The following is a 121,896-nucleotide window of genomic DNA, read 5'->3' as shown; positions in this document are numbered from 1 at the left end:
ATAATGCGATATCTGCACTTTGATCATAAAACAACAAGGTCTGAACGCATAAAATGCGACAAGTTTGCGCATGTGTCCGAAATATGGAATTGTTTCATTGACAATTGTGGCAGAAATTACATACCAGGAGCATACATCACTGCAGATGAACAGCTATTTCCTACAAAAGTTAGGTGTAGATTTGTACAATACATGGCAAATAAACCAGACAAGTTCGGCATTAAATTCTGGCTTGCAATTGATGGAGACAGTAAGTACCTGATAAATGATTTCCCTTATTTGGGTAAAGATGAAGTTCGCCCAGCCTGTTGCAGAATATGTTTTACTTCGCTTGATGGAACCCTTTGTTGAAAAAGGAAGAAATGTCACAACAGATAATTTATTTACGTCAGGAAACTCGCTGAAACCCTGAAAGCTAAGAACACTACCTTGGTAGGAACAATAAGATGTTCAAGAAAAGAAGTGCCTCAGCAGGTAAAATCATCTCGTCTAGAACAGTATTCTACAGTTCTTCTGAGTAGTGCTGACAGCACACTCACTGTGTACCAAGGAGAAAGAAACAAAAACAAGCATTCAAACATGTGTATTGGTGATGGTGTAAAGAAACTCCCTGAAACTGTCACCTTTTACAACAGCACAAAGTTTGGTGTAGATGTAGTCGATCAGATGGCTCGGCTCATAAATTTTCTGTAAAAGCAGCATCGCGAAGATGGCCAGTTCATGTATTCTACATTTTGGACCTAGCCGCTCTCAATGTATATATTTTGTAAAAGAGTTCAACTGGCGAAAATTTCGGTCGTCACTTGTCCTGATGAAACTTTCTGAAGAACTCCGAGAAGGAAGCAACAGAATCCCACAGCCCATTCTACAGATTGTCTCCTATGAGCCTCCAGGAAAACGACTGCGTTGACAGTGCCAAACATCCAAATGCAGAAACAAGACGGGAGACTTATGTGAGCAGTGTGGAAAAGCAATATGTGGAAAATGTGTAAAAATTGTTAAAAAATACTGCACCAATTGCATTGCAGATGATGCCAAAGAAGTAAATTTATTGTTATTGCATAAAATAATTTTAATTTTTATTTGTATTCAGGTTTGTGAAAACAAGAACAGGGTCATCATGTATTCATTTCTGTGAAATTAAGGATGTGTACTGAAACAATCATGAAAATATTAACAAACAAAACTATAAATATAACCCACTTTTTCCATGGTGGTCAATTTGACCGCTATCGTGGTTCTAGTTATGAAACAAAGGCCGCGGTTCTAGTGTTAAATCTATTTTTTTAACAAAAAAAAAATGCTTAAAATTGCTTGTATGGGTTTTGGGCACAACACATATAGATGTTGTTTTTTTTATATATAGAAAGGCTTTTTCTAGTAAATGGTCCTTTAAAATATTTGAACAATTTCATTAAAGCAAATAAAAAAAATAGATTTAAATATACATTTTCCTGTTTCTGATACTGTATGCATGAACCTACTATGGAAATGTTTGTTGTGCGTTACTGAAACTAGAATAATTTCAGTAACTTTTCTTGTGGATGTAGTCTATAATTTGGAACTTAAAATTAAAACTTTGTAGCTAAATTTTCGCAATATTTTTAATGATAGTTTGCAAAATATCAGCTGTCATGTTTATTTACAGTTTAATGATAATGACACTACTTATGGTTTAACATGATTAGTATTTGTATATTTTTCTACACAAAATTTTTTGCCTATAAAAAGTTATTGAATTTTAAATCAAGGATAATTTAAGTGTGTTTGGAGTTTACATATTACATTTCCTTTCGTATAAAGTTAACCCCCATCAGTACATTTATTTTGTTTTCTTTCTTAGAGCCTAATAAACACCATTAAATGATTACGAGATTAATGTACTTCCACCAAAAGCAATTCTGGTATCTAAAAATCCTGATGTGCCTTATTCTATAAATTATTTACTTAAAGTGATTTAAATTGAGATTTAAATCAACCTGATTCAAATCAATCCACTTTGTTTCTCACTGAGGAGATTTGCACATTTGAGAATCATGTTGCAACAATTTTCTATAATGTGCAGTCATACGCATGCGGACAATACAGCAAGGTCAACATCATTACAGTTGTATTTCTTTTTTTTTTTTACTTTGTTTTCTTATTTTCTACCATCTCAAAATAATAAGCTTGGGGTCCTCCCACTGCATTTATTTTTGAGATGGGAAAGCTTAACAACATGGTGATTTGACAAATCTACATATTTTATCCAACACCCCCCAGGCCTATGGAGAAAAGTGCATAAAAATGGGACGAGGTGACCTTGAACTATCCATGACACCTTTTCCCCCTAATCAGCAGGTGTTGAAATGCAATCACAGTACCATCAGCAAGGCTTTTCCAGTCAACTGGTTCCAACAGTTTGTCTATATCACCAATAAAGGATGCTCGAGAGCAGTTTTCTGTGGGTAATGTGCTGGATGTACACTCGTTCACATCAAGTGGCACATTTTATATGGTTAGGAAGTTGAAGTATGTGCTGCTTTATCTGAACAATAATATAGCTAATATAACAAATTTCAAAAGAAAACAGGCAGGACACTAAACGAGATGTTCATAAAAAACGTTACCAATAACAAAAAGTATATAAGAAATAGCATTGATTTATTTCATTATGTACATCTTTTAGAATTTAACATTCATCTCTATGCAATTAACATCATGTGGGTTTTGGTTTCTTGTGTTTCTTCTTTTTCACTTTCCTTACTTCATCTGGGTCTTTGCCTTCTAGAATCAACTGCTTTCTTTTATTAACGGCTCTCTTCTCGAAGAAGTCTTTATTGTCCAATTTTACTTCAGCCTCTCTCACGGTTACAGACACTTGGGTGAGGATCTTTACAACATTTTGATCTGGAAGTACAATAAGAATAACGTCTACTTATACAAACTTTCATATCTGAAACTATCACAAGTAAATTCCTAGTTCATTTCTACAGACTACTTTTTTATTATGGAAATTTAATGCAGTTAAATGGTTACATGTAAATGCGATGGAATGTACATGTTTGAGAGAAGATATATTTCAACAAAGACTGACAAAGAAACATCATGCCAATCAACTTAAAGTCCGGAATAAGATCATCATTATTTGAGTGCAGCACAGGCCACAACCTCTGTAGGAAAAACACATTTTAACCTGCAATTTTACATGTAGTGCTATAGATCGACCACAAGGAAAAAAAACCTTGGGACGAAAACAAAAAGTCCCCGTGCAACTTTCCCCTTCTTCCCTCCACCTCTGGCCATAAGGAAACATGGTCCACTCTCCCCCTCCCCCTACTCGTGGGGGTATGGTGCACAGGACTAGCGGGTCAGCGCAGGTTGTTTTGCTCGTGGTTCCACTATACAACTATTTAAACCTTCCAATGGATATGCACTTCATTTTTAATTCTGCAGTCTCCAGTGCTTCTACTTCAACTTAACCAAATGTAGTATTACAACCTTACAACATGGCAAAGTGGGTGCCTTTTATTATATGATATTGACATGTGGCTTGAGTCTTTAAGATATTACATGGAACTGTAAAACAGTCTGAGCTGACTTCCTGCCTATTAAGAAAGCCTACATAATAAATTTCACAGTATTTTTGTAAGAACTTTGTAAATCTTGTATAGTAAAAATTACTAACTAACTAACTCTCTAGCCTTCTTAAACCCGAAGGTTCATGGCTGCAGCAACACAGGCCTTCCATCTGTCCCTATCTTGAGCAAGATCTATATACTCTTTTTCATCTGTACCAATTTCCTTTAGGTCCATCTCAACGTTGTCCCTCCATCTTCGTCTTGGCCTTCCTACAGGTCTCTTACCATCAGGTTTCTCAACATGAATCCTGTAAACTCCTCTTTCCTCTCCCATTCGTGCCACATGGCCTGCCCACCTAAGTCTTCTTGATTTAATCATTCTAATAATATCTGGACATGAATACAAATTATGTAGTTCTAAATTATGTAACCTTCTCCACTCACCTGTCTCCTCATCCCTTTTAGGTACAAATATTTTCCTAAGGATCTTATTTTCAAATACTCTCAATTTATGTTCCTCTTTCAATGTAACGGACCAAGTTTCGCATCCATATAATAATACAGGCAAAATTACTGTTTTGTATATTTTAACTTTTAGTTTCTTAGATATTAAACGAGATGACAAAAGTTTATGAAGAGAAAAGTAACATGCATTTCCTGAATTAAGCCTGCTTTTTATTTCCTCTTTAATATTTTCATTTGTGAGTATTACTCCTAAGTACTTGAATTTGGAAACTGGTTCAAACGAGTTGTTATCAATAATTAGATTTTGATTATTACCTAACACTTGGTTTCGACCTGTAAGCATATATTTAGTTTTCTCTTTGTTAACTTCTAAACTTATCTCTTTAGCTGCTTTGAAAAATATTTTAACATTATTGTTAATTGTATTTATATCATCCCCTAATAGGTCTACATCATCTGCATATGCTAACAGTTGAGTCACACCGTTTAATTTTAGTCCTCAGTTAGTTTCTTTTACCTTCCTAACTGCATATTCTAAGGCAAAATTAAAGAGCAATGGCAATAATACATCTCCTTGTTTTAACCCATCATGAATTGTAAATTTGTCAGACATATTAATATCCACACGAATTTTACTTTCCGTTTCACTGGTGCATACTTTTATCATATTAACAAGCTTCTTAGTTATTCCAAACTCAACTAATATATTATATAACTTATCTCTTTTGAATGAATCATATGCTTTTTTAAAATCAATGAATAGCTGATGGACATTTTGATTATATCCCCACTTTATCTCAAGTGTCTTACTGATGTGAAGAACACACACTTGAGTTCCAAGGAACTTGTGGTGCAGGAAATATACAAGGCTCATTCAATATATAACTGGAAATATGTTGTAACAAATATTTATTACAAGCACCAAAAGAACTACAGTACTATGTTTCAACATAGTCCACCCCTAGTTCAATGCACCTATGCCAGCGCTTGATAAGGGCACTGATTCCACAGGAAAAAAAAAAAATATATTGGACGCGTGCGTAACCACTCATGCACCGCTGACTGGACTTCGTCGTCATTTTGGAACCTCGATCCACTTAGTGCATCTTTCAGTGGGCCAAAGGTGTGGAAATCGGAAGGTGTGAGATCGGGCAAATATGGAGGGTGGGGTAAGCACTAAAACTTTAGGTCCTCGATTGGGAGACAATGTGACACTGGCAGTGTATGGTCTCGCATTGTCATGGAGCAAAAGCACACCAGATTACATCGTCTCTGCAGAATAGCTGCTTTCAGTTTTTCGTGCAAAAGGTTGGAGTAGGTGGTACTGTTTACATTATGACCACTGGGCATGTAATGTTCAAGAATTGGTCTATTGTGGCCCCAAAACAAAGTTAACATGACCTTTCCGGCACTCTGTTGAGTGGGAGACAAAGGATGCTGCCATTCCATTGTTGTCCTCTTACATTCTGGTTCATACAAATGAACCCAACTTTCTTCTCCATTGACAATACGATGAAGAAATTTCTCACCGTCAGCTTCATAACGGCGCAAAAGCTCCCCGCACACATCAACACGTCTCTCCTTTATTTCCTGAACCTCAGTATGTCATGACTGATGTGGTGGGCTGATCCTACACTTATTTCCATCTGGGAAGCAAATTCACTGACAGTAATATGCTGGTTCTCCCATATCAAGTCCTCCACTTGAGCAATGTTGCTTTCTGTGACTGCAATGACAGAGCGACCTGGATGCGAAGAATCTTCAACACTGGTTATGCCCTGTTTGAACTTCTCATCCCACTCATACACTTGTGATCGACTCACACAGTTGTCACCGTACTGAACTGTCATGCGGCGATGACTTTCTATTGGTTTCACACCTTCACTCAACAAAAATCTCAACAGTTCGCTGCTCCAGCCTGGAATTCCGCCATCTTCTGTAACTGTTTCCCAGCATCCCATGCGCGATGCAGGCGTGCCAGCCCCAGCTATGAAAAGCTTACAGATACCTTCACAAAATAAACGTATAACAATCATGGTCGTATTTTAGATTTTTTATATTACTTTTCCGGTTATTTATTGAATACATCTTGTATCATCAAGGAAAATTTTGCTTCAGTGTGACCATAAAAATAAAATGTAGAAAGTGATCATATGTAAAATCTGGGGTTCATTGTACTGACATCGATATTGAAATTATATGAGGGACAGTAATCCACACAGTGTGAAACCCATTTGAAATTCAGGGTGCATGTTGTTTCAATAGATGTCATCACCAGTGGGCACAAAATACTTGTGATTGCTGCGTGCCAAGATTAGATGATTATAGTCAGTTCAACATGGTGGACATGTTGCATAAGTATACAGTACATGAGAACAGTGTTTAGTTTCTGTGGGCCCAAGGATTGGCTTCATAGCAAGTATGCATGCAGCATCCACTGATAAGTGTCTAACATAAAAACCTTGTACCAGTGATTGACCCCCATCACATTATACCAGGACCACCAGCCTCTTACCATAACTAAAATAAATTCATGTGTCCAAGGACTGAAATCTCCTTACCTAGGTTAAAAGTTGAGGCTGTAAAAGTTGCACTCAGCACATAAAAGAACAATACACAACCCTGCGGATCATTATACTGGCCATACGTCCAGATGTCAGAGCCTCGTTGGCCTGAATCAGTGCAGTTCCTCGAGTTGTACTATGTGGAAGTGAGGTTGACATTTTGGTGCCTTCTCAAAAGGTCACCCCTTACCCCCCAACCCCCAATGTACCAAACAATGGATGAACAAGTATTAACAAGGAGCATCCAGGTTGCAACTTAGACCACAGTTGTGGAGATTATACATGTTAACTGATGTGTGTCAATAGAAGAAGTAGCTAAGGTAGTGAGTGACTCCCATGGAACTGTATATGAGGGTGTACCCAAAAGAAACTTTTTATTATTATTATTATTATTATTATTACAAAACAACATCATGACCTACAAAGTACTCTCCATGACACTTAACACATTTGTCCAATCTGTGATTCCATTCTTGGAAACATTTTTCAAACTCATCTGTTGTGATGGCTGACAGCTCCTTCCTCGTTTTTTCTTCACCTCTTCTATGTTGTCCAATTCCTGTCCCTTCAAGTCCCTCTTCATTCAGGGAAACAAAAAAAAAAAGTTTTACAGAGCGAGGTCAGGTGAGTAAGGGGCATGGGGCAAGAGAGTCATGCTGTTTTTTGCCAGAAACTTGTGCACTGAGATGGCTGCATTGTCGTGGTGGCACAAATTTCGCTGCGACCCTTCTCATTCCCAAATCTTCTGTTAATATTTACTGAACCGAGCTACAAGATAGTCCAGATAATGTTCCCAGCTTTTCAATGGTCCGTCGTCAGTCTTTGAGCATAAGTTCACAAATTTTGTCGACATTTTCGTCCGTTCTGGAAGTTGACGAACGTCCAGAACGAGGTTTGTCATCAATCGATATGTCACCTTTTTTGAAGCAAGAAAACCACTCGTACACTTGAGTTTTCCCCATAGTGCCGTCCTTGTAAGCTGTGTGCAACATCACAACAGTTTCTGCCACTTTTTTGCCCGAGCAGGAAACAAAATTTCACAGCCGCACGCTGTTCTCTTACATCGGCCATCACAAAAAACGAGGTGCGAGCGAAACTGCTTTTACGAAAAAAAAAAAATCACCGTGACCAGAGACAACCTTCCCCAGCGAAGCCACTGAGTGTACTGAACTCACAATGAGTTGCTCGACGCTATTCCTTTTTTTTTTGGGTACACCCTCGTAAATCATCATGCAAACTACCGTATTTCCCAGACTTAGCACCCAGTGATTTCCATCTCTCTGGACCTGCAAAATTCCATGGCTGGTCACCATTTCAATAATGATAAAGCTGTTGTCAACGCACATTAGCTGTGCAAACAGCTGGTAACCTTCCTTTCTGCCACCTTTCAAAGACTGGTCAAATGATGTGATATGTGTCTGAATACTCGGGGAAATTACGTGGAAAAAATAAACCAGAATTCATGCAGGCACTTGCAGTCATTCTTTTTTACTCTCATTTTGCAACTTATATACTGACTTACCATCATATCATCACACTCCTCAACCTTTATTTTTTTTACACAAGCCTTACCATCCACTTTATGTTCTACAAGTTTTGTATTAATCATTTCCTCTACAGCATGCAGGTTCTTGACATCATATGGAGTAACCAATGAGATTGCCTTGCCTCGTCTTCCTGCTCGAGCTGTTCGGCCAACTCTATGAATGTAGTCCTTGGGAACAGATGGAATATTATGGTTTATCACAAGCTCCACAGTAGGTATATCCAAACCTATGAAGAAAATCTACATTAAACTTTCTTACACTTCACACAATATTCATGTACAATGTGTGCATTGCCTTCAACTTGACAACTATTTTAAAATTATTTTAACGAACTATAGAATAATGTAGAAATTCCTTACCTCTACTAGCGACATCCGTAGCTATGAGGATCTTCACTGTAGCAGACTTAAACTTTGCTAAAGCTGCCAACCTTAAACGCTGAGGTATCATGGAATGCAATGCAACATTTTCAAATCCAAGTTCATCTAGTGTCATTGATAATACCTGGCAATTTCTGAGAAGATAAGAAGAAAACAGTTGTAAAATACATTTAATACACACACTTAAATACAGCATGTAACTATTGTGAACCATTTGTGTATTGTTACCACATTTGTCATGATGAATTAACAGAAAGAGAGCTTACCTGCTGCGGTAAAATGTTAAATAACGACAGAGAAACTTGGTATTCACGATTTCCCTCATGAGTACCAAGTTGTATGTATTTCCTCTAAGAAAGAAACAATGCCAAAAAGTAAAGGAAAATATAAACAGGCAGTTAAACGTTCATAATTTAGCATCGAGAACAAATATGTATCAATATGTATTTATTTTTGCTTGTTGTTTTATAAGAAAATTGTGTATGTATGTAAATTTGGTGAAGTTTTAGTAGTACAGTAAGCACCTACTAAATACTGTTAGTATTCTAGGATTATATGGCTTTTCATTGCACTCCTTATGATTGATTGTTTGAAATGGCTATTTGCACATGACATTTTATACAGGGACAAGCCTCTTACCACAACAAAAATAATAAAAAACATGTCTCTTGAGAACTTAAATCTCCTTACCTAGATTAAAAGCTGAGGCAGTAATGGGGCTTAGAACATATAAGGACAAAACACAGGACAACACATAGCCCTACAGAGAACTATACTGACTGCAAGTCCAGGTGGCAGAGCCTTGCAGGCCTGCACAAACTAAGTTTACTGGGGTGTACCAGATGGAAGTGTGGTTGAGAGTTCAGTGCCTTCAGCGAAGGTTACTCTTTAACCTGGGAGAATGCACATGGCAACATCTTATGCGAGGATGCACATGCGGTCAAAATGAGCATGCTTGAATATTTAGGTCTATTGGGTTTGCTTCATCATATTTCAAAATTAATTTTATTGTATTTTATTGTTTCCTTCATTCTTTTGTATATTTCTTGTTTTTAATACAATAAATAAAACTGTTGAGAGTATTCAAAAGTTTCATACTTTTCAAAGAAAGTGTTTTGTTCTCTATTTTTGTAAGAGCATAATAGGCAAAAGAAACACGATTTTACAAAAGTTTAATAGGTAATTGTTCTTGTTTATTTTTTATTGTAAGCATACAATATAATTATGAAACAAACATAATTTTGATGCAAAGGTTTTATAGAGAATAAAATTTGTACTAAAAGGTATTTACAATTGTAGTATATTTTCGGCGTTTACTACTCCAGTTTTTTTTAAATTTATCTATTTCATCTCTTTACTTCACTTCCACATCATCGCATTCAAGATTCTATTTGCATATTCCACACATTAAAAAACTGTGTGTTCACATCAGACGTAGAGTGAAAAATGGATGCATAAATTTCTGATTTACATTCTTCATCGCCAAAGATGTGTCTACTTACTCATTCAAATTGCCTTCCAAGCTCTTTTTACGTTGTTCCTCCTTCTCGAACCCTATGAACCCTCTTCTTCCAGGTTCATAATTATAGGGTAAAATCCAATAAAGATCTACTGTTAAATCTATAACACAAGAAAGCACGTGCAGGCAAAAGCCCTGCAGATGAAACTGAACTGTGCCTTTTAAATGGTAGAAGGCTACTGTTAAAATTTTTGGCTGGCCAGAGCATCTCCCACATGTCCAGCATAGATAAGGTGGGGGAAAAGAGCCAAACCAACAAGTATGCGCAAATGGGTAAGCAAAGAAAGAAATTTGCGGTGAAATCCCTGCCATGTGCATTCTCCCAGGTTAACCCCCCCCCCCTATAACTGACATCCATGTATCCTTAATATCTACACTCCCTTCATTCCCTATCATCATTCTTGCCTCATGCACCTACTTTTCTATATTTTTGTCAGTTTCAGCTGCTCTGTCTATGACCTTCCCACATCTTTTCCTTTCTCTCACAAAGTTCTTATTTTATTAGTTTTACTCATGTTTTAAGTGTCTGAGCCTGATGATAACTGCAGTTTGCAAGGGTTAAAAGGTTGAAGTCTTTTAAAATTTTACTTTAGCAGATGCACTAGTGCAGTAGCTCCTTAAAAACAGGAAATGACCATTGCCATTCTATGCAAAATTTGGTTCCAATAACATTACAGACTATATAATTTGATGCACATATTTGTGGTGATTAACCTTTTGGAGCCCAAGGCCATTTTCACAGGTAACCCCCTTGGTGCCAGAGCAGATTTTGAGCAAAATTCAGAGTTTCAATTAAATGAGTGTACATCCGAGGCTAATTGCCCTAGAAAGATGAATGATATACCGTTGTACACGGAATGAACCAGAGATTCAGACTATATAAACTTTATGCAAATTTGGCGTATATGTGGCAGGGGAGGGGAGAACCCCCAAAATTCCAAAATCTCGGGGGAAAATTGCAATTCCCCCGCACCCAAGAAAAAGTACATGACATGTCGACATGCACATGGAAATTATTGCTGGCATGTAAGGAACACAAAAATATTTGCATTATTATCGTATGACCAATGTAACGCGAGTTGTACTCCCAAAAGGAATGGTCAGCATGCCACTGATTCAAGCTTCAAAATGCAGCATTACCTTGAAATGACTGTAGCTCAGAGGCTAATTGCTCTAGAGAGATGAATGATATACTATTGTACGCGGAATGAATCACAAATTCAGAAGATATAAAATTTATGCACATTCGGCGTATAAATGGAGGGGGAAATCCCCCCAAAAATAATTTATTTAAAAAAAATTGGGGTCCCCCCTCCGAAAAAAAGGACATGAAAAGATCAACATGCACATACAAATTATCGCATGCATGTAAGAAACAGAAAAATATTTGCATCATCATCATATGACCAATGTAACGTGAGTTGTACCCCCAAAACGAAAGGCCTGCGAGCCACTGTCTCAAGGTTCGGATTTCAGCGAAATGCAGGGTTACATTGAAATGACTATAGCTCAGAGGCTAATTGCCCTAGAGAGATGAATGAATCACAGATTCAGCATTATAAAATGTATGCACATTCGGCGTGTATATGGAGGGGGGAGGGGGGAATCCCCCAAACACTTGTGCTCAAGAACAAAGGCTTTTCTTCAGCATTCCTCGAACTTCCATTCTTACGATGCAGTTTCAATACCCCTTCTTCCCCCCCCAAACCCCAACCCCTGCTTGCCCCCCCACGGAAAACATTCCTTTTGACCTCAGGTACCGATAAACAAACTTCCTTCGAATGCAGTTTCCAGGGGGTGAATGAAACGCATTCCTTTAGAACAATAAAGTCAGCCTTCCTTTGTCGGCAAAATTTTTCCCTTGAAAAAAGATGCATTTTCATGAAAAAAAAAGGTGCAAAAATCATTTCTGTTAAATACATGTGTTAACAATATGAAAAAAGAAAATCGGAATTCTAGCCAAAAATAGCGAAGTTATAACGTAAAAACTACAACCTTGACAAAGCATCTCAATCGAGACTATCAAGCACCCGAGGGTTACCTAAGAGCATCTCGATCGAGATGATCTGGCACCTAAAGGTTAAATATCAAAATTTTGGTAGAAAAATTGGGCACATTTCGGGATCAAAAGCAGCATATAAAATGCAATGTGGTGTTAAAATGATGAATATAACCCTAAATTTGATTTAAAGACTACTTCCAATAACACATTTATACAAATTACATTTGCATAAATCAGAGTATTAAATTTATTTGTGTGAAAATGAGTACTTTTTGTTTCTAAAATATTTACAGCAGAATTAATAAATTTTCAATGATTTGCATAACTTGCAGGATAATTCAAACTTCAAAAAATGTCAAGTGGGTATATAAATACATTTCGTGTTTTAAGAGTTATTTTGCATCATTTAATAACAAAACATGATAGGAAAATGCACTTCACACCTTATAAAACATCAAAAATGAAGATTGCAGTGTGTTACTTCACATTTCACGTTTCTGTCCAAAAATAAATATGCATGCCTCTACCTGCAATGCAACCAATCTTCATAAACTACCTAGGTATTTGTGATCACAAAAAGCATAAACTACTTACTTGCAGGTGTCAGTGAATATCATCACAGAGGCATCCTTATTGTCCTTTTCTGCTTTATAATCCCTCAGTGTTTCAACTAGATAACCATCTTTGACGTCTTTCGGACAGAGAACATAAAACTGTTCCAGCTTTTCTACTGTGGCTACCTCTGCTTTTGAAATCCATACAAATGGCTGAAAACACAATGCAATATTTTCATTTCCTGTTGACTTAATGCCTTCGTCAAGCTTACCAAGATGGAAGTAATTTGATTTGGTCTTTCATTCAAGAGCTTATTAATTTCAATTTCAAATAATTGCCTTTGTTGTTCTCAAACACTTTGTATGCACAGCAAGGAAAATGGCATTAAGATGCCATGAACACGATTTGGACATTATAAATCTAAACCCGAGAACAGGTTTGTCAACTCATATCATCGAAGAAAAGCATTTGATTAAAAAGAAAAGGGTTTTAAAAAGATTAACGGGAAACACAGAGTTGAATGTATGGGAAGCTTCGTTCATTGCAGAATAACACTGGAATAAATTAAATAATGAAAATGGTAACATAGATCCAGTATGGAGTTTTCTTTTTCACAAAAGGAGTAAGCCCCCATCTTTAAAATTTAATGTAACAGAAAATATCAAGAGACTTTGTGAAAACAATGATGAATTTGAATTGCCTGATGATATTTGGGATTCATAATTTTAAAAAAATCTGAAATAAAAATAAAACAGACTGCTTTTTTCACAGTTAAGTTGCTATATTACAACAATGTAACATTGACAACATCCATTATATAATGGATTCTTTTTGTTTAAAAAATTACTAACCATTGTTATAACTGCATCTTTAGTCAAAATGAAAATAAATGTCTGATGAAAGGAGCGTGTGTTCCCCTGAAATGTCACAAAGAAAAACTGTTTTCTTATGCTTGTAATAACCGTAAACTACAGGAAAATAATAAAAAGTACAGCCTATAAGATGAAGGCTGTGCCGATACCACTCTGAATCGATGCCAATATCAACTTGCTTTAAAATATTCAAGAATTACATCAAAATATTAAAATACCTGTACATATATAGAAAATCCATTTTCCACAACAACGCTGATGCAAAGGAAATGAATGACCTTCTGAAAGACAAAAATGCCAGAAAAATATTGGCATGTATAGGAAAATAAATTTCAAATGATAGTTTCTTGTACTGATACTTCTGGTTTTGGCTCAGCTCTGTTATCTTCTTTTATAAAATAATGTTAATATTTAAAAACCACACTGAAATTAATCAAGGTTTTGAGATACTATTTGTTTACAAAATAAGAATTGAGATACAGTTGTTTACAAGAAACAGAATAATAAAGGGACTCTGTATACACATAGTGCAATCATGATTAAATACATTTTCAGTTTATTCTCGATTTGATTATATTATAATATAGAAAATAAAGTAAAAGTAAAGTGTTCCCCTCTGCTTTGCACCATGCCATGAAGGCGTATAGGGGTGTGGAGTTAGGGCCCCCACACTTTCTTGATCACGGTCGAAGGTGGGTGGGGGTGATGTGATGAGCACCACACCCTGGACTGCCTTTAGCCCCCCACAATTTCCTCCAGGTACACACATTATACGATGCTGGGTGGGTGCCGGAGACCTTAGAACAGTTGGAAAAATCCCGGGTCTTTCCTCACCGGGGATCTAACCCAGGTCTCTCAGATGGTAGTCAGACACCCTAACAACTTAGCTACCACAGCTTACAGAAAATGTGGAATGAAATTATAAGAATAAGAACCAAGAGGGCAAATGAATAATGTGAAGAGAAAGTAAAATGCAGGGTTCTACCCAATTTGTATTAAGAAAGGGACCAATTAGTAAAATGGCAATAATTTTACCAATTCATTTCCATACATGGTCTGCAATTGAGCATGCAGTCCATCTTTTTTTTAAGCATTTTTATGAATATAAATGCATATTATTTATCCTTGTTCTGCAAAATGAAATTCTAGACTCGCAGATTATTTTTCTAAGACAAAACCAATTATAGCAACACATGTATTTTTTGAGGAGAGTAATTCATTATTTGGGTTCCTCATGAATATTTGAGATTTTATGTCAGATCATTACAAATTTCATCAACAGTATATCCATAGTAAAGTGTAACCCTGACTGTACATTTCTCAGGGAACTGAGGTTAAACAGGGTGGCTACAAACAAGCAGAAATGAAATTACCTGACTTTTCCAGGTTTTCCAGAACAAAACTTACATTTTTCCCTGACAATTACAAACTAAACTACATCGATGTTTTTGCAAATTGAAATAACAAACTCATACTTCATACAGATCCACGTATGGTTTTGTTAAGTAATTGCAATTGAGCATGCAGTCCATCTTTTTTTTAAGCATTTTTATGAATATAAATGCATATTATTTATCCTTGTTCTGCAAAATGAAATTCTAGACTCGCAGATTATTTTTCTAAGACAAAACCAATTATAGCAACACATGTATTTTTTGAGGAGAGTAATTCATTATTTGGGTTCCTCATGAATATTTGAGATTTTATGTCAGATCATTACAAATTTCATCAACAGTATATCCATAGTAAAGTGTAACCCTGACTGTACATTTCTCAGGGAACTGAGGTTAAACAGGGTGGCTACAAACAAGCAGAAATGAAATTACCTGACTTTTCCAGGTTTTCCAGAACAAAACTTACATTTTTCCCTGACAATTACAAACTAAACTACATCGATGTTTTTGCAAATTGAAATAACAAACTCATACTTCATACAGATCCACGTATGGTTTTGTTAAGTACCAATATTATCTTCTATGAAATTGACTTAATTTGTCTATTCTCTATGATTTGAATTCAAACTGAAGAAAAGTGAATTTGGAAAATTATTGCAATTCACAAGCTAGGGAAGGATTATGGAATTTTGTCATATGCAGTAAGTTTAAAATAAAATACTTGATTATTTTTAAAGTTACGACTATATAAGCTAAGAGTGAAGAGTGGTTGATTAAGAAATGCAATTTGTAATTTATCAGTCTCCATATATATTCTCGGTATTATATGTTGATATTTCCACTGAGGTTTGGAACCCTCTGCTTGCAAGAACCATGAGTGCAGACTCATTTTTCGATGAATAAAGCTACTTCTGTCTTCTCTGTAAAGCAAACAACTTAACTCTTGCATATAACCATAGGCGTAGCTACGGGGTGTGCCGGGTTTGCCTAGGCACACCCTAATGGGCTGCTTTATCAAAGAGAATTAAAGACAGATATTTCAATGAGAGAGAAAATAAGCGGCAGTTTGTAAGAAGTTGAAAATGTAATTACTTGGTACAAACGTGTGCATTATCGCTGATGAAATGGGTGTCTATAGATTTTCGATTTTTTGATGTCATTGGAGAAAGAAGATATTTACTGCATTCTACTCTGTACTACAGCGCTTTTCTTCTATACCTCACAAGCTGCACGTGTGTGAGAGAGCTTTCTCCAAGCTTACCCAAGTTAAAACTAAATTAAGAGCAACTCAGATGCAGGGTAGATTGGAAGTCCTGCTCTTGCTATTTGTGGAACAGGAAAAAGCTTATCTATTGATGTAAATGAAGTTATTGATGAGTTTAAGAACATTGTACCTTTTGAAAGACGTCTCTTGTTATAGATGACGTGTATTTTGATGTATTTGTTTGTAACATTTATGAATATTTTGTGTGTGTGTAATTTCTATGCAATTTGATTTTTTCTACTACATATATTCAAAAATTTTCAACACTTGTCATTTAGTGAATTTATAATCCTTTACAAACATCAGTACAAGACCTCATTTATTTCCTTTGTGCCCACCCAAATATAAGGTTCTAGCTACGCCTATGCATATAACTGAAACAATTGAATCGAACAAAATAAAGTGCCATAGTTCCTTACATTATCAATGGGATTTCTGCTTCAGTACAGTATATCCAAGTGAAGTACTGTGAAACTGACAACATGCAGTTATACCATTAATGCTGACGAAAAGGGTATGTAGGTATTAGAAATTTAACGCAAGGAATTTACAGAATTGCATTGTATAGGTACCTGATTTAGCTAACCACACATTAAAACAGGATCACTCTAATAATAAAAGCTTCTGAAAGTTCATATATGAGGGGCATCCTGAAAAAAGCTCCAATGGTGCCTATACGCAGCACTAGTGGTCGGAGAGCGACACACACACACACATGGAGGCAGGAAGAAGTGGCATGTAGCTGTAATCTGGTACAGTTGCAATGCAGCCGGTTTAGGACAGTTCTAGGTTAAAGATTTCAGCTCTCATACCGTCTCCCACCGAATGCGATGTAGCCTACATTGCACGCTCAGAATTTGGCACAGAGACACCAGCAATCGTGTGAGTTGTGCAGACCGGATGTCGTGAGTGATAGTATGGTTAGACGATGGTGCAGACAATTCACGGAAGGCCAATCGAATGTGCACAACCCCTTACAGCTGAGTACACACGGGCACTTTGCATCACCTCAGGTGAGAGATCTTGGACCACTCCCTGTACAGCCCTGGCCTTGAATGTACCGACTTTCATCTCTTTGTTTAACTGAAGAGGTTTCTGGCAGGGCAAGGATTTGACAGCTATACTGCGGTAGAGATAGTTCCAGTCTTTGCTGTCAGACACATATGCCATGGGCGTACAAAATTTAGTGCCATGCTACGACAAATGCCAGAACAACGGTGGTGATTATGCCGAAAATTAGGTTAGGTCTCACTGTTACTAATGCAATAAATTACAACTGATATTCTTGTTTTATTTATGCCTAATCGGTAGGAACCTTGATATGTTATTTTTTTTAAATTGGTGTATTTTCTTATTTTTTTATTTTTTACTACACGGTGTTATTTTTCCCAAAATCCACATTTTCATTTTAGAGCATTTTCTGGCAAATATCTGAAATTATACCTTCATGGTGTTTTTAAACTACTGTTTCAAATTGTAAGTCACATGGCTTACGCCTCTTCATGAGAGTTTGATATGTTGGAACAGATTTTTGAGGAAGTAAAAGTAAAGTGCTCCCCTGCACTTTTCCATGAAGGTGTATAGGGGTGTGGAGTTAGGGCCCCACACTTTCTTGATCACGGTTGAAGGTGGGGGTGATGTGATCAGCACCATGCTCCTGGCTACCTTTATCCCTCAAAGTTTCCTCAAGGTACCAGCTTCATATGATGCTGGGTGGGCGCCGGAGCAGTTTGAATAGGTGGAAAACATCCCGGTTCTCCCCCGCAGGGGATCGACCCCGGGTCTCTCGCATAGTAGTTAGATGCCCTAACGACTGAGCTCCATTATTACTCGCTCGACAAATGCCGATGGTGCGCACTTAGCTTGGTAATTCAAAACATATCTTGTGCGACAAATACGAAGATATGGCTACCGTGTGACGGTAGATACCCACTCGATCTCCTGTTACAACCCTGCCACTTTGCTCTGTGATGCAAATGGTTTTGATAGAAGTTGAAAAAATCGTGGGAAATACATGATTTAATGGGGCTGTCGGAATTATTCCATGTACGTATAACTATAGTTTACTCTTGAGTAAAATGTTGGAAAACTTGCATGTTCTATGTACACAAACATGGCCTAGAAAAGACAAGAATGTTGGATTTCATGGAATTTTTCATTGTGTTAGGACATTTCTTTTAAAAAAAATGCTAAAGAAGCCAACAATTCGCTTTATTTCGATATTTCGAACGGGTGAAAAATGTGTTTAGACATTACTGCACATTCCTAAACATAACTTCGCAGCAATTACCATTTTTCACAGTTTTCGCGTTTGGGAAAAATCAATGTTCCTACTAATTGGAAATTACTTTCTGGCCACCCCTCGTATAAATCAGTAGATGGAAAGTGAAAATTTAGCAAAGATGGCAGAGAAAAGTCAATTCTTGAAGAAAGTGATTTGCTTTTATGATTGAATGATTTGAGTAAATATATTAACATATTTACGTATTTATTATTAGTATTTTATTTCATAATATTGGACACTAACTTCACTCAGTGAGAGATTAATGACCATCTCTCACGAGTTTAAACAGACAGGACAGAGAGTGGTGTTAATTTCATTGCAATACTAGTGTTGCAGTAAATTTAAGGTTTGGAGCATGCACTTGCCAATGTTTATAACGTTCACCAATACAGATTTATGTTTCACTTTTTCGTGATATAAATCCCGTTTGGTTAGATTCTTCTTGATATCTAAGAATAGTGCAATGTCATTGTAAACGTATGTTAACTTGTGCGAAACCAGTAATACGTCAGGATGATGAAAGAAGACCTTCGTAAGCACTGTTACATTAAATAAGGTGAAGTGAGCCAGAAGAGTAATAAATTCCAGCAGCATATTTGCAGTCTAAAGCTCTTCTTGTTTATGCATGCGATTTTTGTTGGATGTTGCAGTCCATGCAATTTCTGTCGCATGTTGTAGTGAGATACTTTGTCGGGTGGCGATATTCGACAAAAATCGTATGTCTCAATGGAACCTATTTGTTTCCATGTTCCTTTAGTTTGCCCAACAAAATGCCTTACTACGACGTCCGACATCTATCGGACGGCGCAACCTGCTTTTATCCCCTCCATGTGTTGACAAGTCCCCTTACTACTCCCATACGGACAAGAAAAAATTATAATTCAATGCATTTTCCACGTAATATTTAGAGGCTTAACCTTTACTCCCCCGATGATACCAAATGGTATTTTCAGAGTAAGGTCGTACTGCCCCGATGATACCATATGGTATCATGGTGCTAATCACGAAATGAATGTGCTTTTTGGACCTTCATACTCTTATGTTTGGGTGGACTCTGACACAGGTCTGGAGCAAGCCTGGGAAATTCATATTGATGACCAACCTCCCCCCTCTCCGCAACATATCCATGCCACATTTCTGAACAGAGTTTCACATTTTGGCTTATTATTCAAATTGTATGGCACCCAGCAACATGGAACATGTTTCAATCTCTTTGGAAATATCCATTATTTGAAGAGAATACTACGGTTCGCGCCTTCTTCCCAAATAGTGGGAGAAGATGGGGCAAACTCAAGATTTTTGTTGTTTTTTTTTCATTGAAATTCGGAGGTCGTGCCCCTAAGCACTCCTTCCTCAGTGTGGCGTTCTGAGTTGTACACGGTTGCATAGTCTGATGGTTTAGCTGCAAAACAAAACTTATCCGAAGTAGATTGCTTCCATAGTGCCCGAGTTATAACAATTTTCTGAGCAATATGCTAATTACCTATTTTTCCTAAAAAACAGCGTTTCACATTTTGACTTATTATTCAACTTGTATGGCACTCAAGAACATGAAACATGTTTCATTCTCTTTGAAAACGTCCATTCTTTGAAGAGAATACTAAGGTTTGCGCCTTCTCCCCAAAATAGCGGGAGAAGTGGGGGCAAACTCCAGATTTTTTAGTTTTTTTCATTGAAATTCGGGGGCTTGCCCCCAAGCCCTCCTTCCTCGGTCTGGCGTTCTGAGTTGTACACGGTTGCATGCTTTGATGTTTTAGCTGAAAAACAAAACTTATCCGAAGTAGATTGCTCCCATAGTGCCCGAGTTACAATAATTTTCCTCTAAAGAGTGTTCGAATTTAAAATTCCCGCCGAGAAGCACGAGCGAGAGAAATTTCTCTCCCTCCCTCCTCCTGCCATCACTGGTTTCTTGCGCCGTGGTTGTGTTGCGCATAATAGGGGCCTAAAAGTTGAGGCCGAAACTTACGAACGAGATTTCCTGTTCCCGTGCAGAGTTCCATAAAAAAAAGTCAATGAAGACAAAATTCCCTGACTTTTTTTGACACCTCAAATTCCCTGACTTTTCCCGGTTTTCCAGGTTTTCCAGGTCTGTCGCCACCCTGTTAAAGTACTTACAATGTGGGAATGTGTCATATCAGAGAAAATAAAATTACGGTTCCACATTATATGCGGATGTACACATTGTTCTGTGAATAATACCGAAAATGCAGACTGTGAAGAAAGGGCGAATAAAGCATTATCTTTGTAATGATTGATTTCTAAGTACAAGTATTAAACTCACCTTATCAACAGCAACCTCTTGTACTTTGTTCAGTGCATCTGTAATTGTAGCACTGAACAATAGTGTCTGTCTTTTAGTTGGCAAAGCATTGAAGATAGTTTGTAACTGAAAGAAAAAAAGAAGAAAATATTTTGCATAGATGTTAAATGATATATGTTCATATATAGGTCACCAGAGGTCATGGTGTGCCTGTTATAATACACAATATTTTCTTTGATTTCATTGCCAATATATGAAAAATGGAACAAATCATGTGGTTGAACTGCTTGTTGTGTAAGATTTGAACTGTAGAATATTTATGTTGTATTTAACATTATGCAACAATGCAATAGATCTAGGCTATAATACGAGGGGCAGTCAAATGAAAACCTTAATCTGCTTTCGTTTTTTATCTAGCAGATTTCTGCATGTAGAGTTGTACAAGTTAAAAAAAACATTTTTTTAAGAAAAAAACAGGAGAAGAGAGGGAGGGAGAAATTTTCCTTTTAGTATATATCCATTGCTGATCCACATCTATTTTCAAGTCCTGAGTTAGTACCTGTATATCTCAGGAAGAAGAATCTTTGGGATGCACATGCAGTCACTTATGACTCACTGTGAAGTATTTCCACCCATCTGCCTGCAAACTGAAGCCATTGTCGTACTTCTCCCTCTATTCATAAACTTGCCGGCATGGTAATCATGCATAGAGATATTGAATTTTCAATTGCCAGAGAATTTCTATAACTTTTAGGTTTCGAGAGGGCAAGAAACCACTGTTCTTCACTGGTGCAAGTGTGAGAAGGAGGCGCCATCTTTAAAATTCCTGATATACAGCTATTTTGAAGTAGGGAAAAATGGGGGTAATAAGAGAACTGAGGTATCATATGAATGACACTATATGACAAAAGTTCACCAATATTGCCATAAGAGTGACATAATGAATTTAGTGAATTTCTATATTTTATGGATGGATAGATATAAGGGGTATTATCTTGCTACTTCATTGGGGTAATATAAGTGCCTATGAATGAGTTCTCTTTGTCAATATGCAATGCACAATGCAATTGCATAAAGAATGAAATTCTGAAACTATAACCAAGGTCTTGATTTAATTAGTGAAAAGTTTTTGATCCTCCAATATTGCAACATACAAATTTCTGGTAGAAATTACATGAACTACTAAGTACAGTATAGGAGAACCCTGATTTTACATTTTTCTGCATTATACAATCTTCATGGTTCCAATACAGCAAAATGCTATAACAATTTCCTGGATTTTACATTTTATGTTTTTTTCACCTTGGTTCCCTGATAAATGTAAAATCTAGATTCCATTGTACTAATTCATGTACTAATTTACAGTAAAACCTCAGGTATAAATACCTCAGATTTTCGTTAGTAAGGGATAGTGAGTTTTTGCACTTCCTGTGTGTAATTGGAAGGAGCCTACCTGTGTGGAACAGGTATTAGCTAAGCACTTCCTGGGTGTAATAGGAAGGAGACTGCCTGTGTGGAACAGGTTTTAATACACCATGTCCCAAAAGTCCGGCAACACTTGTCTTAATTCATTATACAAAAACTACAACTTTCGTTTATATGTCATATGAAAGAGTATCTCAAATGTGTTTTTTTTTTTTCAGGCAGTGCTCGTAGTTCCCACATTCACCGCAGTTGGCGTTGGCGTGTTGTAAATATGTCGACTACTGGTGCAGAGCGTGCTTTCTGTGTGTTGGAGTTTGATAAAAACAAGAGTGCTACAGATGTGGAACGGAAGTTTAGGACAAGGTACAAGAAAGAAGCACCAAGCAGGAAGTCTATTTATGCCTGGCATGATAAATTTGTGACTACTGGTTGCCTGTGTCCTAACAAAAGGAGTGGCCATCCTACAGTGAGTGAGGAGACCGTTGACCGTGTGAGTCATTTGTAAGAAGTCCAAAAAAGTCTGTTCGTCGAGCATCCTGCGAGCTACAAATACCACAGACGACAGTTTGGAGAATGCTACATAAGAGACTGTATGAAGCCCTATAAATTGCAGCTCTTGCATCAATTAAAACCAAACGATAAACAACAGCGCTATGAGTTTTGTATCCGAGTGCAACGATTCATGGAAGAGGATGAGAACTTTGTGGATCGCATAATCTTTAGTGATGAGGCAACTTTCCACACAAATCGCAGAGTGAACAGACATAACTGTTGAATATGGGGTACCCAGAATCCTCGCGAATTCGTCGAATATGAGCGTGATTCACCCAAAGTAAACGTTTTCTGGGCAGTGTCATCACGGAAACTTTACGGCCCATTCTTCTTCGCAGAAAACACTGTAACTGGCCATACGTACCTGGATATGTTACAGCAGTGGTTGTTCCCACAAATGCCAGAAGATTCTGACAATTTCCTATTCCAGCAGGATGGGGCCCCACCCCATTATCATCACGACGTTCGTGAATTCCTGAACAATGAGTTACCTCAACGCTGGATAGGGCAAGCAGGGCAAAATGATCAGTGTTTTGACACGTGGCCTCCAAGATCCCCGGATCTAACTCCCTGTGACTTCTTATGCGGATAAAAGATAAGTGTGTATGTGCCACCCTTGCCACAAAATGTAGAAGAACTCAAGCACAGGATTGAAGAAGTTGCTCCCACTGGCTCTGAGGATATGCTCCAAAGAGTATGGCAAGAATTTGATTACCGTGTAGATATATGTTGTGTTACACATGGTTCCCATATCGAGGCATTGTGAACTCATACATTAAAAAAAAAAACATTTGAGATACTCTTTCATATGACATATACACGAAAGCTATATCACTTGTAGTTTTTGTATAATGAATTAATAAAAGTATTACCGGACTTTTGGGACACGGTGTATATACTTTCCTAAATTCAGTAATATACCATTCAGTATCCTTTGAAACTTTGTTGTAGAACTTGAGGTTTACTCCCTACTTCTCAACCAAACCAAAGTGACTGTATTGGCCTATTCTAACAAACAGTTAAACTATACATCAGTGTTTGTGATTCCATGATCCTGAGATGACTTCAGTGTAGGTCTGAAGAGTCCTTGCTCCATACAAAAAGAGCAAAGGGTTACAATTGAGCAAGGGAACGTAACACGGTTAGTTACAACTTACATAAAGTTAAAACCTCACTCAGTCTCTGTCTCTTGCTTATCAAATTGCTTACCTGCTCGTCAAAATGCCCCTGTAGCAACCTATCTGCTTCATCCAGCACAAGAAACTTGATCTTCTTCAATGTGAATGTGTTGCAGCTTTCTAAATGATCAGCTAATCTATACATAAAACAAAATAACTTGAAATATTTCTGTCCTAACAATTTCATTAGAGTCCACTTAAAGCATTAAAGGTACCAGTTAGATATACCGGAAACACATTGAACTTGTTTATTTTGAAATAAAATTCATTTCTACTTACCTCATATGTATAGCGGAACATTTTTCAACTAGGGATTACTTTTTTTTCAATGAAAAAAGCTTTATTTTTTACATTATAAGTATTTATTGGTTGTTGCTAATTGGCGGCCAAATTTTGACTCACGTTGTCTGTCGTCAGCTGATTTTCTGTGTCGTCAGCTGAAATGCAGTGTTTCCGAACTTATGAACCAATAAATGCCGCACAAACTATTCACAAAAGGTTTTTAAGCGAAAATTGATCCACAAACCATTCACGGAAGGTTAGGTTAGGTTCAGTTAGGTTAGGCAAACAGAAAATTGAATTGAAAAAAAAAACCCGCTCACACGTCATCTTGTAAAACTACCGCGTGGTTGTTACACTAATACTTATTAACCAAAAAATGATTGTTTTTAATTCACAAACCATTCACGGAAGGTTAGGTTAGGAGGTTTAGTTAGGTTAGGCAAACATAGAAAATTAAATTGGGAAAAAATCCCGCTCACACGTCATCTTGTAAAACTACCGCGTGGTTGCTACACTAACAGGGGGTTACGTAATCGAACGCATGGAACATTTGATTCACGTAGTCGACAGTAAAGTCCCAGCTTCAGAAACTCCACAAGAACTAAATTCCGTAAGTACTTTCTCGTCTTTTCTCCTGTAAATTTCAAGAAATGTGTTTCCGGTTTATCTCATCGTTACCGCATTAAGGCTTAAGATTTAAGAATTAGGATTGTAATGGCACACAGACTTTCATAATTGGCTTGTCCATATATGTGAGTCAACTAGCAGTATCAATCTTTAGCCACAGATGCCAGTGTGTAAGCCTATTGGTACAGAATATTTTGAAACAAATCTTCCCATGAAGAACACTTAGAAGAAAATGTAAATTTTACAGACACATTCCTCTTCAGCGAGTCAATATGGTTTCACAATAAATCTAACTGAAATTCTAAATTGTAGCTCTGTTATGAACCTACAATCATGCAAAGTTTGTTACATAGAAATATTGCTCGACAATGTATTCTAAAAAAAAAAGAATAGGTGTATCATGCAATAAAAAAAAAAAGTGGCTGTGGTGTTGATAATTACTTCTTGTTGAGTGCCACCAAGTGGTCGACTTTGTCTCTCTACCAGAGTTCCCAAGTTCGAGTCCCAACTTGGACACAGGTGTTCATTGTAGGGCTGAACTGATACCATTACCGATGTTATCGGTGTCAGAAAGTATCAGTTGGATTTAATTTACTGATACCTGCTGATACCTTACCGGCAATTTGATCGTTTGCGAGGTCTCCAAAAATCCCACAGGACACTTTTGTGGAGTATAGTTATCCTGGAAGTTATGCAAAATTCGGATTTCCATTGATTTTGTATCAATATTACATGGAGAAAACAGTATTTTATGAATAGCAATTTTTACATTGATGCATTTTTTGAATATTTTAAAGCAAAACTGTGGTAAATTGATGCTTATAATTGGAGTGGAATATTCACCCACTAATAATAATCAATTGTAATGACTATTGTTCCCTCCATTTTAACTTGAGTTTCTCCCCTTCCCTCGATTTTTAAAGTGAAAATGGGGAGTGTTGCCCTTGCTTAGCTTGCTAGTGTGTATATATCTGGCTATGTCTATTGCACTGACACAGAGATAGTAGAGGGTTATTAGTCTAGATGTTGCATAGGTCAGAAGCTAAAGCATCTATGGGGTTAGTCATTTGTATGTTGGGACCTGTTGCTGTTAGAGTGAAGGCGAGTGTTAGGATTAGGATTTGGGGGTGACCGGTTATGTATGCTTCTTTATCGTGAGGAGTGTTAATGGGTAGGGACTTATATCTATACATGCTAATGCTTGGTGGGTGGGGGGTGTTCAACTGGGTTTTACAGGTTGTGTATAGCCCTCCTTGACTCGACGAAGAGGTAAGGAAGGTGGCGGACCAAAGCACACTCACCTATTAGGGCAGCGACCACACTGACATCTCGGACTCTGGTGACGACCATGGCACGAGCGAAGCAATCACCCCAGACATCAGGAGTCAGATGTCAGCACCTGCAGGGTGGTGTGAGGCGACCACTACATGTTTGCACACTCTTCACATTTCCAAAAGTCCAGGGTACTTATTTGACTCGCCACATGCAGTGTTTCTGATGAGCTTGCAAGCTACCGTGCCACTACTTCCCTCTTTCGACCAGGAAGAGTGACCCGGTAGTTGCAAGCTGGATTCTGTCTAGCCAGAGGAATTTTTTTATTGTCGCTGCCTTGATTGGGTCAGTGTGCTCGAGTTAACGTGGTTTTTACTTTAAGCTTTTGATGCCTGTTCTCCTTCCCATGACACAATATTTTAAAAAACTCTTATTTGTTACATTTTTCAAGCACTGGTATCTGTGGGAATTGATATGACTATCGATTCAAAGTGGTATCGGATAAGCCCTAGTTCTTAGTGATTGTCCCTTCATCATCCTGAGCATCATGGTTAGCTAAGAGTGGCAGAAAACCTGTGCAAAAAAGTTCTAGTTAATCAGTATGCTACCTAATTAGATGACTCACTCACTATGTGTTAAGTAGGGGTAAGGAGGGTATCATAAAAATATTTATTCAACTTTTTGTACTGTATAATGCATTTATATTTTATGATGAACTACTGAATAACTTCTCAACATGACTACACGATTGTAAGTAAGGACATAGCAGAGCTAAATCTTACTTTTTTTCTCTTCATTGAAGTTTATGATCTAAATATTACTTACTGAATATGCAATTGTATGTGTTTAGTTATTTAACATTGTTTTTTCTAGCTGACAAAGAGGGTGAAAATGATTAGATGATTGTTCAGACTCAAACCCAGAGTCTTCAGTGGGCCACAGTGAGTATAGCAATGAATGTTAACCAGAGCTATGAGAAACAAAATATACTTCAATTAATATAATCAAGTCCCTCTTTTCTACTGATATATGAGGGTGGATCATTAAGTATCGCACAACAATTTTTTCACGCGACTTTATTGTGGCTGGGACATTGAAATTTTACAGACGTATAGTTTGAAGTTCGCGCTAGACGTCATTTGTTCCAGGGGCGGCTCTAAGGGGAGTTAATATCTTCCCAAATTTATATAACCATTTAGATAGATGCGTCTAAAGAGCCATCCAGACTTTTTTGTTATCGATTTCTTCCTTAAGGAAGGACATATTCCTTGCTCTCACGCACACAGACACTCACGTGTTGCAACTGACGTTGACAATATTTAAGAAATTTTCTGTAAAAAAGAATTGTCTAAATATCAAAGGGAATTTGCAACACCAGGAGATCTTTTACTTTAATATTTGTAAAAAATCACACGGACAATCTATCAGTAAAAGAATTTCACTTGGAAATATAATCCAATTTCTTGTGTTGAATTTTAAAAATTGTAGATCCACAGTTCATTTAGCAGAGAATCATATTTTAGTTGTTAGTAACACTGATTGTTGATGTACCATCTGCTGTGCTGGGGTTGCAAATTATAAACAAAGCAAGGTGAGAATACAGTGTTCGACTCAGTGTCTCTAAAGGCTGGTTTACATTGGTCGAGTGAGCGAGAGAGTTACTGGGACGAGTTACTGGCCTGTCTGCTCGACTCGACCCTTCTATGGCAAGTAGCTGTTTACACACGTTTTACTTGACTCCAGAAAAGTGGGATAGTAGCTCTAGCTGTTTGGTGCTCTTTTGACAGAATGAACCATCAACGTCGTCGTTTAAAAAAAAAAGTTCTGAAACAGTTTACACACTTTTTTTCACGAGAAATTAATACAATAATGCACAAGGACATGTCTGAAAAAAAAGCTAATTTCTTTGATTTTTCTATTTTCGATCATTCTTGTTCTTGGTGGAAAGTAAATTCCTTATTTCTAATTTTATTTCTCCTATGCCAAATGCATCAAGTCTCATCTCTTCAACTTCATAAACTCGTAGTTTATTTTGTTTGTTCCTCTTCCTATAATCGACACAAATTCCACGGACAGACACAACACAACACAACACAGACTCTATACTGTCCTCAGAAAGCGTTTACTCGGTCGAGTCGCTGTCCTCCGTGGACAGCCACTTGACTGTCTTCACTACTGGAGCGAGTATTGGCTGCAGTGCTGTTCCCAGTTGTTTACACGGGGAGAGTAGCTTGCTTTACCCTACTCGACCAATGTAAACCAGGCTTAATTGTTCAGTGTTTTCATTTTAGTGAAGTGAAAATGTCCGATGGTGTGTGAAAAGAAGGGTAGTGAGTGAAGATGAGTCAGATTAGAGCATTAATACAATTAATACACATACCGTTTTCCAGAGTATACGATACTAAATCAAAAGTTAAACAACTTGGCCGTCCCACGCCAGATTTAAACATCAATTCTATTAACAAAAAAAAGTGGTAAAGGTGACAGGCATCAAAATTTCAATAGTCACATTTATTTCCTAGAAACTCTGGCTGACCTCCATGCACAGCATGCTGGGATGCCAGGGATCACGGGTTCGAATCCCGGCCTAGGTATGGGTGTTCTTTGTGAGTGTTCACTCATCCTTATCTTCGTGATTAGCCAAAAGTAGTACAAATGTGAAGTAAAATAAACCAATCCTAGGAACTCTGAATTTTTGTCTGCAATTTTAGTACACAAAGTTCCATTAAAATTACCTCTTTCATTAGATTTCTATGACATATGCTACCAAAAATTTTTCGATTTCTGGATCACGTTGGCACTACCCATCACACTAGCTGCCAGCCGCCACTGATTTGTTCGATCACATATAACTCTTGCGGCAGAAGCGTGAACTACTTAGCAAAGATGGCTCACATGTTATTGTGATCAATGTGTGAAGAGCAAAGAGCTGTAGTTCATTTGTTTTGGGGCGAAAGGACAAAACCATTGTGAAATTCACAGGGAAAGGTTGGGCATGTATGGGGAAGACTGTTTGGACCATAGCAAAATCTCCAGGTGGTGCACATTCTTTCAAGGAGGCCGTGTGAACCTTGTTGACTCGTCACATTCCGGGCGACCAGTAACAGCTGCAACGGAACGGAATATTACAGTCATTGAGCACGCAATTCTGAATGACCTACAGATCCATCTGAGAACCGTGTCAGAGCGGTTCAACATTTCTAACGGTACAGTTTGCGAATTTCCTAGGTGGCCAACGCTTCAATTCCGATGAAGAAGTGCAATCGGTTGTGCGCAGATGGCTGTATTCCCAAATGACGGAGTTCTATGAACAGGGTATATTGAAACTTGTGCCACGATGGGAAAAATGTGTTGAAAGACTTGGCTCCTATGTCGAAAAGTAGCTAAAAGATGTCGTTTCATTGTGTATAATTTATGTTGTCTTACCTATTACACTTATTTTTTAAAAATTTGTTGTGTGATACTTAATGATCCACCCTCGTACAAAGACTTTGATTTTTTTCTGTATTAAAAATCAAACGATATCCACAATTATTCCATGGACTTAGATGTATGTATACCTTCCAGGTGTAGCTACAACAATATGTGGTTTCTTTGCTAGATCGTTGCCTTGAGCAACCATATTCATCCCACCAACAATAACACAGTGCCTCATGTTCATTGGTTTCCCCATGACATGAAATTGATCTGCAATCTGTAAATAAAAACAAAGAATCAAAATTTCCTTTTCTAAAAAATTAGAAATATCAATTTCACACAGACATACAATGAATCACAAAAGCATAAGAAAATCAACATGTATGCAATTTACTACACAATTCTGTGAAGTAAATTCGTGATTATTTTAGTAAACAACTCTTCACAGCAACTGACTTTCCTGATGGCACAGTGGTAATGTTGTTGCCTTGTAATTAGGGGCTCCCAGGTTTGCTATTCAGTGTAGCCACATAGTGGTGGGGGGGGGGATCCTACTTTAAACTGTAGGTCCAGACCCGATTAGCAGATCTGAGCACAAAGTGGAAAAAGTGAATGAAAACTAAAGCATAAAGCATGGCAAGTATCCTATGGCAAGGAGATATTGGGCACCTACTGAGAGCAGGAAGCAGCTGGCAATCAGCCTGTGAGTGAGTGAGAGTAGTGAATTTTCTTTGGAGCAAAATGGCGGAACAACGTGAGCAGCGGTATTCTGCCAAATTTTGCCAAAAAAAGTTAGCGATACTGGCAGAAATCATTCAGAGTTATTCCATGTCAAAGTGAACAAACAAGGTTAATTTTGTTATTATTCAAAGTATCAATTATTATGTACTAAATCAAAGGGAAATGGGGATGGGGAGGAATATTCTGAAATTAAATACCTTTCATCAAATAAAATGAAATTACATAAATTGATAGAGCTACATATTTGAAGGTGCTAAGAAAATAAATAAAGAATTAATGAAAATTTGTGTGAATGTCACACCCGTCACAATGGAATTGCCTTTCATAGCATTTAGCAGGCTTTCAATGACAATCTCATGGGCATTAAGGCGAGGAGGGACAATTTCCCCTATTGCCAACTTCGATCTTTTGGAGCCAGATCTGGCTCTTTCGTGCACTCGTTCGACTGTGAACTGTGGCACCCGCCCTCTGCCCCACTATGATGCCACCACTAGCTCTGGCCCATAAATACCAACTTTTGACATGAGTGTACATTTTGCACGTGACGTGATATTCGTATAGCTATAGGCTGCGTCACCCACCTCTTCTTTCCTGCCCATGTATTTTTATATATAGCGCTGTGGCTAACATGAAGATGACAATTTTGTTATCCGGGAACCCTTTATTTTCGATTTTATATTAACATCATTGGATTATTGAGATGGGTGATGCCGCCAAATCTAGGCGGTGAAAACTAAGAATAAATTGCCATCACTTTAAAGCTAGCGGTAATAGCAGCACCCCCACCCCTCTGACAACTAAAATTACCCTAGTAGGCACTTTATGCAGCCTTCGTTAATCTGGCTCCTTGAAAGTCCTCTTTAGCTATATTAATGGTGAAATTTAGCTCTATTATGCACATCAGGTTTGGCAACACTGCCAGGATGGCCGTAGGAGGCAAGGAGAAATGCACTAGGCTTATGGGACCTTTATTTTATTCGTTCTCTCGGGAATATCAAACATCCGATGACGTAGAAAAGTACATGGACGGAAAAAGGACACGTTGAACTATGTCATAGTAGTAGGAAAAGTCGAAACTCCCATTTGATGAGCCGTAACTTGAAGTTGAAGTTGATGTCCCATAAGGAATACATGGGATTCGGTAAATACTAATTCATCATACATTTCAAAAATCGTATAAGGCTTAATAATCAACTTAGGAAACCACTTCCACTTGCCACATGGGGAGAAATTCATACTCTTTATTTCTGGCGGAGATCTTTTTAGTAGCATTGCTCATTCAGACGATATTGGAATAAATGCATGCTTGGTGCGTAATTGTCCCTCTTCGCCTTAAGCTGTGGTACGACCTCTTCAAACAGGCCACATTGGTGGAGAGTGAACCATTCCGGTAACCCCTCATCAAGCCAAAATAACAGGATGACTAAATGTGGCCTGTCACACCAAAGCTGCTAATGACAGAGCAGAAGCAACTTGCACCTAATTCAGGTTTTCTTGGCCAAACACAACATTCATCTGGTTTGTCAGGGTCTCCCAGGATGGCTCCTTCTGACTTTGGTTCTTCTTGAACCTGAAAATGCTGCTGAAAAGGGTCCAGTTTAAGTCACAAGAAGACATTGTACAAAACATGACTGCTCAACTACACTCAATTCCCATATAGGCCTTCCAGAAATGCTTCCAACAATGGCAGGACTGTCGGAAGAAGTGTGTGCAGTCCATAATCCTCTTTCAGATAAGTAATGAATTTTTCCCAGGCAACAGTCAGATACTTTTTGAATACACTTAATACATACTCCCAACCTTTGTTTAATTTGCCATGGTGAAAATCTAACCAATTATAAGGTGCAATATTCGAAGAAAATCTAAGAGGGGCGGCCCACTTACACTATACCCCCCTCTTCCTTCTAATAATACTAGATGTGTGTGGGCAACTAACATATGCTCTGATGATTCACTAAAAGAAGGTCAGAATTACTTTGAACGATACTATTTTTAGCAACTTTTTCAACATGCAAATCAGTGAACAAAAAGTTATTTAATTTTTCAAAATAGTTCATTTTAAACAATTAATTTACGTCATCTAGCATGTAGGCAGTTCCCAATGACCTTGTGGAGGGGGAGGGGGGGAGGGAGGGAGGGAATTACTTTAAAATACAGCATGTTCAATTCATTGACGAATACCTAACTGCTGTTGTGAAAGCCATACTTAACCATGTCGTGGAGAGTTGAAGAGCATGAATCCACACACCTTGGTAGAGCTGAAGATGAACATCACTGCTGCACATGAATATTGATTCTCATAATGCTTGTACGGTGGGTACAATTTTAAATTGAACTCACTGTATGATACCAGACATTCCATAATGCAACAATCAAAGAAAATACATGGAAAACATTTCACTTTTCTCATATAACACTACTATAAATTTATCATCACTAGATACCCTTGCACACACAAGATTATAAATATATTGTATTGTCTATGCACATAAGTTTAAGCTTTCACAGTAGTGAGAAACAAAATTTGACAAACCTGAAATGCAAGTTCTCTTGTGGGAGTGAGAACTAGAGCAAATATCCCATACGGATCATCTGAAAGCTTCTGAAGGATTGGGAGAGCAAATGCAAGTGTTTTTCCACTGCCTGTTTTTGAACAGCCAATGCAATCCTTGCCATCAAGAATTGCTGGTATGCAGTGAGCCTGGATACTGGTGGGTCGTTTTATACCTGAAAAATAAAACATCCTTACTAAAATCACTTACTTAAACTACAATGTATTTGCCTTGGTTCACATTTTTTTCTCCAACTAATCACTAAGCTTTATGCAACATTTCACTGGGTAATGCATAGCCAGTACATTGATTCCCATTGCTATCTAGACTAAAAGCTGAATTACAAACAACTGGATTTCCAGTAGGGGACTGGTTTGATGATTAGACCATACTCTAACTGCAATTGGCTTTCTCTGCTAGATTCTGTGGAACAGCCAATCAGAGTGAAAGTTTGGTCATGTGAAGATAATAAGTGAGTTTGGCAAGGTAAAGGTCTGTGGTTTCTGAGTGTTGGTTATTTTTGTTTGCTCCTCGTTGAAAGAAAAAATAACAGAGATTGTGTGGATTCGAGTTCAGTTCATTAAGATTTAGGAATGTGTCCAAAGCGATGAGATTTGAATACGACAAGTAATAAATAAATCCTTATTATTACTAGTGTATTAAATGTTTGACATATTTCATTGAACAAAATATATATATTTATATGAATAAATCCTTCGAATCTTATGTACGAAGATACATACCAGAGTTCGTTCAATGGCTTCTTGAGTACACATTGATTACCATATTTCTTTCGAGTGAGTTTTGCTTTCCCGTTGGTGCAGTGGTAGCATCGTCATCTTGCAATCAAGGGGTCCTGGGTTCGATACCTGGTGGAGGCACATAGTGGTTTGGATCCCACTTTAAACTGTAGGTCCAGACAAAATTAGCCTTACTGTGTATAAAGTGGACTTAAAACACCAAATCAATTAATCAATCTTTTGAGCCAATTTCTAGCCCACACTATATTTTAATTTTTAATAACAGTAGCTATTCTTCTACAACGTTCGTAACGCTCGTCCAACTTTTTAGCTTGTCTGCTCTGCACCATGTCTTGTGGGAAAAAAGTATATATCGAGAAGTATGGTAACAAGTATCGTGTGAGGCAAAACCTAGCAGGTGAGCCAGTACCACACAATTAGTCCAAACCTCGAGCTTTGAATTAAAATCTACCAGAGTTTTGTGCTCTACGAAGAATGGTTGCTTGGTGCAAAGCGGAAATGCTTGTGTACGCTACTTTCAAATTATATCTAGGCTTACAGTAAATAATATTTAGGGCCGGTTTTTCAATGTGAGATTAAAGTTCGGGTTGGGCAAATAACTAGAGGTTACTGCAATTTTGGGTTTTTCATCAGCGGTCAACTGCTCAACTGGAGGTTAAGTGGCACTGAACTTGATCCGTGATTCATCTGGGAATCAGCGAGATGACTGGCAGTTTCCGAACAAACATGGCTGCCTCATTGGAAGGAAGAACTTCACCAGACAGTTTCTCAGGCACACTGAAGGAGAAATAATTCAATAAAAAGCTACATTGGTGTAAAAATAAACTTGTTGCGCTTGGCAAAGTTCAAATGCATTAACAGGCAAAACTAAACAAATGGTCGCCAAACTTTGATTTGTGTCCATGTACTGTCGACACCTCTGACGTATGATGAGGGAAAGGATGAAATCAGGGGTGACAAGTTGGTGTAGTGCATAAGGACGGTAGCTTAATTCCATTTTATGGTGTGAGCTCGAGCCCTGCTGCCTTTTTTTTTTCCCCTTCATTTACCACGATTTTGACATTGTCAATAAAAATATTTAATTTCTGTGATGTTACTATTCCCAGGAAAAAAAAAGTGTACAAAGAGGGGTATTAGCTTCTAGTCAAAATATACATGCAAAATCTCAACAGATTTTCTTCATTACATGGGCTAGATAGTAATTATTTCCATCTGATGTCTTTTCATCCTGTATGAAAGAATAAACTTTATTTGTACTACATTTTACTATTTTGTGTTTTGTGAAGTCCATCTGTTTTAGGGCAATAGCCAAATGTGTAGTAATTGTTTTCCCCTTATATGTATTTTTTGTAGCGGTACCTGAAGGAAAAGTACAGGGCTCTGGTTTATTGATTTGGTGTTTTAAGTCCACTTTATGCACAGTAAGGCTCATTGGGACTGGACCTACAGTAGGGTGGGCCGAAAATGGATGATTTTTTTTTAAATATATATTCAAGTGGGGCTAGTATGGAAAAGTTGTGTCTATGGCTGCTTATGCTTGGGTGAAAAAATAGTTAAAAAAACAAATAATTAGCCTGGGGGGTAGAATTTTTTGATTTTTTTTTTTTGAATTGTCGCAGGCTAGTCATTAGATGATCATTTGTTGGCTTTTAATGTGTATGAATTTTGTGCAACTCTTCACTTGAATCAATATTCAAAATAAAAAAAAAAAACAACTTATAGGAAATCATTGACTTATTCAAATGCATTGAATATTAAATCAACAAAGAACTCACCACGGGAATGTGGCTGCACCTCGAGTTCCACCCTCCAAGTCAAATTTCACTTACTAATGCCTTGCAGGGAAGTATTGCTTTTTATTTTCAAATTTTGGTAAGTTTTTTCTTGCATTTAACTTGGCACGTATATAACCATCCCTAGATTTTTCACCACACACATTTGATGATGCATCTGTTATTAGCTTAACACACTTTTTGACTGCTTGAGTGTGGCAAGGAAAGTGTTCAAACAATATTGGACCTTTTGTTACTACGTCCAACACTTGTTCTCCAGACAAATGTTTTGTTACTGTACAATTAAACCAGTCTATGAGGTCGACATAATCTTCAGCATCAAAATTAATTTTGGGTATTTTGAAAAGTCTATTATTTACATTTTTTTTTCTGGCATTAAAGATCCTTTTGACAGCTAACTCCCTAATGTGTTGACGTGAATCTGTTAACATTGCTATAAGAAGATTTTCCGGATGTCTGAAATAACCATTGTCTTGTAATACTTTATCAATAATAACCTTCATGGAATTAGGTAGTTCCCTTGAAATTTTAATTGTATTCCATAAATGTCTAGTCCTGGCTGAGCCTTTATTTCAAACCACATATGCGAGTAAAGTTTCACTACAAATTCTGTGAGTATTTGTAGATTCTCTGAGGAATTTTCTGTTGCCACATATAATCTCAGAATACGGTTTGCGGTCGTCAACCACCTTGAGTGTGAAAGTTTTCCGGGATTCCTTTCTTCTAAGACTTTTGGGACAAGTTGCCTTTCCGATCGCCTGACACATCTTGAACAAATATTGTTGGTCAGTGCTTAGATCATTTTCATCTACGCAAGGCAAATTCATTTCGATTGATTCGAAATTAACAGTGGCCATTTTCTCACAGTCAGCAAGGTGAGAACCGATTGGTCCTGAGTAAGTATAAGGACCCTTTGTGTGGCCATCTATTTTTTGTAAGATATGTCGCAGTGGTAGCTCATTAGCATGTAAAAGGCAAACACTCCACTGTAATGGTCTATTTAGATGAGTTTCCATCAACCGGATCACCCCACCTTTGCAACGGGTATTGACGTTAGTCCCACCATATCCGATAACCATTAGTTGTGATAAGTCCACATTATGAGTATTAATGTACCTCATAATTCCTTCAGCAATATCACTCGCGCATGACCGTGTGAGAGCTATATGTCTGAAAAACAAACTTCCTTGTTCTTCAATTAACGCTATGTGTTCTTCAGTTTTAATACTCCAGCTACCATTTTCCAGGAACATGGTTTGATCTTTTCTCCCGTCAAAGTAGAGGCCTTTAATGGAAGCTATCCCATCCTCTTTAACTTCTTCAAATTGACATCTATTTTTATTAACTTCTCTTCGAATTTTATTTTTATCCACAACTAAGGCTGCATCGTCTTTTGAAATAAGATTTACATCTTCCAAGATGGCATTTGCTATTTTAGCTGCAGTGCGACTACACACACCTGTCAATTCGGTGGCTTTTGCCATATGGGCCAGAGAAAGTATTTTATGAGAATTATTATCTGTCAGTTTTGGTCACTTTTCAAGGGAATAAGACCCCATGAAATCTTTATCATTTGAAACTGTACTCAAAGAACTGTCACTAGATACCAAAGTTATATTAGAGACTTTGTCATCACAGAATCCACTGGGACCTGCTACAGGTTCCTTAATCACGTTCTCAAATTTTGGCTGACACTCGTTAAATTTTCTGTCCATTTTCTTTTTCAGCTTAGCCGTTACCTGTCTGTCTATGTTACCAATTGCCATTTTTCTTTCACTTCTCTGATCATCTATGAATCTCCATTCTAATTCAGGCATCTTCTTTGTCTTCTCGCAGTTGCAGGTTAATCTGTTCAAACATTTACAAGAACAAATATCAAATAATTGTTTGGCGTCATCTATGAATATTTGTAATTTTTTATTTCAAAATGTTGTCTTTCTACTTTTGAGTGGCGTAATAACTGTTTGATATTTATTATTGTACAGTACAATCATATCCACTATTCTTTTATGGGAAACAATTGGCAGAGATGCTCTATTCCAAATATCTTCAAGTTTAGTGGCAACAATGTCAGCAACCGATCTTGTTTCTGGCTGCTTGCTTCCTTCGCCTTTCAGCTTCAAATAAACACTTTGAAAATATCGTATCATGTCTTCAAAAGTTGGCAACACATTAGTTTTTTTCCGGTAAAATGTCTTTTTCGGTTCCGAATAAGTACATACTAACATTTGCACGTGTTTTCTTCGACATTGTTAATTAGTTCAAAGTAACGACATTTCAATTAAACACACAAACTTAATTATTATGTAGTATGAACGAACGCACACTAGTTAGAACACAACACATCCGAACAGCAGTGCTAACAAACATCAACTGATTTGTGAATATTTAAAGGTAATGCATTCATACAGAGTAAACGTGTCTTAACTTGACTGTGTGTGCTGTTGCCAGGTTGTATGTAAATTCTGTTAGTATTACAGGCAATATAATAAAATTATATTTTGTTAACAGGGTTAGGTTGAATGTTTTAGAATAGTGAAAAAATATTTTTAAGTATTACTGGGCTAGTTTACTAGCCTTTCCTTACTATCCCGGTGAACGTTTTGAAAAATTTTTGTTTAAAAATCTTCTTATTTGGTGAGGAATGTAAGTGATACTAGTCACAACTTTTTCAATATAGCCATAGTTGAATTTAAAAAAAAAAATCGGCCCACCCTAACCTACAGTTTAAAGTGACGCCCCAAACACTAAGAGCCTCCACTTGATATCGAACACTGGCTCTGGGTTAGAACTCCCAACAATAGGACCAATCCACTGACCCTATGTCAGCCAATGTCAGCTTAGCCCTCACAGGTTTGTTGTACCATAGAGTTCAGTTTTATGTTAGCTATATATATTATCAACCTTCCAAATTTATTCAAGTAACAAGCACAAATGCCAAACTCTAATGCATAAGAAACAGTTAATATTCGGAAATTTTATGCCCAGTTGCTTGCAAAATAATACGGTAACAGTTAGATATAGTGAAAACACATTTCTTCAAATTTACAGGAGAAATGACGGGAAAGTACTTACGGAATTGAGTTCCTGTGGACTTTTGGAAGCTGGGAATAGTGTTTTTTTATTTTATTTGTGCAGCTTATTCGGCCGGTAAATAATGTAATTTTCGACATTAATGTATCTCTGTTGCACGATAGCTCGTGCCACCATTACCGTCGACTACGTGAATCAAATGTTCAGTGCGTTTATATGTAACCCCCTGTCAGTATAGCAACCACGCGGTAGTTTTACCAGATGACGTGTGAGCATTTTTTTTTTCTATTTAATTTTCTGTGTTTGCCTAACCTAATCTAACCTTCCGTGAATGGTTTGGGGATCAATGTTAGCCTAAAAACTATCATTTTTTGGTTAATAAGTGTTAGTGTAGCAACCACGCGATAGTTTTACAAGATGACGTGTGAGCGGTTCCCCCCCCCCCACCAATTTAATTTTCTGTTTGAATAACCGATTGGTAAATATGCGATAATGCCTGGACACCTTTCACTCATTTATTTTATTAATTTTACCACTGGTACTTACCTATTTTGCCTTGCGGAACATTCTTTAAGGTGAAGTTATGCCTTTTTCCATAAAATACTGTCAACTTTTCATATTACGATTGATTATTTGTCTTAGTTGTTCCGCTTCTGTAATAGACAATATGGTGTGCACTCGTAATGGATCATCGCGTGTCATGACGCGCCAGCTTGTGTTTTGTCGATTTTGAGTACACAAGCAGTGTTTCAAACCTTCATGACGGAAAATTACTTACTATTTCGATTTTTTTTCATGTTTATCTCCACAAACCATGCACGTTAGCCCCCAAAACCATCCACGGGTAGGCCCACAAACCATTGACGTTAGCCCCAATCCATCCATGGGTAGCCCCACAAACCATTGACGTTAGCCCCAAAAACCATCCACGGATAGCCCCACAAACCATTCACACAAGGTTAGGTTAGGTTCCATTAGCACTCATTTCACCCCTGTATTCATCGAAAAAAGAAAGTGCGGCGAACATAGTTAAAAATAGAAATTCTCATAAAAAGAAGGCACGTTTGGAAACACTGCAGAGATCGCGTGACTTTCAACGCTCTCGCCATCTGCACGCACACAATGGAAACAACGGCATAATGTGGCAGGCAATGCCAATTTCTTACATAAAAAGTGATTAATTCTTGTTCAGCAGCATTAAACTATGAAGTTTTTACTTTCCGTGAAAGAAAATACCTCCAAGAACGTCCACAATGCTAAAGAAACTCATTTCAGTAAGTACTTTCTCCTGCAAATTTGAAGAAATCCGTTCGGGCAATATCTCATATTTACCAACTAACTTAACCTAACCTAACCTTCCATGAATGGTTTGTGGATCAATTTTAGCTTAAAAACGTTTTGTGAATAGTTTGTGCGGCATTTCTCGGTTCATAAGTTTGGAAACATTGCATATCAGCTGACAACAGACAACGTGAGTCAAGATTTCCCCGCCATATTGTGTGTAACGAAAGCGAATTAGCAACGACCAATAAATACTTGTAATGTGAAAAATTACGCTTTTTTCAGTGAAAAAACAATCCGAAGTTGAAAAATGTTCCGCTATGAATATAATTTAAGTACAAATGTAAATAATTCGGAAATAAATTAGCTAAATGTGTTTTCACTATATTTAACTGGTACCAATAATACTTGAGACGTTGTTAAACGTGAAGTTCATTCACTTTGATTTATCTAATGTGAGGTTTGGGAATATAAACAAAATAGGAATGAACTATTAGTTTTCCCAAAGGTAATGTTGTCCTTGCTCCCGTTTTTAAAATAAAAACTCACAAATTGTATACGGACCTTACACGATCAATAATATTGACAATACCTTATCACATTGACAATAATATTGACCGTGTAAGGTGAAAAATTGGATTGACGGTCGATATTGATGGAGTATTGAAGAAAATCCGGATTTTCTGTTTTTTAGGCATCAATACTGGAAAGTGGAGGGGATATTGTCAATATTATTGACCGTGTAGGGGCGAGCGTCAATATTTCCATCAATACTCAGTTCAGGTCACGTCGCACTCCGGTGAAGGTAAGAAGTGTGTTACGATTTTATTTGTGACGGCTTTATTCTTATGCCAAATGTTGAAAAATATAACGCGGCTGTATTACGCATTTAATGTTCCGCCAATCAGTGCTCAGATGAAGAGAGTGTTTAACCTGTACATAACCGTTTGGATCAATGGATTACTGTAACTTGTAAATTATAAATTATATTCTTTGTGAAGCAAGATAAAAGAAAGAAACATATTACGACTCAACTTTTAAAGTTGTTGAGTTAAAGTCAACCATTCCTTCATCCAGCGTTTGCGTTCCACTCAACGAGTAGTTCCAAGCGCTAAAATAATGGCTATGCACCCTTTTGTACGATTATCCATGTTTTGGAAGGACAGAACCCAGAAATAACCGAATAAAACCACACAAACACACAGATTCACCCTGCTCGTTAGGCAGAAAGAGAGGTACTGTGCAAATTTATTGACAAAAGTATTGTCAATAATGTTGATCGTGTAAGGTAGGGCAGTATTGAGACTGGTTGGCACGTGGATTGATGGCTGTATTGTCAATACTGATATTGTCAATATTATTGATCGTGTAAGGGCCGCTGTAGGGTTATTTTATAGTGTGAATACGTCATTCTGAAACAGTCGACGTTACGTCCATCTAGTCAACTGAAGGTGTCCGAGGATTGGAACCTACTGCAATATATTTAATTTATACAAGATTTAACAGAAGGAAATGTTGGCAATTTCCGCCTTCTACCTACCTACTTCCGTACACTGCTTCACTATCCATGGTTTTAATTCCAGATCTTTAAACGATTTATTAACAAGATCGTCATTAAAATCCATGCTGTTAGTTTTTGCTTCAAACTTCTCCTCATGGGCATGTTGTTTATAGGGTACTACTCACATTGGATTATTACATAGAATTATTAATAAAAAGCACGAAAACGTCAATCAAACGATTTATTACATAAATTAGGTTTCTGCAGGCAATATTGTTTGCTCTTCGATAATGAAATCAATGTTATCTTGTTAACAGCGGTACAGGACAAATCGAATATATTCATCCTTTCCTTTAAGGATCCACAAAGTAGGTCAAAATCCAATCCACAATTAGAAAAAAATAATAATTACACGTATACGTTACAATTTGATTTCATTATTGACAACATAGTATTAAGGTCGTATATTTCATTTATATTTTGAAATATTTTGAACGTAAATTGTATATCTACAGTATGCAATTTGAGTAATGCAAGTGTTTGGTGTGGATGTTGACACGTATGTGTGTAATGCTTATCCAGTTCACTAATTAATGATAGTTAAAACAGTGTGCTATATTTTAATGCAATATTCAGAACCAGAATTTTTCTTTTGATTAATAAGGTACTTACTAGTTAGTTCATGTTGCTTTCAAAACTTTTCTTGTAATATTTTAAATGTTGGAACTTTGGGAGTACGTATGTGTAGTGTTTTCGTAACAGGCCGGCTTTAATATGCTTTTTTATACTTGTATGATGCATTTGTGTTTATAAATGTAGCAACACTAAAGTAGTGAATTGTGTACTATTGTGTAAGTTTCATAATAACTGAAAACAGGCCTTCGATAGCCTGATATTAATAGTTGGTTGCACAAGGAGATTCCCTATGTTCGATTCATGATATGTAATGTACTCCTTCCTAACTCATACGAACTGAATCTTCCTTACATTGATTTCCCCTTTTTTCTGGTTGCAGTTATGTTGGAAACCCTTTTTTTTTAAAAAAAAAAGAACTTACATAATAATGTGTCATTCTTTGTAGATTAAGGGTAAAGGGATGCTCAAGCATTGCTCGGCAAATTGTCCATGACAGGGGACGCGAAGGGGTGCTTCCGCACCCCTCAATTTTCTTCTGCACCCCATATCCAAAACCAATATTCTGCCGAAAATATTACCTCTTTCAGTGTCATATTATGTCATGTCGTTTTCATATTGAGGGCCGAATATTTGGTACTGAAGTGAGACTACTAATATTATTTACAACACGCAAGCATTGATCCTACTCTCAAAGAGACTCCGCATTTATCTTCCTGTATTGTCATCAGTCTATAAAGACCACGGCTGTTATCTTTATTTCTTCAGACTTGTTGTTAAGAATTGTTTCTTCGGTATGAATTGACAATACCGGAAGCATCTCCAACTGCTTTCAAATTCGGCATACTCACTAACTTTGGCCTCATAATCACGAATCTGCAGCTAAAATTTGGCAGTCACGTCTAGAAATTGCAAATAATGGGTCGGGTACCCTATTCTACACCCTCGAATTTTCAAAAAAAAAAATATTTCTTTCTGAAGATTATTTGATCCTAATTGTGAATTTAAAAAAATGGAGCGCGGAAATAAGTATTTACAACTGTACAGTCGTTTAAAGTTGAGATTTTGTCGTTTGAAATTGTTGACTCCAAATTTCCCACCGATTCTGGGCTCCGCCCCTGGGGTAATTGACTCCCTCCCCTCTCATCGTATACGGTACGTTTCAGCCTGCCTCATTTACAACTGGGAGAGAGAAATAGAGTGGAACCCCCCTTGCCCTCCCCACTACCAACTACCACCATGGATGCATAATCTTGTCCACTTTCAAAAAGACCCAGGTGCATGCGTCCACCGTCCATGCCACAAAATACATGGAAAAGATAACTAGGGAAACATCTGCTTGGCTGGGAGAAGTCTTGGCATACATATAACTCTTTGAAGATGCTGTTTATTTCTAGGGAATGAGTCATTCACAGCTCACAAGAGAGAGTCATTACTTTGGAACGACTTGTTCACGAACGACCCATCACTAATTAATGGTTATTAGCACAGCATACTACGATGCCAGGGGTCCCGGGTTCAAATCCAGGCATAAACATGGGTATTCTTTGTTAATGTCTCTTCATCATATCATCCTCGTGGCTGCGATTAGCTAAAGTGGCAAAAAACAATGCTTAATAACAAATCAAATCCATTCTTTTTTTCTTTGGGATTCCATAGGCCTCCATATCTTCACGATTTGAAGCTTATCCTCACACAAAAGCTGAGTAAATTCTTTCGTCAATAGTTCATCAATTATGTCACTCATTTTCGTTCACTACACGATCCAGCATAGATCATTCAAAACATATAGAATTCACTCACTCAGTACACTAAATAAAATCTGCACAGTAAGGAATGTAATTTTCTACTAAATTTTCAGTATCTAAATGACCTGCCCTTTGTCATCCCTGGCCAGTCAGACTACCCCAGTCATAAACAAAGCAGCCGAGGAGTTCAAAACATCATCAACATTGTAAAGCGTGGTTGGCTGAAGGTCCGCTACCTCTCGCATGTGTTCAATGGAACATTGTTGTTTTGGCCCAAATACCCTATGACATGTCACTCTTTTCCCATTCCTGCAATAGAAGTTTTGTTTCAAAATTTCCCTTTCCTGGAAAAAAATCCCATGCTAATTAGCAAGTTTTGTACAATTGGCATCGATGTGAGGCTCCACCACTGGGAAGATTGAAGACAGTAGTCTTCAGCAAACGTAAGCCCTGCCACCTCAGGCGGTGGTTGGATGAAAGAATCTTCAGGATGAAGCCTTCTGATGGTCTAAAGGAAAGGTGCCCATAAACTATCGTTTTCCCCCCACGGTTGTTTTTTGAGAGTGAAGCATCAGTCACATTTGCTAGTGTATTATTTCCTGTATTTAATCTGGGCTTCGGAGATTGCCTCGCTAGCCTAAATGTGCATGCATAGTTTAAAACCTGGTGAAATAGCTCAAAAGCTAGCTTCACTATCTGATGAAGCTACTCACTCTGTAACCACCTACCTTAAGTCAAGCTAATTGTAAACTACAGTAGAAACAGACAGTAAATTTTTGACTGGAAGGCAATATGAATATGTCAGTGCTAAACAAGTGACAACATTGAAAAGTTCTAAAAAAATGTTAGCATACTGGTCATACATATTTCTAGATTTGGTCGCAGTTTAATCTGTAGACCCTGTATGTAACCATCTCACTCAAAATTTCTAGAATTTTTATACATTTTTGAAAGTATTTAGTGTGTTTAAAACTAGGATTGCCCAACCCAGGACAGTTCCGTTTTTATAAATATTTATATAAATATGTTCACTGTCCCAAAAATGCTTTTGAGATTCCTGTTTGTTCCAGGTTTGTTTTTGCTTTCAAATTATATTTTCATTCAGTATCTTTTCGTTTCCTTCATATGATTCAAACTGGTCCATTATTGTAACTAAAAACTACAATGACTCTTGGTCACATAATTTTTAGCTCTGTAACAGAATTGAGAGGCATTGTTTATTCAGGTAAAGAGGTAGGAATTGGTAATAGTATCTGCTCAGCCCTAGTTTTCAGGTATTTCAAGTTTAAAACCTGAGCATGTAAAATACAAATGTAGCTATTATGCATAAAATGTTAAAAACTTGTGTTCTTGTCAGCTTAATGATCATTGGTAATGTATGGTGTAATGTTATTTGAGAATGTAACTCGTAGAAAATATCTGATATTTTTTTCTGGTGACTGCACTAGAAAAATATATTTCTTCTTCTTTTTTTGTCAGATCTCCTGGTTTCCCATTACAGAATCTTGCATTCCTAGTTTAAGGCCAAACCAATTTACTATTTCTACTATATTTTGTTTATTTTATGTTAGTTTTCGAAGTTCAATTTTACAATTATTCTCCAAGTTCCACTCAAACTGACCTTACTATTTGTTCAACTTGGAGAAAACACCTTTTAAGCTTACAGTTAGCAAGGTAAGAATAAATTCTGTCTAAAAATGATTATCAAATTGTGCCAATTTTATTGTAAACAATAAGTAAGCTGTAGAAAATAGCAGCTTAATTACATTGTTTTGTTTGTACTATGAAGGTATATACTCTATTTATACTTTACCAATTCTTAATCATCAATTTTCAAGTTGCCACATTATGTGTTTATAAATTCTTTGTTCTCTGTGGCCCCAAAGAGGTAATGGTTTGACAGTTACTTTCTCAGTTGTTGTAGCCTATTTATTTGTTAGTTTACAAAATAGTTCTGAATATTCTTTTCACTTGCTAGGAATAACATCGAAACCAGTGGTATAATTTCAGTTTGGATTTTTCTTATTATTTTTGTTTACACATTGAAAATGGCTCTTGTCATGGGAAGAAAAAAATAACATTTATCTGTTCATTCTATTTTCAGCTGAGATAACTCACAATATTTGAAAATGGCTTTGGCAGAGCAACCATGTTATACCTTGATCAATGTTCCCATGGACTCGGAACCACCAAATGAAATGCAGCTGAAATTGGATCTCGGTAAGTTCCAGTCATCATAGCTGAATGTAATCAACTCTAATAGCATATTCTCAATGTTTGCCTTGGAATAAGTGAGCACCTTATACTGTGACACCTTTCTTAGATAATTGAATCGTTACTTTTGGTGGCTTCCACTTTCTTATACTTATAAACATGATGGAAAATAAGCATGTTGTAGTTTTTTTTGGCACAAGGACATGGAATATTTTTTGGTCACATAATTGACGATGCCATTTACATTTTGTTGACCAAGAAATTTGTATTACACCACACTGTATTTTAGTTGTGTCACGTTTGTACCTTTATCTCAATTTCAAAAGTGGAACAACTGGTAATTAGGTAAAATTCATGAGAAAACAACCATAAAGAATGCTTTATTTTTTTATTCAAAAGCTGTGACTCCTGTTTATCATGACAAGAAACAGTATTTGCACTGTCAAATTTAATCAAAAATTCACTTTTCATTACATGTATCACACGAATATGAAGAGTTATTTTTAAATAAATTCATACAAGTAAGGTCTTAAAGCCAGAAATGTATAATTGATTAATAGTTTTAGTGATGGTGGCCCTCTGTTTCCCCGTGAGAAATTTGAAAATTTTTAGTGGGTTGGAAAGATTGTTATTCATATGAACGTTTTTTGTTGTTTTTACCGTGCAGAAATGCATTATAAGCGAGTAATTGGTGATTTTATGAGATATGATTTATGACATCATGCATACGAGGAAAGCCTACGTTGTTAGGTTTGGTTCTCTTAGCATAAATATCGTTAAAGTGAACGTAGTGAGTGAAAAGTGTGGTATCAAACACATTGTCACGTTGTTCTATGATTTCTTCAATAGAGAGCCTGCGTGTACATGTGTGAGTTGCCAAGAACAAGAAATGTGTGAAGTGTAGCAGACATTATTTTTAAAAATTTACACTTTTTTTCATGGTGATGGTAATTACGTGTTTTCCTTTGATATCTGCTGTTGATTTCGTGCGTGCATGACGAAAATTTCTTCAAATAAGTGGTGAAATTGTTCTGGGATGCGAAGATGTAGACATGCCATGGTCACATTTCGAATATAAATATCTCGCTTCTTTGTGGTTTCTGCATGTTAAAATCACTTTCAGGCACTTTAAAACATTGAAATGTGCAGATTGGAAAGAAAAAAGTTGGAATTTCCGTGGGGTACAATATGTTCACCAGCCTCATAGTTTTGATTCTGGAGATGACTTGACTTTAACATACAATGAGCAGCAAACTTTTGCATTTTCACTATTTTGTATGCATATCCATAGTCAGAATATGGGAGATTTCAAACCAAAGCAACTTGTGACAAGTGACAGTGCAGAGTCACACTGAACTGACAAGTTACACAGATTCCTTCAGTCTATAAGCAAGCATTCACCATGAGTGTGCGAAGAACAGACTGGGGCAACACGATGCTCACCATTGAGAACAGCCCAGTCTGGCAACAAGAAATTGACAAGCAACACGTGCAGCTTATCATGCGGCTTTGGTTTGAATGGTTGCTTATTGGTTACCGAGAATTCACTTGCAAGCAACATATCGCTTGTTGCTTCAGTTTGAAAAGTCCCTAGAACATAAAGCACAGGCTAGGTTATTTTGTCTAATTTTTTTGTCTACTTTCATCAGTATTAAGGGATAACCACTATTGTGTAGAATTTAAGACTTTTTCGTATATATGCTTCCATTCATTCTGGATTCTCTTACAGAAAAAGGTGATGTAAGGCTTAAGATAGAAGCCTTGAAGAAAACTATACACATGATAGTGAGTGGGGAGAGGCTCCCTGGTCTTCTGATGACAATTATTCGTTTTGTGTTGCCTCTTCAGGACCACACAATTAAGAAACTTCTTCTGATATTTTGGGAGATAGTTCCTAAAACCACACCAGATGGGAAACTTATGCAAGAAATGATCTTAGTGTGCGATGCTTACAGAAAGGTTAGTACCCAGTTGACTCCCATTTATTCCCCTCTTTTCATTTGTTATTTCTGTTGACATGTTTATTTCAAGCTTAGATTGCTGATTTATTTTTTAGAAAGTGCTCATAAAAAAGTCATCTTCCTTCCATGTTCTGAACTAGATCCAAGGTCACGTGAATGGAGATTTAAGGCAGAATCACGGAATTGGATTTCCAGTAGGAATGCCCTAGTTGGCACTGAACTCGCTACCTGGGTGGAAATCATAGCCGTAGGGCTGGCTGCTTGACTGGTTTTGACGATTAGATCGTGTTCTAATTGCATCTGGCTTTCTTGGCTGGATTCTGTGGTAGAACAACCAACCAGAGAGAAGTTTGGCCATGTGAAGATAATCTGTGAATTTGACAAAGGAAAGTTTTTGTCTGTGGTTTCAGAGTGTTGCTTGTCTTTGTTCGCTTCTCGATAAAAGAAAAAATAAAACATACATTATGTGCATTCGTATTCAGTTCATTAATATTTAGGTATTTATGCAAAGCAATAAGATTTGTACATGACAAATATGATTAGCAGATTTTGAAAATCTGTATTATTACAAATGTATTAAATGTAGAACATATTTAGTTGAACATTTTTTTTTTTATGAATGAATCTTGCGAATTTCATGTATGAATATGCATGTTCATTAAAATGCTTGTTCAGTACGCATTGATTACCATATTTTCTTTCGATCCAATTTCTAGTTCATACTTTTATAATTTTTTAATACTTAGCGTTTAATAACAAGCGTTCTTCAAATCGCTTGTCCATCTTTTTAGATTCTCTGCTCTGTGCAATGTCTTATGGGAACAAAAGTATCCCGACAAGTATGGTAACAAGTCTCGTGTGAGGCGAAAACTAGCAGATGGGTAGCTAGTCCAGCTCCAACTAGGGCATTCCTACTGGAAATCCAGTTCCATGTGATTTGGCTTTTAGTTTTAATAGAGTTAGTTACTAGTTATTTTTGCCTTGCAGGATCTTCAGCATCCCAATGAATTCATCAGGGGCTCAACACTGAGGTTCCTGTGCAAACTCAAAGAACCTGAACTCTTGGAGCCTTTGATGCCAGCCATTCGTGCTTGCTTGGAACATCGTCATTCTTATGTAAGAAGAAATGCCGTTCTTGCAATATTCACCATTTACAGGTAAGTCTTAAACATGCTTTTGTAATTTTTTTTAATCAAGTCTGTGTCCACTGGAACAATCCCTTTGACCCGATACAAATATCAATACTCTTACCGATTTCCAGTGATGCTGATACTTGGAAACTGAAACAATTTAAACTAGTTCAAAATATTTATAAATTTTACAATGTAATTGGAAATAAGCCATATCAAGCTTTCCAATTTTTTACTTTAAAATATCCATAATTTCACGTAAGAAAATTTTTTTATCACAAAATCTGCAGTGATCTTGCCAAAATAATGAAAATGATCCATTTTGCGTAATTCCTAGGATAAAAGTGTTTCATGGGCCCCAAAAGACATCTGGATTCTTGAAAACTATTGGCCAATAGCATTGATTAAATTTGAACCGATCTTTCCAGTATTTACTACTGGTATTAGCTGATACTGATACATCGACATCCATATCTTCTCAGCCCTAATTGCATTGTATGTGCACCATACCTCTCAATTTTAAGTTATAGTGTTTTTGCAACTCTCTCTACCAATCTTATCAGTCCTTTATAATAATTAACACTAAGTATACTGTGACTGAAATAAAATTATATGCATGAAATATGTAATTAGGGCTCGCATGTAGCCAAATGGTTATCTCTCTCGTCTTTGGTGTGAAAAAATGAATGTGCTGACCAAGTTTTTCATATCGTGGAAACAAGGCTTAATGATGTTATCTTTGGTGTGAGTGTCCCAGGTTTCATTCCTGTTGGAGCCCCCAAAATTTTGTAATTTACCCAGCATCGTGAGGACAATTGGGGAGCTACTTGAAGGGAAGAAGTAGCGGGCTCCAGTCTCAAAAGCCAGAAAACAGCGGCAGTGGGACTCTGTGCACTGACATTGGATAATCCAATGATAGAAAGCCACTTTGGCCCTTTGTTAAGCATTGAGTTTAATTTTTGAAATATGTAATTTTAGATTCATATTCATTTTCCAGGGTTAGGTTAGCCTAGCTATGCATTTTCGTGGTACATAATGATTTTTTAACCCCTAAAGCCGTTTTTACATACAGCGTACTAACCTACACATTTCTACCATGGGCGGTTTGACGTACACCATACGTCCGCATCATGGCTCTAAAGGAATGCCTGTGCCGTGCCATCTATTGGCACGGAAAGAAACTAATTTTCTTCTGCTTGCTAGTGAGACTGTATTTTACTGCCACCTAGTGTCATTTTGCAAAAATATTTCGAAAGTTACTTTTGTTTGTCCCTTGTTTGTGGTAGTTTTTCGTAAAACAGGATAGTGGGGAGATTGTATTATTGTATTTATATTTTCTGAACAATGTTTGCAGGTTTAATAAACCCATGGATATGTGATTTACTTATGTTAAAGTTTCAATTGAATTCCATTAGTGGTCCCGAAGATTCAGTATTTTGAATAATGCTGTGTGAATCTACCGTGTTTCTGAGTTTAAAATTACCGCCCAGGCGCTAGACTTCTGGGTATTAAAATTCCGGCTTGGGGGTTAATATTTCTGATTGTGATATCAGTTGGTACTGTTTGACTCAGCTACAGTTGTTTTAAAGATATTTATTAAGTGTAAATGTAAGAATTGTTAACATTTTTTTGTACAAAATAGATTGTTTTTTATAATACCTTTCTACCCTGATGGCCTACTTGAACCTGCACTCCTTCTTCAAGTTATACTCTTCTATTTATAGTCGGACCCTGTGGCCGAGTGGTTAGCACATCGCGCTGCGACGCCAAGGGTCCTGGGATCGAATCCCGCTCAGGCTTGGTTGTTTGTCCATTCATCAATTTCATCACTCATCCCCATCTTCGCAAATTAGCCAAGAGGCACAAGACACGAAGTAAAATAAACTAAATCAATCAATCAATCTTCTATTTATAGGAATTTTGAGTTCTTGATTCCTGATGCCCCGGAGCTGATAGCCACATTTTTGGAAGGGGAGCAGGATATGTCCTGCAAGAGGAATGCCTTCCTTATGCTGCTTCACGCTGATCAGGAAAGAGCTCTTCAGTACCTTGCCTCCTGCTTGGACCAAGTTACAACATTTGGTGACATTCTTCAACTTGTTATAGTAGAGTTAATATATAAGGTAATAGAAAATTAATTTTTTAATGATTTTAATACATTTTTGTAGCTTCATATATTCTTTCAGGAAGCAAATCCTCTATCCTATTATTGTAATGCTCTTTTTCAGTATTTTTTAAATAACATGCCAAAAAATTACAAAAATTGATCAATAAATGCACATGGGATTCTTGACATTTCATGCCAGAATTCTACCAACTGAAGTAAATACATAACCTTGCCCTCACTATAATTTTCACATATGGCTGTGTATATTTTAGTCTTATCCAGAGCATGAAATGTTTCATTGTACTTGTTCTTTCATGTATTCACCCTACTCTTCATTCATCCTCATCACATAAAAAGTCCACAAGTACTTATAAACATTAGACTTTTATTTATGATGGGAAGTCATTCAGTGCTTAATTGTTCTTGTATTAATGTGCATCAGTGAATGTGCTGCCTTGTTAGTACTATAAAAATATTTAGAAATTCTATTATCTACATGAATCTATATTATTATTATTTTTATGTATATAAAAATGGATGTATGTTTGTTCCGGCATAACTCTCGAACGCCTGGAGCAATTTCAATTAAACTTGGTACACATATGACTTATTACAATCTGGAAAGAAATACTGTGGGGGTTAAGACACCCCTGGCACCCCTAGGGGTGGGGATTGAGAAGGGGGTGACATGTAAAAATAATAGAAAATGACCTATATTAGTGTGGAATCCATACTTTTCAGGGTCTCTAAGATTAATAGTGACTCCCAAGTTCATCACCTATCGGGAGGAGGGGTGAGAAGTAAAATGTCAAAGATGACCTAACTCTCGAATGCCTGGAGCAATTTCAACCAAACTTGGTACACATGTTACTTACATTCTGAAAAGAAATACTGTGGAGGTAAGACACCGCTGGCATCCCTATGGGTGTGGGTGGGAAGGGGTGACATGTAAAAATAATTGAAAACGACAGATAGCTTTCGGGGTCGCTAAGATGAATAGTGACACTCCCAATGTTGTTCAATTTATTTATTCTTGCTCCTGGAGGAAAAACTAAGAATGTTGTTTATAATCAAGTTTGGAGTTAAGTTACTATTATAGTGAATTTGTAAAAGATTTTACTTTATAATTTGTATAGTGTACTTATACTTTTAAATATCTGTAAATATAGTTAGTTACATTTTACAGTATAGTTAGAAATCATTATTTTCCTATCTAATGGAAGATTGGGATAAATAAATACCCGGGCAACGCCAGGTAATGAGCTAGTTATAAATAAAATGTTTATGTAAGTAAAGTAAATTTTAGGTATGGCATGAAATAAAATTTTTACGAATACAATAAAGTACCACTATATAAATTACCTGTGCTTGTAACTGCTATACTGTTCTGGTATAAAGTGACAAACATTTCAAGAAAAACTGAATGATTCATTCATTCATACAAAATCGGTATGTTTTGCTAATCTCAAAACACTGTTTTAGTTTGCATGAAAATCTCACAATTGGTAATTCCTCATACCTATGCCCAAGAGTATAAAAAGCTAAAACTAATTCAGGCGCCAACCCTTTCTTCATGAGCCAGCTTTTTTTCTTGGCAAATATTGTCTAAGAAAGCCATGAATCCAGCTAAGATAAAGCTACACATTTTTTGAAATATGATCTTAAGACATTTATGCATTAATTAATACAAGACTGTATTAAAAGTAATTAATTCTTGTGCCAGAGTGGCATTCCTAAAGAAGGCTCAACTGGTAGCAGCATGAATAACTATGCAATACATTTTAATAGATGGCAGACTGTACTATATCAACAAAAATTTTAGAAATTTTCTAGCAACAAATAAAAAAATATTATGGCATGTTTATTATTCTGATTAATGATACATGTGATACAGAAATAACACAAACAATAAAATATATATATTGCACTCATTATTTTTATAAAAGGAAATTGAAATTTCAATAAGCGAACTTGAAATATGGAAAAAAAAGTATGTTTTTGAAGCACTGAATTGGAAAATTTAGGAATTTTATGCTCTTGTATAAGTGACTTTGGGCAAAACCTGGCTTCTCACGATAGTGCTTCCTGGTGATGATCAGAGCATACTCACCTCCACCGAGATCGAGAATGCATGGCTAGGGAGAGAACTTTATATTTTTACAGTGAGTGTGTTACCATTCAATTCTCACTAAAGAAGGCAAAAAATTAAGCACTATAGTCAAAATGCTGCACTTCTGGGCATTACAATGAGTACTTGCAGTATCATGAAGGGTTGAAAAGGTAGTACTTACACCACTATTCTTTTTGCCCAACCCTGTGGCCGAGTGGTTAGCACATCGCACTGTGACGCCAAGGGTCCCGGGTTCGAATCCCGGTCGGGCTTGGTTGTTTGTGAATGTCCATTCATCAGTTTCATCACTCATCCCCATCTTCGCAAATTAGCCAACAGGCACAAAACGCGAAGTAAAATAAACTAAATCAATCAATCAATCAACCACTATTCTTTCACAGGTGTGCCATGCAAATCCTACTGAGAGGTCCCGTTTCATTCGATGCATCTACAACCTTTTGAATTCCACAAGTGCAGCTGTAAGATATGAAGCAGCTGGCACGTTGGTTACACTCTCCAATGCTCCAACTGCTATCAAGGTAAGAAAGCATAAATGTCGATGTAAATTTTGGAAAAATGGAAGTGATGATTGAATTTAGTACACACATTGCAGGACAGCAGTGTTTCACAAAATATCGCCTTACTGTGATGGCACACACATGAGAGCAGGGTGTCAACCAGTCAAGAATGTCAAGAAATCAACAATTAGTAGATCAAGAAAAAGTCAAAATTATGCTTGTGGTCAAGAATTTATACAATATTGTGAATTTACATTGTTATATACCTGTACTGTAATTTGATAAAATTGAATATTTGGAAATCTAAAATTGTATTAAGTTGTGGTTAAGATTTGTTCATTTTGTTTGTTTCTTGCATGAACTTTGAAAAATATTAAATAAAGTAATGTGGCCATTCCGAACCCAGGTTGAAGTCTGAGCATTAATTTTTACATGCATTAATAATTAAAGCAAATCTAAATATCTTGTTAAGGAAAGTGCAGCTTCAGTTTTCGTCTTTACTGACTTTGTGGTAGACATTTTTCATTGAATTAAAATATCTATTTTCTTGATTTCCAACTATACCTAAGTAGGGAGTGATTAAATGAACGTTCAGAAAAGGGAAAGAATGTCAAGAAAAAAGAAAGAATGTCCAAGGAAAGGTCATTAATATTGGATTTGTTAATTTAGTAGACACCCTGGAGATGCACTACTTAGAAATTTCAGCGAAAAATGCAACCAAGGCTCAAACCTGGGTTTCTGGCATACCATGCCATTGCTCTAACTGTTGGCGTTGACAGTGTTCCAAAGGCAACAGATCCCATTGCAGAAGCACTGACAAAGTTAAAACTACAATAAAAGAAATTGTTTGTGCAGCTTGCGTATACAGGTACAGAGCTTCTAACCTGACCTGGGAATCCTGTAAAATATGGAAAAGTAAAAAGAAATGACCCATGGCTAAGGACACAAATTTATGGTAAATAAATACCCTAGGAGAGCGGTTTGCATGGTAAATAAAGTTTTGAAATCAGCACCTACTTGTGGCTTATCGAATTTTCGAAGAAAACATTATTGCAAAATGGGAAATTACCACAAGAAATTTCAGTGGCATACAAAGATGTTAGATGGCCACGGTGGCTCAGTCGGTAACGCATCTGACTACCATGCTAGAGGTCCCGGGTTCGAGCCCCGGCCGGTTCAAATCCGTGAACTTTTCTAATGTTGGAAGCAGCCCCGGTGCCCACCCAGCGTCGAATAACATGGGTACCTGAGGGAAACCCTGGGGGGGGGGGGGGGGGTAAAAGTGGTCAGGGGCGTGATGCTGATCACATCACCCCCACTCACGACCGGATCAAGAAAGTGTGGGGCGTTATGTTACCCCCACACCCCCTATACGCCTTCATGGCATGGTACTAAGCACAGGGGAACACTTTGCCTTTTACAAAGATGTTATTTATTCAAGTCAAACAATGCATCTATTCAGAAAATGGTGAACATACATATAGTTGCATAAAAGAGGACTTTCAGACCCAAGTGACAGGCATACACACGTCTCCTAGAAACAAACCTTTAGGAATAAATGCAACTTTTCAAACCAAGGAGATGCGACAAGTTCCATGTGTTCCCTGGACATGCGGTGGAATGTGTTTTTTTCACATAAATCCTAATTTGACACAACAGGTTGTTGTAAGTAAAAGAGAAATATTGTGTTCGAGAAATTTTGTGTTTCTGCATTGCTAATGATGAATGAAAAGAGAAATACTTCAGAATATGTTGTTTCTTGTAACTGGAACCTTTCATCCATATTTCCATTGAATATGTATGTGTAGTAAACAAAGTTAAAGCATGTTCCTAGGTGATCTGGAAATTTATTTGAAAATACCAAGAAAAGTAATGTTTCCAGGTTAGGAACAACTTGGATTGTTTCCTAGATAATTAAGGGTTAAAATGAACCCAAGTGAGGACAATATCAATTCATCCTCAAGAGTGAAGGTTGGGGATTATCCCAGGCCGAAGTTGTAAAGAAGATAATTTCTCTCACCGATGATGGAGGCACATAGTGGTTAAGTTCTTACTTTAAACAGTAGGTCCAGTCCCATTTAGCCTTACTGTGCATAAAGTGGAATTAAAACACCAAATCATTCTTTCACTGATGATTTCCCAGCATTTTTTCAAGTGTCAAATTTTATAGGTTAATAGTGACAAAACTATGCATTTTTATTGCAAAGCCTTCACCTTTGATGAACATATTCGGTAGCTTCATTTCCCTTGTAAAAGTCGTGGACATTCTCGATTTTCTGGAACAATGTTTATTGACATCTTAAAACAGCGTCATCTGCTTTAAATTTATTCCTAATTCAAGTAATGGCAAGTCATGTTGGTGTATCTCTTTGAAAATCCTTTCTACACTGTCTTTGCGCCTCACTTATGTTCTCATACTTACTTGTGTCAGTTACATCTCAAAGAATGAAAACTTGGCGAGTTATGGCCTGTAAAATTGTGTATACATTTTTTGGGGGTCATCCTAATATTATCATGAACAAATCATGTACAATGTCAGACTACTTGAGAATTTCAAACTGTCAACAATATTAATTTAATAGTGTGCCAGTATTTCCCCTGAGATATGCCTTGTTGCCACCCCCCTTCCTCCCCCCTCCCAAACTACAACTACAGCTCTACCCTAACTGAAAGCAAGAAGCAATCCAGATTGCTGAGAAATCTGTTTGCAAAAGGTAAAAATAATCCATCTTCCGACTTCCAATCCAAGGTTAAACTCTCAGAACCAATAAACATTTGCAGAGACAAACTAACAGAGCTGCATAGTTGACCTACAAGCATAGAAGGATGAACTGCAAGGTTTATTCATGTGGCTGATGTGAGTCACACCTCGTGCATGTGCACTATTATCAAAATGAGCAAGAATGGATGAAGATGGAATTGTCTTAACTGTAAAGGAGGAAGTAGATACTGTAAATTGGAATTGTGCCGCAGCTGGTAACTTTGACCTAATCAGAAGCTGTGTTAAAGTTTGATGGAAATAAAAAAAAAACGCTTCTGTGCACAACAGATCAGCTTCCTTTTATTTTGAAATGCCATCAAACACTACAATTAATCAGGGTGAAAGAAATTTTATTGCACAAATTGGGTTTTGCATACCCCCAGAAAATTTAAGTTTACAGATAAAGTAAATAATTTGTGTTGCAAGTGAATAGAAGCACTAAGGATAATAGAGAGATTTCCACAATTTTTCAATTCCTTCCCTTTAAAATCTGAGTGTTTCAGGTATTGAAAGTTATGGGTAAGTAAAAAGTAAAAAGTAAAGTGCTCCCCTGTGCATAGCATCACGCCATGAAGGTGTATAGGGGGTGTGGGGGTAACGCCCCACACTTTCTTGATCCGGTCGTGAGTGGGGGTGATGTGATCAGCATCATGCCCCTGACCACCTTTACCCCCCCAGGTACCCATGTTATTCGATGCTGGGTGGGCGCCGGGGCCGCTTCCATCGTTAGAAAAGTTCCCGGATTTGAACCGGCCGGGGATCGAACCCGGGACCTTTAGCATGGTAGTCAGACGCGTTACCGACTGAGCCACCGCGGCCACCAAGTTATGGGTTTCTCAGGCAATTATAGTAATAACCAAAATACAGTACGTTAAACATGAATATATCTGAAACAAAGTTGATTAGGTAGAATTGAGAAAAATAGAGTAATTTCTATTTCTTTCTCTTGTATCGGGACCCATGCTATGTAAATTATATGTTGTTGCATCTGCTTAATCGATAATATAATCTTTAACAATGGATGTCTTGATATTTGAATCTTATATCAATCCCAGTATTTACATATCATCGAGGTGAGCAACATATCACTACATGCCAACATGCTTGTCCTCACATATTTAATGAAAATGAGTTTATGTAAATGCACTTTAAGGCCCTAAACATACCTTACAGTCAGCAGCAGTTCAAAGGCAAGAGCTGCTGTGCCATAACACTACTCTCAGAAAAAGTGCATGCTTCACCAAAATAGAATTAAATTGATACAATTACAAACAAGGAGATTAGAATCTTGCAATCATTCAAGCTTACAGATGCCTCAGTCTGAATTTCCATTCTTCTTTGTGAGAGTGGAAACTTCAGATTAATTTTTCAAGTGCACATTGTATAAATTACAGAGTACTATTGAAACCAATAACCGAACGAAATCACAATAACCTGCTTCACCAATATGTGTATATTCTTTGTTAAAGCATTGAACCTAAGCTAAAAATCAAGTCTGGTTTGAAATACTCCAGGGAATGCTATACAGCTCAACATTTGCTGATGCATTATTAGTGCAATGAATCAGAAAGATATTATATATTGTGAGTTTGTAACTTAGTTAAGTTCATGTAAAAATGCCTCTATTATGATGCAACTATGTGTTAAGAGAGAACCAGCCATTCTATTATGTCTCACTAATTCATATTTTCATTTCAGGCTGCAGCCAGCTGCTACATAGATCTAATAGTGAAGGAGAGTGACAATAATGTGAAGCTCATAGTACTTGACCGCCTCATTGCACTGAAAGAACACCCAAGTCATGAACGAGTTCTGCAAGATTTAGTAATGGATATTTTGAGGGTCCTTGCTAGCCCAGACTTGGAAGTTCGAAAGAAAACATTGAATTTAGGTAAGTCCAGGAGTTTATTATCGTTGAGTAAAATTTCTGCTGTTTTAAAGGAATGGCTAGACACTGCTCCTTTGTAGCTGATTGTGAGGTTCATACAGGGTTATTAAAAAAATTTCACACTTCAAGTGATTGTAACTTGTGATGTTACTGTTAATGTAAGGTAAAGTTCCCCGTGCACATAGCACAGGGGCACATTTAGGGGATGTGGAGTAGGGCTCCACACATCCTCAATCTCGGACATTTTGGAGGTGCTGTGATCAGCACCATGCTCTGGCTGCCTTTACCCCTGAAGGTTGCCCTAGGGACCCTTTGATTTGAGGAGCCGCTTTATGTGGGGACAAGACCGGAAAAATTCCGATCTTAGATGACCCACCCCGCGAATTGAACCTGGGTTTCTCATGTGGTAGTCAGATGCTGTACCGACTATACCAGTGGTTCCCAAAGAATGTGTGCTTCAAAATGTTCCAATATTTTCACTAAAATAATAAGGTCGTTCCTTAGTACTTTTTACATATAAAATGTTTCTAAATTTGAAAATATATTTCTTTTTTAAACCAAGGCAAGCAACCTAACCACACTAAATGAGCATTGCAAGTGTTAGATAGGCTTACATTCTGACTTGGGTGCTGCAGAAAAAAATTGAAACACTAAGGGTGCTGTGAAACAAAAATAGTTTGAGAACCCCTGGACTAGAGCACAGTGATGTTGTTATTGACATGTGCTTCATGTATGAAAAAAGTAACTTAAAAAGTTACCTACCAGTATGCCATGTGACTACTTTTCCCAACATGACTGCTACCACAATGGGAGAAGGCCTTTTGTGCTGTGGAGTTTGGAAAGCCTTGAGTCTGCTACCTCGGTGCATCGCAGATTCAGGACCGAATTTATAAAGGTTCCACCTACCAGGCAATCCTCTACGATTGGGTAAGCAAATGCAGTGGTAGTCCATGAACATTGGTGGAATGGGTGAAACAGATCCGGGAAATATTACTCCGAAGTCCCCCTCCCAAAAAGTAACATCTCGTTCCATACCGAACTGAAGACTATTACGTGAAGCCTTTTTTCATTTGCTCCTGAATTTGCCACGTACTGTGGTAGCCCGCTCAGTCTTTCAAAACTCCATAACACAAAATGTCCTCTTCCTTTGAGGTAGCAGCCATTTTGGCGTCACTGGCAGGTACCATGGTTGCAGGCGATCACTAAAGTAAAACTTTTTAATGAGGTATAACTTACACCACGTGCCATCATTTCGCTAAGTTATAAAGACTACTTTTGGCATGTACTTAATTGTTCTCAATCGTGTGGCTTCCTCAGGAGATAGGACAAGTATAGTAAAGATTAGGGATGGGCCGATATGAAATTTTGGCTGATACCGATAAAGTACCGATATAAAATTTACCGATACCGATAACCGATATTCTACCGATCCAATATAAAATTAGAAATGGTCCTTGAAGAACCTCAAAGATTTGTTGACCTCCTTAATAAATGTGTGTTTCAAGGTGACTGCAGTGCAAAAGAAATTGCATATTTAGATATTTACGTTTTTAGAAAGTAGGGCATGGAGATTATCCATAAAATTACAACAAAATGGCAGAATTTTACACTAAATGATCAGATATTTATCGATATATCGGATCGGTAAAATAATCTAATTTTACCGATAAGCCGGTACACCGATATGCCTATATCAGCCGATAGTGATAGAGTACCGATTAATCGATCCCATCCCTAGTAAAGATTAAGACAATAGAAGGTAAGTTTAAAGGTTAAAAAGATAAAAAGACGATAACAGGTAAAAGACAAAGCAGTACCCTGTCACTCCTTCCTACTCCAACTCTGGCTGGAAAGCTTGTGGTGAAAGCTTGAGAACAATTAAGTAAATGCCAACACTAGTCTTTATAACTTAGTAAAACTTTTTGAATTACTCTTTTCATACATACACCGCAATAACAATGCAAGTTACAATCATTTCAAAGTATGAAAAGCTTTTTGAATAACCCTGTAAATATTTTTCTTCTTTTGCTGTAGTTTTTACTATTTCATTGCATTGGCTGTAAAGATAGATTTGCTGATTCAGTAAGTTGCTTACTCTTCACTTGAGGACTGACCATTGCTACCATTTGGGGAGGTATCCACTTTTGAAGTTTAGGAAACTGATATTCCTGCCAAACCCTGTAATGCTCCTGGAGTCCAAATATAAGGTGAGCATGAAGGAAAATTGTGCAGCAAATATGATCTGTACATGATAGTATGCCAAGATGGGGATCAGCTGTGGAGAAATTTATAACATTTCTTTGTGTGACCTGTGCTCAGCAGCTCATTAAGTCCCATCACTGCTTTTTTCTGGCTTTTGAGACGTGAGTTGGATACTATTGATTTTTAGTAGCTCCACAATTGACTTCAGATGCTGGGTCAGCACCTAAATTTTGGAACTTCCCCAAGAATTGAACCTGGAACTACTCGCACCAAAGGCCAGAGTACTCGCCATTTAGCTACACAGAGGTCAAATCCTTCATGTAGCCCCCTAAATATTTTACTTGGCATGCATTGTGTGATGTAGGTTCTGTGTTTGCTGATACATAATTTGCCATTAATTATATTTTTTTTCTGGTTTTTGCTCCTCAGTTGCAATGTACACTTTATGTATAGAAAGATCCACTTGTAATAAGTGTAAACTTTTCCTTCTAGAAGATTGTATTGTAGAATTGTAGTGTTAATTATTAACAATGAAAATTCAAATGATGTGCATAGCTTGGTATAAAATTTAAATACAAACACTAGCAATTAGGGATGGAACAGATTAATCGGTACTCTACCCATATCAGCTGACATCATATCGGTGTATTGTTTATCAGTAAAATTGCCTATTATTTTACAATCTGATGTATGTATATCTTATAATTTTGTACAAAGTTCTGCCATTTTGTTATAATTTTTATAGATTACGTCCATACCCTACTTTTTTTAAAAAGCAAATGTCTAACTGTTCAGCTCCTTTTGCATTGCAGTCATCCGTGAACATGCATTTATTAAGGAGGCCAATGAAGCATTCAGGTTCTTCAAGGATAATTTGGAATTTCATATCGGATTGGTAAATTTTATATCGGTACTTATCGGTATCGGCCAAAATTTCATCACTCCATTCCAACTAGCAATTATAAAATCGACAGTATTTCTGATTTATTTGTATGTTTCTTTCAGCACTGGATTTAGTATCATCACGAAACATTGAAGAGATGGTGTTGGTCCTGAAGAAGGAAGTCGCCAAAACACACAATGTAGTGGAGCATGAAGACACAGGAAAATATCGACAATTACTTGTTCGCACATTACATTCCTGTTGCATTAAGGTAAATGGATTATAATTGCTATAATAAATTTGCAACAGAGCCTATTAGATCTATTGAGCTTCATAAGATCACATAGAGAAAATTATAATTGTGTATGTAGCTTGATGTGTGAATATTTATACAATATAAGAGTGAAATCTACTGCAGTTGTGAATATCTTAAGATCTGTAATTGATGTGTTTCTTCCAAATGAATCATCATATTCAGTGAGAATATATTTGAAACCTAAGTTCTCTCCTGAGCATGAAATATGTCATTGACCTGTGTGTTCTTTGCTTTCAGTTTCCTGATGTTGCTGCCACTGTCATCCCTGTACTTATTGAGTTCTTGTCTGACAACAATGAATTGGCTGCAACAGATGTCTTGGTGTTTGTTCGTGAAGCTATTCAGAAATTTGAAGGATTAAGGCCATTGATTATTGAGGTAATACTTCTATTAATATAATATTCATAAATACCATATTTACTCATATATAATGCACACTTTTTTCCAAAATTTTTGCCTCCAAAAACTGTGGTGCTTATTATACATGGAATAATTAGTACAGCCAACATGAAAGCACACACGTTTTCACTGTCACTGTGTATAACACGTATGTATCAACAGGCGCAAATACAAATTACCAGGTTGGATTTCTTAAATAATAATAATAAATAAAAAAAAAAAAAAACTATAAAAGTGAAATGGCCATTCCCACAATTTTGCACTTTGTAACAGAAATTTTGTGACACTGAGAAAAGTGGCACCGTTCTGGCAGAATTCGAGCTTTCACCTCCTGCTACACGGGATGTGTATCAGCAGTATTTGTCAGGCAAGAAATAATAGAAAATAACTTTCTGAGCACTGCAAATCCAGAACATAATTTTGATCCCATTTTCTTCTACTACAGAATAAACAAGGTCGTTACAGAAGTGAAAGCTACAGGATGCTAAACAGAGTGGAGGGAGAGATGAGGAGGTTCCTTGGGTTGGTGACTCATTGTATACACAAAACAATATTCTCCATTTTATCCACATAGCAACAGGTGACTCATTGAATAGATATGAGGTCATTTGTTCTTGATTGCATACCAAGAACTTACAACCTACAACTAAGAAAGCCATTTCTTGAATCTGAATTGTACTGTGCATTATGTACGAGATATAATTGTTTGTTGCTATTCCCCGTCATGTGCATGGGTGTTCCTTGTGAATGTCCCTTCACCAAAATCATATCATCGCTCATCCTCATCTTCGCTATAAGCCAAAAATGGCCGAAGAACGAAGTGAAATAAATAGGCTCACCATACGTCCGGGATTAGCCCGGACAGTCCTAAAAGTGTTGTCCGGGATTGCAAAATGTCCGGGGTTTTGAGAATCTGAACATGAAAATAGCTACCAGTATTGAATATTCACGACCAGAATTTATAACCGGCAAGGATTGAGTATACCTTTTCTTTATTTGAGATATCGACTTCCAAGCGGTTCCGTTTCCGTACGGATTAATTTGTCAACTTCAGGAAAGAAAAATCCATAAATTTATACCATCTTCTGCCAAGGAATTTCTATGCACTCTAAAAGAAAATAATGATGTTCAGGAACAAATATTCTTCTCAAGTGTAGATAATTTTCATAATTCTAGTACGTGGAGGAACAGTTTTAATAAAGTCAGTAAGTTTCAGTGGATACATTTACAAACTGAAATTGCCCGTTCTGATTTACAAGAGAGTGCACAAAGTTATTAATGCAATTGTAAAAGATGCCATAAATATTGATGACCTATTTGATGAACGTACATTGTTGAACAAGGTAATTCAAAACCAAAAGGTAGGTTGTGGTTCAAGTTCTGAAAAAGTACCAGATACTATTGAAGAGAAGTGGAAAGCAATTTTTAAGGTGTTTCAAAATACATATTTCATGTACCTACCAACATTTCTGAAATGGTTGAGTTTGCTATGTCTTTGCCTGGAACATCTGCTTCAGTTGAGAGAGTATTTTCAATTATGGGGAATATTTGGTCTTCTAGTATCCACTGTTAAAAATCTGCTGAATGTTAAAATGAATTCAGAACTTTCAAGTTGTGAATTTTATGATGTTATTAAAACAAACAAGCCATTTCTGAAAAAAAGTCATGTCTAGTGAAAAGTACAACTGAGTCAACTAACTGATAATCCTACCTAGAACAGAGAGGTTTCCTAAACAACAGAAAGTGTATTACTCAATTAAACATTTGAAAGTTAATTGATTGATTTTAGAACATAATGGTAATATTTTTTCTTGTACAATTTATAGTTTAATGTTCCAATAAAATGTCAAGGCTTTTAGTAATTTCAATTTATTTTTGTAAAATAAAAAACTGAAATTCACCAGTAACAAGTTGATCACGAATATGTCCTGGGTTGGACCCAAAAAAATATGGTAAGCCTAGAAATAAGCCAAATGAATCAATTGTAAAGGAACTGTACAGACTACATGTGTTTCAGGAGTCTGGGAAGGCCTCAGAGGGCAAAGCAACAAGTTAGAATAATACTAATAACTCAATAAGAAAGTGATTGTGTTCAGTTTCCAGATGCTAGGTGAGCATTGCTCGAATACTTAATGTACTCCAAGTTATATGCCTTACATGATGTTCGTTATATGTGGAAGCATTCTCTATGCAGCACATGTGCTATGTCCAGTGCTATACTCTTTCCAAAAAAGGAGGACATTTACCTATTTCTAAAAAATCCACCTGGACGCAGGCCAGACACCTAAAAAGGAGAACATGTCCAGATAAAAGAGGATGTCTGGTTCCGGGGGGTGGGGGAGGTGGGGAGGAATTACCGTATTTACTCATGTATAATGCACACTTTTTCCCAAAATTTTTGCCCCCAAAAACTGTTGTGCGTATTATGCATGGAATAATTCGGGCAGCCAACATGAAACCGTACAGGGTCATTCCATGATTTTGTGTTACTTGCATTGATTCTTCATGTTTACGTAACCCTATCATGTTATATATCGTTGTAAAGCTTAAATTATGCAGTTTCTAAATATGGCTACAGTATTCTATGGCAACACTAATGTGCAATGCAATTGAAATATGCTCGCCACAAAATGAAGGAACCTTCCCTTGGTCCACATAGCAATAGGTCACTCATTGAATAGGTAGGATGTCATTCACTTTTGATCTGCATAGCAACAGTTTTACGACCTACACCTAAGAAAGCCATTTCTTGAACCTGGATTATACTGCGTATTATATACGAGATATAATTGTTTGTCAATTTTCCCCATCAAAAACCAGGGTGTGCATTATACACACTAGCACATTATATACACGTAAATACGGTAAATGACAATAAATTTGGAAATTTTCATTTTTCATGGTATTATGCTTGAAATTTTTTAAAGAAACTTGTACACATCTTATTCAGAAATCCTATAACATGTGTGTACTTTATGCCTATCTCATCATGGTAAAATACCCCTTCCTTAGTTCTAACTTGTTTGTCCTTCTTTCAACCTTGGGTACTGTGCATGTGTTATTCTTCTCTTCACCCTTTCCTTATTATCCTTCACAAAGCTAATGTCAAACTACTAAAATTGTTAGAAACCATGAAGTTTTTCTGCATTGTCCTTCACTTTTTTAATGCTTTGTATCATTTGATTGAAATCTCCTGTGTAGCATAATGGTTTGCACTTTTGCCTATGGTACGAGTGGTCCTGGGTACGATTCTGGATGGGCATTCCAAACGTTGGGTGTTACCCTGCATCATCAGGACAGTGAGGCGCTACCTGGAAGCAATAGTAGGAAACTCTGGTCTTGAAAACCTGAAAACAGTGGGTGTGGAACACAATGAACAGTCAAAGAGCCACTTTACAGGCCTTGCCCTTCAATACTCTATTTGCGCATGGCTGTTTTTATTTATTTATCATTTGGTTTAGTGCAGAAAATTAGATGAGATAATGATGGACAAACGTGACAAAGAAATGGGAGAAAGTATAAATGGCTGTTGTTTAAAGTATCACCCAAGAATTTGCCTGAAGCAATTGAGAAAAAACTGCAGAACATGTGGTAATTGCTTTGTAAATTAGACCACTAGACAAAGCACCAGAGTATACACATTCTCCTTTTTTTTTTTTGTACATGTATATATATATGTCACACACTTCCCACGGAAACTGAAGGGTATTAAAATTCACTTTATTACAGCGTTTATTGGATGCCTTCCCATCAATAAAATCTGTGAAAGTTCATCGTGCTGCTTTGTGGATTCTGGGTGAATATGCAAATACTCCTGAGGATATTCATTCTGTCATGAATCAAGTTCGGCAGACTTTGGGAGAGGTAAGTATCTTAATAACTGTGTATGTCAGTTATAGCACTACTGGTACTTCTACTACAATCGCCAGTGCTGCTGCTCTTCCTCGTAGTAGTAGTAGTGGTGTAGCAGCAGCAGCAGTAGTAGTAGTAATAGTAACAGTTAACAGTAGACTACTGTTACTCCAGTAAACACTGGAAGCTGGAATAAGTTAAAAGAGTTTAACTGTTTCAATAGAAACAAGCAATACTCCTTTAAGGCTCTGTTGAACCTTTGGCCGATGCAAGGACAGCTGTTTTCAAATTTTCCTTTCCTTTCGAAAAACTGCTATGATATTCTAATATACGAAAAATTACATGCACTTAGAATCCCAGAGCAATCACATGAATGTCCATGATGTTTACTTTCGCTTTTTCCTAGATATTATCAATAGTTTCGTAACTGCGTAAGTCTATTAAACTATTGGCAATATCTAGAAAAGTGAAACAAAACCACACGAAGATTCACGTCAAAGCTCTAGTAGTAATTCTTTGCATGTGTAATTTTTAGAATTTTGGAATATCTTAGCGATTTTTTGAAATAGAGGAAAATTTGAAAAGAGCTGCCCTTGCATTGGCCTAAGATCCAGGATGCCTCATAACTCTGGACATAATTTATGCTCAAAAATATATTTTACAAACATTGGACTCAAAACATCACATTTTAATAGAAGTTGCACAAAATTTATCCAGGTTTAATCCAGATAGGTTAAGGACTTAAGATAAAACATTTATACTATGTATGTAACTACATTAGATTTTTTGAGTAAATGGTGGATAATTAAACCTGTTTCTTGTTCAGATCCCCATCGTTGAAGATGAACTTCGTAGAGCAGCAGGAGATAAGAGTGAGGAGGATATGTTACAACAAACATCCATTCAGAAACTTGTGACTCCTGATGGTACATATGCCACCCAATCTGCATTCAATACAACTAGGTGAGACCTACTTGCTTTTCGATACAATGTTTCAATTGGTTGATATTTTCAGGTACACCTTAATTCTTAATTATCTGAGATCTGCAATTGAAAATATTTGCTAGTGTTGCAAATAATGTAGTAACTTTTTACCGATCTCTTATAATATTATTACATAATGAACTTCAATTGTAACTGCAATCTGTTTTGCTTCGGAAAATGAAGCTGTGTGTATGCATTTGCTTCACAAAAACAAAATACCATTTATTTATGCATGTATAATGCACACCCTGGTTTTGATAGGAAAAATTGGCAAAAAATATGTATCGTATACAATGCACAACACAATATAGGTTCAAAAAATGATTTTCTTAGTCATTGATCGCAAAACTGTTGCTATGTGGACCAACATGGATTATTGTGCATACTCACACTACCTTTTTCCTTCCCCAACCATGTTTAGTGTTGCTAACGTTTCACTTTTGTAACCACCTCCTTTATTTTGTAGTAAAAATAGTGCAAGATCAGTATGGGAAAGAGGACAAGGTATACTGTTGCTTTCAAATTGCAAGTTTTCCAGTACATACAGGAAAATCACAACAGGGCTGCACCTCAAAAATCAACTTTGTGAGCAAGCATAAGAGAATATGGAAGAGAGCCACATGGTTCAGATCCCAATTTTAAACTGTATGCCCATCCTGATTAGTCCATTTGTGCATAATGTGAACAAAAAAGAAAAGCTTAAACTCAGCTTCATCTCCACCAGTACCACGCAACTTTGCTCGGTGATGCAAATCCTTTCTTGCAGCAAAAATACAAATTGCATGTCTTCTGTGTGACGGCTGGTGCACATTCGATCTGCCAGAACTTCATAACTTTGCTCAGTGAGGCAAAAATATTCCAATAGAGGGTCAAAAATCATGGGGAAACAACCATTTCACTAGGTTTCATATTGCTGTTGTAAAATTATTCTGTGTATAGCATGCACCATAGTTTTGGAGTCTAAAATTTTGGGAAAAAATGCTTGTTATACATGCATAAATATGGTATGTCAATTATATTATCCCCACTGTAGGATATTCATAAATTCTCAGCAACTTTTCTGATAAATGAATGTATCAGTATGTCTATATCAGCTTAGTCTTGATATAGTATTATTAAATCCCTATTTATGATATCAACAGGGTGGCGACAGACCTGGAAAACCTGGAAAACCGGGAAAAGTCAGGGAATTTAAGGTGTCAAAAAAAGTCAGGGAAATGTCAGGGAATTTCGTCTTCATTGACTTTTTTTTTATTATTTATTTATTTATTTATTTATTTAAAGATATCGTTATGGAACTCTGCAGGGGAACAGGAAATCTCATTCGTAAGTTTCGGCCTCAACTTTTAGGCCTCTTTTATGCGCAACACAACCACGGCGCCAGAAACCAGTGATGGCAGGAGGAGAGAGAGAGAGAAATTTCTCTCGCCCTGGCTTCTCGGCGGGTATTTTAAATTCGAACACACTTTGGAAGAAAATTGTTATAATTCGGGCACTATTGGAGCAATCTACTTCGGATAATTTTTTTTGCAGCTAAAACATCATAGCATGCAACCGTGTACAATTCAGAACGCCTGATCGAGGAAGGGGGATTCGGGGGCACAACCCCCGAATTTCAATGGAAAAAACATAAAAATCTGGAGTTTGCCCCTTCTTACCCCGCTATTTTGAGGAGAGGGCGTCAACTTTAGTATTCTTTTCAAAGAATGAACATTTCTCAAGAGAACTTTTCATGTTTTTGGGTGCCATACAAGTTGAATAATAAGCCAAAATGTGATTTTTTTTACGAAAAATAGTAATTTGCATTTTTGGAGGAAAATTGTTATAACTCTGGCACTATGGGAGCAATCTACTTCGGATAAGTTTCGTTTTGCAGCTAAAACATCAGAGCATGCAACCGTGTACAATTCAGAATGCCGAACTGAGGAAGGTGGGTTTGGGGGCGCGACCACCGAATTTCAAGGAAAAAACAAAAATCTGGAGTTTACCCCCTCTTCTCCCGCTATTTTGGGGAGAAGGCGCAAACCTTAGTATTCTCTTCAAAGAATGTACATTTCCAAAGAGATTGAAACATGTTTCATGTTCCTGGGTGCCATACAAGTTGAATAATGAGCCAAAATATGAAATTCTGTTCGGAAATGTGGCATGGATATGTTGCGGAGAGGTGGGAGAAGGGAGGGGGGGGGGGGAGGTTGGTCATCAATATGAATTTTCCAGGCTTGCTCCAGACCTGCTCCACCCAAACATAAGAGTATGAAGGTCCAAAAAGCACATTCATTTCGTAATCAGCACCATGATACCATATGGTATCATCGGGCGAGTAGGACCTTACTCTGATTATACCATATGGTACCATCGGGTGAGTAAAGGTTATGTCTCTAAATAATAAGTGGAAAATGCATTGAATTATCATTTTTTCTTGTCCGTATGGGAGTAGTAAGGGGACTTGTCAACTGATGGAGGGGATGGGAGCGGGTGGCGCCGTCCGATGGTTGTCGGACGTCGTAGTAAGGCATTTTGTTGGGCAAACTGAAGGAACATGGAAACAAATAGGTTCCATTGATACATACGATTTTTGTCGAATATCGCCACCCGACAAAGTACCTCACTACAACATGCGACAGAAATTGCAGGACTGCAACATCCAACAAAAATCGCATGCATAAACAAAATAGATAACTTGCTGCTCGAATTTTGTTACTCTTCTGGCTCACTTCACCTTATTTAATGTAGCAGTGCTTACGAAGGTTTTCTTTCATCATCCTGACGTATTACTGGTTCTGCACAAGTTAACATACGTTTACAATGACATTGCACTATTCTTAGATATCAAGAAGAATCCAACCAAATGAAATATATATTGAATACTATCACGAAAAAGTGAAACATAAGTCTGCATTGGTGAACGTTATAAAAATTGGTAAGTGCATGCTCCCAGCCTCAAATTTACTGCAACACTAGTATTGCAATGAAATTAACGCCACTCTCTGTCCTGTCTGTTTAAACTCGTGAGAGATGGTCATTAATCTCTCACTGAGTAAGGTTAATGTCCAATATTATGAAATAAAATACTAATAATAAATACGTAAATATTTTAATATCATATTTACTCAAATCATTCAATCATAAAAGCAAAGCCCAGCCCTGCTAAATTTTCACTTTCCATCTACTGCTTTATACGAGGGGTGTCCAGAAAGTAATTTCCAATTAGTAGGGACATTGAATTTTTCGCAAACGCCAAAACCGTGAAAAATGGTAATTGCTGCGAAGTTATGTTTAGGAATGTGCAGTGATGTCTGGACACATTTTTCGCCGGTTCGAAATATCGAAATAATGCGAATTTGGCATAAAATGCGAATTGTTGGCGTTTTTAGCGATTTTTTTAAAGAAATGGCCTAAAACAACGAAAAATTCCATGAAATCCAACATTCTTGTCTTTTCTAGGCCATGTTTGTGTACATAGAACATGCAAGTTTTCCAACATTTTACTCAAGAGTAAACTATAGAGTTATACGTACATGGAATAATTCCGACAGCCACATTAAATCATGTATTTCCCACGATTTTTTCAACTTCTATCAAAACCATTTGCATCACAGAGCAAGGTGGCAAGGTTTTAACACGAGATCGGGTGCGTAACTACCGTCACACGGGAGCCACATCTTCGTATTTGTCGCACGGGATATGTTTTGAATTACCAAGCTAAGTGCGCACCATCGGCATTTGTCGAGCGAGTAATAATGGAGCTGTCATTAGGGCATCTGACTACTATGCGAGAGACCCGGGGTCGATCTCCTGCGGGGGAGAACCGGGATGTTTAACACCTATTCAAACTGCTCCGGCGACCACTCAGCATCATATGAAGCTGGTACCTTGAGGAAACTTTGAGGGATAAAGGTAGCCAGGAGCGTGGTGCTGATCACATCACCACTACCTTCAGCCGTGATCAAGAAAGTGTGGGGCCCTAACTCCACACCCCTATACACCTTCATGGAAAAGTGCAGGGGAGCACTTTACTTTTACTTCCTCAAAAATCTGTTCCAACATATCAAACTGTCATTAAAATACGTAGACCATGTGACCTACAATTTAAAATAATAGTTTAAAAGCACATTGGAGTATTACGTTTCGGTATATTTGGTAGATAAATGTTCTAAAACAAAAACGCGAATTTTGGGAAACGTAACACTAACAAGTCAAAAAAAGATAATGCCAATTTTTGGTGCCATAATATATCGGTATCTGTCAAGATATCAAACTCTCACGAAGAGGCATAAGCCATGTGACTTACAATTTGAAACAGTAGTTTAAAAACACCATTAAGGTGTAATTTCAGATATTTGCCAGAAAATGCGCTAAAATGAAAATGTGAATTTTGGGAAAAATAACACCGTATAGTAAAAAATAAAAAAAATAAACCAATTTTAAAAAAATAACAAAATATCAAGCTCCCTACCGATAAAGCATAAATAAAACAAGAATATCAGTTGTAATTTGTTGCATTAGTAACAACAATTAACCTAATTGTTGGCATAATCACCACCATTGTTCTGGCATTTGTCGTAGCATGGCACTAAATTTTGTATGCCCATGGTATATGTGTCTCACAGCAAAGACTGGAACTATCTCTACCGCAGTGTAGCTGTCAAATCCTTGCCCTGCCAGAAACCTCTTCAGTTAAACAAAGAGATGAAAGTCGGTACATTCAAGGCCAGGGCTGTACAGGATGTGGTTCAAGATCTCTCACCTGAAGTGATGCAAAAGGCCCGTGTGTACTCCGCTGTATGGGGTTGTGCACATTCGATTGGCCTTCCGTGAATTGTCTGCACCATCGTCTGACCATACTATCACTCACGACGTCCGGTCTGCACACCTCACACGATTGCTGGTGGCTCTGTGCCAAATTCTGAGCTTGCAATGTAGGCTACATCGCAGTGGGTGGGAGACTGTATGGGAGCTGCAATCTTTAACCTAGAACTGTCCTAAAACGGCTGCATTGCAACTGTACCAGATTACAGTTACATGCCACTTCTTCCTGCCTGCATGTGTGTGTGTCGCTCTCCAACCACTAGTGCTGTGTATAGGCACCATTGGAGCTTTTTTCAGGATTCACCTCGTATATGAACTTTCAGAACCTTTTATTATTAGAGTGTTCCTGTTTTAATGTGTGGTTAGCTAAATCAGGTACCTATACAATGCAATTCTATAAATTCCTTGCATTAAATTTCTAATACCTACATACCCTTTTCATCAGCAATAATGGTATAACTGCATGTTGTCTGTTTCACAGTACTTCACTTGGATATACTGTACTGAAGCAGAAATCCCATTGATAATGTAAGGAAATATGACACTTTATTTTGTTCGATTCAATTGTTTCACTTATATGCAAGAGTTAAGTTGTGTGCTTCACAGAGAAGAGAGAAGTAGCTTTATGCATTGAAAAATGAATCCGCACTCATGGTTCTTGCAAGCAAAGGATTCCAAACCTCAGTGGAAATATCAACATATAATACCGAGAATGCATAAGGAGACTGATAAATTACAAATTGCATTTCTTAATCATTCAATCTTCACTCTTATCTCACTTAGTCGTAACTTTAAAAATAATCAAGTATTTTATTTTAAACTTACAGCGTATGACAAAATTCCGTAATCCTTTCCTAGCTTGTACATTGTAATAATTTTCCAAATTCACTATTTTGCAGTTTGAATTCAAATCATAGAGAATAGAGAAATTAAGTCAATTTCATAGAAGATAATATTGGTACTTAACAAAACCATACGTGGATCTGTGCGAGTTTATTATTTCTATTTGCAAAAACATCGATTTAGTTTAGTTTGTAATTGTCAGGGAAAAATGTAAATTTTGTCCTGGAAAACCTGGAAAAGTCAGGGAATTTTATTTCTGCTTGTTTGTAGCCACCCTGATCAAAGATCCGGAAATTGGGAATACCAAAGGCATGTTTTTTGTTTTGCTTGCTTTATTCATTTCTGTGTGTAAGCAAGTGTGGGAAGTTCAGTGCATATTTTTCAAGAAAGTGAATACCGGGCCAATATGATCAAGACAAATTTCATTTAAAAATCGATAATTTTTATTTATGTGGTCGGATTCAAATTGATTTTATTTTTCAGTTATTAACTCAATGTTTTCTTCAAATAGTACATCAAAGAAAGCTGAGGATCGTCCACCACTTCGGCAGTACTTAATGGATGGTGATTTCTTTATTGGAGCTGCCCTTGGAACTACACTTACAAAGCTGGCCCTTCGGTACATGTCACTTATTTCCGATTCAAAAAAGCAGAACAGATTTTGTGCAGAAGCTATGCTTATAATGGCTTCTATTCTGAATTTAGGAAAATCAGGTTAGTATTTTGGTTGAATTTATTTGTCTTTTTTGCAGTTATTAATGAAGCATTTATTAGAACCTACACAAAGTACTGATCAAATAACTGTTTTTAGAATTTTTTGTAGATTCCATGTTGTTGCTTTCCTTTAATATAATTTTATCTATTATACCTGGAACAAGTTCTGTTAGAAAAGAAAGAAAATCGTTTCAATGTAAACTGAATTGAGTATATATAAACATGTGTGGTATGCAATATGTCAATTATCCTGTTAATGTAATTTATATTGTATTTGCTGAAAAATACCTAGCTGGTTCTAAATCACTACTTGACCATTGACAAGTAATTTCCATTGATGAAAAATGTAATAACATAAGTAACTTGTGCTTTCTTTTATTGCTGTTATGCTCAATTTGCCTTGCAATGCCATTTTGTTTCTAGGTCTTCCTACAAAAGCTATTACCGATGATGACAGAGATCGCCTAGCCTTGTGTCTGAAAGTTCTGGCTGACAGAGCTCCTGATATTGTTGAAATTTTTAATGAGAATTGTAGGAGAGCTCTTTCTATAATGTTGACAGCAAAGGCTGAAGAAGAAGCTACTACACAAAAGGTAAGTTGTCAAATACAATAGATTATATTTATATTATAATTACTAGTAAAATGGCTTATGTTGTGAGATAGAAATTTTCAATTCCATCTGGGTTCCTCAATGTGGAGGGAATAAGAAAATAGATAAGTGTTTCAATAGTAGGTTAAAATATTTTAAACACGTACAGCATCAGGAAGTCTTCCTGATTCCTGATGTTGTATGGATTTTTAATGTTTTAACATACTTTTAATCACTTACCTATTTTAACCCATATGGAATATTTACTCCTTTCCTGCCTTTGAAGATCCAAGGTAGGTTCAAAAATTCAGATCTTATTTCAAAGTACGTTTCTAGACAATAGTCATTTTAATATTTATGATGGTGACGACATGTGGCATGAAGTAGTCTTTTATATTTCTGTTTTCAGGTACTGCTCTATGATTAGAATAGTAAATATCATACAGTTGGCCGTTATAGTCTAGTTGTTGGCAAACAGCACTTCAAAACCAGGCAGCCTAAGTTCAAGTTTTGGGTTAGACATGCCTGTTATCTTGTGTCCAGTGGTGTATTCTGAAAATTTGACCTGTTTTACCACAATAATTCTTATTTATTGTACAGTCAACTCTCGATTCTACGACCCCGGATATAACGACCCTCTCGAAGTAACGCCCCATTCCCGGGAACCATGAAAAATTTGAAAAAAGTTGAAAAATTGAAGGAAATCGACCGAAAAATACGTTTCTTGCACTCGTTTTATTCGCACCCATTCCCTTCACACTCTACCGCTCGCAAGTGGGTCTGATCTAAAATTAGACAGCACCATACCAAGCTTGAGTGATATCCAATAGCACTTGACCTCTACCTTCCCCTCCCCCAAGCATGCCAATGTTAGCCCGCACCCAACGGTCGCTACCCAACACGCTAGGCTTGTTTTGCCATTCTGATTTCGCTTGCTCTTGGATACGCGAGAAGAGAAGATCGAATGTGCTTGGATGTTATTTTAAATCGACCTTGACAGATGTGTCGTGCCTGGAAGTCTGGACTGACTGTCCAGCTCTGACCTAGATTTCAGCAGGTCCCCATGAGTGAGCAACTCTTGGCCTTGTAGTCAACAACTTCCAGTAACCGCTTTCATTCAAAACGCGTTCCTTAACACGTCATAAAAAAGTGTAACTGTTAGAGATAATCAACGCCACATAGGCCAACTGAAGATCGTCAACCCGCTTAATGATTTGTCATCCAAGCTTTCACACAAGTTTACTTCGATCTTACGTGCATCATAACTCCCGTGTCCCACTTAATACATTTTCCTAAATGTGCCGATGTCATAATATTTGCCAAAAAAGTGTTCCATTGGCTGAGTGACTTCTCTCTTCCTTCCTCTCAGGAAAGGGGGACAGCAAGGACGATTGTTTCAGCCACGATTTTCTTGCTCGTGTGTGCACACGGGGTGATTTCAGGCGAGGGTGGAAGTGAACCGCTCTTCCTTTCCTTTGACGTCTAAAATGTTGCAACCAGTTCTGGATACATTCTTAATTAAAAAAAAAAAAAACTCCCCTTCCCAGCTCATTCTCCGCCACTGGTGTGCACAGCAATGTCAGAGTGGCAATGTGATAATTGCCGAATTCAGGTCCTATTTTTTCTTTTAATGCTATTTACTGCATAGGAAATATTACCCGTAAATGCTGTTGCATAGTAAAACGTAAAGCAAGGGTCATTTCTTTCTTCTTCACACTGCTGATAAAAGTTCCATCTTTGACAGTTGTGTTATCTTAAAATGCTGAGGATTTTCTCTTCGACCACCTGTTGCTTGAACTTCCAGCTGGTCTCCTTGTTTTTACGCTGCAGCTGGAGCCATTGTTTTGTCTAGTATCTGAAAGCTGTCCCTTGCCGATAACAGCAATGACTCATCCTGCGGGGAAGCAAAATCCATTGTTTTGAATCTCACAAAGCTGTTTTGATTTGAAGATAAGGAAATTTGATCTCCAGAAAGAAAAACAACAGTTAAAACAACTTCATATTCTACGCCTTCTGATAAGCAAAACTATAAATTTTATTTTGCCAAGAATAAACTTCCTCGACACTCGGAGCATGTTAGAAGGAAATGCACACAATATAATCGCTGTTTTTCTTTAGAACCATTCATGTGGGAGAAGAAAAAGTGCTCAATGTAGGAATGGATGCTGAGTCCGATTTCAAGAAACATTATTCAAGGGGAAAACGTTTGGAGCGGAGGATGTTTGACATCAAGAATACTCCTAAATCCAACATTAAATTGTCTATTAACGTGAGAGTAAATAACGATCTCCCATTTTGATATCTAAAAATGCACAGGTTTCATAAAGCTTGTTTTATGTTCATTTTATGCTGATGGGCTAATCGGGACTAAATATACAGTTTAAAGTGAAATCCAATTCCAAACCCGAATCATTATCGACTGGGACACTGTTTAATGACGTGTCCTAGAATACGCATTGGGTGAAAACAGGTCGCAAGTTGCGTGTTTCCTTTTTCACGCTGGATTACAATGCAAGTCGAGGTAGGAGTTTGAACTTCTCCCTTGAATGGGGAGGGGGATGACTGAAGTTGGTTGAAGCAAAGAAAACATGACTTTTTTTTTCTTACGATGTATTTTACACAGCCGAACCAGAACAAAATTTACAGGCCCGCCTTTTTTTTCCTTTTTTTTTTTTGTCTGGTGCCTAGAAAGGTTGTGTTGTTTCTCCGAGAGATCTTATCTTACCAGTTAATCTTGTAACAGACAATGCTCCAGTAGACCCCTATAAAATCCAATATTCATTCAGTCCGATTATCTCCCGACTTTTGCTGGCGCCAGTGTGACTGGTGTCAAGATTCTTCGAGTTTCGCTTGCAATAAGGGAGAGATTGTTTTCCTTTCCATAGGTCTTGGTGCAAACGGGTTTCTCATGAACTAGAATTGTAAGAATTTCCTGGAAAAGCAACGACTGTGCACAATTGAAAGAAAGTAACATTATTTTAAATTATTTTTTGTGAAAACGTTTTCGTGTTCTATTTTCCTTCTCACAACTCACATCATGTGCATAACAGGTTGTATAACTACCAAGATAAATGGTGTTACCGTCTCCTAGGCATCTTTGTGTCCATTTGAGCTCCGTTTAAGCTGAAAATTGGTGCAAATTCCAATAACGACCCCTTCAAAATAACAACCCTTTTACTGGGAACTGTGAAAGGTGGTTGTATCGAGAGTTGACTGTATATATTAATTAGCTGTAACAGAAATAAAACTCCAATGCAGGCATGTATGTAAAACAAAACAGAAGTCTGACAACTTTAAATTTTGCAACAATTTCTCAATATATCAAAATGTTGGTTTACCACTGTTGTGTCTGTTAATTTGTCGTTGATTTAGTGTTTTTAAGTCCACTTTATGCACAGTAAGGCTAATCGGGACTGGACCCACAGTTTAAAGTGAGATCTGAACCACTGTGTGCCTCCACCAGGTATCGAACCCGGGACCCCTTGATTACAAGGCGACGTTGCAACCATGTACCATCGGGCAGGGCCACACTGTTGATGTGTCTCTTCTCTTGTTTAATTGGTCTTTCTCATATTGTGATTAACTGAGCAAGAAAGTAACATCCAAAATAAAGCACTCAAAAAATCATATAATCATTGAAAACATAATTTTTTTTGTAAAGAAAGTACACACTCATTCATTTTTATTCCAAGAGTTTTTTTTTTTTAGTAAGATGCAAGTAAGTTAGAGAGCTAACCTTTTACTGAATGAAGATAAACTTCAACTTTGTAATGCACATCATGTGGATTTTTTATTTTCTGTCAGGACTGAAATTCCATCATGAATTAGTGTGCATTTATTATGATGATGGTACAATATTTGCTGTACCATACAGCAAATTTCTATTTTTTTCATAGTGCATCAGTTGTTAAACTATTTACAGTATGTGTAATGTCTGACATTATATTTCAGGCTAAAGAGAAGCCTGGAGCTATTGTGCATGCTGATGATCCAATATCATTCCTTCAACTTGCATCTCGAAGTGATCTGGGAGGCACTGAAAATGTTTTTGAATTGAGCTTAAGCCAAGCCATGGGCCTAACACGAAAAGAAGGCACTGACCTCACATCATCTAAACTTAATAAAGTTACTCAGCTAACAGGATTTTCTGATCCAGTTTATGCAGAAGCATATGTTCACGTCAATCAGTACGATATTGTTCTGGATGTTCTTATTGTTAATCAGACAGGTTTGTTCATTTTTATTGTTCATATTTATTTTTGTAATTTGTGAAGCATATGGTGGAGAGTTAGTTTCAATTTCCCATGTGTAAGATAACTCAATTTACCAGGATATATGTAACATTGTTATTATTTTAACAGTAACATAAAAATAGACCTCAATTGTAATGAAGTCCACTTTGTCACACAATATGTAGTATTGCTTCAGATGTGAAAATGTGCCCCTGTGCAGAGAAGTATATGATCTCACCTTCATTAAAATCTGAAAACGAACAAAATTACACGAAAATAATTATAATATTATGTAATAATAACAACAATAATAATGTAGTATTGCCTCATCTCAATATGATAGTACTTTTGAGTCTTTTCTTCTGTATTTTTTCATTAGTTTACTGGACCTCAGAGCAAAGTTAAATTGTTATGGGCCCAGTAGAACATAATATTTAATGCTGTCACCTTCTAATCAAAGGGTTTTGAGATCAATGTCTATTGGGGACACATCACAGTTGTTCAGATCCTTCTTTAAACTCTACGTCGAGTCCTTATAAGTGTATTTAAGCACAATAGCAAATTGAAAGAAATGTTTATGCACTATTTAATATTATAAACATCATATTCCAGGTTTATAATATTAAATAGCAAATAAAGATTTTTCAACACAAGGTATTAATTAAGGGAAGTCGTCACTGTGAAGGACTCTTTATTTCAATGGAAGCATCTCACTGTAGTTGTTCGAGACAACATTCACAATGTTTAACTCTTTGTGGATGTATTCGATGAAAATCATGCGCAATGGCACGTGAACTTCTCACCCTAGATGCCAGTATGATCTCGATGTGATACTAACACGTTGGAGACATTATAATGCTCTTCTTGTGACACCTCGAAGAGGAGGAAATGGGTACAAGCATTCATTAACAACTTTTTCCTAGTTAAAGTTATGTCGAAAAAACCTTCACCATTGCATTTCTAGTGAAATTCTAGCCAGATTTGATACATCACATCACCCCCTTCCCGTTTAAAAATTTTGAGTTGAATTCAGTATGGAGGACATCTGCTTGGAACACACCAATATGCCCCCCCCCCCCCCCAGGACTAACCTGCTTGTATCATGACGATTTGTACCCAGCCTAATGCCTTTATAGGGGTGTTAAGGGACTTTTGAATCACCCTGTATAATATAAAGTGACATGAAGCACAAGCTGCAAGATCAGAAAGGTTGGAAGTTGCAGCTAGAAACCTACCTATTAAGAGAATGATGAATGAATGAAGTATGTTTCTTCTTGTTTGATTTTTCATGTAAGACATACATCATAAAGTATTAAACACTTAACTAATAACTTGTTATCCTTGACAAACAAGATTCATTGTAAATCATTAACATGTGCTTTTGCTGAGAGATGCAGCTTAAAATGTACAATTGGAATATTTATAAACTTCACCTCATTAGACTGGTGTACAGGGACAACTCAGAAATATTAAATAGGAAAGGAGGAGGAGTGGCAGTGTTGGATAGGTCTATTAATTTCAAGTAAATTTTATGGGATACATTATTTATATAGGCTATCATATTTGTGAATGGGCACCCCACAGTAGAGTTTTTTCATAATACTATCATTTGTTCTGTTTTGTTTCATACATATAAACTAGGGATGGGCCGATATGAAAATTTTGCCGATACCGATAAAGTACCGATATAAAATTTACCAATACCGATAACCGATATTCTACCGATCCGATATAAAATTAGAAATAGTCCTTGAAGAACCTGAAAGGTTCACTAACCTCTTTAATAAATGTGTGTTTCAAGGTGACTGCAGTGCAAGATAAATTGCATATTTAGACATTTACTTTTTTAGAAAGTAGGGCATGGATATTATCCATAAAAATTACAACAAAATGGCAGAATTTTGCACTAAATTATCAGAAAATAATCGATATATCGGATCGGTAAAATAATCGGTAATTTTACCGATAAACCGATACACCGATATGCCTATATCGGCCGATACCGATAGAGTGCCGATTAATCGGTCCCATCCCTAATATAAACCTTTTCTCATTGCAGGTGATACATTACAGAATTGTACATTAGAGTTAGCAACTTTAGGTGATTTGAAGTTGGTGGAGAAGCCACAGCCAGTTGTTTTGGCACCACACGATTTCTGTAACATTAAAGCCAATGTGAAAGTAGCTTCAACAGAGAATGGCATTATATTTGGGAATATAGGTAAGTTGAATTGTGGCATTATGCAAATCAGGTATTGCAAGGAATTGATTCTTGTGTAACATTACACCTTGATCTTGTGTAATGTTACACCTTGATTGTTATTTATTCTTGAGAGAATTGTTGTATAAATGTAGTTTCACATTCAAGTAAAATATAAACGTGACAGTATTTATTTCATAATTTTCATAAATCCTCATACTCATCCCCCTGAAGACCATTTGACACTTGACAAGTTAATGATGAAATTGACAATAAATAATTAAGCTGCCGTGATTCTAACAAGGTTGAAATAGATTAATCAGTACTGCATTGGTATCAGCCAATATAGGTATTATCAGTAAAATTGCCAATTATTTTATCAGTATATTTCTGTAAAAAGCCTGTGATTTAGTGCTAAATCGTGCCATTTTGGTATTGCTTGATATAGTAAAATGGTATAATTCATGTGTGTGTATGCCCTTGCCTGGAAAAGTCTGAAATCGATCCATGATAAAAAAAAGTCATGCTTAAGTCAGAGAAAATAATGTGATTTTGAATTTGCCAGAATTTAGAATTGAAAATAAATTCCACTTTTTCCTTGAAACAGGTTCTTGATGGGAGGTATACTACTTACAATGTTTTTATACAAGGGTTGTTCAAGGTTCACAGGGACTTTAATTTCTACAGAGGAAATTGAAAGTGACAATCCCCAAACTATGTTCATTTTTCAAAGTATTTCCTGTTCGTGTTCGAGCACTGCTGTCATCATGGAAGCTTCCTGATCCCTTTGACATAGAAATAAGTGGACTTCCATCATAGCCACTACAGGACATCTTCACCAATCTTATATTTCTTCCCTCCCAGGTACTCTGTATGGGACCCCAACAAATGCTAAGTCAACTTGGCCACGTTGCACTGGGCATTGTCATGGAGAAAAAATCATTTCCAGGCAACATCCCACATTTTTCTTGCATATGGCATTTTGTACTGAACCCTTCATCAACGTGCAGCAACACTGGCATTAATTGTGACCTTTTTCTCCAAAAAATCCACATTGATAGCACCTTGCATGCCCCAGAAGACTGTTCTCAGGGTCTTCGTGGCAGATGTCATAACTCTCCTCCTCCACCAAACTGTTGGAACCATCCATATACTCTTGCCCATGCATTGTTTGATCCTCATACTGTGCTTGCAATCTTCTCAAGATCTCAGCTCACATGTGCCAGCACACCCATTAATTTTATTTAATTATTCATTTGAAGTCTCAACTGGTTTAATGTTCTTCTACACAAGAAATTAGGTTATGCACGGATGTTTTAACAGCTAGACATGCACTACCTGCCACCTTCTTTGCTGTGACTTCTGCACATGCATCAAATATGCCATGCTGGGTGCTGGATACTCGCAATGATTATGTTACATCCGTGCTTTTACACACAAGTCTTTGTTAACCTTGAATGACCCTTGTAATTATTATTTTTCATCATTATGTTTCAAACAAGTTGGATCAACAATATGCTCTTGAATAATGAGTGCATTTAAAACTTTCTTATTAGCATGTTAAAGCACCAGGGAATCATCTGGAAATTAATTTTAAAATTTCCTGGAAAGTCAGGAAATTTGTTTTCCCAAATTAGTGGGAACCCAGTATTGCTGTTATCAAGTTGCATACATGGTTTTCATGGTTAGGGCTACCAGACATCCTCTTTTCTTGCACACATGTCCAATGTTTTGAGCACATCTTTTATTGGAGAAACAGAAATTGAGAGTAAAATTTGAGTAAAATTTTGAGAAAAATTGCTTCTTGGAGAAAAAGCCTAGGCTTGAAAGTAGGGGCATATTGTTGATCCTCATACTGTGAGCATTATTCAAGAGCATATTGTTGATCCAACTTGTTTGAAACATAACTAAATATATGCTTACAGGCCGAAACCAAGTGTTAGGTAATAATCAAAATCTAATTATTGATAACAACTCGTTTGAACCAGTTTCCAAATTCAAATACTTAGGAGTAATATTAACAAATGAAAATTATATTAGAGAGGAAATAAAAAGTAGGCTTAATTCAGGAAATGCATGTTACTTCTCTCTTCATAAACTTTTGTCTTCTCGTTTAATATCTAAGAAACTAAAAGTTAAAATATACAAAACAGTAATTTTGCCTGTAGTATTATATGGGTGTGAAACTTGGTCCCTTACATTGAAAGAGGAACATAAATTGAGAGTATTTGAAAATAGGATCCTTAGGAAAATATTTGGACCTAAAAGGGATGAGGAGACAGGTGAGTGGAGAAGGTTACATAATTTGTATTCATGTCCAGACATTATTAGAATAATTAAATCAAGAAGACTTAGGTGGGCAGGCCATGTGGCACGAATTGGAGAGGAAAGAGGAGTTTACAGGATTCTTGTTGGGAAACCTGATGGTAAGAGACCTGTAGGAAGGCCAAGATGAAGATGGAGGGACAACGTCGAGATGGACCTAAGGGAAATCGGTAGGGATGGAAAAGAGTATATAGATCTTGCACAAGATAGGGACAGATGGAAGGCCTGTGTTGCTGCAGCCATGAACCTTCGGGTTTAAGAAGGCTAGAGAGTTAGTTAGTTAGTTTGAAAGTAGGGGTGGGGTGCGAGTGCTTATCTTAGAAAATATTTACCTACCTTATCCCAACTTTAGAAAATTAATTTGCAATTTTCTTTATCTCAAAACATTGAGAAACTTCAAATTGTCAAGAGTGACAAGTACTTAATTTATGAAGTTTCCTCGACACCTTTTTTTTTCACCTTTTAGAATATCACAAATTGTTTTCAATTGTTTCAAGTCCTCATTTGCACTCACTACTCGTTTGCACTTTTCCGCAACAGCTGACCCCTTTTCTCCTGGCACTTCCATCATCTGCTGCATAGATTCCTCGAAGATTTTCATGAATGCTATAATTGTAATTGTCTATGGCAATGCACCATAATGTGCAAAAATAAACTTGAATAGCACAGGGTTTTTTTTCACTTCACGAATTGAAGCCGCTTCATTTTCTGGAAGAGTATCTATCACCTCACTGATTTTTTCAAGGTTGTTAGCATAATATATAGCTGCTGATATCCAGGTTCCCCATCTGGTCAAGACTGGTTGCGGAGGTAAACTAAGCTCAGATGCAACTTCCTTAAATTTTCGGGTTCGAGAGGGAGATTTCAGAAATATCTTATTTGTGTTCGAAATCAACCTGTCCACTTCAGCACTCAATCATGCACAAGTAAATGTTAACCGAAAGGCAATATCCTAACTGAGCATGAAATACATTTTTCTCACACTTTTCTCCTTCAGCAATGTTAAAACATGCATGAGTTCAATATTACTTAAATAAGGCGAAAATTATTCACATAATAAACGGAAGAAAAATAAATGCCAACAACGTTTTTTGGCAGAAAAATAATTTATATACACATTTCTTTTTTTAAAAAAATGGTCAAATTTAATTGAAAAAGGCAAAAAAAAAGCATTATAATTAAAAATAGGCAGTGGGGTCCCAAATAGGCAAAATAGGCAAAATGAAAAGGCTTCTAAAACATTCGAAACAACATAAGAAACGTTTATCCGGAAAAATTTTATCAATATATGCACTAGATAAAAAGAGGCATTTTGCCAAACTTCCGGGCTCTAATGATAACAGTTTGTCCTACATTTTAGGACATTGTCTCCTACTTTGCTTACGGCAATGGTAGCCCTATTATGGGATGTTTGTAATTTTATGTTTGTATTGCTAAATTTCATATCAGTATCAGCAAAGATTCCATATACTAGTCCATCACTAAATTTACATCAATATTTGAATTGGATAAATATGTAAATCAATGTTGAATACAGCAACATTATTTTGTTCCCTCATTCCAGTTTATGACATCAGTGGTTCCACATCAGATAGAAATGTTGTGGTGTTGAATGACATTCATATTGACATCATGGATTACATTGTGCCAGCTTCCTGCACAGATACAGAATTCCGCCAAATGTGGGCAGAGTTTGAGTGGGAAAATAAGGTAAGATTCTTATATTTTTAAAGATGTAGTGAAATAGATTAAGTACTTCCATATCATTAACCTGTGTAGCATAATAAAATATGATGGTATACTTATGCATAATGCTTTCTTTTTTTTTGTTCCTGTCTTGTAGCTATAATGTAGTACACATTTCTTGTTTATCATACATCAGTCTAAATTAGGCCTCAGCCGATACCACTTTGAACCAGGGGTGCCCATCCCCCAAGGCCTATGATGCACTCCCCCCCCAAAAAAAAAGGTAGAACATTTGTCCCCCGTCCCGTTTATGCCAAATTAATTACTCAAATTATTTTTGTCACAAAATTTGTGGAAAAATATAATACCAGAGGTGCAACCACGAATGTTTGTCTGGGGGTGGGGGCAAGTACCAGGATAAACGTACCAATAATAATAATAATAATAATAATATTAAGAATGGCTTTATTATTATTGTTACTACTACCAGTAGTAGTATCAAAGATGTTATTATCCTCGTAAATTACGAAAAAAGAGGATAGAAGTCTGTGCTAAAGCATTTGTTTGTAACAAACGATTTGAAACGCTGTCAATTACACATTAGCTAATAATGGAAATAAGCACACAAACTTTTTGAATGGCAGAAAATGAGTGATAAATGCATTCTGAAGATACATGTGTAACTTTCATGTACAACATATGTTTTACACATATGCAACATGGAGTGACATAAAATAAGAAAATACATATGCAACAAACTAACACTAAATTTTGTACATATTCAAAGCTTATTCCATCCATATATACAACACATGTTATTGAAATACATTACATTAGAGAAAACAAGAAAATTTTTAGATCCAATTTTTGCAGTTGAAAACAATATTGATTTAATAGGGCGCAATTAATCACTGGATGCCATGGCATTCTTTCTTTTATAACTTTTTTTTCATTTAGATCATTCGGCTCCTATGGCCGAATCCCGCCGCCCCTAACTACACCTCTGAACTTGACGAAAATGAGAAAAGCAGATAATGTGAGCAAAGCAAGCAAGAAAATTTTACAAAATGTATTTTTATTTGCATAAAATTTGAAATCAAAGGTGGTAATTGCTCCTCTGTCCCCCCACCCTTGGCCGTCAATGTTTACCCCTCCTATTTGCCCCTAATAAGGTGCAAATAATACCACGGGGTGCCAAGGCATTCTCTCTCTGTGCCCCCCCCCTGCAGGTGCCCTTTACCATCAATGTTTGTCCCCCTCCTACCCTCTAGAATTGACTTCCGTCGAAGTTTAGGTGGGGGGCAATGATCCCCTGTGGTTACGTCCCTGTATAATACAGACATATTTAAGCAATATATGTTTACTTTAGATACTTTAGGCTCATTGCCATTGTTAGTCAACCTTATTCTGCACAGTCTGCCCGACTAACCTTGTATTAATGCGAATACCACCCCCCCCATCCAAACCGATTCTAAAGGCATAAGAGGTGGTGTTTCATTTCAACCCTATCGCCGTAATCACCCACAGGTAGGTGGAAACTATACATAATAACTAAAACTAAAAATCGATAACAAGTCAATCAAACGATACGATCCCCCCAATTTTTGTGTGAAGATATATAGAGTTGGTATAAAATTTTGTCCCCCCAAAAATTCCCATGACACATCATGAAAACCCCCCCCCCTCCTTCCTGTTGGCACCTCTGCTTTGAACAGATACAACAATTGGAAGTTGTTCCAAATATTAATATACAGGGTGTCCAGAAAGTAAGTAACTATTTTCATGAAAACTATATAATGACTAGGGGCATGCATATTTCGTTTCTGACGAAAAAACGAAATTTGAAAAAACACATTGTAGTGTTAATTTTTAATGTTTTTGACAGGTGTGAGATGCATTTTGTGACCATGTTTTGTCACGAAATAATGCGAAATGAACTGCAAAAAGCGAAATTAACTCTTAAACACGAAATTTAGGGTTTATTCACCGACGCGACACCTTCTAAGTTCTGAATTATCCTGAGAGTTATGCAATTCCCGGAAAATTGATTAATTCTGCTGTTAATATTGGAGAAACAAAAATTGACTCCTTTACACAGAAATAAACTTAATACTCGGATAACTACATAAATGGGCTATTAGAAGTGAAATGTTGATTCTGTGGAATAAGTGTAGTTTTTAAATCAAATTTAGGATTATATTCACAATTTTAAAACCAAAATGTCATTTTATGTAGCATTTTTTATGTGATTATTCACCGCTATAACACCGATATTTTATTTTATTTACCGCTTTTGAACCCGAAATTGACTCAGTTTTTATACTGAAACTTTGCTTTTTTATTTACCAAAAATATGTGCCTCTAATAATGACTAATATTTGTGTACATCATGAAAACATGTTCAAGTAACAATAGCATTTCCATGTGAACAACATGTGTCTCCCATCATGACTTGTAGGATTTTGGACCATTGCTATGAAGGCTGCTTCTTTCATTTTTCCTTATTTTCCAATTTAGTTCTTTGTGTAATACTGTAGTTATATGTCATCCTAGTGTAGAATAGAAGCAAATATGACCCCCTCTCCACAAAAATTAGAAATAGTAGCATAAATGGAGCAAAAATTAGTGCAGAATTCTAGGGGGGGGGGGTGCTGTGATTGGTTGATTTGCTTTATTTTACTTTGCTTTTTGGTCCACTTTTGGCAAATTTGCGAAGATGGGGATGAGTGATGATGATGTGATGAAATTGATGAATGGACACTCACAAACACCCATGCCCAAGCCAGGATTCGAACCCAGGACCCCTGGCGTTGTAGCATGATGTGCTAACCACTCCACCACAGGGGCCGGCAGGGTGCCATGGAGTATTTTGTTAGAGCAACAGATTTGTAGTAAAATCACGGGTCTGTTGTACGTTCGGTTCCCACCACCAACAACGAAATTTCACATGAAGACGAGACCTGAGATGTTCTTTCAAAACGTAGTGTTAGATTAAATAAATGTTGAAGCACTAACCTCTGCCCCTGGTATCTGTGGAGCAAACAAACAAAAACAAGTCTCTGCGCAAGTTGTGACTTGAGATGGCTGCACCAATGAACACATGAGAGCAAACAGGATTTTGTGGAGTGGGAAAACCAACTGCAGCTACCAGCCTTTACAGCAGTGTGTACTGCTTCCCTCTGTCCGCTCAATTTCAACACGCACACACCCTCTTCTCTGCCGCTATGTGTGACCTTGCTCCACAAAATCCCAGGATAGAGTATAAGACAATGGATAATATCAAATTAACATTACATGCTAATGTAGAACCATTGTCACTAACATTCAAAGAATTATGAGCAAGATGATTCCTACCAATTACTGTTACCAATTGTGCTAAAGTTCTGTTTGCAAGCAGAGTTTTTCTTATGGCTATTTGTGATAGAAAAATATAATGTGAAAAGATAGGGTCCCTGAGTATTCTTGGGATAGTATAAGAAGTGCATCTGGGACTTACAGTTCAGTGCATTCTCAAACATTAAATTTTATATTTTTATCACAGAATTTTCACATCTCTGCAATATATACATGCAGATTTGTATTATTGATCAGTAGGGGCACATATTTTTGGTAAATTTCGGTACAAAAACAGTCTATTTCGGGTTCAAAAACGGTAAATAAAACAAAATTTCGGTGTTATAGCGGTGAATAATCACATCAAAAGTGCATTTTGGTTTTAAAATTGTGAATTTAATCCTAAATTTGATTTAAAAACTGCACTTACTACACAAAATAAACTTATCCCTTCTAATAGCACATTTATGTAGTTACCAGAGTATTAAGTTTATTCCTGTGTAAATGGGTCCATTTTTGCTTCTCAAATATTTACAGCAGAAGTAATCAATTTTCCGTGAATTGCATAACTCACAGGATACCTCAAACTTCAGAAAGTGTCGCATCGGTATATAAACGGTAAATTTCGTGTTTAAGAGTATATTTCGCATTTTGCAGTTCATTTCGCAAAACAGGGTAGAAAAATGCACCTCACACCTTACAGAAACATGAAAAGTTAATATTACAGCATGTTATTTCATATTTTGTGTTTTCATCAAAAACGAAATTTGCATGCCTCTATTGATCAGACAAAGTTCGGCACATTATTTAACATGTAGTGTCTTGAAAGATATACAGTTGAGGACTAGGTGAGCAAAATGTTTGATCAAAGGTATTTTTCTCATTTTGTCGTGCTTTTCTGCCTTTTCTGGCTAATTGCAACAATGGTTACAAACAGGCATGCATATTTAGTTTTTGACGAAGACACAAAATGTGAAATAGCATGCTCTAATGTTCATTTTCCACATTTCTGAAGGTGTGAGGTGGATTTTCCTACCCTGTTTTGTCACAAAATGATGTGAAATGAACTGCAAAATGCGAAATAGACTCTCAAACATGAAATTTAGAATTTATTTACCAATGTGACACTTTCTGAAGTTTGAATTATCTTGTGAGTTATGCAATTCACAAGAAAATGATTAATTATGCAATTCACGAAAATATATTAATTCTGCTGCAAATATTTGAGAAGAAAAATGAACCCCTTCATATAGGAATAAACTTAACACACTGATAACCAGTGCTCGAAAAATCTTCTTCAGAGCTAGGTGCTGATTGTTGCTGATTCTATGGAAAGTTCGCAACATTGATAAAGATAATTGGTTACGGTTCTGATTGTGTTAGAATTTTTGCAATCATTATCACATGGAATTTGAACCTTACTAAAGTAATGAGCACTGTTTGGATTTCAAAAAGGTTTTTTAAATTGAAAGAAACAACTTAACATTTACCTTATGCGAGCATGCATGCTTCCCTGGACAATGTATTTTCAATTGACAAGCGAGTGTAAGTAGACTAGTGGGAATTAATGTAGAAGTAAATCGGAACCTTAGTAGAATGCATTTAGAAACTTTATTTTAATGCTAAGAGTACCAAACCTAGCCTGCTAACCTAAGTACGAAAGCATATATTGAACAAATTCTTAAATACAGTAATCACCAAAATTCTGCAGTATGTGTTATCAGAAGTAAATGAAAAATTTAACCATTTTAAAATTTCATTTGTAGCATGATGAAATCGCAATAAAACAAAAGGAACTTGGGACAAAAAATAATTTACACTGTACTGCAATTTGAACTTAGAATCTTAGCAACAAATGACAATATTACATCAAAACATCATAGTTGCCAGTGTGAAATTTTCACGAGCGGGATTTTTCGAGCCCTGCTGATAACTATATAAATGATCTATTAGAAGTGAAATATTAATTTTGTGAAATAAGTATAGTTTTTATATCAAATTTAGGTTTTTATTCATCATTTTAAGACCAAACTGCCATTTTATATACTGCTTTTGGTCCCTAAATGTGCCCAGTTTTTGTATCGAAATCTCCATCTTTTATGCAGCACATGATTTTAACATGGTAGTGTTGTATCAGTTTAGGACTAGGTGAGGAAAATGTTTGATGAAAGGTATTTTTCTAATTTTGACTTGCTTTTCTACTATTTTTGGCTAATCACATCAATAATTAGGTAAAAATCATGAAGAGATCCTCATGCCGGGATTTGACACTGAAACCTTTGTTGGTGAATCATAAGTCGCTACTCAAGGTGCTCAACCAATGTATCTGATTAACTGTATTCTTATCCTTTAGGGAAACTAAGTATTATAGAAAAATACACTTTTTTTCTGTTGGAATATCGATTTGCTCTACTTGTTGACAGCAAAAATATTATTTCACAGGTGTCAGTGGTGACTAACCTGACCGACTTACATGAGTATCTGAAGCATTTGATAAAAAGTACAAATATGAAATGTTTGACTCCAATGAAGGTGAGTAACTTTAAAGAAGAAAATCCAGTGATGAATGATCCTATTGTAAGTAGTCCAATTTTAAGAACATATATGCATGTTTCTCTATTCTCTATCTTGTTTTTTTTTTACCTTCCATGAGACATGCTGCCTAAGACGAGCAATAGTTCACAAAACCTACTCTGTTGGTATTTTGACTGACTTTGTTTTCTAGAATTTTTACAATTATGAGAGTACCATCTGTTCTATAAGTAGATTCGTGTGGCATGATATTGTTCAGCATGTAAGTCTATCCATGGCCTTTTCTCTGTATCTTTTCATCTTTTTTCCATGTTCTTCTTTAGTTTTGGTTGTGTTTCTACTCTTTCCTCTGTTTTTAATTTTAACTTATTTGTGTACATGACATTCAAAGGGCATGGGCATATCAATGAAAATAGGAAATTATCATAGTGAAAATGACTAGTGTAGTTTTAATAATAGCAGAAAAGTAATATTTCTGTTTGTGACCTCCCTGAATGCTCATAATTGGTCCTTTAGACACTATGTAAATAATAATAATAATTTTAAGTTCTAAAAAGTAAAGGCATCCATGTATCATCGTGCCATTAAGGCACATTTTAGGGGAAGTGGGGGGGGGGGGCTAGGGTCCAACACATTACCGATCGTGGCCCTTTGTGGAGGTGATGTGATTAGCATCTTGCTCTGGCCATCTTTGTGCCCCCTTCCCTGGTAACCATTAATTGGAGGCTGGGTGAGCTCCAGAGCTGCTTTATGTGGGGACAAGGCTGTAAAAATTCTGACCTTAGATTACTCACCCTGGGAATTGAACCTGGGTCTCCTGCGTGGCAATCAGATGCCCTACCAAGTAGACCACGGTGGCTTCCTTTTAAGTTCAAGACCATGATTAAAATTGTAAACATCCTCCAAATTATCAGTTTTCACTAAAGAGTGAATCCCCTCTATCATGCTATAGTGGCTAGTGTATATGCACTGTGCAAACCAAGAATCTTGATTTAAACCCTGAATAAGATGTGTGTAATGCAGCTTATGCAGCATAATTAGAGCATGAAATGATGTTAATCTCATAGAGAACTGAGTATAAAATAGCCAGATACGAGTAAATTTTCTTTCCCAAGAATATGTGGTTGATTGGTGTTCTTAGGACACAACTAAACTTATTACAACTTCTACAGAGCCAGATTTATTACTTAGCATTTTGAGGGTGTACGTTCTTATTCTATTAATATACTTAAATAGTCCATTTTTTCACATTAATATACTTAAATAGTCCATTTTTTCACATTATTTTCAAGTGTTGCAGGTAAAAGAGTATCAGATATTGAAAAAAGTTTCTGAGGGACTGAAGCATGAAAATTCCTCACAGTAGAGAACAACAGAATTGGTTTTAATTGGTGAGAAAAACCCATATTTGTTTCCCAGAATATCTAGAAATCCAGCAACTAATATGAAATAGATATGTTTATTGCTAAGCATTCAACTGTGTTTAATTTACAAACACCTTAATTTTTTCTCATTTTTAAAAAGTATTGTGGGTGTTTTGGAAAAAAAATTGTGGTATCAAACATTTTTAATGTCTACCATTTTATAGGCTTTATCTGGGCAGTGTGGTTTTATGGCAGCCAATATGTATGCAAGGTCAATATTTGGTGAAGATGCTTTGGCCAATCTAAGCATCGAGAAACCATTCAACAAACCAGATGCTCCTGTAACAGGACACATCCGAATCCGTGCCAAAAGTCAGGTACAGTGATAGTAGATTGCTTCTTTGTTTAAGAGATGAAAGGGCATATGTCACTTGTTTTTTTCCAGTCTTGCAAACCAATAACTTGAAAATTGTAGCTGTTCAAAGTACTTCAGATCATACATTAATTTAAATAGTTAAGCATCCCAGTGCAACTATGCCATTAAATATTCATTATTTCATAGGAGATAATTATTTAATCACCTAGTTTATTCCTCTTTGCAATGCTGTTGCAAAAGTAATGAAAGTTGTGCATTTTGCATAATTTCCAGGATATTTAGACTCCATGAAAGTTCCCCATGTCATTTTTGCAGACTCAGCCAAATACTTAAGACACCTGAAAAGTCTCTGGTAGGATTGATGATTATAATTTTTGTAGCTTAGGGAACTAAAATCACAAAAGTGTTAGGGCATCACTTACCAACTTTAAAATATAGTCAATGGAATAGTAGGGGAAGGGGGGGGTTACCATTGTCTTGAGGGTTTGGAAATTTTGAATGGAAATGTACTTGCAAGGCTTGAAATTGAGATACATCCTTTCATCTTTTTATCTATATTATTTACTAATTTCTTTAGCCCTTTCAACTTGTACCGTTTATGTTTTTTTTTCAACATGGATAATGTGTGCTATCCTTGTAGTCCACCACTAGAGTGTGCTTCAAATCTCCTGCATATGGCCTTGAACGGCTGAACAGCACCAGCGAATCACAGACGTGCAGCGTTGCCGTCCTCTCTTTGACAAGGCGTTTCGCTCAACTACGCTGTCTCTTTTCCGTGTGAGATTTCGACATGGCACTGCTGCAGTGCGCTGCTATTGGCTATCGCTGTATGCAGGAGATTTGACGCGCACTCTAGATTATTTTTCTATTCATTATTTTTCTCTAGAGATTCACAAACTGTTTTTTTTTTTTTTTTTTTTTTGCTAAATTGGAAGAAAATGTAGTCATATTTATGCATTTTTGATACATGCAGAGATGCTTTTTTTTTGCTTAATTTCATTTCCAATTAATATTTTTATGAAAGTGAGTAATCATAAGATAATTATTATAACACCATTAAGCCTTGTTTCCATGATTATGAAAAACTAAATATGCTGACCAAGGCAGTAATTTAATTTTATTAAAAACATAAACTAAACGTAACGTTTCAACCTTCTAGCAAGGTCTTCTTCAGACACTGTATCAAGTACAAGTATAACAAGATACAAAAACAGGGCATTATATATGCAAAAACATTACTCCCTCCAGACTATTAGAAAGTTGTTCTGGAACTTTCTAGCAGGTGGCTTTCCCTTGTCAACTATACTTTTACCTAAAAGGCTAAACATATTTACTTCCATATAGAATGTGGTTTCACTTGTATCTCACTCTCTTTTTCCTTCATTTTTCTTCCTTCCCCTCTCCTCTATCTCTCTTGTCCTTTCCACTCTTTCTAACACGTTTTTCCGTTCTTTGTTTAACTTCAGTCCCCCATTCCAGTTCATTGTGTCTTCTTCACCTTTCTTCTCTATTTCCTCGGCCTCCTTCCATTTTCTCACTAGCATTCTCTTCTCCCTTTCTATCTGCTTAGCTTCATCCCACTCTATGTCATGTCCTGTTTCTCTCGTGTGTTTAAATATCGCATTTCTCTCTCTCTTAAGTCGTACGTCATCCCTATGTTGTTTCAACCTGTCTTTCAGCCTCTTTTTCATTTCTCCTATGTACACACTCTGACATTTCACTTCGTAGATAATCCCTTCCTCTTTCTCTTCTCTGTTTTCCTTTTTCTTGTTTGCATTATTCGCTTTTCCTAAGATGCTTCTCCCTCCCTTTCTGTAAGTTTTAATGCCCGCTTTCCTATGCACTTTGCATATCTTTTCTGTGGTCTTCCCCATACTCCTTATTCCAAATCTTCTCTCTTTTTCTTTCTCTTCCTCTCCTTCTCTCTCTCCCAATTCTCCCCTGCCCCTTTTCTTCCTTCTTCTGTTTATGTCCAGTCTATCCTGCTTCTCATAGCCATTCTTTTCCAGCTGTTTCCATAGGCTATCTATTTTGCCATCTTTTTCACATTCTTTAGTGCATATTTTCTTTATTCTGTCTTCCATATTCTTTATAAAATGTATTTTTGTCACCTCACTTACATCACTTCTTTTGATGCAAAGAGAAGCTACCTAGATATATCTATATACAGGGTGATTGGTAATTTGACCTATTCCTGAAAAGGGGTAATACTAGAGCACATTTGCAACAAATTTGACCCTATGCACCGGGGGTCGGAAATCAATGGGTTTCGAGTTATTGCAGTTTGTAGATTTTCGTGACATATTCCGACTTGCAACCAAAAAATGACTAATTGTGAAAAAACTACTACACCCTGGACACTTAATCAACACGTTGCTAACAGCTGAGGAATGAGTGACTACTGGGGGAAAAATTCATGCCCCAAATTCCCATACCCACAGAAAGAAACAGTCATTGGTGCACACGTCATGAAGAAATTTGGAAATTATCGTTTAAATCGAAGAGGATTACTCAAAAAATTGGTAACACACTTAGCGTAAAAATTATGAAAAAAACTTCCTCGTTTCATAAGCTAGAGATACAAATGTTGTCAACTGGCACACGGGTTGGGGGAAAAATCTTAAAAAAAGGAGAAGGCGTGTTGTAGACCTCTTTGTAAAGTGAAAAGAAGTTGTCGGTTGTGAGAAATAAAGGAACGAAAATGGGTGAAATAATAATGTTATTTACCATGGACATGATTTCAGGTTGTCAGAATAAACTGTTACAAAAACTACAAATACTGTTAAAATTGCCTCTCCCGGCTACGTATGTAAACACGCAGCCTGCGGCGTACTTCAGACACAGTCACTTGCGTTGACACTTTGTCTCTTATGTCTCAATTCTCTCTCTCAACTCTTCTTGGGAATCCACTGCTGTGCTGTAGACTAACTCTTTCATGTGACCCCAAATGTAAAAGTCGCATGCTATTGAGGAGGGAGATCCTGTCAGAAGGATGGATTTTTGTCGATTTTTACTACATACTGACACTGAAGACCCCCATCACCTGACAAGAATTCTGTGGACGGACGAATCCAAATTCGACCGCGATGCTATTACGAATTTTCATAATGCGCATTTTTGGGCCCCTAAGGGCCATAACCCAAGAAAATCTAAAGAAAATGCTCACCAGAGAAAATTCTCACTAAATGTGTGGATGGGAATCATCCACAATCATGTGATCGGGCCATTCTTTCTGCCACAAAACCTAAACGGCATTACCTACAAAAACATCCTAAGGGAAGAATTGACGACGCTGCTGGAGGATGTGGCGCTCACCACAAGATGGGGTATGATTTACCAATATGATGGCTGCCCAGCCCACTATTTCCGGGGTGTGCGACAGTGGCTGGACGACAATTATCTCAGGCAAAGGATTGGTCGAGGCGGCCCGAAACCCTGGACGGCGAGGAGTCCGGATTTGACACCATGCTACTTTTGCATTTCGGGTCACATGAAAGAGTTAGTCTACAGTACACCAGTGGATTCCCAAGAAGAATTGAGAGAGAGAATTGAGACATAAGAGACATAGTCTGTTTCTCCCACAATTCAGGAAATTATCATAACCTTCATTAAATACAGTCCATCACAAGAAAATAGCACCACTCTTAAAAATTGCATGTTTAGCGTGATCTAATAAAAATCAGGATATTTTATCCACCATGTATGCGACCATGGCTCCACCCTTGCTCTTGTCTGGTTCACAGGCTCAGAACAAAATAAATTGTTTTCTATATTGCCCAGTTGCTGGAAGACCACATTATTCATAGCAGAGCATAAATGCAGTGGTACTATGTTTTTTGTTTTTTTGTTGTTTTTTTGTGACACACTGTACATGCTCTGACAAATAACTCAAACTTGTGCTATGTCTCTTTCCAGTTACTTGTCACTGTGAAATTGTTCTCATTTTTTTTTGCCATAGATCTTTAATGACTAAATAAAGCTGTGACAAACACAGACTGTGAGATGATGTGGGTGGTGGCTATTTTTATGAATGGGCTTATTTTGATAGTTGTAGCCTGGTCTTAAATTAGTTTAACTCTCATTCATTTTTCAGATTAGAAAAAGAAAAATAAGTTTAATATTTTATTTTTTTTATTTTTAGGGCATGGCATTGAGTTTAGGTGATAAAATTAACATGACACAGAAGGGACCTCAGAAGACATCTGGTGCATAAACTTATATATAAGCTCTTTTTTTAGTATTCTTTATTGAACTAAAATACATGGTTAAGGTTATGTGGCACACATGAAGGTGATTTTATTGCTTTTTTTTGGAACAAACATTGTCCTCTTTGTATCTATGTTCCACCTTTTCAGTGCTGTTATTGTCCATATCCATATTGTTTCATATTGTAAATGATTGAAGAATAATTTGTTTGTATTTAACCACTTCTTATAGAACATGTTGCCTTGTAACAAAGTAGATATTGTAAATGTTAATTCTGCCACAATACAATTGAATTCTTTGTTACTGCACAGATAAAAAATAAAAATTTTGTAACATTGGATCTGTTGTTAAGACTTGTTCAATTCTTTGCTGAATAATAATATGAGCACAGAGAATATGGGTGAGTCTGTATGCATGTGTGTGCACAGATATACACTTGCATGCATGCTTACTCTGTGTCCCTTGTTATATACTTTAAGATATGCACAGAAACACACACACACAAAGATAACAAGGTGTCATGGTTGTGTGGTACAACACCCAATAAGTTTTTGCAGATGATATCAAGGAAATACTTTTCTTAGTAACATTTTGCTCATTATGGCCTGATTTGGATGACACACAACGGAACTTTCTATTGAATATAAGCACATAGCATGGTGGCCACTCCCTCCTCCCCCCTCCCGTGCATGGATAAAATCCTATACAAACAGTGTCATGCCAGCAGAGACCCCAATAGGATGAAGTCACAGTCTTCACCCGTTATCATTCTTCTACCATGAACCATGCATATGTTGCATATTAAATTGTAAGCTTGCATTTTAAACTTTTCCCTACCAAGTTAGAAAATAAATCAAATTGACATTCTACCCAAACATTTCCAGAGGAGCTGCTGAAATTGAGCATTTTCAGATGAGCTGCTGAAATTGATCATGGAAGTTGACCCCCAGCAGGCATAGGCGTCGCCAGAAATTTTTACAAGGGGGTGGGGGTCGGGCAAATGATAGAAGTTGAATACTAGAAAAATAATAAGTTAGTAAATATTATAAACTAACAAAAATAAATTTTATTTAAAATAATAATAATAATTATTATTATTATATAAATGGAAAGACTCAATTCCACCAAATGAGTGAATACCAGCACAACGATTTTCCATTATTTATTTTGCATTTTATGCAGTTAGTATCTGAAATGCATTATGATATTAACTTTTGCACATCTTGTTCAAGAAATGTTAGGGGATTTTTTTTTCATAAAAGTTTGTTGTGTGACCTCTCACAAATAACTGTAATTATTACAATTTTGAAAACTGTAGAACCATTTGTTCTTTGAATGAAATGGTAGAATATAACCTTGTTCGTGTATTTTTCACACAATGTTTTCAATCCAATGCATTTTAACTTTGATTATTCTGTTTGAATACTAACTTTTGAACTTTATTTCTGTTCTTAACATTAAGAGTAGCAAACTTCCTGCTTTCTTGTATCAAGGGAGGGTCCACTGAACTGTTCAACCTCCCTCCCCCCTTTCCCAATGCCCATGCCAGCAGGTGTAGCATCAAAACATCACCGACAAAACATCGATGGTACAAAACATCGACGGAACAAAACATCGATGGTACAAAAAATCAATGGTACAAAACATCGACAGAACAAAACATGCATCGTCCCTCTAGTGCACTTCTTAAAATAAACTTCTACCACGGCTACAGATATCTTAATCTCGGGGGATAGGTTCTTTGTTCGAGAATTTCAAATAAGAAAGCGTTTTATAGCCAAGAGGATATAGTTAAATGCGGATCTATATTCTGAAAACTATACACAATACAGAGAAAATATATAGCGAAGCTTATATATACATTGAAATATACAGGGTGTTGCAAAATACCTGTTACAACGCTTGGGAGGTGATTCTACAAGTAAAAACAAGGAAAAAATGTCATGTGAAAAAATGTCGAAATCGGCACCGTTTTCGAGTGACAGGCGTGCGAAAATCGCCTCACACCATGTGTAAAGTACAATAACTCAAGAAGGAAGAAATATATCAATGTCGGAATAAAATAATACAAACAAAATCGTACCTGGTGAATACAATGGTGCATCAATTGAGGCCCAGTGTAAATTGCGCAAGGGGACTCTCAAAGAAAGTGGGGAATCCCCTGATGGAAAATACAAGAAATTTACTACTATCTTCTACATAATGTTGAGATCGGAATGTAGCCAGTAAAAAATGGCGACGTATGTCCACATGTCCCACTACTGCTGGGACACCGTCCCACACCCGGGAAATAGGAAAATAACTGCAAATCTCCTGTTGTACACGGTTCACATTGCGGTTCGAAGAAAAGAAACCAATTTGTCGCATGTCTCACTACTGCTGGGACACCATCCCAAATGGAAAAAAATACTGGAAAATCATAAAAAAAAGTTTTCAATCCCTTAATGTTGACACACTACTTTGCAGTACGAAAAACAAAAGTTAAACAATGGCCACATGTCGTTAGGCTGTACATATACTACAAGAGAGCTCCCCAAAGAAAGTGGGTAATCCTCGAAGGAATGAAGACGGAGAATGGCGAGAAAACGCACACAATGGCATGTAACATTTCCAGGCACAGCACATCTGGAAGGGATTCCACTGAGAAGCGCACAACCTCCGCACATGCAGATCGACGGTATGAAGTACAGCGATATCCAGCATCTTCACTCGTACCTTTCACTAAAGGACACTATGTGGTGCTGATAGGGGCTCACACAAACACCGGTATACTCAGAGACGTTGTTGAAAATGTCCGCCATTGACTTGAAGACAAAGATGGCATCGGCGAAGCACTGATTGTCTGGTACGTGCAAATACCTCTGGCATGTCACCAATTGTCCCAGCAGCGGCACTAACACGAGCAACGAGATCCTCAGCACTTTCCACAGGGGTTTCATACACGAGCCTTTTCATTTCTCCCCACACAAAGAAATCCAGTGGTGTGAGGTCGGGGGAACGAGGTGGCCACGGTAAAGGTCCACCCCTGCCAATCCAACGATCGCCGAAAATATCGTTGAGTAAGGCTCTGGCTCCCCGGTCGAAATGTGCGGGGGCGCCGTCGTGTTGAAACCAGATACGTTGTCTACCTGCCAGTGGCACGTTTTCCAAAAGTTCAGGTAATACGTCATGTAGAAACACCCGATAATTCCCACCACACAAAGTAGATGGCAAAATGTACGGGCCTATCAAGTGGTCACCTACTACGCCACACCACACATTCACTGCGAACCTATGTTGATGATGGCGCACAATGATTGCATGCGGATTGTCCATATCCCAGACGTGGCTGTTGTGGCTATTGAACATGCCGTCCCTGGTGAACATTGCCTCATCGGTCCACAAAACTATTGTTGGGAACTCTGGAATGGAAAGAGTTTGTTGCACGTACCATTGGCAGAAATCCATGCGTAGGGGAAAGTCCGTGGGCAGTATGTGGTGCACCTTATGCAATTTGTATGGGTGCAGTCCCTCCTCTCGAAGAACGTGGAACACATTGCTATGGTGGGTTTGTTGAGTACGAGCAATGACACGTGTGCTGGTGTCAGGACGATCTCGTATCGCGTCCAACACGTCCTCTTCAAATTGCACAGTGCGGGGTCTTCCACAATCCCACCTACGGGGTAGTAGAGATCCAGTTTCACACAGTCGAGCATCAAGTCTTTGAAAGAGTGCATGTGCTGGTAATCGCCTATTGGGAAAACGTTCGTGATACAAACGACGTGCTTCACGGCTGTTTCGGTTTGCCTCTCCATAAACGAGATGCATATCAGCAAGCTCGTGGGTAGAGTACTCCACCATTGTCTTGTTCGAGAACTGCCCAGAAACAGGGGCACTTTCCCTCCGAGTGACGGATCACAACTACCGTGATTAGCACCCACGTAATGTCACACAGGTGTCCACGCAGTTGTTGCAAACCGAGAAAGAACACGGGAATACGTACTCTACGTACAGTATTCCTTAGCGCAATTCAACCATACACACACGCCAGACTAAACTCCACGCTGCGAGACGCAGAAGAAGACAGGAAAAACAACGGTTGAGTACAGTCTCTACGTAGTATCCACCAACACTAATACGTAACAGGTGACCTACACTCACAGCGCCTCTAGTGGAGCTTTCTGTACCAATTAGCTGAAATCAATCTGAGCGTAATTTGACGGCATAGCGTCATTTTCGAGTGAATTTCCTATTTCCCGAGTGTGGGACGGTGTCCCAGCAGTAGTGGGACATGTGGACATACGTCGTCATTTTTTACTGCCTACATTCCGATCTCAACATTATGTAGAAAATAGTAGTAAATTTCCTATATTTTCCATCGGGATTCCCCACTTTCTTTGAGAGTCACCTTGCGCAATTTACACTGGGCCTCAATTGCTGCACCATTGTATTCGTCAGGCACGATTTTGTTTGTATTCTTTTATTCCGACATTGATATCTTTCTTCCTTCTTGAGTTATTGTACTTTACGCATGGTGTGAGGCGATTTTCGCACGCCTGTCACTCGCAAACGGTGCCGATTTCGACATTTTTTCACATGACATTTGTTCCTCGTTTTTACTTGTCGAACCACCACCCAAGCGTTGTAACAGGTATTTTGCAACACCCTGTATATATATATATATATAAAGTGAAAGAGGAGAGAGGAAACACTCACCGGACAAAGAAAAAATTCAAATTTTCGTGATGGTATGTCACATCTTCAGGAGTAGAGAGACGTTGTATAACTAAGTGACTAGAGGGAAGAGTAAGCATGACATGCAGTGTTGCCAGGTCCCAGGTCACTCCACCAACCAAATCACCTTCCTGGATGTGGATGTGCACATGAAGGAAGGACATTTGGAAACCTCCATCCACATCAAACCTACCAACCATATGCAATACCTACACTTCTCCAGCTCCCATCCGTTCCACACCAAGAAAGCCATCCCATTCTCCCTGGCCCTCAGAGGTCAACGCCTCAACACCTCAGCCACCTCCTGACAGAACTATAACCACCGCTTACACCAAGCCTTGACCAACCGTGGATATCCTTCCACCCTGGTCACCAAACAAATATCCCAAGCGTCTTCATACACTCCCACCAAGAATCCTGCCACCAATCCCCCTGCACTTGTCACCCAATATCACCCCCACCTCAACAAAATCAGACACACTCTACGTTCCCTCCTTCCCATCCTGCACAGTGATCCTGACACCAGAAATATCTTCCCGACAAGCACAGAGTTGTCTTCAAACGCCCTCCCAATCTCCAAAACATCCTGGTCCACCACAATCCACCTACTCACAATCAACTCGCACCTGCCCACAAAATGCAACCGCCCAAGGTGCAAAACCTGCCCCATATTTGTCACTTCCCGCACCCTCCAGATCCACACTGTAACCGGCAAATTCACCCTCTACCCCAAAGGAACCTGCAACAGCTCTAACCTAATTTATATCCTCACGTGCAACATCTGTGGGAGCTTCTACCTGGGGGAAACATCCACAGCCATGAACCTCCGCATCAACAACCACCGCTCCTCTACCCAAAACCTGGACTTTGCTGTTGCCATTCACACCAATCACCACAATATTCCTTTTAATGACTGCTTCCAGGTAGCGATCGTCCACTCCTTGCCCCAATCCACCAACACCTCAATACGTAGAAGATGGGAGAGGGCCTACATATCGACCATTAATGCAACCACACCTCCAGGCCTGAACAAGGCCACCCAGTAACGCCCCTCATCCCCTATCCTCACCCTCACCTTTTCCCAACCAACCCCCCCCCCCCCCCACCACTCACAGTTTTCGACAAGCCAGGCGAAAGAACCATTTTTTTTTTGGTACTGTCAACACTTTTTTTCCTTCGGGACCTGGCAACTCTACAGGTCATGCTTACTCTTCCCTCTAGTCACTTAGTTATACAACGTCTCTCTACTCCTGAAGATGTGACATTCACTTTTTATTTAGCCCTTGTGGCCTATATATATATAGGATAAAAGGAAGGAGGGCCACAAGGGCTAAATAAAAAGTGAAAGAGGAGAGAGAAAACACTCATCGGACAAAGAAAAAATTCAAATTTTCGTGATGGTATGTCACATCTTCAGGAGTAGAGAGACGTTGTATAACTAAGTGACTAGAGGGAAGAGTAAGCATGACCTGCAGTGTTGCCAGGTCCCGAAGGAAAAAAAGTGTTGACAGTACCAAAAAAAAATGGTTCTTTCACCTGGCTTGTCGAAAACTGTGAGTGGTGGGGGGGGGGTTGGTTGGGAAAAGGTGAGGGTGAGGATAGGGGATGAGGGTCGTTACTGGGTGGCCTTGTTCAGGCCTGGAGGTGTGGTTGCATTAATGGTCGATATGTAGGCCCTCTCCCATCTTCTACGTATTGAGGTGTTGGTGGATTGGGGCAAGGAGTGGACGATCGCTACCTGGAAGCAGTCATTAAAAGGAATATTGTGGTGATTGGTGTGAATGGCAACAGCAAAGTCCAGGTTTTGGGTAGAGGAGCGGTGGTTGTTGATGCGGAGGTTCATGGCTGTGGATGTTTCCCCCAGGTAGAAGCTCCCACAGATGTTGCACGTGAGGATATAAATTAGGTTAGAGCTGTTGCAGGTTCCTTTGGGGTAGAGGGTGAATTTGCCGGTTACAGTGTGGATCTGGAGGGTGCGGGAAGTGACAAATATGGGGCAGGTTTTGCACCTTGGGCGGTTGCATTTTGCGGGCAGGTGCGAGTTGATTGTGAGTAGGTGGATTGTGGTGGACCAGGATGTTTTGGAGATTGGGAGGGCGTTTGAAGACAACTCTGTGGTTGTCGGGGAAGATATTTCTGGTGTCAGGATCACTGTGCAGGATGGGAAGGAGGGAACGTAGAGTGTGTCTGATTTTGTTGAGGTGGGGGTGATATTGGGTGACAAGTGCAGGGGGATTGGTGGCAGGTTTCTTGGTGGGAGTGTATGAAGCAGCTCGGGATATTTGTTTGGTGACCAGGGTGGAAGGATATCCACGGTTGGTCAAGGCTTGGTGTAAGCGGTGGTTATAGTTCTGTCGGGAGGTGGCTGAGGTGTTGAGGCGTTGACCTCTGAGGGCCAGGGAGAATGGGATGGCTTTCTTGGTGTGGAACGGATGGGAGCTGGAGAAGTATAGGTATTGCATATGGTTGGTAGGTTTGATGTGGATGGAGGTTTCCAAATGTCCTTCCTTCATGTGCACATCCACATCCAGGAAGGTGATTTGGTTGGTGGAGTGAGTCCAGGTGAAATTTATGGAGCTGAAGTGGTTAAGTTTGTCTAGGAAGGTGGTCAGGGAAAGTTCTCGATGCGTCCAAAACATGAAGATGTCATCGATGAAACGGAGCCAGAGGAGAGGTTTGAGATATTGGGTCTCCAGGAACTCTTTTTCAACTTTGCCCATGAACAGGTTGGCATAGGATGGGGCCATTCTGGTACCCATGGCTTGCCCTGGATTTGGAGATATATATATATATATGCTGATTCCAAATGTACGTCGGTTATATTCTTCTTAATTATATATGAATAATTGAAGGGAAATCATCTTCTTTCTTCTCGTAATTTCTGGTAAAAGGCTGCTTCTTCCTTCCTATCTTTGATTTGGGAAAAGGCTTCTTCTTCTTTTCTTCCTTCTATTTTTGGAAAAGGCTTCTTCTTCTTTTCTTCTTTCTATTTAGGAAAGACTTCTTCTTCTTTTCTTCTTTCTATTTTTGGAAAAGACTACTTCTTCTTTCTATTTTTGGAGAAGGCTTATTCTTCTTTTCTTTCTTCTAATTTGGGAAAAGGTTTCTTCTTCTTTTCTTCTTTCTCCTTTTGAAAAGGACTTCTTCTTTTCTTCTTTCTATTTTTTGGAAAATACTTCTTCTTTTCTTCCTTCTATTTTGGAAAAGACTTCTTCTCGTAATTTCTGGTAAAAGGCTGCTTCTTCCTTCCTATCTTTGATTTGGGAAAAGGCTTCTTCTTCTTTTCTTCCTTCTATTTTTGGAAAAGGCTTCTTCTTCTTTTCTTCTTTCTATTTAGGAAAAGGCTTCTTCTTCTTTTCTTTTCTTCTAATTTATTGTCTTTCCTTTTAAAGCTTAATCTTATTTATTACATATATGCGCTCGCTTTCCCTGCTTTTTATATAAAGAGTAGGGTCGACTAAACTGACAGTAGCGCCACCTCCTATGTAATGACCAAAAAGGGGAATAGCCCAGGATCGCTAACAGTAAGCGCTGCCTATGGCCCAGTGTGTCTAATAAGAAGCACAAACGTAAGTGCTTCGGGGCATCTAATTTGGACACAGCGCCACCGAGGGATGGACAAATACAAAAGCTGACAATGTTCTCCTCGTCAGAAGTATTAAATCAAAAAGGAGAGAGATACATTTCTGAATTCATTTGCTCACTTATTAACTTTCCTAATTGTTTCATATGTGAGCATATTCTTAATTATCTTAATTGGCTATATACAACATTTTATTCACTCCTTCTATAATTTTTATACTCTTCCTTTATATATTTTGCATTTACTATAATATATATAATCGCTCTTCTCCGCTCCTAGTTTCTACAGTGAACTCTACTTTTCTTCGTATGGCGTGCTGCCATCTATCATCGCTCTCGGGAAACATTTCTTCCTTGTGTTTTTCATTATGTCGTCGGAACTGGCACGTGACAAACATCAACGGCAAAAACATTGATGCCAAAAATATCGACGCCAAAAGCACCAACGGTAATAGCACCGATGGTAAAGACATCAATGGCAAAAACATCGATGGCAAAAAATAAATTTGACAAAGTTTTCCACAGTGAGAAATTCAAATCTAATCCCAAATATTTTGAGATGGACTACCCTAAATTAAAAAGTGGATCAGTGAAACGAACAATGCGTAGTGAATGAACTCAACTTCTCAACTTACTTATGACAGTGCTACCAATGTTATAAATGTGCAGTGGCAATTGTGAAGATTATGTGCAGTGATTATTTAGTTTATTTTCTGGTAACCATTTAACACTTCTCGCCGGCAGCGTTTGTGGTCGAGGGAAAGGGATTGGAAGGCTCCTCCATTCGAAAGATGAAAAGACCACCATCTGTTGTAAAGGGTGTTTTTTTATAGGTTTGTTTTTCGACGTGTCAACACTGCTGCCCACGACAGCCAAGTGAACAGCTGACAGTGGCATTGTGCTTAGTGTGGTGTGCTATTCACCATGAATAGACTTACCCCAGAACAATGCCTGCAAATTGTGCAACTGTATTACGAACATAATGGTTCAGTGCGCACAACGTACCGTGCGCTACGTCCAATCTACGGACGACATAAGCGTCCATCCAAGCAAGTTATTTGATGAACCATGGAACGTTTTTGCACCACACATACTCTAATTGATACGACGCATCTGCAGAGACGGCATACAGTGCGCACCAAAGAAGCTGTGACTGCTGTGAAGCGTAGTGTTCAGGAGGACCCGAATGAGTCTATTTGCAATCGTGCACAGCAATTGGAGCTGTGTCCATCCACTGTATGGAAGATTTTGCGCAAGGATCTTGGTTTACGAGCGTACAAGATCCAGCTCATGCAAGAATTGAAGCTGCCTGACCACCTTATGCATCGTGAATTCGGTGCCTGGGCCGAAACCAAGATTATCTGTGATCCTCAGTTTCATCACAAAATTTTATTCAGTGATGAGGCCCATTTTTGGTTGAATGGCTACGTCAACAAGCAAAATTGCTGCATTTGGAGTGCCGAAAATCCACAAGCCATTCTTGAGATGCTGTTACACCCACAAATAGTGACTGTTTGGTGTGCTTTATGGGCTGGTGGAATCATTGGTTTTTATTTCTTCAAAAATGATGCCGGCCAGAACGTGACAGTCAATGGAGAGCGCTATCGATCCATGCTTCAGGACTTATTCGTTCCCCAATTGACTGGCATCAATGTGGAAGAGCTGTGGTTTCAACAGGACAGCGCAACATGCCACACAGAACTCTCCACAATCACTTTATTGAAGGACACATTCGATGAGTGCATAATTTTGCGTCATGGGCCTGTGATTTGGCCTCCAAGATCGGGTGACGTAACACCTTCAGATTATTTTCTGTGGGGATATGTGAAGTAGCTTGTCTACGCCGATAAACCTGAGACGATTAATGACTTGGAAGCCAACATTCGCTGCGTGATTGCCGATATACGGTCCCAGCTGCTCAAAAAGGTGGTCGACAATTGGACTTCCAGATTGCACTTTATTTGCACCAGCCATGGCACCCATATGCCCGAAATCATCTTTAAACAATAATGACATACAATTCTCTTTCCAATCAAGCCAATACCATGGCCAGTACCACGAGTTTGAGGTGTTTTATTTCATGTTCATGTTCTATCCCTCTAAAAAAAAACACCCAGTACATTGTTTATTAGACGCATCAGTATACCTCAAAAGTAAAAGTGATTTTTCGTATTTGTAGCCACGAAAAGGAGACTGAAAGACGACTTTTCCATACTGATTTTCTTTCGGTTTATGCTTTGGTCAGTGGTCAGAAGTAGCGAGCTACTTGTAGCGTTGCTACTGTAGCTAGCTACAAAATTTGTAGCTGTAGCGATGCTACATTTTGAAAATTGTAGTTGTAGCGGTAGCGAAGCTACAAAATTCCTGTAGTTGTAGCGAAAATTTCGCTACAGCTACATATTTTTTCTCAGCATTTTGAGGTGATTTTTGAATGTGGCAATAGCATCAGAAAAAATCGACAATAATCCTTAATTTTGCAGGAGGTTCATAAAGACAGTCTATTACATGGAGATACATATTATCTAGATTGTAGATTTTAGATATCTACGTAATTTATTTAAGTAGTATCTGAATAATTCAGATATCCAGATAACTAACTGACATATATGAATATATTCCTGCTAACAGCTACGTTTTTTAGCTGCATCGCTATTTTGGGGAGAAACATGCCTTGTTTGCTGCACCACTGGAAAAAAGTGCCTCGTTTGCGTCACCCTCGGAACAAATCCTTTGGATATTCATGGTGTAAGAGACACCAAAATGTCATTAATTGCTGTGTAAGACACAACTTGCAGTGCAAAAACGAGCGATGGATTTTCCACTGCACTGACAAGGGAATAGTGCCAGCAATAAATGGCTAAGTACGTTAACAACATTGATCTTCGTCAGTATATAGGATCTCACCAGCAAGAAATTATTGTTACAAGAATGATAGAGTTTCTGGAATTACAATTATTTTCGCGATAGTATTTGTTCACAAATTTTAAAATTATGATACGTTTAGAACACTCAGGTTTACACGACAGTTTCCTCAATAATTTTATCATATTGCAAAAAGTACGAGGGTCACTATTTATATTTTGAGCCTAACAATGAAAAAACAGGAATTTGGCATTGAAAACCGCTTTATTGTTTTTCGAAGTATTCTCCTTTATGGTCAATACACTTTTGCATTCGTTCGAACCATTTGTCAATACACTTTTGCATTCGTTCGAACCATTTGAGTCCATTTTATGCATAGATAAGCTGATCGAGACTGGATCCTAACCACTATGTGCCTCCGCTGGGTATCGAACCTGAGGTCCTTTTGTAGGCAAAGCTCCAGGTACTTTTCATTCAAAATGCTGACTTCATATCAGTCTATTAAAAATTAAATATTTATTCTCAAGAAAAATATGTTGATGTGAACATAAATGCGTAATCCTACCAAATTTTATTTGTGTACACAGAAGGTTGTTTCACGTTGATGGTAACGATTTCGATCACCAGGGAGCAGCCAGAGCCAGTAGGACGAAAGTACTGTGTGTTGACTTTCAAAGACGATGGTTGGTGTGTGAGTGAGTGTTTATATGGCACCAAAAATTCCAGTCTTTTGGGAGGGGTACGTCTGTGCCCTTTCCGACGTTGGTTATAGTTATTGCCAGATAATGAAACAGTGAAACATGAAAGCATTCCATGTGTCAAAGAAGGGCATCAATGCAGTGTTGAATCGCCATAAAGCTTGCACCGTACCTGTTGCTGGAACAGTCAAAGTGGGCCTCGGACATATCGGAAGACCAAGCGTTCCTCCTATGTTGTGCGGAAAGTGAGATCCTTGGTGCGATGTGAAAACCCTGCAACGCAAAGAGTGATTGCACAGGCAGTGCAATGTTTCCCTGCAACTGTGAATCGCATCATAGCCCAAGATTTACAACTTGTGCGGAAGCACAAGGCTCAAGTTCATAAGTTGTGTGCCTCACATGTCCAGGAGAGGAAGACCAACAGTCGGAAGCTCTACGAACGCCATCTGGCAGGGGACCGCTGGAAGTATGTGGTGTCCCTGGATGAAGCATGGGTGTATCTGTCGGGATGTGGTAAAAAAAGGGCCATCTACTATCGTCCACGTGATGCAAGAGGTCGATCTGAGTGGGTACGTGAATGTGCTGAAAGTTTTCCACGCGGGTTCATGGTTGATGGTGGTTACTGCCATAACGGCAAACTTCCACTGCGCAAAGTGGGAAAAAAGGCTAAAATAAATGTAGCCAGACGAATATTTTGGAGCCACTTTACAGACATGATATTCCTTCTCTCTATGGCAGCGACACATCTCGTGTTGTCATCCACCAGGACAAGGCTTCCAGTCATACGGCAAAGTCCACGCAGGCATACATGGATCGGATGGCACGTGAAACGGGCATTCATGCAATCCCCTTTACAGACATCCCTGTGAAATCCCCCGATGCCTCTTCCATGGATTTTTGTGGGTTTCCGTTGTTGAAACGAGCCTTGGGAAGCAGACGGCCCCGCACAATTGAGGGTCTTTGGAAAGCTTGTCAGGAGGAATATGATCATTTGGACCAATGTGTTCTTCAACGCAGTCTCCTCCAATGGAAACTCCGCTGCAGGGCCATTGCTGCAAGACAGGTGTATCACGTGGAGCACCACCGCTCGTGACGTCACGGTGTTTCTTAAGGTGATGCGGGTTCTAACTTTGTTACCATGGACATGAAACGACCTTCTGTAGTTGTAATAATTAATTTGGGTAACACCCTAATTGCAATATTCATATAGCAAATTTGAATTGATATGCCACTTGCATAGGTATGGTATTCTAAAAAACTATAGTAAAAATAAGTAACTGAAGTAACACTGCTATCAAAATTATCAAGTGACTGGAATCATGATAATAAATAACAGAATCTATTTACCAGTAGTAGGGGATTTTTTTAATACCCATATGGTTGTTTTCATTTTTTTATGCAGAAGTAGTGCAAAAAGTAGCGAAGTAGCGAGTGGCGAACAGGAGTAGCATAGTGAGCTACTTTTTGGTGTAGCGAAGCTACATTTTGGAAGAGTAGCTGTAGGTGTAGCGAAACTACTTTTATAATGTAGCATTCTGATCACTGGCATTGGTATACCTTGTAGCTTGGCCTACAAACGCATATACATCGTGTGCAAGTAATATACAGGGTGTCTGGGCTAGAGGTATACAAAAATATATGCTTATAAAGAAAGAACTATACATTTTATGTTGTTGGGTAAATGTTCAATCGATAGAAAATCTCCCCGAGATTTGATCAGCACCGAGTCATATAGCGCGCATGTGCACAAATGTTCAATGTGATGTGCTCTGGCAAGTCTAGCACCGTACGCCTGACAGTCAACATGTGGACGCCACAACGAAAGATGCACTAGTGTGTGCTATGGTTAGCAGAGTTCAAATCAGTAACACGTGTTCAGCGGCTTGTATCTTTTCTGTCAGTTTTTTTAATATTGGACTTCTGATTCGTTTCTGTTTTGTTTCTTTGTGATTTTGTTATTCGTCCTCTGAAGACTACTTTTACTAGGTAATGGTCTGTTCCACAACTGGCCCCCCTGTTGCTCTCCTTCGATTTATCAAAACATGATCTATTTGATTGTTGGTTCTTCCATCAGGTGATCTCCATGTATATTTATGTATTTATTTTCTGGGGAACATTGTGTATGCTATTATCATATTTTTACTAATTGCCATGTCTATGAGTCTTTGACCATTATTGTTAAAATTTCCATATAAACAAACATTGCTTTCCAATTGTTTCTTTATAGATTTCTTCTTTACCTATCTGTGCGTTCAGGTCCCCCATTATTATCTTCTCATCGCTGGATTGTACATTGTCTATTCTTTTTTCTAGTTTATCATAGAAGTAATCTTTTGTTAGTTGTTCCTTTTCATCTGTAGATGCAATAGACATTTATAATGGTTACATTAAAGAATTCAGTTCTCATTCTTATCTTACATAATCTCTCGTCTATAGGTTTAAAATTAATTATGTTTTCTTTCATTCTTCTCTCTACTATGAAGACCAGTCCTGCTTCTTTATTTCCTTTCTTTTTGCCACTACTGTATATCACATTTGTCTTTGTTTCCCATATATCATTATTTGACCACCTTGTTTCCTGTAGAGCATCTGTCTGTACGTTACATTTAATCAGTTGGTCCATGGCTATTTTCAGGGGCCCCGGTTTGAGAAGTGTTGTTATGTTCCATGAACCCATCTGTCCATATCCTGTCGCCTTGGGTCATCTTAATTTATGTCCATTCTTCCGAGGCTCTGATTGTGGTTTTGTAACTGTTGGAATTTTCCAGGATTGAGGTGTTTGCAAAGTCCCCAACCTAGGGGACCAGGATTTTCTTTCAGGGTTTACTCTCTCAGCCTTTGAAGTTACCCTTTTCCACAAGGCAGTGGTTTCCCTTTTTGCCCATGAGGGTGGGTTGCCTCTTCCGCCAGCTCTGCCATTCCGAAGGTTTCTTTCTCCACCACAGATGCCATTGAGGTCTTCACCATATCCCTGGTAAGGGGCCGTTACAAGGTGCTACCATCCGGAGCCAGATGGACCAAGGTTTTTTAAAGAGATATTACTCTTCTAGGTTCCTCAGCCATTGAGATGACCATCCATCTTCTTCCGCCTTTGGAGTCGTTGACCGTTAGGTTGCTTCTTAGTCTGGCTCTTTACCCGCTAGTCTGCCTGGCATGCGAGACCCTGCCAGTAGCTATGCTACCGCCGGATAGCTGGATAGGATATATTTGCTGATCTCTGTGGTGGAGTTACTAGCTCAGCATGCTATGCTATACCAGGGATCTTGGATTCGCAGGCTGGACATGGATGCTTATTGTGAGTGTCCCTTCATAAATTTCATCATATGATCATTCATCCTCACCATCATGATTAGCCAAAAGTGGCAGAAAAGCTGCAAATAATATAACCAAATCAATCAATAAAAATATAGTTTGATGTGTGTATAGTTTTCAGAGCTACTTAATTTTAATTACAATTTTTGAATGGTGACAACCATTGTTTTACCGGAGTTCTGACTTAAACTATTCAAAAATTGCACCAGAATATAAAGACACCTGTTGAGTAATCACTCAATATTGGTACAAAATCAATGGAAACTTTAATTTTGCTCAACATCCAAGAAAATTAGACTGCGAAATTTTGGTGCGGTATTTTAATGGACCTGCGAATTTTCAAAATTCAGGACAAATATCGACCAGGTACCTGTAAAAAAAATCCAGGTGATACTTTGCGATACCTGTACCATTGATATCGGTTGATACTGATACAATGACATCGGTGAAGTCTCAGCCCTAATATATATATTATTTTTGTTAATTAGTTTTGCTTTTCTGCCACTTTTGGCTAATCGTAATGATAAGGATGAGAGATGTAATGAAATATATGGACACTCACAAAGAATACACCAGTCAGGACCAGGATATACACTAGTGCCCAAAACTTAAGCATAATGCTAAATTTTGCATTTAAAAGCCAAGGAGAGAGTTGCGGGCACGAAAAATGTGGAAGAAGACGCGTATTGTTGATGAGGTGCATTGAACCGAGCGTCGCCAGCGTTATCCTGGCCCTTTATGGGAGGAAAGCGAACACTAGTGCTTGGAGCCAAAATGCGTGCAATCTGTGTATGTCTGTTGTATTGAGCGGAAGGTACTGCAGAGGTGAATGTGGCTAGAGACAGCAGAAATATGGCAGAAAGACATCATTTGGACACTTTTTCCAATGGTCGGATCTTAGGGTGCCTGGAACGAGGTGACACCTAGACAGCAGTAGCCCTCAATGTGCCACAAAGTGTTGTGTCCAGGTTGTGGGAACAGTTCTGGACATGGGAGACGTCAGCCGTAGACCCGGTGGAAGTCGTCCACGTGCGACAACTCCACAGCAGGACCGATATCTGACCGTGAGTGTGCGTTGCAACCGGACCATGCCTGCACGGCAACTGTCAGCGCAGCTTGCAGTCGCCTCAGGGGTGAGAGTTTCATGCCAAACTGTATACTGGAGACTGGGTGCCAGTGGTTTGTATGCTCGACGACCAGTAACATGTGTTCCACTGACTGCATCACACAAAAGGGCCCGTTTACTGTGGTGTAGAGAACATCGCCATTGGACCCACAATGAATGGAGCTGCTTACTGTTCACGGATGAATCCCGATACAGTGCCCAGAATGATTTCCATCGCACACTGATCTGGCGCGAACAGGGAACCCGCTTTCATCCCATTATCATTGTGGAAAGGGAGTGGTATGGTGGTAGTGGGGTACTGGTGTGGGCAGGCATTATGGCGAATGGTCGTACGGACCTGCACGTGTTCGATGCTGGATCCGTCACTGGCCAGCGCTACCGGAACGAGGTTCTTCATATTCATGTTCGACTTTTTAGGGGCGCAGTCGGCCCACAGTTTCTGTTCATGGATGACAATGTCCATCGTCATTGAGCCAAACTGGTGGACGACTATCTAGCGACTGAAGACATTCAAAGAATCGAGTGGCCAGCGTGATCTCCAGACCTTAACCCTATTGAAGATGCCTGGGACATATCGGGGAGACGTTTGGGAGCCCGCCAGCCATTCGCCAGGACGAAACCGGAGCTCTGCATTGCTCTTCGGGAGGAGTGGAATCAGCTCCCCCAAGAGCTCCTCAACAACCTGATCTTCAGCATGGAGCGTCGGTGCCAGTCATGTGTAGCTGTCCAGGGGGACCATACCCCATATTAACCTGCGTTTCACAGTGTTTTTGTGATATGTGTTTTGGTCCATTTTTTGCATTTGTGGTGTGTGACGTCTGCTACCATGGTTTCTTGCATATGTGGCTTGTTCCATGTGGTGTATGTGTGGTATGTTGGCTCCCTTTGGTGCGGTTTCTTTACTTTTTTCGGGCCCTCTATCCTCGAACGGTCATTATACTTAAGTAAAGAAACCACACCAAAGGGAGCCACCATACCAACACTATATACATTATATATATATATATATATATATATATATATATATATATATATATATATATATATATATATATATATATATATATATATATCAAAGAAGAAGTGGTGCGTAGAACGAAAAAACACTGTTTCGTCACCAGGCTCGTCGAAAACTGTGAGTGTGTGGGATGACTTGGGAGGGATGGGATGACTTGGGAGGTAGGGTGGGTGAGGGGTGGGCATTACTGGGTGGCCTTGTTCAGGCCAGGTGGAGTGGTTGCACTCATGGCCGATATATAGACCCTCTCCCATCTTTTGCGAACAGAGGTGTTGGGTGGTTGGGGTAGGAGATGGATGATCGCTACCCGGAAGCAGTCGTTGAAACTGATGTTGTGGTGTTTGGTGTGGACGGCGACAGTGAAGTCCAGGTTGTGGGTGGAGGAGTGGTGGTTATTGATGTGGAGGTTGAGGGCCATTGATGTTTCCCCCAGGTAAAAATCCCCACAGATGTTGCAGGTGAGGACGTAGATAAGGTTTGAGGCATGGCAGGTCCCTTTGGGATGGAGGCTAAATTTGCCAGTGGCCATGTGCACCTGGAGGGTGTGAGAGGTAATCAGGATGGGGCAGGTTTTGCACCTAGGGTGGTTGCATTTGTGGGCAGGGAGGGGGGGGGTGTTGGGTGTGTGGTGAAGGAGTGTTGTGGACCAGGATATTTTGGAGGTTGGGTGGGGTGGGGGGGGCTTGTCGCGAAATATATTTTTGGTTTCAGGATCACTATGGAGAATGGGGAGAAGAGAGTGTAGTGTGTGCCTGATTTTGTTGAGGTAAGGATGATATTGGGTGATGAGTGCAGATGGGTTGGTGGCAGCAGGTTTCTTGGTGGTAGTGGTGTGTGAGGCAGCTCGCGATATTTGTTTTGTGACCAGGACAGAGGGATATCCATGGTTGACCAGGGCTTGGTGTAGGCGGAGGTTATAATTCTGGCAGGGGGTGGGTGAAGTGTTCAGGCGCTGTCCTCTGAGGGCCAGAGAGAATGGAATGGCTTTTCTGGTATGGAATGGGTGGGAGCTGGAGAAGTGTAGGTATTGCATGTGGTTGGTGTGTTTTATGTGGATAGAGGTAGTCAGGTGTCCTCCCTCGATGTGCATGTCCACATCCAGGAAGGTGATCTGGTTGGGGGAGTGCGTCCAGGTGAATGTTAGGGAAGGGAAGTGATTGAGTTGGTCTAGGAAAGCTGATAAGGAAGGTTCTCCACGTGTCCAGACCATGAAGATGTTGTCGATCTAGCGGAGCCAGAGGAGGGGTTGGGTATCCAAGAACTCTTGCTCAAGTTTGCCCATGAAGAGGTTTGCATAGGATGGGGCCATTCTGGTGCCCATGGCTGTACCTCGGATCTGTAGGAAATATTGGAATTCTACCTCAATAGCAGACCTAAACCTCACAACCCCAGCACTAACTTCCTGACCCACTTAGCCCACCTTGTCCTCACATGTAACAATTTCATCTTTGAAAACCAACTACCAGTTTCCACTTATCCTCTGGAAAATGCTTCAGAAACAGAAGACCATCATGAAATGTGTAAATCTCTTTGGATACTTTGGGAGTAGGTTCTTCCTTTAAATGCCGTATAATTTCAGAACAATATTGATCCAGTCGTTGACTCTCCTTCCAGAAGTCAACTGTGTCCTCATCAACAATATCTAAATTCAAATAATTAATGTATAATTCATTGATGAGAGGAATGCCTGTAGATAAATCAGGATACTTACTAAGAATATCGGTAGCTTGGTTAGAAGTTCCAGGTATATGATGCACGGAATAATCAAATCCTTGTAGTTTTAAGGACCATCTGTTTAGTCTGATTTAATGACCTCGCAGACTGCAGTCATGATAATGATTTGTGATCAGTATACAAATTAATTTTGGTTCCAGCAACATACATATAAAATTTTTCGAAAGCAAAAATATTTGCCAAACATTCAATCTCATGAGTACTGTAAGTCACTTCGTTACCGCAAAGAACTCTGCTTGCATAGTCTTCAGATCCTCTCCTTAAGTATCGCCATTTTGCCACAAAACTGCCTCGATCCCCTTCTTCGAGCCATCCACATTTATGTTGAAGAAAAATGAGGTTGTGCTAAACCCTCGGGAGATATAACTAACTCACCTAACTTCTCAAATGCCTCTGAATGCAATTCCTTCCACATCCAAGGAACATCACATTTCAGAGGTTCATAAAGTGGCTGAGCAATTTCTGCAAATTTATTTATGAATGTTTGTCTCCAGTTGACCAAGCCCAGAAATTTACGAAGAGACCTTTTGTTATTAGGTGTTGGAAAATTCATTATTGAAGAATTCTTGCTTGAATCCAATTTGATTTCCAGAAACTATATGGCCAAGAAAAGATATTTCCTTACATGAAAATTTGTACTTCGAAAACTTAATTGACATATTAACCTCCTTCAGTTTCTGAATAACAGCTTCTAAATTTCGTAAATGTTTCCGTCAAGTTTTACTGAAGATCAAGAGGTCATCCAAAAAGCAAACAACGTAATCATTAAATTCCCTTGTGAATATCTTATTCATTCTGTCTTGAAAAACAGAAACTGCGGACTTTATACCAAAAGGAAGATATCGAAAGAGGTATTGTAATGTCACGATATGAAAATGCAGTATAAATATATGAATCCGGACTTAACGAGATCTGAAAATATCCGCAAGATAAGTCGATAGAAGAAAAATACTGCGCTCCCAAAAAAACGTCGCAACCTTTCATTGATTGGTTTCACTCAGTGGCGTAGCAGCCGCCCACGCAACCCCCGCAATGGGGGGGGGCGAGATGTAGGGGCCCCGCTATGTTCTCTCTCTGTCATCCTGAAATTTTATATAATCCCAGAAATTCAGCAGTTACTGTCGCTTATTAAAAAAATGGATTTACGAAACAGAAAGTTGGTTCCCAGTAACATATCATATGACGACGTCTGCGATAATAAGCAGAGGGGCCCGGGCAACTTGACATTATGGGTCTCCTCCGAAATTCAGAATTAAGTTACTTGCTTGTACGTAGATGGCAATCGATAGGAAGCTTCTCTCATCTACCTTTATAGCTACGTGGTTTTCGTAATAGTATTGTAGTACAGTTGTGAATCGAGTAGAAAGATTCAGTTGCTCAACCGGTTATAATAAGTGCACTCGCGGTCCCCGAAATGACGTATCATTCATACCCCGGCACGGGGCCAGACGTCATTATGGGTACGGGATACCGGTCGTGAATTTTACTTACGGTCCAGGTTTTTTAGGTCGGTACTGAGACGGTCGTTTATTCGCGATTAAAATTACCACCTGAGCGCTAGTGTCGCTTCCAATATGGCCGCTCTACGTAGGATAGATCTTTGTTTACATTCAGTAGTAGTACGTAATAGCAGCGTGTTGTCATTGCTGGTATGGAAGAAACGTTTAAATTACGCGTTATATTTAAATATTGCGAATGCGATGTGAATTCCAGGAACTATAACAGGTGAAGCTGTGCTGAGAGCGGAGCATTTAATTATGATAATAAAAAAAAACACGGAAAACGGAGACCAAACTAATGTATACGCACTGGTTTTTCAAAGCGGTGCTGTTTCATCTGCACTGCACCCTCGGTTGTAACTGCCTAACTGGGGCTCTCAGAAATGATTTGAAAATAAAGCAATTCACCTGTATTGCAAAGCTTGGGCAGGAAATAAATATGAAATCCGTCTGTCCCTTACGAGAAATTTACCATAATAACAATAACAACAATTTCATTGAGGCTATCTTCAGTCTTCACTAAAAATTGACTTACTGAATGAAACAGCAACATTAGCATGTCAATTATGTTTTTCTGAATTAGTTCTATGATTACGGACATTAATTCTCAAACTATTTTCATCTTCGCACTTAATCGACTTGCACCTGTATTACATACATAATACATTGTTTTCGAAAAAAATGTTATATTCATAAAGAACAATTTAAAACTTACTTTCATGGCAATAAAATCATCTTTAAGAAAGATTAATTCGGAAAATAAAGTGAACAGACTCGTACACTCTTTGTAATTTCCTTGCAGCATTTCAGTTATGTCAATCTTGTAAATCACTTCTGTTTTCCCTGATTTATTTAAACATTTCTTTTTGTTGATTCCACGGGGTGGAAAACACATGTAATCTTTTCACTTGTCCTGACCCACAAAACGATTTAGAGCAAAAAACTGAACAGTATACGTTACTTTTTCGCATGTTCCCCATGCTTTGAACGGCTTCAACACGGCGAAGCGCAGCTAAGTGTCCTACGTGGACTGGTTCCTGAAAATCTCACCAGATGCCATATCGGATAATTTTAATCGCGAATTGTCGTACTAGTGCGAGACGGGGATAAATACCTTGAAATGTTACACTTTTCGGTTTACATTAGATATGTAGACTCGAACAATAATAACACACTAATAGCATTATACCAGATACCTGAAAAACATCAAATAATAACACTGACGAATGGTAAAAATATGAATATATTGTATCAACAAAAAAATATTGGAATCAACAAACTGTTTACATCGCCTCCTCACTCACTCTCTCTCTCTCATTCTTACTTCTGAGGAATTTCACATGTGAATATACATACAAATCGTGGATCAAATCAACATACCAGAACCTTTATGTGAATTTAGGTCATTAGTCTGCCTGCTCCTGTGATCTTTTAAATCACAGGAAAGCAGTTATCAATACAATTGGATCGGCGTAGTTAAACCTTTCGTTCGAATGATCGTACGCATCAAGTCGTAAGCACGACATTTACCAAGTTTCTCTGACGGGGGTAATACACACAAGCGCCTCTCGTCCATTGAGAACAAATACACCATTACATAGTGATGCAAAACTTAATCGGCTCCAGCTGCCGGAATGCACAAATCAATCGTCGGCGCGAGCAAAAATTACAACAAAAACCACTATGCAATAAAGAATACTACACTCGCACGACCTTGCAATATAAAATACGCTTTCCACAAATTAAAAAGACTAATCGGTCAACTATTGACAAGCTAATTGACGCGACGGGGCGGTCGTTTACACAAAAATGGAGCACACTTTGACAATTTACACGAAAAATTAACGTAATGGAATGGAGCTTCTAACTCTGAATGCAGACAATCAAATTATTACATATGAACATGAAATGAACTTTTATATAACATTACTCATAAAATATCAGACACGGAAGTTAGGTTCGGGGTTCCTGAGTCACTTTGCAAATCAGTGAGACTTCGGCTTTTACGGTACGGCGTTGATACAAACAATACATGCTTACATGGACATAGACCATCTGAAGAATACTCTACCGGACTCTGCTACATCGTGTGATCGTTCATCTTTCCTGGATGCGGGAATTTGCACAATTTACTTTGCGGCGAAAATGTTCTTCGAGGTCGAACGCGGCGAAGGATGATTGCGACGATATTGGGCACTTTCACTTTCATAGAACGTCGCGTGTCCCTCTTCTCACAAGCCTTGGCTGTACGTTCTCACGCGTCGGTCCGGACTCTCTCTTGTGTGTCGGGCATCAATCAAACGTCGTCCTGGAATCATCTCTCTCCCTCTCTCATTGGGCTTCTGTCGGGCGTTGATCTGGAGTCATCCTTCCCTCTCTCTCTCTGGTAACGGGCTTCTGTTGGACGTCGAACAGGAAACGTCCTTCTGGGCGTCGGGCAATGATTGGCTTCGCGGCGTTGCGTGTCGGTCGCGTCGGTTTTGGCGTTGGCTTTCATCGTTGCAGGCGTCGGAGAAGACGATGGCCTCCTTTCTCTATATTTTTAGCCGGCCATCTTTATGGTAGTCCACGCTTGGTAAAAAACAAACCGCCGCGAAATGCTTCACAGAATAAAGCGCGCACTGGTAAACTCACTATCAGTAACTCGCTCACGGTACGCAAGAAAAACAAAGTCCGCGGAGACAAAACAGTAGTTTCGTGAGATTGTAGCGCGGAGATGCTCTCTCTACAAAATCTGGATAAAACTGTGTGGTAAACTCGAAGTTCTGCAGATTTATACCAGATTCAAAATTGTCCGTTGAAAACACGTTAGATTGGCTTGGCTTGGGTTTCCGAAGAGATGGAAATGACCTCTGGTCCATTGGCTCGAAATGCGGTCACAAGGCGTGTCCTCGGTTCTTGCTAGCTTGGGCTCCAGCTGATTATCCTGGTCATCCGTGAAATGTAGTTTTGGCCTCCCGCGACGACTCCTCGGTCGGTCCCGACGAAAATAAGTCCATCCTTTCTCCGTGATGACCCGCTTTGGTGCAAATATGCCATGTACTTTGCCGTATTGACAGTTCGGCTGTCACTCAGAAAAACCCGTCTCCCAACTCCCGACGTCTGGCTCGGATACCAATTTTTCCACAAAATAAACCAAACTACACACTTTACATTTAAACATAATATGAATCGATAAACAAAAATGATTAATATCGAACGGTGTTATTTCACATGTGACTGGATACCGTGACACGGTCGATGCTATATTCTTACACAATACCTAAACAAGCGAACGTGATAATTTATGACATTTTTTATTACCAGTAATATTACGTGATATTTAAAATGTAACTTCCCACCAAATATTTTCAAAGGGGGCCTCCCAAGCCTCAGTATGAGATTGAAATAAGATCCGAGATAAATTTCCCACATTGTCCACACCTTATGTTTTACTTCAAAGGGGCCCAAAAACTCAGGATGTTGAACCCCAGGTGCAATTTTCCCTTTGCCCTTAGGTCCAGTAGCCCCAATTCCGCCACGCAGGGTATACTAAGTATACAGTGCTCGAAGTGCTCCAATCCCTCCAATAGGCATTTCATTGAGTGACAATTTTTCAGTGAATAAAGTCCAGTCGCTGCTTAATTTTCTATCTCTCAAGACTTGAGACCGCCTCTATTTCTTAACAGCAGATTGCAATTGACCCGAGGATATTAGGTCACCATTGACAATGTAGAGGTCCAGTTCAAACCCCGTAACTGAAATGATAAGTTTGCTTGAGTATATAACTCAGTATTAGTATTAGTAGAAGCCAGTGGCGATGCTAGATAAAGGGCAACTAGGGCACTGCCCCACAACAATTTTAACATAAAAAGTTCATCTGAAGAGGCGGTCGGAATAAAACTAATTTTTTTGTTTTGACCCTCAACTCCTACGTTGCTACAACCAGACTTACAGGGTGTGCACCCTGTGCGTGGCTAGTATTTCTGCGTCCTGTTTGAGAGAGTCCGATCTCTGCTCTGCCCTGAGACGTGACGTCACTGACTGATCCTAAGATTTACAGCGTAGGCAAAGGACGGTACCCCCTCACAATAGAAAGCGCAAAATTCGTAGCCGTCTTTGGGCAGTGGACGAGGTGACCAGCCCATTCATGATGGTTACCTCGTTCACCGTTCAGTGTTTCCAACGCTTGGCAGGCCCTTCATTCGTTCTTCCAGCTAGAAAAAAAATCCCTCGAATGCTTTTCTTCGCGCTTGTACCGGCGACCTGAAAAGTTGACAACACTTTTTATTGCACAAAATTGAAACTAGTCCCTCGGTGTTTTCAAAAACATCGTCCTTCCTTTCCATTGTATACGAATTTGGATTTGAGTTAGTGTGTGAATTTTGAATCTGTGTGCGTATTGATCACTTATGAAATAATTAGTTTTCGCGAGTGAAAGAATTTATAGTTACTGTACGCGTAAAGAGGAATATTGAGGTTAATTGTCCCCCCTCTCCCTGCCGCACCTGAGAAGCGTAATGTGGGCGACTCTCACGTTGAATCTTGGGCTGGCATAGCCAGAGGATGGCTTTTTGGGCTGAAGGTGCATCCACCTCTTAAGTCCAAAAAAGGAGTGTTTACTATCCTTTAAGCAATTTACCCAAACAGTATTTTTTTAATATGTAACATACATTAAAGAAAAAAAAGTTTCAAACAAAATATACAAAGGATCACGAACAGAATAGTTGACTGTGTGAAGCCTCCGCCCTCCTTAAAAAAAGAATCCTGGCTGTGCCACTTCGTTGAAGTAAGAGAAAATATTTCTAATTTCTTCATCCAGTTATTTATCAGAGATTCAGACCACCCTGATTTAGTTTCGACCAACTACTAAACTGATATATAGCCTAAGTCTATGTCGAAAAATGGGAAGAAACGGTTAATTGATTTTACAACTTTGGGGGGAAGGGTGTTAACTATTGTACTGTGCTTCTGTCCCACTCTAGCATCATCTCGATGTTTATTGTTTACCACTGAGGGGCCCCCAATATTTTACTTGCAGGGGGCCCCAGAGAACTGCGCTATGCCACTGGTTCCACTCTAACTTGCGGACTAATAGCATGCTTATTTAAATTCCTAAAATCCACAACTGGCCTCCACAGAACCCCTTGTTTAGGGACTATGTGCGATGGATTTAAATATGGCGAAGACTCTTTGGTAAATTCTGCCCCAAGTTTCCCATTTGGCGAGTTGTTCTTCCAAATGTTTTCTTCTAGAAATCAGTATGGGATATGATGCAGCAGATACAGGTATTTCAGTGTCTGAATTGTATCTTACATGCCTCTACATTTACATATCTTGGTCCAGGGCCTCCCCCATGGCGCAGTGGTAGCGTCA

At 38.0% G+C, this 121,896-nt stretch overlaps 2 protein-coding genes across 6 annotated transcripts; one reads left to right on the top strand and one right to left on the bottom strand.

Moving 5' to 3' along the window:
* Window positions 1–2,632: 2,632 nt before the first annotated feature.
* Dbp45A (putative ATP-dependent RNA helicase Dbp45A) lies at window positions 2,633–41,248 on the bottom strand. 3 transcript variants are annotated; one of them, XM_083127150.1, is made up of 10 exons: window positions 41,121–41,248; window positions 32,694–32,887; window positions 29,563–29,696; window positions 23,853–23,958; window positions 20,688–20,792; window positions 13,683–13,745; window positions 12,632–12,804; window positions 8,496–8,650; window positions 8,162–8,362; window positions 2,633–2,889 (listed from the first exon to the last, which is right to left on the bottom strand). In XM_083127150.1, the coding sequence occupies exons 1-10, from the start codon at window positions 41,203–41,205 to the stop codon at window positions 2,699–2,701; spliced, it is 1,407 nt and encodes a 468-aa protein (XP_082983276.1). In that variant the 5' UTR covers window positions 41,206–41,248; the 3' UTR covers window positions 2,633–2,698. The 3 variants fall into 3 exon arrangements, with proteins under 3 accessions (XP_082983276.1, XP_082983287.1, XP_082983297.1); XM_083127161.1 differs by having other exon boundaries at window positions 41,125–41,229; XM_083127171.1 differs by lacking the exon at window positions 13,683–13,745.
* A 324-nt stretch (window positions 41,249–41,572) lies between these two features.
* On the top strand, window positions 41,573–96,337 carry betaCOP (coatomer subunit beta). 3 transcript variants are annotated; one of them, XM_083110878.1, is made up of 19 exons: window positions 41,573–41,640; window positions 45,567–45,682; window positions 47,406–47,635; window positions 48,625–48,794; window positions 50,683–50,890; window positions 53,386–53,523; window positions 57,962–58,154; window positions 61,359–61,507; window positions 61,790–61,930; window positions 65,681–65,815; window positions 66,630–66,766; window positions 72,951–73,153; window positions 73,577–73,746; window positions 77,695–77,971; window positions 80,035–80,196; window positions 84,065–84,210; window positions 89,962–90,096; window positions 91,640–91,792; window positions 95,933–96,337. In XM_083110878.1, exons 2-19 carry the CDS (start codon window positions 45,592–45,594, stop codon window positions 96,002–96,004), a joined length of 2,910 nt encoding a protein of 969 aa, XP_082967004.1. In that variant the 5' UTR covers window positions 41,573–41,640; window positions 45,567–45,591; the 3' UTR covers window positions 96,005–96,337. The 3 variants fall into 3 exon arrangements, with proteins under 3 accessions (XP_082967004.1, XP_082967010.1, XP_082966995.1); XM_083110884.1 differs by having other exon boundaries at window positions 41,619–41,745; window positions 89,962–90,051; XM_083110869.1 differs by having other exon boundaries at window positions 41,619–41,745.
* The last annotated feature ends 25,559 nt before the right edge of the window (window positions 96,338–121,896 follow it).

This window comes from Lepisma saccharinum, chromosome 1 (genome assembly GCF_977018435.1).
Source record: "Lepisma saccharinum chromosome 1, izLepSacc3.1, whole genome shotgun sequence".
Classification (NCBI taxonomy): domain Eukaryota; kingdom Metazoa; phylum Arthropoda; class Insecta; order Zygentoma; family Lepismatidae; genus Lepisma; species Lepisma saccharinum.
The sequence above is the reverse complement of the archived record's forward strand: the minus strand, read 5'-3'. Positions and strand labels throughout refer to the sequence as shown.

Excerpts from the sequence above, each read along its gene's own strand:
- betaCOP (XM_083110878.1), top strand. The coding sequence starts at position 45,592 with ATGGCTTTGGCAGAGCAACCATGTTATACCTTGATCAATGTTCCCATG. Across the intron at positions 45,683-47,405 it reads GCAGCTGAAATTGGATCTCG|AAAAAGGTGATGTAAGGCTT; the intron begins GTAAGTTCCAGT and ends ATTCTCTTACAG. Across the intron at positions 91,793-95,932 it reads GAATCCGTGCCAAAAGTCAG|GGCATGGCATTGAGTTTAGG; the intron begins GTACAGTGATAG and ends TTTTATTTTTAG.
- Dbp45A (XM_083127150.1), bottom strand. The coding sequence starts at position 41,205 with ATGGATTTTAATGACGATCTTGTTAATAAATCGTTTAAAGATCTGGAA. Across the intron at positions 32,888-41,120 it reads GAAGCAGTGTACGGAAGTAG|GTATAAAACGACCCACCAGT; the intron begins GTAGGTAGAAGG and ends TTTATTTTTCAG. Across the intron at positions 8,363-8,495 it reads TACGGATGTCGCTAGTAGAG|GTTTGGATATACCTACTGTG; the intron begins GTAAGGAATTTC and ends TTTTCTTCATAG.